The 125,666-nt window shown below is 52.3% G+C and overlaps 6 protein-coding genes across 6 annotated transcripts; 4 read left to right on the top strand and 2 right to left on the bottom strand.

Annotated features, from left to right (window-relative positions):
• Positions 1–4,041: 4,041 nt before the first annotated feature.
• On the top strand, positions 4,042–8,076 carry FEM1A (fem-1 homolog A). The gene has a single exon (XM_066336412.1). It carries the CDS (start codon positions 4,204–4,206, stop codon positions 6,208–6,210), a length of 2,007 nt encoding a protein of 668 aa, XP_066192509.1. The 5' UTR covers positions 4,042–4,203; the 3' UTR covers positions 6,211–8,076.
• A 2,253-nt stretch (positions 8,077–10,329) lies between these two features.
• Positions 10,330–13,324, bottom strand: TICAM1 (TIR domain containing adaptor molecule 1). The gene has a single exon (XM_066336411.1). The coding sequence runs from the start codon at positions 12,649–12,651 to the stop codon at positions 10,594–10,596; it is 2,058 nt and encodes a 685-aa protein (XP_066192508.1). The 5' UTR covers positions 12,652–13,324; the 3' UTR covers positions 10,330–10,593.
• A 959-nt stretch (positions 13,325–14,283) lies between these two features.
• LOC136371787 (perilipin-3-like) lies at positions 14,284–19,786 on the bottom strand. Its single transcript, XM_066336062.1, has 7 exons — positions 19,727–19,786; positions 19,082–19,277; positions 18,431–18,513; positions 16,958–18,173; positions 16,338–16,537; positions 16,025–16,153; positions 14,284–15,935 (listed from the first exon to the last, which is right to left on the bottom strand). The coding sequence occupies exons 1-7, from the start codon at positions 19,784–19,786 to the stop codon at positions 15,351–15,353; spliced, it is 2,469 nt and encodes an 822-aa protein (XP_066192159.1). The 3' UTR covers positions 14,284–15,350.
• A 9,360-nt stretch (positions 19,787–29,146) lies between these two features.
• UHRF1 (ubiquitin like with PHD and ring finger domains 1) lies at positions 29,147–43,421 on the top strand. Its single transcript, XM_066336027.1, has 16 exons — positions 29,147–29,334; positions 32,269–32,532; positions 33,290–33,462; positions 33,857–34,072; positions 34,815–34,921; positions 35,085–35,268; positions 36,027–36,150; positions 36,225–36,332; positions 37,063–37,167; positions 37,694–37,800; positions 39,148–39,310; positions 39,397–39,534; positions 39,896–40,007; positions 40,128–40,285; positions 40,505–40,603; positions 41,992–43,421. Exons 1-16 carry the CDS (start codon positions 29,182–29,184, stop codon positions 42,136–42,138), a joined length of 2,358 nt encoding a protein of 785 aa, XP_066192124.1. The 5' UTR covers positions 29,147–29,181; the 3' UTR covers positions 42,139–43,421.
• A 1,410-nt stretch (positions 43,422–44,831) lies between these two features.
• Positions 44,832–45,775, top strand: LOC136371788 (proline-rich protein HaeIII subfamily 1-like). Its single transcript, XM_066336063.1, has 2 exons — positions 44,832–45,099; positions 45,141–45,775. The coding sequence occupies exons 1-2, from the start codon at positions 44,832–44,834 to the stop codon at positions 45,773–45,775; spliced, it is 903 nt and encodes a 300-aa protein (XP_066192160.1).
• On the top strand, positions 45,242–115,483 carry KDM4B (lysine demethylase 4B). Its single transcript, XM_066336408.1, has 23 exons — positions 45,242–45,357; positions 55,034–55,182; positions 57,450–57,625; positions 58,510–58,624; positions 59,822–60,015; positions 74,644–74,693; positions 76,992–77,095; positions 80,054–80,191; positions 88,534–88,730; positions 89,173–89,205; positions 92,122–92,291; positions 96,989–97,365; positions 98,369–98,489; positions 101,164–101,342; positions 102,591–102,813; positions 105,531–105,607; positions 105,787–105,842; positions 106,305–106,413; positions 110,998–111,183; positions 111,607–111,771; positions 112,471–112,590; positions 113,402–113,494; positions 114,164–115,483. Exons 2-23 carry the CDS (start codon positions 55,042–55,044, stop codon positions 114,347–114,349), a joined length of 3,210 nt encoding a protein of 1,069 aa, XP_066192505.1. The 5' UTR covers positions 45,242–45,357; positions 55,034–55,041; the 3' UTR covers positions 114,350–115,483.
• The last annotated feature ends 10,183 nt before the right edge of the window (positions 115,484–125,666 follow it).

Raw genomic sequence — 125,666 nt, forward strand, 5'->3', positions numbered from 1 at the left:
GTGGTAAAAGCATTGAAATATCTTTAATAATTTGGGTTGTTCGTGCTGTGGAGCACTTTTCTCTTTTTCCTTTTTTCTTTCAACTTACCCGGCTCAGCATTGCCCACATCACTGGTACTATGGCAGAGGTGATTTAGGAATCACAGAATGGTTTGGGCTGGAAGGGACCTTAAAGCTCTCCCAGTGCCACTCCTGCCACGGGCTGGGACACCTCCCCCTGTCCCAGGTGCTCCCAGCCCTGTCCCACCTGGCCTTGGGCACTGCCAGGGCTCCAGGGGCACCCACAAACCTGTTCCCAGTACAAACCTGTACCAATCGCTGTCATTTGATGGTGCCTGAAAGAAAAGATCCAGGTTTCATAAACCACAACGACTCTCTCTCTCTCCCCGTCTTTTACTTCCCCACTGACAGATTAAATCCACACAAAATTCCGAGGGCAGCGGTGCAGCCATTAATGCTGCAATGGCCAGGCTGGTGTCTGATGTAAATGAAACTTTGATTTAGTGTTCCCCCAGAAGCCTCCCCAGCGTGTTCATCCTGTGCAGGCTGATCGAAATCCTCCCTCCCAGGTACCTGCGGCCCCGTGCCCCACATAAGCACAGAAAATAATGTCATCAGAGCCCTGCTGATGGAGGCAGTTACAGGACAAAGGCCCTGCAGCAAGGTGGGGATTGGGTCATCGTTCCTGCTAATGTCAGGGTGCCATTTCTCCCTATTTTTAGAATTGTTCCCTTTGTACAGCAAATTGTTCAGCTATAGAGACAATCTGGTGTTCAGGGCTTTGGGAACAGGGACCCATCTTCCCTGGCTTCAGGAAATCACACAAACTGCTGAAAGCTGGAGGTGGATAAAATCTGGGTACACAGGAGCCTGCAAACCTCAATTTACACTGAAAAACCTGAGGAGCTGCTGCAGCCCTGACTGAACACAAAGGAAATTTCTGCAGGTTTCTAAATTATCCACTCTCTGCTTCAGAAGGAACTCAGGGATTCAATAAATCAGTATGGACTCTGCTCCTAAATGATTTTGATGCTTTTGGAACTCTTAGCACAGCTCTGAACTTCTCTGTATTTTGAGGGAAGAGATGGGGAGCAATGGATGAGGAATTCTGGAGCCTTTCAGACTGAAGATGTTCCAAACCATCCATCCCAGCCCTTTGTTATTCTGCACATTGTACATCGTGGTTGTCCCAGACGCCTCAGCATGGATTCAAGGCAGAGCAAACACGAGCTGTAAATTCCGAGTTTGCAGCCTAAATAAGCCAGGCAGACAGAGAACAGTTATTATTCCCGTGTTATTGGCAGGGAATTGAGACACAGGAAGATTAAATGACCAGCCCAAGGTCACCAAAGGAGCCTCCTGTAAAGGTGAGGGCTCAGCCTGGATTTCTGAAGTCTCTGCCCAGTACTTCAGCCATCCATTCACTTGCTCTTTAAGTACCCTGTCATTATTTCTGTGAAGGAAATTATGCTCCTCCTGCAGCAGCCAGCACCGTGTAATTCAGCTTGTCTGAAAGGGAATATGAAATGGCAGTTTCACAAAAAATTAACCCTCCTGCCACGCAGCCTGGCAGCCCTGTCACAACGTCTCATTTTTTATCTGCTCTTCCTCTCGTGGGGATTTAACTCCCCTCTTATTCCCAGAACTCTGGCTGGGGCTTCTTCTGTGTTATCCCAAGAACCTTACGCGGGTTTTCCCTGCGGAGGATCCTGGTCTGTAGGGGAGGGACGGGGGAGGTTTGAGACCCTTGTTCCTGCCCCACATGTGGGGGTTCACCCACATTCCTGAGCTGCTGCAGGCACAGGGAGGATCCTGGCAGCTCCTGGACCTAAAGGAGTTCCTGGAGAGCTGGAGAGGGACTGGGAACAAGGGCTGAGGGACAGGACCCAGGGAATGGCTTCCCACTGCCAGAGGGCAGGATTAGATGGGATATTGGGCAGGAATTCCTCCCCAGGAGGGTGGTGTGGCCCTGGCACAGGTGCCCACAGCAGCTGTGGCTGCCCCTGGATCCCGGGCAGTGCCCAAGGCCAGGCTGGACACTGGGGCTTGGAGCCCTGGTCTGTAAAAGGTTGGGGTGAGGTTCTGAGGCTCCAGCACGTTCCACATCCAGGGATCCGCAGGGAGAGGCTGCTGTGACACTTCTCCTCCTGCTCTTTATTCCCTCATTACTGAGAAATTTCTTATTAATGGAAAACCCATTTCCATCGGCTGCACTTTACCCCACAATGTCTCTGAGCCCAGCCAGGAATGGGGGCCGGGCTCTGAGGTGGATTTGGGACCTGAAAACCTGTGTGGTGTTCTGGTGAATTCCTAATGGATTCTATGGAGGGGAAATTAATAGGAAGCTTTGGTTAATAGATACTTCAGATAAAAGAGCGAGTGCATCTGGTCACCATGGCAACACGAGAGGCAGCGCGGGGAGGAAATGTCACCGTGTCTGTGCCTTGACCTGCAGCACAAACAGCCTGGCAGCTGCGGGTTTGCTCCTCACAGAGGGGACAGGGACAGGAACACGGCACTCCCAGGGCGGATATTCACAGCCTGGGAATGCCCAGACACACCCAGAGGGTTCACAGCGCTCAAATGGAACTCGTGGGGCTTTTTCTGGGTGAAAACCTGCCGAACTCCTGCCCAGAGCTGTGTGTTCCCATAGCCCTGAGGGAGGTTGCACTTGGTGATCCTGGAGGGACTCCCTGGTTCCTCCTGTCCTGAGCTGCAGGGAGCTGCCCTTGCACAGCACAGACACCCCGGAGATGCTAAAGGGACCTTTGCCCCCTTTCTTCACAAACACAAAGTCGCTGTGTCACCGAATTCCAGAAATATTTGGGCTGGAGGGACCTTAAAGCCCACCCAGTGCCACGGCAGGGACACCTCCCTCTGTCCCGGGCTGTTCCAGCCCGGCCTTGGGCACTGCCAGGGGACCAGGGACAGCCCCAGCGGCTCTGGGAATTCCGTCCCACCCTCCCGGGGAACAGTTCCCGGGCACAGACCTTGTGTGGGAATTCTGCCACGGCCACTCCGGCTCCAGGAGCCGCTGCTGCTCCCGGGGACTTTCAGAAGCTGCTGAAGTGAAAATTGGGCTCCTGCTGCCTCTTATGCAAAAGCAGTTTCTTAGCAACAAAAGTGAAATTCTGTGTGAAGGCAACAGGCATCAGTGGGATAATCCACTGTAATTCCAGACAAGACCTAAAACGGGTGGATGGACTGAATAATAATCATGACAGACAGAATAATAATAATGGAAATAATGAGACTTAGCTTATTTCTCTGGGTAGGAGAAATCCAGCTATAAATAAAATACAATGGGAGAAACCCTGTGCCAGTTTTCTGTATAAAGATTAAGGACACTTAAACTCAATTTATGCCCTAAAAATAGACCCTGGTGAGTAAAGCTTTGCTCATCTAAGATGAGCTATTTATTGCCTGAGTGTTTTCCCTCACTCCGAGCAGGTATTGTCATTCAGGGATGGAGCGAGCTGGACATAATGTCCCGTGGGAGGAATTGGAGCGAATAAATCTGTGTTCGCTGGTGGGGACGATGCTTTGCAACGTCCAAGGCAGGACACTCGTATTTTAAAACCAGCAGAGCTGTGCAGGGCCGTGGGCTGGCTGCGTCATCTCTGTGCCTCCGCTACAGCTCAGGACCTCAGGACTTTACAAAACCTGCAATTAAACCACGTCAGATCAATGCCGTGCAGCCGCTGTGTTTTGAAGTGCCAAACCACGAAGGAATGTAGGAGAAACAGCCCCGCTCCGGAGGCAGCACACGCCGGGACTCAGACACACCGGGCCGGGGCCTGGCCGCGCGGGGCGCGCTGGGAAGTGCGGTCCCGGCGCCGCTGAGGCCCCGTCAGCGCCGCTGCCGCCGGGGCGCGGGGCCTACAGTACCCAGCATGCCCCGCGCGGGGAGGGCGCGCATCCTGCCCCCCGCTCGGCCTCCTGGGAAACTGAGTGCGCGCGGCGCGGCGGCGGGCGGCCAGCGCCGCTCCCGGGACTACAGCGGCCATCGTCCCGCGCGCGCCGCGCTCCGCCCCGCGCGCCGCCATTTTGTTCCGCGCCGCAGCCTGAGATGGCGGCCGGGCCCGGGCGCTGAAGGTCCCGCCGCGCTGAGGGCACGGCGGCCCCGCCGGCCCCCGCCCGCCCCGCGCCACGCTGGGGCCGCGCCGCCGCCGCCGGTCCGGCCTGGAGACGGCCGCTGGCGTCATGGACCTGCGCACGGCCGTGTACAATGCCGCCCGCGACGGGAAGCTGAAGCTGCTGCAGAAGCTGCTGGGCAGCCGCAGCCGGGAGGAGCTGGAGGCGCTGACGGCGGGGCCTGGCGGCGGGGGCGGCCCCGGGGCCGGCAGCACCCCGCTGCTGATCGCGGCCCGCCACGGCCACCTGGACGTGGTGGAATACCTGCTGGATCACTGCGGGGCCCGCGTGGAGGAGGGCGGCTCCGTCAGCTTCGACGGCGAGACCATCGAGGGCGCCCCGCCGCTGTGGGCGGCCTCGGCTGCGGGGCACCTGGGCGTGGTGCGGAGCCTGCTGGACCACGGCGCCTCGGTGAACCAGACCACGCTGACCAACTCCACCCCGCTGCGGGCCGCCTGCTTCGACGGGCACCTGGAGATCGTGCGGTACCTGGTGGGCGAACGCGGGGCCGACCTGGAGGTGGCCAACCGGCACGGCCACACGTGCTTGATGATCTCCTGCTACAAGGGGCACCGGGAGATCGCCCGGTACTTGCTGGAGAAAGGGGCCGACGTGAACCGGCGCAGCGTGAAGGGAAACACGGCCTTGCACGACTGCGCCGAGTCGGGCAGCCTGGAGATCCTGCAGCTGCTGCTCCGCTCCAAGGCCCGCATGGAGAAGGACGGCTATGGCATGACCCCTCTGCTCGCTGCCAGCGTCACCGGCCACACCAACATCGTGGAGTACCTGATCCAGGGGGGGCTGCAGCAGGATGAGGCTGCGGGGAGCCGGAGCGGGACCTGCGCCTCAGGTGGGAGCCATCAGAGGGGCTGTAGCCGAGAGGGCTGCGAGGGATGCGGTGCCTCGGATTCCGGTCAGGACGAGGTCCCGCACGTGTTCTGCACTCGAGAGGCCGCCGTGGAGGCGCTGGAGCTGCTGGGCGCCACGTTCGTGGACAAGAAACGAGACCTGCTGGGCGCCCACAAGTACTGGCGCCGGGCGATGGAGCTGCGCTGCGAGGGCGGGAAGTACCTGCCCAAGCCCGAGCCCCGGCAGCTGGTGCTGGCCTACGACTACTCTCGGGAGGTGAGCTCTCTGGAGGAGCTGGAAGCCCTGATCACGGACCCCGACGAGATGCGCATGCAGGCGCTGCTGATCCGGGAGCGCATCCTGGGCCCTTCCCACCCCGACACCTCCTACTACATCCGATACCGCGGGGCCGTCTACGCCGACTCCGGCAACTTCGAGCGCTGCATCAACCTGTGGAAGTACGCCCTGGACATGCAGCAAGGCAACCTGGAGCCCCTCAGCCCCATGACCGCCAGCAGCTTCCTTTCCTTTGCCGAGCTTTACTCCTACGTGCTCCAGGACCGCTCCAAAGGCGCTTTAGCCACCCACCTGGGCTTCTCCGACCTCATCGGGGTGCTGAGCAAAGGGGTGCGGGAGGTGGAGAGGGCCCTGGTGCACGGCAAGGACCCCGTGGCCGACTCGGCGCAGTTCACCAAGACCTTGGCCATCATCCTGCACCTGGTTTTCCTGCTGGAGAAGGTGGAGTGCACCCCGGAGCAGGAGCACCAGAAGCGCCAGACCATCTACCGCCTGCTCAAGTGCAGCCCCCGCGCCAAGAACGGCTTCACCCTGCTGCACATGGCCGTGGACAAGGACACCACCATGGTGGGGCGTTACCCCGTGGGCAAATTCCCCTCGCTGCACGTGGTGAACTTGCTGCTGGAGTGCGGGGCGGACCCGGACAGCCGGGACTATGACAACAACACCCCCCTGCACGTGGCCGCCCGGAACAACTGCCCGCTGATCATGAGCGCCCTGATGGAGGCCGGGGCGCACATGGACGCCACCAACGCCTTCAAGCAGACGGCCTACGAGCTGCTGGACGAGAAGCTGCTCACCAAGAGCACCATGCAGCCCTTCAACTACATCACCCTCCAGTGCCTTGCCGCTCGCGCCCTGGACAAGCACAAGATTCCCTACAAGGGATTCATTCCCGAGGAGCTGGAAGCCTTCATTGAGCTGCACTAAGGGCGTGACAGCCGATGGTCCCCGGCCTGTCCCCAGCCTGTCCCCACCCCGCTGAGGCTGTGCAGCTGGAGGGCTCGGGCTGGCTGTGCCAAAGTGCCCATGGCCGCCGCTGTGCTGAGCTTTGTCCCCATCTGTCACCACCCAGCTGGGGAGGAGGAGGAGGCCCCAGAGCTCATGGCTGTCCCTCGTTGTCACCTTCAGGTACCAGCTCTCTCCAGTGCACTGTGTCCACAGAAGGCCACAGCCCCTGTCCTGCCCCGTGCCACCATCGTGTCCTGAGAAGGAAGGAGCTGGAGATTCCCTGGGACCTGCTGCCTCTCCCACTAGTGCTGGATTAACTCAATGTTCAGCTTTGGAGCAGCTACACACCCCCCACGTGCTCTGGCCCTTCCCACCCCACACACCCAACAGATAGAAAGTGAGTGAGGAATAAAATACCCTCCAGCTGATCCCTTCCCCTCCCTCCTGTCAGGTTTGGGACAGCCCATGCCCAGCAGCCGAGGGGCTCGTGCTCTGCCCAGGGATGGCACAGGGCTGGGTGTGCTGAGGATGGGGTTTGTCTCTCTCTTGGTTGGCCCAGTAGCAAATGGTGTTAAAGGCCTGAGATTTCCAGGATTGTGTGTAAAGCTGGGATGTTTTTTCTCTCGTAGAGCCAGGCCCTATCTATGCTGCAAGACTTCTCCAATCCTGTAAGATAGAGGAAGGTCAGTTCTGGTTATACAGTTTCATCCATAGATGTTGTAGTTTATGAATGGGGAGGAAAAAACTACTTCAAGAACAAAATCCTGATGTGGTGTTCAGGCCCTTGGCTTGTCCATTCCACACCCATTCCCTCCTTTCCCAGCCTGTCTGTGCTTTGGCTCCAGAGGGCAGCAGGGATTGAGCTGGAAGGGTGAATGTGGATGGTTTGGGAGCCAGAACAGCACATTCTGAACTATTTTCGAGGCTGAGCTCTTGCAAGCTCATTAGGCAAGGAGGTGCCTGCACTGTGGAGGTGCTTGGAGGGGGTTATGAAAGCAAGTGAGTGTCTGTGGTGGGTTTGCACCAGGGTGGGCTGAAGGAAGAAGCAAGAAATGAAAGTTTAAGGTGCCTCCTTGTCCTTCTGAGGTTTTAGTATCACCTGCTTGGGCTCTGTTATTGCCCCATTCTGAAACCTCGTGCAGTGGGTTCTTAGCAGCTGGTTTGGGGTTTTGAGTCTTTTTTTCCTTTTTTTTTTTCTTTTTTTTTTTTTAATTTTTTTTTTTTAATATAACTTCACCAAGGATGGTGCTACTTCTAAAGGTGGAATTTGAAATCTCACCTGGCTGCTGTTTGGGCAAGCTCTTTCCTTTCACGAGGATCTGCACCCACCTTGTTTTTAACTCTGTAGTCTCAGGGCAGGTTTTTGCCCCCGTGGTGGAAAACAAAGAGTTTCCAGCAGTTTGTCCTTGTGCAGGGGATGATGGGCAGCCCGTGGCTCCTTCCCTGGCCCTGAGCAGGGTGGGAAGCACAGCGGAGGGGGGAAGCAGCTGCCTGGAGCTCTGGGGAAGGTCCCACCTGGGAGAGCAGACCCCTGGCCCCACCCTCGCTCTCTGTGCTACTGAAGCTTCTCTACTTGTATTTATCAGCCTCAATAACCATGCTCTGCCCCTTCAAGATATTGTAGATCTGCCAGTACATTTTGCAGTGTTAACTATAACATTTATTTATAAAGCGAGGAGGTTTAACTTGAATTGAGCTGTAAAGTGCAGAGTTAGTTTAGCTGCCTTCTATTTTTTTTTCCTTTTGGCTGAAACCTGAACTAAACTGCAGGAATGGGATTTGTTCCTTTGTGAGCTGATGAGCGCTCTTAACTTTAAATAATAAAACAAAAAATGGCTGCTAGAATGCAAGTGCCTTGGACTTCTTCCTGAAAAGCCTCTGTATTCAGGTGTTCTCCTCTATTTTCAGTTTGTTTCCCAGGAATGGGACACTGTGGGTATGGAATTCGGGGGTGTTTGCAATTAGCAGGTGTGATGGGTTCATTTCATGGTTACTCCTGTGAAAAGCCAATCTGTGCTGCAGTTCCAAACGTTTCTCCTGGAAAAGAGTGACACTGACATTGAGATGACACCTCTTCTTCTGTGTTTTGCCTTACATTTGGATGTAAATCAAACAGTGAGAGGATGTGTGCTGACCTGGGTGTTACCTGCCTTACACCCATGGGACAGTGGACACAGCAAGCACAAAGAGGGACACACTGTCATCAGTTTGGTTTCCAACCCCAAACCCATCAGGGGCCGTAAAAACAGCGGAATTAATGGTACTGGAGTTAGTTCCACAGGGACCTGGATGCCAAAAATGCTGGGGGTTCCCCAGGGAAGGTGTGTGGATAGAACATTTGAGTGTTTGTCCTGTCGTTCATTGCCCCATCCATAGTTCTGATGCCTTGGTGAATGATGGTGCCTTTGTGCTCAGAATGCCATTTTAGGAGTGTCTGTGGAGCTGCTCCCAGCCAGACATTCCTGCTGGGCTGCAGGTGATCTCCAGCTGTGGGGTGAGCAGCGCACCTGGAGATCACCTGGAGGCAGGTACCAGGGGCCAGGTGGCCTCAGGCCCGAGGCAGGGGCTGCTCAGGACAATTCTGTCGGGGCTGCTGGCAGGAGAGAGGTGGGAAGGGAGTTTCTCCGGGCAGGAGCAGCTCTGGAGCTGGGCTCTTGTGGTCAGGGAGCTGGGGGATCCAGTCAGGTGCTGCAGCAGCCCCGAGGAGGAGAATGTTCTGTGTGGTGGAAAAGGCTTTGCTTTTTTTAAACACAAATAATCTCTAATTACATAGAGGGCCCAGCAATTAAATGTTGATAGTAATTACAGGGTGGGAGAAATCGGTGCATGATTTAGGGGTAATTACACTGAACAGGCCTGACTGACTGTGGGGCCAGCTCCACGAGGGCAAAACACGGAGCTGTGGAGAGCAGGGCAATGGTTCGGTGGTTATTTTGTTAATTGTGGGGCAGAGAGGAGTTTGTTCTGCACTGTGGTGGCTGCAGACCCCCCTGTGGCCCAGCTCTCCGTGCCCTCTGTGTGATCCAGCACGCTGGCTGTGGCTCTGCTGGGTTGTTTACCAGCCGCAGCAGCTCCCAGCTGACTGCTTCTGCACCATTATTTATAGCAGAGTGAGTGCTGCCAGGGGCAGGGACTGTCCTGCTCCAGCTGCGGGGAGCAGAACTGCAGGAACACCTCCTAAGGGTGCTGTGGAGGACAGAAGGCAGGAAAATGGAAGGAATTCCAGCACTTGGAGCATGGCAGCAGGCTCTGGGAGGAGTAGATGGGTTAATCCATTGTCAGTGGGTCCTGCAGAGTTCACATCAATCTGTGTGAGAGCTGAGGGCTGGGGGCAGCCCAGAGTCCCCTCCAGGGATTCAGTGACGTCTGTCTCGCTCAGGGCTTGGCCTGGGGCTCGGAGGGCTCTTGGACAAAGGCTGCAGTCCGGAATGAGGCCTGGGATGGCTCAGATCCTCCTGGAACCTGCTGGGACAGAGCTTGGGAACCTGCTGGGGAAGCCAAGGAGCGACAGGAGCGCACACACAGCTGCAGGAATACCTGCAGTGTGCAATACCTGCAATGTGCAATACCTGCAGTGTGCAATACCTGCAGTGTGCAATACCTGCACTTCCCGTGCTGATCTCAGGGAGTGGCTCCTCAGGAGCCTGCCAGCTCTGCCCTGCTGCTGGGACAGGCTGCGCTGGCTCTGGGCTCTGCCCCGGGAAGGAACAGCCCCATTTCCAGTCTCTTGGTGGCTTTGGGGTGACCTCTGCTGACGATCAGGAAGATGGCTGTGCCTGGAGCTAGGGCTTTGCTCCAGGTTCCTTCCTCATGTTAAAGTTCAGTAGGTACCAGCCTGGTACATTCCTTGTTCAGATCCTACTCCTCCCACTCCCCATTCCTGGATTTTTCCACCCTTCTGCACTGCTCTGCTCACTGCTTTTGGGTTTTCATTCCACTTTTCCTTAAAGGCAGCTTCCCAAAGCATCCCTTGCAGATTGTCCCTCAAATCATTTGGTCAGTGCCATGTCCCAGCCCCTCCAGCCAACATGCAGAATAGTTTTTCATATATCCCTGACTATCCCTTTTCTAGTTCTACAGGAAAGAACCAGAGGAACACAAATTAATTAAAATTTATTTATAAAATCTTCAAGTAGCTCCAGACAATCAGGAAAATAATTTTCTCAGTTATTTGAAAATAAGCACCAGGAAGAACAGTTCCAAGAGATTGTCGCATCTTTTTTCCAGCAAAAATGAAGAATTTTCTTTTGTGCTTCAGGAAAACGGCACTCTTGATGCATAGGATAATAGTCCCAGTCCCAGCAGAATCACTCTAATCCAGGATTTGGAATCAGTTTTGCCTCTGAGCTTGGCTGGCCGGGGTCAGACCCTGCGCATGGTTTGTCCCTGGCTGTTCCTGTGCCCAGGGGCGGTTCCCACCTGCATCACGTTGTGGTTCCCGATCTGAACCATGCTGGCGTTTTGGATGATGAGGGGTGGGATCCCCCCCTGGCCCGGTGTGATGCTGTAGTGGCCTGGGGGGAGCTGTGCCTGGGCAGGGGGAGGTCCCCCCGGGGCAGGGGGACACCAGGGCTGTGCTGGGGACACCCAGGCAGGGGAGCCCAGCCTGAGGCCAGCCAGGTTCTGCTGGGCCTGCTGCCGTTCCCAGCGCTCCTGGAGCTTCCTCCTCTGCATCTGCTCCCACAGGGCTTTCTTCTCCCTGATCTTCCTGGGGCTGAAAGTGTTCTGCACGTTCTTGGAGAAGTGAGCAGAGCTCTCGTTCAGGATGACGAGCGCACTGAGCGTCATGGGGATCTGGCTGTGCTCCAGGGCGTTTGTCTTGGGTAGAAATGGGATGATTGAGTCTTGCCTGGTGGGGTCCAGGATGGACTGCATCAGAGCAGTGTCTGTCTGGAACAGGCACAGCCTGCACGGGAAGTTCTTGGTCAGCAGGAGGATCACGAAGGCAGAGTTTTCCACGGCGTCCTGGAAGCAAGTCATGTGGCTGCGCCCGGCGATGAAGAAATCCTCACTGAGCGTGGCACCGTCAGACACGCCCATGCTCTCCAGCTGGGCCTTGAGCCCGTGGGCCATAGTCTCATCCTCACTGGCGTGCAGGACAACAAAGGAGAAGAACTTGGCACCATCTGGCTCTGATGGGTCCATGGCTGGGAGAGCAGGAGACCAGGCTGCAGAGGGGGATGAGCGCAGGGGAGGGGGATAGAACAGGTTGGGGTGAAGTTCCTGGACAGGAGGAAGAGTTGAGGTGAAGGAATAAGTAGGAGGAGGAGGAAGGGAACAGGTTGAAGTAGAAGCAGGAGCAGAGTTACAGGGAATGCCCTCTGGAATGTAGGAATCCTCTATGGGCAGGTGGGCAGGAGCAGTGCCCACTGCAGCCCTTGGCTTAGGGACACCAGTAGGTAATTTCTTTTCATCCTGATTTTCATCCTGCCTTCCTCTTGGTGCGTGAGGCTCTGTCACTGTGCTGGACACGTCACTGCTTTGGGCAGGCTCTGAGGGCAGTGGTGTCTCGGGAACAGGGAGAGGGGTGGGGTGACAGGGGCTGAGCTGCAGAACCCTCTCTGGCCGGGGCCCTTGGGCAGCTGTGTCCTGCCCAGGGGGAGGGCTGGGTGTGCTGGCCCAGCTGGATTCCTGGGGGCCGTGGCTCTGTGTGTCCCCCTCGGGGCGTGCAGCATGGCTGGGTGAGGGGACACACTCGGGGACACTGTGAACAGCAGCTGTTGGTGACACACTGATCTCCAAACAGCTGGGCAGGGAGGAGCTCCCCACAGAGCACAGGGTCCGTGGGCCTGAGAGGTCTGAGCTGCCTTCCATCTGCACTGGGGAACTCCTGAGCACGTCGTGAGAGCTGGCTGTGTGAGGAAATCCTGCATCCTCATGGGATCTCAGCGTCAAAATCCTGTCCCCTGAGCCCCCGCTGGCTGCAGAGTCCTCTTTGTCCTGGTCCTTGGGTGGGATGTTGTTGAGTGTCCCCCACTGTGTGTCCTTGCTGGCCTGGCAGCCTTTGGTGGCAGCCTGGCAGCCTTTGGTGGCAGCCTGGCAGGCTTTGTCCCTGGCCTCAGGACTGCACAGCTCCTCCTGAGCCAGCACTGAGTACACCTGTGCCAGCAGTGCCATGGCACCTGTGTCCAGCTGGGGAGGCTGCACATCCTCCCTGTCCTCCTGCACTCCTGCAGTGCCCAGTTTGATCTGCTGGATGTACTGGGCTGCCACGTTATCCCTCAAGGCATCCAGACAAATTCTCGCATCCGTTTCTTGCCCCAGAGTAAGCTGGACCATGGCTTGCAGGACCTTGCTGCAGGGCCCAGGTATCAAGTGCTTCAGTTTGTGTTTGAGGTTCAGCAGTTTCTCTGGTGGCGTCTGGGACAGAATCCTGAACACGTCCTCGAAGCTCGGCTGCAGCTCCGTGCTCTGTGCCATCTCAGCAGCTGCTGGCCTGCTTTCCCTTTTCCAGGGACGGGAAAAGCATCTTCTGGCAGAGGGTTGTGTCCCTGTGGGGCTTGGGGTGCCCCAGCCACGCTCCTTGTGCCACACAAACCCTTCTGGTGGCCAAGACTCGGCTCAGCTGGGGCCTCTCTGTGCCGGGGATCTGTGAGAGAACAGAGGACAGCCTTCAGAGGGGTGATGTGGGAGCTCCTGGAGCTGCCAGGCTCTCTCTCACACCTCCCAAATATTGTTCCATCTGTTTTGTGCTTGCAGCTGTGCCAGTGCTCTGTACATCCTTCCGACTCTGTGATTAAGCAAAGAGCACATTCTTTGCGTTCATTTCACATTAATTACAACTGGTTTGAAATAATTGATGAAATAATGCTATATTTAGGTAAATCCAAGTGTCTCCTCCAGGCAGCTGGTTCCAGGGGGTCTCACGTGCTCCTTGTGGTAGGAGTCAAGGAATGAAACAGGTGTAGAGGAAACCCTTCCCAGCTGATAACCTGTGTTACCAGGGAAGAGTAACAGGAAAGAATTCCTTCTCAGTATCCCATCCACCCCCACCCTCTGGCAGTGACAAGCCTTTACCCGTGCCCTCCAGGCCTTGGCCCCAGTCCCTCTCCAGCTCTCCTGGAGCCCCCTTGGTCCCTGGAAGGGGCTCTGAGGTGTCCCTGGAGCTTCTCCAGGTGAGCAGCCCCAGCTCTCCCCGCCTGGCTCCGGGACAGGGGGGCTCTGGCTCCATGTCCTTTTTTCATTGGGAGCCCTTATCTCCCCATCCCCCGGTGCTCCCTGAGCCCTGCACTCACCCCAGGCCTCTGACGGGACTTTAATTAACAACGGGAGTGTGTGGAGGGGAGCTGTGCCCCGGCTGGACGCTGCTCCAGGCGCTGCCTGAGCCCGCCGCGGAAACTTGCCCTATTTAAAGGCAGCCGCAGCAAACGCCCCGAAATAACTCTCCGCTGGGGAAAGTTTCTAATCTCAGTTTTGTTTCCCTGTCTCACGAAAACCCTGCAATTGCCCAACTGCCCTCGGTGCCCCGTGTCCCCCGGCGGGCCCGGCCGAGCTGGAGGAAGTTGGAGCGGGGCGAGCCCGGTGCCGCCAGCCCGGCGCCGCCAGCGCGGCCCGGTGTCCCCGGGAAGGGATGGGACAAACCGGGAGGGGAAGGGGTCAGCCGGGATGGGACAAACCGGGAGGGGAAGGGGTCAGCCGGGATGGGATCAGCCGGGAAGGGATGGGGGCAGCCGGGAAGGGAAGGGCTCAGCCTACCTGCAGCCGGTGGCCGGGCGGAAGCGGCGCGGGGCGAGGCGCACGGAGGGCGGAGCGGAGCGGGGCGGAGCGGGGCCGGGGCAGCGCTCCCGGGGACCGGGACAGCACAGCCCGGCCTCGGGAACCGCGGCCCTTCCCTCCGCAGCCAGGGCCGGCACGCTCGTGTCCCCCCCGCCAGGGCAGCCCGAGGTGACACGGAGCGCTGGGGACAGGCAGGGCAGGGAGCCACCCTTCCCCTGCGGGCAGTGCCGGTGGGAGTGCTGGAATAGGGACGAGCCATGCAAAGCCCAGGATCCAGTGGTGGCAGAGGGAGAGGGGTGAGGAGGAAAAGTGGGGCATGGACAGACACACCTGAGCCTCAGGAGTACAGGTAGAAGTAAGGGAAACAAAGTAATTGAGGCATTTTTCTGCTTAGGAAAGCGTGGGACCTGCTAAAGGCACTTTGTTTTTCCCCTGCAGCAAGAGCAGGGAACAGACAGCTGGCCCTGGACAAGACCTGGTAAAGGCAAGGCTTCAGCACAGCTCAGGTAAGGGGAGAACACAACCCTGCAGCTTTAGGTACACACAAACCCACATGGCTTTGAACGCAGGTCAGGCTTTATTCCAGTGTCTGCTCACCAATGCCAGGAACAGTTACCACAATAAGCTACATTGGAAATGATTACAAAGTAGTATTTTCTGGGAAAGAACCAGCACCTGGATTAAAAATCCCACCTATTTTAATAACAGGATATCCTAATCCCGTGGCAGAGTAACTCCTGGGAACAGCTGCCTCATGTAATGGCTGTGAAGTGTTTCACACATGGAGTTACTCACAGATAATCCTTGTAGTCATTCACAGAACTAGAAAATACGATTAAAGAAAACCCCACACTGCCGAGTGCTTCTCCGTGAAGGAAAAAGTGTTTGGCTGATCCATGAGGAGAAATCTCTTCTGGAGAAGCAGCTCCTTGCTCCCAGCTGTGCCAGATGTGCGGCAGGGCCCAGCCTCTCCAGAAGCACAACTGGAACTTGTATTTTTAAACATTGAGAAGGTGGGAGATGGTATCAAAGGTTGAGCACAGCATCTTCTCAGGAGTTCCACAGTTTGGGTGAATTAAAACCAAATCCAGCATTAAAAATAAGCTGAGATCACTTCTTCTCTCCCACAACTTGTCTCAGCAAGATTTAGCCACTCACAGCCACAGCTGTGCTGAGTTAAAAAGCTGAAGTGCAGGTCCCATCTCCCCTCTCAGCACAGCAGTTGGATTTAAGATCAGTAAATCAAGATTCAGAATCTCCCCACCTTGGTTATCAAATCTCCTTACAATTACATCTGACTGTAAATTCAGAGAGCAGAGGCACTTGTGGCACAAATGGGCACACAATTAAAAGATCCAGTGCTGTTCTACCCAGGTAGCCTTGGCCAGAAGAGCTGGGATTTATCAGAGATCTTCCTGTGGTGCACTGGTTTTTATCTCCTTTGCAGCCAGGGCCACCTCTGTGTCCTTCCTTGCTTGGTCCTCTGGCTTCCTCACCTTCTCCTCCAGCTTCTCTAGCACTTCACACCATTTTTCTGAGAGCTTGTTGGCTCCCTTTGGCTCTTCAGGTGCCTTTGTCATCTCCTGTGTTAGCGGAGCCTTTTCCAACTTGGGTAGTTTCCTGTCACTCCTCATCTCCTCCCTCTTGGGCTTTCTGCTGTCCTGTGCCACCTTGGCCATGGCCCTGAAGGGCCCCACAATCCAGTTCAGAGGGGCGTTGTGGGTGACATACTCCAGGAGGACATCCAGGGACCTCCGGGCCTCTGCCACACGGTCCCGGCTCCGGGCCAGCGTGGTCCTGGAGAGGTCCTGGAAGGACACGGCCCTGGAGAAAGAGCTGTGGAGCTTGTGGATGTGCCGAGTGGCCTGAGACACAGCGTCCTGGATGCTGCTGGGGAGGCCGTGGATGCCGAGCTTGAGGCGGTGGTAGGCGGGCTGGAGCTGCTGGGTGATGATCCTCAGCATGGCCAGAGTGCGCGGCTCCACCTGCTGGGAGAGAAGAGCTCAGGGACGGCCCGGACACCTTCAGGGTGGCCCCGGGCACCTTCAGGGTGGCCCCGGGCTCCTCCCGGGGGTACCTCGGGCTGGCACGCCGTCCGGACTTGGTTTCCTTTGGGCTGCGTCAGGCTCCAGTCCACCCACAGCTGATGGAGCTTCTCCTGCCCCTCCAGCAGCTTCTGGCCAACCTCCTGTTTCACAGATTCAATCTGATGGGAAAAACGAGAGGAAAGGTTGTAGTGCAAGCAGGCACAGAGAGGCGCCAGCGCTTCCCTGCCAGGGGAGGATCCGGGGTGACACGGAGCTGGTGTGGGATGGAGGAAGAGCTTCCAGCTGGATAGCAGGGCAGGAAGGGCTACAGACAGGAGGAGGAAGGGCAGAGCGTGTTGGTACCAGTTTTATTGCCAGCTGCAGCCGGGAGAGCGTGTCCTGGGTGCGGTGTCTGAAGCTCTGCAGCTTGGCCAGGGAGTGCTGGTAGGCTCTGTGCCGGACCCTGCCCGGCAGCGAGCCCAGGCGTACAAAGTAACTCTGCTGCCTCTTCTGCTCCTCCAGCGAGGCCACGCCAAAGCCCTGCACCGTGCTGGCCAGTTTACCTGGGGGAGACAAGAACAGAGCTGCAGCTGGGCCCCACTGCCAGCTGCGAGGGGTGGAAGAGGTTGGATCACCCGTTGGAAAACAGGAAGGCTGAAGCTTGCTGTGGGAGCAGGAGGTCTGTAGTTGCTCGTGTGTTAAAGGCAGGTTAGTCCCTGCTCAGTCTTCAGGTAAACAGACTCGATGGAGAGGATGAAGCGTGAACCCACGTGTTTATTTACTTTGAGGCTGGTGGGCAAGGACCAGCAAATGCTTGAACTCTGTCCCATACCATGTGGCAATTTGGTGTTGACAGCCAGCAACTTGGTGACAAATTCAGAGCTACCTGTCTCCTTCAGAAGTTGACTCTTGCTGTGTCAGGTGCTCTCTACTCACATGGGAAGGGACTTGCATCTACAAGCGCCAGGTAAGTATTTTCTTACCTAGTTCCTCCTCAGTCATTGGGAGGTAATGATCCACCAGATCTTCTGACATTCCCAGGACAGTTTCCACTCCTCCAGCCACTGCCTGGCTCACTGCCTTGGCTTTGCTCATGCTGTTGGTCACCACTGAGTTGGTCATCTCCACCCCCTCCTGGAGGACCTCCCTGCCCTGCTCCAGGGCTCTGTTGATCTTGCTGGTGATGGTGCCGTAGGCAGCATCCAGAGCTGTACTGACCGTGGAGGTGACCGCAGCTTTGGTCTTCTCCACACTGTCTTGAACAGCCCCTTTGGTCAGGTCCACTGCTTCAGTCACCTTGTTGGCCACCAGGTCCTTGGTGCCCTGGGCAGCCCCCACAGCTGCAGTGATGGTGGAAGCAACAGCAGACTTGGTCCTGTCAACGCTGTCCTCCACCATGTGCTTGGTGACATCCACGGCCTCTGTCACCTTGGTGGTCACCAGCTCCTTGGCGCCCTGGGCAGCCTCCACAGCGTTGACGATTGTAGAGGCAACTGCAGACTTGGTCAGGTCAACACTGTCTTCTACAATGTGTTTACTGAGGTCCACTGCCTTGGTCACCTTGTCTGTCACCAGCTCCTTGGCCCCTTGAGCAGCCTCCACAGCACTGACGATCGTGGAGGCAACTGCAGACTTGGTCAGGTCAACGCTGTCCTCCACCATGTGCTTGGTGACATCCACAGCCTTGGTGACCTTGTCCACAGCATCTGTCACCTTGTTGGTCATCAGGTCCTTGGCCCCCTGGGCAGCCCCCACAGCTGCAGTGATGGTGGAAGTCACAGCAGACTTGGTCTTGTCAACGCTGTCCTCCACCATGTGCTTGGTGACATCCACAGCCTCTGTCACCTTGTTGGTCACCAGCTCCTTGGCCCCTTGAGCAGCCTCCACAGCGTTGACAATCGTAGAGGCCACGGCAAACTTGGTCCTGTCAACGCTGTCCTCCACCATGTGCTTGGTGGCATCCACGGCCTCTGTCACCTTGGTGGTCACCAGCTCCTTGGCGCCCTGGGCAGCCTCCACAGCACTGCTGACAGTGGAGGTGACCACAGACCTGGTCAGCTTGACGCTGTCCCCAACAACATTTTTAGTGAGGTCCACAGCTTCAGTGACTTTATCAGCCACTGCTTCCTTGGCCTCACAGGCGGCCTCCATGGCAGACGTCACCTTGGTGGACACCAGCTGCTTGGTGTCCGAGATTACCTGCACCAGGGAGAGACAAAGATTTTTTTTGGTTGTTGTTCCAAAACAGGTTTTCCCTCCCTGAAAAAGCTTTTCAGCTTGGATTAGTTGTGCTTGCAGTCTGTGGGAGGGCCGGAGAGGTGAGCACACCTCTGTTGACCGGGATGTGGTCAGTGTTCACTCCCTCTCCAGCCTTCCCTGCTGCTGGCCTTCATTTATTTCCCCATATTCTGCTGTACCCATCGAGCCATGGCTCCCCAGGAAAAGCCTTTCCTTACCTTGTCAGCTGGCTGCTGCAGGAAGGGCAAGGTCTCCTCCAGCTGATCCAGGCCTTTACAGGCATATTCATTCACAAGGGCGACTGGAAGAGACAACAGGCACCAGTTTATTCTTGCACTCGGGGATGGGTTTTTGACCCTACAATGGCCAGTTCAAGATACACTCATGAAAACAAGCCCCCCAAAATAAATCACCATTTTGGGGTGGGATGTGCATGAGCATGAGTCTTATTGAAAGTTAACAAACCCTAAAATTTGGGAGGCTCAGATAGTCTCCATTTTGCCTTCCCACTCTCTAACTGTAGACTTTAATTCAACTGCAGTGTAGCAACTGCCCTTGGTGCAGGGCATTGACTTTAAAGGGTTGAAAGGTGTTGGGATAAGCCAGGCTGAGCTCTATCCCAGACCGACATCTCCTACTCGGGATGGTCCCAACTTGGAGTGGGACAGAGGGAGCAGGGAGTTGTTACTTGGTAACCTAAAGGAATCCAACCCTGTTTCTCCTGGAAACAGTTTCATTCCGGGGCAGTTCAGTGTGGGCAGCTGCTGAGCAGGAGGCTCAGTGTCCGGGGAGAAGGGGCTGAGGGAGGTGGGATCGCCCTACAGGCACAGGAGCCTCCCCTCCCTGTCCCTCGGGTGCCCTGCACTTACTCTGTGGCTCCAGCTGGCTCAGGATGGGCTGTGCCCCTCCGACCACGCTGCCCATGGCCACAGCAGCCACGGTCTCGGCCACGCTGCAGACACCACTGAGGCAGGGGTGGGACTCCTTGGTGTGGGTGTAGGCAGAGGAGACCATGTTGAAGGCAGAATTGAGCAGGGGCAGGCTGGTGACTCGGTTGACAGCGCTCTAAACCCCAGAGAAACAGTGACATTAGAGCCCGGCCTGAGCTGTGGGTGAACACAGCCCCGTGTCTGCCCAGAAAGGTCCCAGCAAACCCATCCCTCATCCTTCTTCAAGTCAGAGCTGAGGAGACTCATCCAGAGGCCTCCACCAAGTGAACAAACCAGGGTGAAGAACTGTGGACCCTGTGAATTCTGAATCACACTGGTTTCAGCACCAAACCAGATGTGGAAATAGGACCTGCTCCTGTTTCAGAACTCCTGTTTGCATCACTTGGCCAGCCCTGAAGTTGTCTCTTGAGCAAAACAATTGCCTTCTGTACTGAGGGGGGTTTGATTTGGTCACAGCTCCATGGGGCTAATCTTTGTCCTCCAGCCTGGTTTGGGGGTGCTGGGAGAGGTTTATGAGCACATGTCAGGGGGTGATTTAACTGCTGTGTGTGCCCCAGCACCTACCACAGTCTGCTGCTCCTCAGCCTTCAGCAGGTCTGGGGTCGGGGTCTTTCCTGAGGCCATGCTGACTTCAGCTGCAGCTGGAAGGAAAAACAAGAGTATCATGAGCACAACTTCATTGCCTCCAAGGAAATAAAATCCTGCCAAAGCAGGGGAAAAGCAGAGGGCAGCAAAGCTGGGCTCTGTTATTTAGCTGCTCCCAGGAAGGTTCAGGTTAGAAATAGGTGAGAACTATTTTATCTGCCTTGTGTTTTCTCTGTGGAGTGGGATGGACTCTGGTTGGACACCAAAACTTTTCCCTCACCCCCCTCTGCAGCTGATCAGGGGAGAGAAGATATAACAATATAACCAGTTTGGGAAGCACATGAAAGTCCTTTGGAGTTTTCCCTGGAGGATGAGCCAGGTTTCCCAGCTGCAGCATTCCATGGCTACCATGGCTTCCCATCCGACTGAGCAGCAAGGCAGGAAATCTCCCTTCCTGTGAAACCAAGACTCTGAGGCATTCCCATGACATAAGGGGACTGAAGAAGAATCAGATGTTGCAATAATCTGAATGAGTATTGGTTCCCCAGCATAGATCTCCAGTGGTATCTGGACACTCCTGTACTGGTGACAATCCCAGGATTACTCTGAGCCTTAGGCACTGCAGGGATTTCAGCACATTTGTTCTTCAGGACAGAGGCTGCTTTTCTCTCCTTTGCCAGTGTATTCCTGTTCTTACATTGGCTGAGACATTTTCCAGTGGAAAACCCTCAAACCCTCCCAAACTGGATTTCCAAGCCATGCACTGCTCCAGGCTCACTGGCAGACTCTTCCCAAAAAACAACCTTGCCATCTGAGTCGTGGTGGAGCCCATTGTCTTGTTTCTTGTGTTCTTTGCCTCATCCAAGGCCGTTATTTTGCTGAGAAACAGGAACAGAGAGATGGGGAGGAGTAGTGAAACCAGCATTTGTGAGCCCTGACACTGGCCAGGGGCATCTCAGGAGGTGACTTGGCAAAACACCAAATATTGCTGCATTAACCACTGAATTAGTCAGAATTCAGTGAGATTTGAGCAGGGCAGGGATGCTGAATGCCACATGCCTGTGGCAAAAGCTGTCACACAAGTTGTCCCCTCCAGCCTCTCCAGTGAGAAGCTGGGAGCCCCTCTGGGGGCCCTTCCCAGTTTATCTGCACAGCAGAAACACCAATGGATCCTCACTAAGCTGAGAGAAGTTGTAAAAACCTGCTCCAGACAAAGCAAAGCTGAATGTAAAACCCAAGTCCCAAAGTCCACGGGGTTTGCTGTCCCTCTGCTCTGCCTCAGGGCAGGTTTGTTATTTCTTTGGAGCCAAGCAGGGCTGATGTAGGAACAAGGCACAGCTCTTTCAACACCATCACAAACAACCCCTTTCCTCAGTTATTGTACTTCTGGAGAGGTGGGAAAAGCTCCAGCTGTGGAGTTTGACACCGTGGTGGCCTTGGTGTCAGGGCAGCACAGAGACACTGCAGCAAAAGGAAGAGGGGAGGATTCTTGTTCGAATAATTCAGGAGTAACTCCTGGGCTGATGTAAAAGCAGATGTAAGGTCAGATCAGCCTCTGAAGTACAGGGATCCCACGTTAATTATGGATGCAGCTGGCCAGAGGAAATCCTGCAGCACAGTCACCTTGGAACAAGGTTTGTTCTCTGCTGCGTAGGAGAAATCCATGTTTTGCAACACCCAGATTTGCAGTGTGGGCAGATCTCCACAGCGTGGTTTTATTTTCTCCTTCCCTGAAGAAATGCTGAGCAGCCTTTGCTTTACTTCAGAGATTGCAGGAAAGCCCAGTGCTTGGAAACTCTGGGTCAGGTGGTTCTGACTCCTTTGGAGAGGCCACAGCCAAGGCAGGATTGTCAGGAGTGGAAATCCCAGTGGGCAGAGGAAAAGAAACAGCACCGCTTTGTTTTGGTTGTGGCTTGCTTCGTATGAAAGTGATGATCCGATGATTTCACACCATTACTACATCCAGAATATTAGGTCACTGCTGGAGAAATCTCTTGAAACAGGTGGTTTCAGGATGATGAAACTTCAGTGCTCTTTTCTAGCATCAAGGTCAAGAGATCTTCTGGCATCAGGAGCTGAATGTCTGATCACTGCCCAGCTGGAATCCGTGGAGGAGCAAGGGCTGGCCCCAAGCGGCAGGACCCTGGCCCCAAACCCACCCCGCTGCTCCCTTTTCCCTGCCCCATCCCAAACTGGGTGGCAGAGGGGCCAGGAACTCCCCTGCTGGGGCCAGCACCTCCCTGGTCGCTGTCACCGGCAGGGAGCAGTTCACCTAAAGCCGGTTCTTTACTCCCCTTGGCTGGAGGTTCCCTGCGGGGAGCAGCTCCAGGAGAGCAGTGTGTGCTCCTGCAGGATCCTCACGTTCAGGAAGCTCCTCTCCCTTCCCAGGGGTTTTACCTTGGGAGACAAACTGAGCCACAGCCAGCACGGCTGGTTCAGTGGCTTGACTGGCAATTCCTTAATGACCACGGAGGAAAACAAAGCTAAATTTAGTGCTTTAGATGTGAGCAGCGAGGGCTAATCAGAGCAGAGGAATTCAATTGTAGTTAAAACACCTATTTACATTCTTTTCGAGATTGGCCACTGATACCCCGTTCCCAAAAACGCAGAACAGGGTCACGGGATGTCTGTGGGGAATGGGCTGCAAATGGCCTCTGAGGACAGAACTGTTTTAGGAGGAAGATCAAATGATTCCCAGCTTTGACCTGAGGACAGTAGTTCCAGGAGGGCTGGCAGAGGTCCCCATCTCCCCTTTCTGGATAAACCAGCAGCACTAGGAAACCTCCAAGATCAAAGGCACCCTTGCTGAGGGATGCAGGGCTTCCCCCACACACCTCCAGCAGAAATTAAACACCACAACCAGCGGCACCACTGCGTCAGTAACTGCTTGGAACAGAAATATTTTAGCAAAGAGGAGAGAAAGTTTTTAACTAAAACAGCTTCTCAGTACTGCCCAATCTTTCCACGAGGACAGAGCTCTTGGCTTCACCTGGAAGCTGTAACTTGCAGAGCAAGCACCTCAGCACATTTCCATCTGGAATTTTCAGCAGAACCAGCTTCAGAAACTGAAATCCTTCCCAGCCATGCACAGCACATAGTCATGAGCACACTTAAAGCCTTGTTAGTCTTGAGAAACGCCAACGCAGTTCGCCAAAACTCCCTCCAGGAGCTGGCAGAGCTCGGCAGGGACAGGATGCTCCTGAGCAGGAGTCCTCTCGTCACTCGGTTCTCGTGCCTCCCCCAAAGGATCACGAGGAGCAGCCCCGGGCAGGGCTGTCACAGGAAGGGAATGCCGGGCTGTCACCTGCACCTCCTGTCCCCGGGCTGTCACCTGCACCTCCCACCCCTGGGGCGTCCCTCCCGTCCCTACCATCCCAAACATCGCTGGGCTGTGCACGTGAAGGTGGGACTCACCTCCTAGGGACCGGGATCCTCAGCAGACAAAAAGCAGAAAAAAAGCCTTTTAAACCCCAAACTACTCGATCACACTCAGAGATCCATGGAATTACCAAGGAGCCATCTCAAAGCTGGGAAGGGTTTAAATCCTGCGCTGGTTTGGGTCGGAAAGGACCTTAAAGATCCCATAGTTCCAAGCCCCAAGCCTCTCCGCTGTCACCCAAGGCAGACACATCATGACACCAGAAAATGCCACCTTTGGCCCCAGAAAGCAAAGCGCCCCCAGAGCGGGGACACAGCACACAGCTCCTGCTCTCCCGGGGCACACTCAGCCCCTGCGGCCGTGGGGACAGACCGGGTCCTGGGCTGCAGAGCCCCCGGGAGTCACCCCAGCCCCCAGAGCGGGCACAGACCCCCGGAGCAGTCCCAGAGCCCCCCAGCTCACCCAGGCCAGCCTTACCTGCCCGCTCGGCGCCCGGCACTGGGAGCACTGGGAGCACTGGGAGCGGCGCGGTTAAATAGCCCGCAGGCGGCGGCGGAACCGGCCGGGCCAATGGGGAGCGGCGGGGGCGGGGGGCTGCGGCTGCGGCTCAGGTGAGGCTCAGGTGAGGGCCGGGGTCCCTGGGGGCCATGGAAGGTGTCGGGAGCTGCTCTTTGTCCCCCCAGCAGGGACGGAGCCGGCCTTGGGTGTCCAGGGGATCTGTCAGAGGGTTGCCGTCCCCTGGTGCTTTGGCCTTGGGGTCAGGGAACAGGGGGATCCGCTGAGCTGGGAGGGCCCGCGGGGATGGTGTGTGCAGCCCCTGGCCCTGCACAGACCCCCGAGAATCCCCCTGTGCCGGGAGCACACAGCTGCTGGGGCCGGTGGAGCACTGCAGCTGCTTGGGGCCAGGGACAGGAGCTGAGCCCCGTTTGTCCCCAGCTGGGGACAGGGGCTGCCCTTGGGCTGCTCCTTGCAGGGGGTCACAGATCTTGTCACCAAGTCCCAGGGGAGCAGGACTTGGCGTCTGTGGTGTGACCCATGCTCAGCAGCATCGTCCTGATGTTTTCTTGGCAGAGCTGCCCTCCCCACGGGGGCTGTGCCTCCCCGAGGAGCCAGACAGGCTCTCCCACCCCAGCCCGTGCCAGGCCCCGGCAGACCCCTGCTGATGGAGCCTTCTGCTTCTCCTCTTTGCTGGCATTTGCAGGGTGAGAGCTGATTTATGTTTTTATCCTGCAGAGGGCCCAGCGGTGCAGGACTCCAGGGAGCTCAGGGCCTTTTAACAGCTATAACAAATATTGAATACTCCAATTAATGCTTTTCTTTTCCATTTGTGCCTTTTCATCTTCAGTTCTCAAAAACTGGTTTGAAAACACCAATTAAGCTTCCTGTTGTCTGTTTTCAAGATCAGCGGGGGAGGAAACTGAGGCACAGGTAAAAATTATCTGAAGTCTTCTAACGCTATTACAGGGGTTGAGTCACCGTGTTTTGGGCCACTGGATGCAGGAGACCTTGGCTCTGTTTCTGTATTGCCATTCAGGGGGTGCCAATGGTTTTTGAAAAATGTGCTGTTAAGCTGACAAAAATGTAGACAATTGTCACTCCTCAGCTCTGGGGTTGGAAGGAATCCTCATCCTGAGGCTGGGAAAGGGTTGGAAAGGTCTCTGGAGCTCGGGCACTCCTGGAGAGCTGGGATCTGGCTGAGTCTGGAAAGCTGCCAGGGATGGAGATCTCACCCAGCCTCTGGCTGTTGGACCCATTGGGTCTGGGTGGTTCATTAGTGGAGAAGCAGCTCCCAATGTCCACTGTGAGCCTCTCCAGCTACAAACTGTGGCTTTTCCTTCTTGTTAGATCACCTGCACTGCAGGAAGCATTGTCCTTGTGCAGTTGTGTGACAGAAACTCCACATTCTGTCGTCACCTGGGAACCTGTCACAGAGCCACAGGACCCCAGAATGGGCTGGGTGGGAAGGACCTGAAGTTTTTGATGCGGTTCTGGAGTGTTTGATATCTTGTACTAAAACTGAAGCCAACCAGTGGCTTTTAGCAATTATGATGTTTGTAAGGGAAATAAAAGTTGTGCTTGTCTGTCCTGTGAAGAGTTGATGAAATGAGGGTTTTTTTACAGGAGCAGGGAATCAAGAAATGTGTGCTGTGTGTTTTGGAGCGTTGGCCTGGCGTGGTCAGTGCTGCATCCTCAGGTAAGGTGCCAGTGATCCAGCTGCTTCATGGGCGTGGAGTGCCCCAGTGGGTCACTTGGGCTGGGGAGGGGGAAAGTCTCGTGGGACAGGTCCTGCTTCATCCCCTGAGTGAGTGAAACTGCATGATGCACCTTCATGTGGCTGTGGTGGGGCACAGGGGAATGTGAGAAGTGATAACCAGTAATGAAAACTAACCAGGCAGCGTTTGATATCTAATGTGTGGGTTTGATATTAGGGTAAAGTATCAGTGCTGGGATTTCCTGCTGGGTGGCAGAACTGCCTGCAGGGTCAGGGCTGATTTGGGGGATTGCAGTGTCAGAGCAAAGGTTTGCACAATTGTTTCTGTGACCCTCGGTGCTGTGTGAAAGGCACAGATTTCAATCTGAGCTAGAATCACCACTAGGAGGTTGGGTGGGCGTGGGAAGGGCGTGGGAGGAAGTGGAGAAACACGTTTGGGGAAGGGAGAGGAGCTGTGCTGGCTGGAGCATGGGAGCCCCGTGCAGCCCTGAGCAAAGCTGCAGCATCCAGACCTGGGGCAGGATCCTTCAGGTGTCAACCCCACCTGGAGCTCCTGTCCCTCAGCCCTGCTGCTGCTCCACTCTCTGGGCTTACCTTGAGGGTCCCCCACTCCTGCTCTGCTTCCAGCAGCTCTCCTGAACTCCCAGGACAGGTGGTGGCAGGTTCCTGCTCCCCTTCTGGCTGCTTTGCCCTCCCAGCAGGGATCAGCCTGATGATTCCTGGCTGCTCTCCCAATATCCCAGTTCACCTTTCTGCTGCTTTTTCAGGCTGCAGGATGGTTTTCTGCGTGCCTGGCTGCTTCTCCCTCTGCTGCTGCTCTCTTGCCTGAGGTGAGCTGGGGTAGTGTAATGCTGGTTGGTTTGGGTAGATGGAGAGATGTCACCTGGGCTTGCTAAATGTGTCCCCTCCATCCCAACCGTGGCTGAGACCCCAGGTCCTGCTTCCCCAGGGCCACAGGCCTCCTCTGCACTCCCAGCCCTGGGCCTAGACCAGCTTTACCCCTGTCAGCTGCCGCTTGCTCAGCTCCCATCACGCAGAGCTTTGCATGGAGAGAGGGAAATGTGGAATGCAGAGAGTTCCCGGGTACAGCATGACTCTGGGTCATCCCAGAGCACGTGGGGCTGGAGCAGCCCTGACCCTGCCCCTGACCTGCAGCCTCCCTGCCTCACCTGGGGGCAGGTTCCTCGCTGTGCTGCGTGTGGCAGGCCTGAATCATCACCTGTCCTTGGCAACAGCTATGCAAGGAATATGTATTTAGGAAAGCATAAATGCCAGTGCCTGTGTCCTGGTTTTGGCTGGGATAGTTAATTTTCTTCCCAGTAGCTGGTCCAGGGCTGTGTTTTGGATTCAGCGTGGGAATAATGTTGATAACAACCGATGTTGTAGTTGTGGCTGAGTTGTGCTTACTCCACATCAAGGACTTTTCAGTTTCCCAGGCTCTGCCAGCGAGCAGGGGCACAAGGAGCCGGCTGGGAGCACGGCCAGGGGAGCTGACCTGGACTGGCCAGGGGGATAATCCATTCCACAGGACGTGCTGCCAGGACAGAGACTGGGCCAGGGATAGTGGACAACCGCGCTGGGGCAGCCCTGGCTGGGAGGAATTCCTTCCCAGGAGCCGAGAAGCCTCTCAGCTGCAGGAAGTGTCGTGGTGGGTTCAGGTTAATCCTCCCGTACATCTACGAGGGCAGGAAATGAGTTTGTGTGGAGGCAGAGCCTTGGGCCCGGGGAGGAGGTGAAGCCTGGGCGCTGCAGGTCGTGGGTCGGGGACGTGTCCTGAGTGCCCAGCCAGCGCCGGCCGCCAGCCCGGGGGCCGTGGCCCCGCCGTGGGGCCCAGGAGGGCGCAGGGAAGGGCTGGCACAGGGCAGACAGCCGGGAAGGCGAATTGGGCTGGGAGGGCAGCACGTCCCTGTCGCTGTGCCCCGGTGCCGGGGGAGGCCGTGGGGGCGGGCAGGGAGCAGGGGAAGCGCCGTGTGCCGCTTTTGCCGGGGCCTCCCGCGCCTCGTGTTCCTTTGTCCGCGGCGCCGGGCGGCCGCGGCCTCGGCGGGGCTGTTCTGGCCCAGGCCGCAGCCATCCGCGTCCCCAGCCGGCCTCTCTCCCCACAAACACCAACCCTCGGCCTTCCATCCTTCTCTTCCAGCAGCCTGCTCTCAGGGGCCTCTTGGCCACGCTTTGCCCCCAGCCAATGGTGGGTTTAAGCAAATGTTATTGTTTTTAATTTCCTCATAGCATCAGTGGTTTGGGATAAACATCCTGCAGCACCAGCCCTTGCTGTTGGCTCACGTGGCCGCGCCATGGCCCTGCCGTGTCACCCAGGCCACGTTGTCACCACAGGGGCCCTGCACGGGTGCCACAAGTCCCCCTGGAGCTAACGGCCTGGGGAGTTAGAGCCCTGGTGCGGATTGTTTGGTTTATTTGGATTAGTCTGTTCATTCGAATTCGGTTATTCGGATTATTCGGTTTATTCGCATCATTCGGATTATTCGGTTTATTCGCATCCAAGTAGAGCCTGGAGCCCCTCGGGGGAACAGGACCCCTCCTGGAGCCCCCCGGGGGGACAGGACACCTCGGGGAAGGGTGGCTGTCATAGGGCAGTCATCGGAGTCTCCCGTCCCCCTGGAGTTCACCGGGGCCCGGGCTTTAGGACAATAACGGGTCGGTCCCGTGCCCACGGCCCCGGGGGTTGAGGGGTGATGGAGCCCTTGTGGGTTTGGGGGTTTTGCCCGCACCGTGGCAGCCGAGGGGGCCCCAGGCGGGCTCGCTGGCGGGGGATGCCCGGTTCCGGCGGTGTGTTCACGGTCCCGTTTCCCCGCGGGCCCCCCCGGCCCCGCCCCGCCCGCGCGTTCCCGCCAGCGGCGGCCAATGGGCGCGCGCGGGGCGCGCACGGGGCTTTTCCGCGCCAAACTCCAAAGCCCGCGGAGAGCGCGCGGTACCGGCTCCAGCACCGCTCCCGGGGACTTCACCGGGACCCGCAGCCGCGGCACCGCTCCCCGGTGAGTCCGTCGGGATCTCCCAGCCCCGGCACCGCTCCCCGGTGAGTCCGCCGGGACCCCCCAGCCCCGGCACCGCCGCCCCATGGCGATGCCGCCGCGGGCCGGGGAGCGGCCGGTGGCGCCGGCAGCGGGAGGACAGCGAGGGGCGCGGGGCGGGAAGCGGTGCCCCGCCGTGTCGGGGCGCTGCGGGAAGCGGCGGGAGCGCTCCGCGGTGCGCGGGCGGTGACAGCTGGCTCGGGTGCCCCGGAGGGGACGCGTCACTCGGGGCTGCCGTAGCGGGACAGACCCCCGCCCCTAACGGGCCCGCGGGAGGGGGGTGTGCCCGTCAGGGGCGGTGCCGGCGGCACCGGTGCCCTGCGGGCCCGGGGAGTGGCATCGCCCCGGGGGGTGCGCGGGGATGACGCGGCCGGGCTGGGGCGGGTCCGGGCGCGGCGGAGGTCTCTGACACCCCGCGGTTCCCCTCCCGTCCCGGGGCGGGTGTGCGGTCCGGGGCCCGGTCCGCGCTGTGCCGGGGCCGCGGGCGGGCGCCGGTGACGGCCCCTTTAAGACCACGCGCTTTCCCCCCGGCCCCTTTATCCCCTCTCTCATTTGCATGATCGCGCGAGACTTGGTGCGTGGGCGCGGCGGGCGGGTTTCAATTGTGGCGCGAGATACGGTCGGCGCGGGCCGAGCCGTTAGGCTCCCGCGTGGGGGGGCGGGGCCTGCGCCCCGGAGCCAATCAGCGGCCGAGCCGGCCGGGCCGCCGGCCAATGGCGTGCGGCGAGGGAGCGAGGGCGGCGCGGCCGCGGGCATGGCCCCGCCCCGCCGGTGCCGCCGCCTGAGCGCGGTCCATTCCCGGGGCAGCACCGGCGCCATGTGGATCCAGGTGCGCACCATGGACGGCAGCCAGACGCACCGCGTGGACTCGCTCTCCAAGCTCACCAAGGTGGAGGGGCTGCGCCTGCGGATACACGAGGTGTTCGGCGTGGAGCCCCACCGGCAGCGGCTCTTCTACCGCGGCAAGCAGGTACCGGCGCGGCGGGGGGATTGACAGCCTCGGGGCGGCGGCGGCGCGGAGCCCGGACGCTCCCGCCCGGCCCCGTCCTCCCCTCCAGCTGAGGACGGACGTTTTAATTGAGTTCATGCTAATTGCGTGGAAATGAGGGGTTTTGCTGCCATCTAGTGACCCCGGCTCCCGCCCGCGCTGCGCCGTCCGTGGGTTCGCGAGGAGAGGAGCCGGCTGCAGAACAGTCTTTAGCCTTACTTTTCGTTACTGTTTGCCAGCTAATGGGTTGCTCTTCTGCCTTGACATCGCCTTTATGAAGTGTCTGAAAATTGCCAGTGATTTTATGGTCTTTAAAGTGCTTAATGTTTTTGAGTCTTGTGAGTTTCACCGCTCTGAAAGCCGTAAAGATCTCATTTTTCTTTGTAAATTGGGAAAAGCAACTCATGATTTCGAAGTTCTTCAGCTCTGATAGCAAATTCTCACTAGGTACAGAGCACCTGCGTGGCTTAGTGCTGTATTACGTTCTCAATAATACGTTTACAATTGCTGTTGTACAACTATTTTCTTCCCTGTGAGTTAATGCTATTACTGAATGAGCGCTGAAGTCAATCAAAACCATTTTAAAATCCAATTGCTGTATTCTGCCTAGTCCTATGCTGCTAAACCTTCGTGCTACAGAAACTCCTGCTCTGGTGTTTGGCTGATCACAGGATTAATTCCAGGAAAAGCAGCGGGATGCTGAATTGGCTGGAGATGGACAGGTTTTTTTCTGTCTGCTTTTCTTTCTGTTTTAGGCTGTCTTGAGCTAACTGTGCTCTGTAATTAGCAGGTGTGGCTGTAGGACATGGAAACACACCTGGACTAGCCTCAGTCTAAGCTCAGGTACCAGTTCTAGCATAAAAAGAGGCTTGTAGGATGGTGTAACACCTCACTGGAAGGGCTGTTGGGTGTAACGCACCTTTCTGTCGGGTTAGTGTCGGTCTGGACGCGTTAATGACCCATTTGTGTTGTAAATTAAGTGGTAAAGGAGGGGTTGGTTCAGGGCAGGTGTCACCTGTCACCTTACCCTGAAGTCTGTGCAGACAGCCAGGGCTGAACATTTTCACAAGGCGTGACTCCTCATCAGGATGCCCTTGCCCTACAGAGGGGATCCCTGCTGCAGTTCCAGTGTTCCCTGGTTCAGGAACATTCCCCAGCCTCTCCCTTAGGCCTTGTTCCCATTGTGCTTTGTCTGCCTGTGGGAATCCCTGCCAATGTTCCATTTCTTACTCGGGAACGTTTCTAAATGGGGTTAGAAAGTTAGCTGTTAGTTAAAACCCGCCTGCTTTGTCGGAGGATTGTCTGGGCTCCTCTTTCTGGCTGTGCTTTGAGCTGCTGTGGTTTCCTGTCCCGTTCCTGTGCTCTTCCATTTCGCTTTGCACCTGTTGTCACTCGTGTCCCCTGCTGGTGTTGTTCCCATGTTTGTGACACTGTATCTTGCCTGAGAAGAAACAGCCGGTTTCTGGTGTCTTCTTATGTATCTCGAGGAGTTTTCATCTCTAAACCAGCAAAAAGCTCAGACCTCTTCCTGTGCAGTCAGATTTCCAGGGATTGTTCCAGAGCCATTTGATGCCATAAATCAGAATTGAATTATCATAGTGATTCCTGTGAAGTGTAAATTTTTGTGGTTTTGCTCTGCTTCCCCCCGATAGAGAACAAAGCTCCAGGGATTGCTTTTTCTGGTGGTTTGGACTGGAAGGGGATGATCATTTCCTGTATAATTTCTTAGTCAGACCTTAAATATGTGGGGAAGCTTGTCTGAACTTCTGACTGCTCCGTGGGCTCCAGCCTTGCATGTTAACTCTAAAGTGGTTGTGCTCTTGAGAGGTTACTGAGGGACCTCTTTCTCCCTTGCACTTCTCTTTTTGCAGGGACAGGGTCTTGATTTGACTACAAACCGTGCCAGACTTGCCAAATAAACTCTTAGAATTAGAGAGGGTGTGAAATTAGGGCACGCCTGGCTACGCTGAAGAGCGATTGGGTAGTTTCAAGTTGAATTGAATCTTTCTTGATTTTGCTTTCAATGGAAAAAATGTGTTTGCTGGGAGAAAAGTGTGTGCTTCACTCTGGCTTCTACTTAATGCCACAATTAATGGAGGTGGTGTAGCAATAATCTGGATTACACACAATTAAAATACAAAGACGGTCTGCATTAGCATTTGGGATGTGTCTGAATTGAGGAAGAAATGATTCCCCTTTGAGTTTGTAGGTAACGTGGAATTATCTTTGAATCCTGGCGGGAACGGGGGGGGTCTGCAGTGGTTTCACTGCTGGTTCTGGGGAACGTGGTGGAAACTCTTCCAGGTCTCACAGAGGCTGGGCAGCAGGTCCAGGGCAGCATGGAAGCCTTGCTGTTGTGGGCCGTGGGGTGGCTGGAACAAGGCCACTGGAGGAGCAGGGCTGGGAGGGAAGAAGGAGCAAGGCTCAGGGCTGGCAGGGAAGAAGGCTCGGGGCTGGCAGGGAAGAAGGAGCAAGGAGCAGGGCTGGCAGGGAAGAAGGAGCAAGGAGCAGGGCTGGCAGGGAAGAAGGAGCAAGGCTCAGAGCTGGCAGGGAAGAAGGCCCAGGGCTGGCAGGGAAGAAGGCTCGGGGCTGGCAGGGAAGAGGGAGCAAGGCTCAGGGCTGGCAGGGAAGAAGGCTCGGGGCTGGCAGGGAAGAGGGAGCAGGGCCCAGGGCTGGCAGGGAAGGAGGCTCAGGGCTGGCAGGGAAGAAGGAGCAAGGCTCGGGGCTGGCAGGGAAGAAGGCTCAGGGCTGGCAGGGAAGGAGGAGCAAGGAGCAGGGCTGGCAGGGAAGAAGGCCCAGGGCTGGCTGCTCGTGGTTCCAAGGCCACGTGGCGCGTTGGCGGGCAGAGCCGCCCTGAGCACCTTTGGAGCGGCCCCACGGGACGGTGACCCCCTGCTTTTGGTGCTTTCCCTGCAGATGGAAGACGGGCACTCCCTGTTCGATTACAGCGTGGGGCTGAACGACATCGTGCAGCTGCTGGTGAGACAAAGCCCCGCCGTGCTGCCCGCCGGGAGCAAGGAGAAGGACCCCGAGCTCTCGGACACCGACTCCGGCTGCGGCTCCGGCCCCAGCGAGTCCGACAAGAGCTCCCACAACGGGGAGGGGGCCCTGGAGCTGGAGGGACAGCCCAGCACGGCAGCTCAGCCCCACTGGAGCCACCCCTGCTTCGGTCTCTACAAGGTGGGTCCTCGCTGGCTGGGAGCCCCCGGAGCCGCGCCTCGCCAGGGGAATTGTTCTCTGTGCTGGGGAATTGCTGGAGTCTTTCATGCCCCAATTGTGTGGGCAGTTCCTTTCTTCCTCTCAAGCCCTCCAACAATAAAGACAAAAATACCAACCAACCCACAAACCAGTTCAATGCAACATGCTGTAGGTCAAAATACTTAATTTTTTTTTTTCATTTTGTCCTTTGAACTAAAACTACAATACATTAATTGAGTAAAAAAAAAAAGGCATTCAGAATGCCTGGTTTGATTTTTTTGCAAATTTTCCCAATATTTTTGCTTGGAGTCACTACATTTGTCAAAGCTGAAACTTTCTTGAATGGACAAAAGAAAATCTTGAGCAGCTGTTCAGAATAATTTTACTTCTCTGTTTCAATGGATTTTATTCCAGATCCAGTGATGTCTTTGCCAGGTTATAAGCAAGACACTTTGAAACTCTGTTGCAGACTAACCAGTAATGGTTTGGGCTCACTAACAAGGCTGGGTTTACGTGTGCTGATGTAGAATGGATTTATAACCTTCCAAATTCAACCTAAGCAGAGTGCAGGGCTGCACAACAGGACCAGGAAAGCAGAGCAAATCTTAATTTTTAAGGTGATCAGTTAAATATCTTGATAATGGTGCGGTTCTTGAGATGGTTAAATCTTCAGGTGGGCTGGAAATGAATGCCTAATCTGCAAATCCCTTTTGGTGAGCTGTGCTCTTGCTCTGTACAGATCAATGACTTGGTGGATGCTCGGGACACGGACATGGGAGCGTGGTTTGAGGCCACGGTTGTGAATGTGACCAGGAAAAAACCCCCCAGTGAATCAGCTGAGAGCTGCACAGACCCTGACCAGCCCACAGCTGTCCCTGAAGAAGATGTAATTTATCATGTGAAATACGATGAGTGAGTTTTGTTTTGTTGCCTCCTTGGCCATAAAGTCATTCGGGTCGTGCTGATGGGAAATTTTATTGTGGGTTTTGCACAGGTTAAAACAGAGCTGGGCAGTGACACAGTAATTATATCACTGAGCCCTGGCAGCTGCAGGGTTGTTTTGCAGTTGGGATTCCAGGGGGCTGGATTTGTGTTTTTATGGATACCAGCATTTACAGGAAATGTGTTAAAGGGAGGCAAGAGTAGCCAAGTCAGACTGGTCGGGCCTGGCTGTGTCTGTGTGGAAGGAGGTTTTACCCTTGATGCTATTCTTGTGCTGCACAGCAAAATCAGCCTGTCTGCATGACCCCAGTGACTCCTCAGAACTGATGCTGGATCTGATTTTTGTTGTGTCCCTCCCTTCAAGTTACCCAGAGAACGGGGTGGTGCAGATGAGCTCCAGCAACGTGCGGGCTCGGGCACGGACCATCCTCAAGTGGCAGCAGCTGGAGGTGGGGCAGGTGGTCATGGTCAACTACAACCCTGATGAGCCCAAGGAGAGAGGGTTCTGGTACGACGCTGAGATCCTGCAGAAAAGGGAAACAAAAATGACCAGGGAGCTCAATGCAAAGATACTGCTCGGGTAAGCTGTTCACGGGGAATAAATGGAATTCCCCCACTCTGCTTCAGCTTTCTGAGCTCTGAGTGACTCTGCTGGCAAGGAATGGTGCAACAGTAGTGCTGGGGACAGATGAGGAGTGGCCTGTCCTTTTTGGGTGATTAACTTCAGCATTCTGCAAGTCTGATTAACTTCCACTGAGGAATTGGACACTTTAAGGAGTGCTGATCCGTGGATTCACCTGATGCTGAAAGGATGCAAAGCCTATATTCACCACGAGGCAAATTATTGTTTGTGTGTTAGTTATCCCAAATGGCTTTACACAAACTGCAGTGTAATATTTTCTGGAGATAGGATGGTGTAGAATGAACTCTCACTTTATAAAGGTGATGAAAAATTATTCCAGTTCTCTCTTAAAGGAGACTCTCAACTTCAGGAAGAAAAGGATATATTTTTTTAAAATTTCAGGTAATTTTCACTGGGTTACCAGAATATTCCTCCTTTTTCCTCTCATCACAGTGTTTTTGACTTTTTAAGTATAAAATATCAGAAGCATTAGTCTAAAATATATTTGGGGGCAGGGGGAACAGTCACTCTTGATAATTGAAGTGCTGCAAGTGGCTGGATTCTCCCTGAGACAAGAGGGGGTTAATTCTAATTGCATGAAAATGATTTGATTTTTAATGCCAGAGCAGCCTGATGCATGCACAGCTGTGAACTCGAGCTCTGGTTCCTAACTTTGATCTCTTTTCTCAACTTCTTCTAGGGAACCTGGTGATTCCTTGAATGACTGCACAATTATATTAGTGGATGAAATCTATAAAATTGAAGAGCCAGGCACTGCCTCTCCCATCAGTTCTGGTACCCCAAAACGTGAGTCTGATGTGGAGTTCTTGCACGTCTGTCTTACCTTGTGATGTCCTGCCCCTTGTCTCTGTGAGGGTCAAAGCTTTAAGAGTTCCAAGACACATTTATTGGTGCCTCTCTGACCATTTCCAGTGGATCTTGGCTGAGTGTGCTTTGTGTTTGCCCCCAGGACAGAGCGGCCCCGTGTGTAAAGCCTGCAAGGACAACCCCAACAAGACCTGCAGGGTCTGTGCTTGTCACATCTGTGGGGGAAAGCAGGACCCAGACAAGCAGCTCATGTGTGACGAGTGTGACATGGCCTTCCACATCTACTGCCTCAAACCTCCCCTGAGCAGAATCCCAGAGGAGGACTGGTAGGTCCCCATGGGGTCTGGGGGGTGTCCCAGTTACATCCAGTTAGGAGCAGGAAGGGAGGGCTGGGCCTTGAAGCTGCCCTTTTCAGTGGCTGTACAGGGATGTGTTTTGTTTTTTTTTTTTTTTTTTGGTAAAACTTCATAGCTTTTCTTGAGCTTAATGAGAATGGTTTTAAGCCAGTGGCTTGCACAGTCCTTTTCCTAGTTTTGAGAGCTGGAGGCCTTTTTTGTGTGACCTGCCTAAGGCCAGGGATTGGAGCAGCCTGGGGTAGTGGAAGGTGTCCCTGCCGTGGCAGGGGGTGGAACAAGATGAGCTATAAGGTCCTTCCAGCCCCAACCAGCCTGGGATTCAGAGAGGACCAAATGAGAACTTGTTGTTGGGAGGCTTCAGCTGTGCAGTGGCTTTTGTGGGTCACTGCAGGCAGAGCCATCATCAGATCAGGCTGGTTTGGACATGGGATGTGTACACTGAGAGATGTGGATGGTGAAACGCATCTTCCACTAGACAGAGTCAGTGAAATGCCCTGGTTTGTTCCCTCTGTCCTGTTCCAGCACTGGATGCAATGGTTTTGTGACACAGCTCTTTGCTGCAGTGGCTGGTGCAAGGACAGGGGCTGTTGTGGGTCAGATTCCAGTGTGCAGAGTGTTTCCATGTCCTGTCTGGTTTCACGTGGGGAGGTTGTAACATAACTCACTGTGTTTGGAGGAAATGCTGCTAATTGAAGGCTTTGCTACTTGTTAATTTTCAATGCCTTTAGGTATTGCCCTGAATGTCGAAACGATGCAAGTGAGGTGGTTTTAGCAGGAGAGAAATTAAAAGAAAGTAAAAAGAAACAAAAGATGGCATCTGCTAATTCCTCCTCCCGGAGAGACTGGGGCAAGGTCAGTCCAAAGCTGTTTTACTTGGAATTGTGTTTGCTGCTTTGGGCCCTTGGCTGATCCTGCTCTCTGCCCAGGGCATGGCGTGTGTGGGGCGCACCAAGGAGTGCACCATCGTCCCCTCCAACCACTATGGACCAATCCCTGGCATCCCTGTGGGCACCATGTGGAAATTCAGAGTTCAGGTACGAAGCTGAATCCTGGCCTGACCTGCTGTGGGGAGGAATGGGGATGATGCAGCTCCTGCAGGAAACCTGACACAGTTATTGTGGCAATGTGGGTGTCGCTGGATAGAAGGAAAAGAATTATGGCTTTGTCTGCATCAAGTGTTCCATAACTAATGCTGCATTGTTGGGGCTCATCAAGTGATGGGTTATTTTGTTTTAGGGCTCTTTTTGTAACTCAGAAACCCCAAAGCAAACAGATTTGTTCCCAGTAGCTTGTCCTGGAGGTGGGTAGTGTGCCCTGCCAAGGGTGTCTCAAATATCCATACATGAAACAGAAGGTTTCTCTTTCTGTCAGAAAGCTGGGGCAGAAAAAAGCACTGGCCTGCCCAGATCTTGTTTTCAAGTATTGAGGGAAGGTTGCTATTACAACTCTTTCAAAACTTTATACAAATATTTAGTATCTTTATTGTTCCTAAATACCCGTAGCCTTTTAATAAGCAATTTCAGTAAGAAATATCCAAACTGTTAGATTTGCTCCAAACTGTTCAATTTACTGATACACTCAGTGCCATTTTTATTTTTCTTTCTTCTGCCTGGAGCTTTTTGGAGGGTGATGATGAGAGCAGCTGGCCCCTGTGATAGATGGGAAGCAAATGTGAGGCAGCACAGTTGGTTCAGCTGCAGGCCCAGGGCTGTGTGGGGCTGTTGAGGTGACAGCAGGTGCCTCCAGAGCTGGTTTTGTCTGCAGGTGAGCGAGTCTGGGGTGCACAGGCCCCACGTGGCAGGGATCCACGGCAGGAGCAACGATGGGGCCTATTCCTTGGTGCTGGCAGGAGGATATGAAGATGACATCGTGAGTGGATTCTGATTATTTATGCACAGAACCAAATGAACTTGTTAAAGGCTTGGCCTCTGTTAGTTTTTACACTCTGCACCAAACACCTGCCCAGCTTCACCTGTTTCCTTCAGAAGCAAAGGAGGCAAGGAAAAACTTGAGTAATCTGGGCCAGCCTTAGCCACAGGATCATCCCAACCCACTTTATATCTCTGTGTCAGCCTTTGATCCAAGAGTTCGGACCTCCCAAGGTCTGCATTACACGCACAGTCTGAGCAGTCCCGTGGGCTGTGCTGCCAGCTGTTCACCTCCAGCAGAGCCTGTGTGAGCCTGGGCTGCTCAGAGGTGTGACAACACACCACTGTCACCCTCCCCTGGCAGCCTGATGGGGGACAGCCACAGACTGGCCCAGTCCGGGAGCGAAAATTCAAGCAGCACCTTTCCTTTTTGACAATGTCCTGCTAAACCCACCTGATCGAAAGACTTTCCTGCTTCAGTTGAATTCTTTTTGTGACTGTGTCCAAACCACCCGTGTTCATTTCAGGACCATGGGAACTCCTTCACCTACACTGGGAGTGGGGGCCGAGACCTGTCAGGGAACAAACGCACGGCGGAGCAGTCCTGTGACCAGAAACTCACCAACATGAACAGGTGGGAGCCTGGTGCTGCACCCTGCCCTCAGCACGGGGCTCTTTGCATCCAGGGAATTTGGCTAGGCAGAGAAAAGGCCAGAATTGGGGCTGGGCTGTGGTGCAGGCTGCAGATCAGTTGCACAATGGGAATGTTCCTTTCAGTGCACTGTGATGGGACAGAACTGTGAGTGGTGTTGGTGTCACGGGCAATTCTGGCTGAAACTTAAGGACTAGAGCAGTGTAGCAGCAAGTGGCTGCAGTGAACATTGTGTCCAGGGAGGTGCAGCTGCCTGCAGGGAAACAGATGAGACAGGTCTGCTGTGTAAAACTCGAGAGTCCATTTTTATCTACTCCAGGGCTGGGGAGGAGAAGACAAAGAGCGTGAGCAGGGGCAGGGTGATGGGTTTTATAGGGTAATATAGGGGAGCAGGGGCAGGGTGATGGGTTTTATAGGGTATTCTAGGGGAGCAGAGGCAGGGTGGTGGGTTTTATAGGGTAATATAGGGGAGCAGAGGCAGGGTGGTGGGTTTTATAGGGTAATATAGGGGAGCAGGGGCAGGGTGATGGGTTTTATAGGGTATTACAGGGGAGCAGGGGCAGGGTGATGGGTTTTATAGGGTATTCTAGGGGAGCAGAGGCAGGGTGATGGGTTTTATAGGGTAATATAGGGGAGCAGGGGCAGGGTGGTGGGTTTTATAGGGTATTATAGGGGAGCAGGGGCAGGGTGGTGGGTTTTATAGGGTATTACAGGGGAGCAGGGGCAGGGTGATGGGTTTTATAGGGTAATATAGGGGAGCAGGGGCAGGGTGGTGGGTTTTATAGGGTATTACAGGGGAGCAGAGGCAGGGTGATGGGTTTTATAGGGTATTACAGGGGAGCAGGGGCAGGGTGATGGGTTTTATAGGGTAATATAGGGGAGCAGGAGCAGGGTGGTGGGTTTTATAGGGTATTACAGGGGAGCAGAGGCAGGGTGGTGGGTTTTATAGGGTATTACAGGGGAGCAGGGGCAGGGTTTGGGTCAAGGCAGGAGGTAACACAAGGAGAATAAGATCAGATTTCGGCCTCGAAATGGGAGGACTCCACAGAGCAATAAATTGGTGGAGTTCTTCTGCTCCCTCCTGGAGCCCTTCGCAGCCACTGGTCACCTCGGGAGCCCAGACCATTGTAGTTCAGAGCTGTTACACTCTCAGCTAAGCCTGGCCTCTGGTGCAGGAGGCGACGTGAGCTGGAGCATTGCCCCAGTGCCACGGACAGCCCATGAGCCGTCTAAAACTGTCCCCAGGGCTGGGCTGAGGGCCGTCAGCCCCACCCAGGGCACGGGGCAGCGCTGTGCCCACGCAGACCCTGAGCTGTGCCCTCCCTGCAGGGCGCTGGCGCTGAACTGCAGTGCCCCCATCAACGAGAAGCGCGGGGCAGAGGCCAAGGACTGGCGCGCGGGGAAACCGGTGCGCGTGGTGCGCAGCGTCAAGGGCGGCAAGCACAGCAAGTACGCGCCCCTGGAGGGCAACAGATACGACGGCATCTACAAGGTGGGCAGGGCTGGGCTCCCTCCTGGGGCCGGGCTGACGGCCGGAGGGGCTGGGCGCGCTGTGATGGGCTTCTGTGGCTCTGTCAGGTTGTGAAGTACTGGCCCGAGACGGGGAAGTCGGGGTTCCTCGTGTGGCGTTACCTGCTCAGGAGGGACGACGAGGAACCTGCCCCTTGGACCAAGGAGGGAAAGGACAGGATGAAAAAGCTTGGCCTGACCATGCAGGTACTGCCTTGGGACATCGCCTGGACTCGGAGCTTGATGGAGAGCAGGGCTTTTTCTGCTACGTTTCTGCTACGGGTTTTTCTGCTGTTTTTCTTACTGAGGATGATCCTTAGCTAAAAACCAAGACTAAGGGGGGGCATAAATGTATCCAGTCTGCTGGGATGTTTGTTTTTATTGTCTTTATACATCAGGAGGCTAAAGGGACAAAACTAATTTTTTTTTTTTTTTGTATGGTGTTTCTATAGGCTGTGAAGTGCTTCCCTATAGCAGGGATCTGTTTCTTAAAATAGATTAAAACTACCCTTGAGCAGGTCTCCAGAGTGTGTTTGCACTGGATGCTCTTCGTTTTGTTTCCCTGCAGTATCCTGAAGGATATTTGGAAGCTGTTGCAAACAAAGATAAGGAAAAAGAAAATAATGAAGATGATGAGTTTGATAGCCCAGGGAAAGGGAAGAGGAAAAGGAAATCAGCAGGTTTGTGGAGTAGGCAAGTGGATATAGAAAGCCTTGAAGGTTTTTGTGCATTTTACTTGGTTACTCTTTTCTGGTGATTTTTTGGTTGTTTTGTTAAAAAATCTTTGTGTTTTCTGCCAGGTGGGGAGGAAAAACTCGTCAGCTCTCCAGCAGGGACTCCAAAGAAAACTAAAGTTGAGCCATACAAGCTGACATCCCAGCAGAAAGCTCTTATAAAAAGTGATGAGGCCAACGAAAAGCTGTGGAATGAAGTCCTAGAGGCTCTCAAAGATGGACCGGTACATTGGGCTCCTCCCCAGTTGTGCTGTCCCTAAACACAAACCCTTGGCTGAGTTAAACAACAGCCTCAGACCTAAAATTATCTTATTTTAGTGTCATCACCCCCAGCAGGTTTAATGGGACAGATTTTACATATTTAACGGTGCATCTAATGATGGGGGTTTGGGTTAATTGATGTGTCTTTCAGCACTAAATTGATTGAAACGTTCTCTTTGCAGAAATTTCTGAATAAAGTGGAGGAGGCCTTTCTGTGTATTTGCTGTCAGGAGGTTGTGTTCAGGCCCGTCACCACCGTGTGCCAGCACAACGTCTGCAAGGTGGGCTGGGCTGGGGGGAAGGAATTGTCCCCTGGGAGGGTGGGGAGGTCCTGGGATGGAATTCCCAGAGCAGCTGTGGCTGCCCCTGGATCCCTGGCAGTGCCCCAGGCCACACTGGAGCACCCTGGGACAGTGGGAGGTGTCCCTGCCTGTGGCACTGGGTGGGCTTTAAGGGGGTGGAATTCCCTGATCCCTGCAGGAACACTCTCAGTTGGAGTGCAGTGCTCCTGTTCCCCCTGGGCCGTTCCCAGGAGTGTCGGGGCTGGGCCAAGTGACCCCAACCCCCTGTCCCCAACATCTGCTGGTTTCTGTCCCTGAGCCCAGCTCCTTGTCCCTGAGCCCAGCTCCCTGTCCCTGACCCCTGCTGCTGGCTTCTGTCCCTGAGCCCAGCTCCTTGTCCCTGAGCCCAGCTCCCTGTCCCCAACCTCTGCTGGTTTCTGTCCCTGAGCCCAGCTCCCTGTCCCTGAGTCCAGCTCCCTATCCCCATCCTCTGTCCCTGTCCCCATCCCCTGTCCGTGTCCCTGTCCCTGAGGTCAGCCCTGCTCTGTCCCCTGTCCCTGACCCCTGTCCCTGTCCCCATCCCTGAGGCCACCCTGCTCTGTCCCTGTCCCATTCCCTGTCCCTGAGGCCACCCTGCTCTGTCCCCAGCCCCTGTCCCCATCCCTGAGGCCACCCTGCTCTGTCCCTGTCCCTGAGGCCACCCTGCTCTGTCCCCAGCCCCTGTCCCCATCCCTGAGGCCAGCCCTGCTCTGTCCCTGTCCCATCCCCTGTCCCTGAGGCCACCGTGCTCTGTCCCCGTCCCCTGTCCCTGTGCCCATCCCCTGTCCCAGCCCCTGTCCCTGAGGCCACCCTGCTCTGTCCCCAGCCCCTGTCCCCATCCCTGAGGCCACCCTGCTCTGTCCCCAGCCCCTGTCCCCATCCCTGAGGCCAGCCCTGCTCTGTCCCTGTCCCATTCCCTGTCCCTGAGGCCACTGTGCTCTGTCCCCAGCCCCTGTCCCTGAGGCCACCGTGCTCTGTCCCCAGCCCCTGTCCCCATCCCTGAGGCCACCCTGCTCTGTCCCTGTCCCTGAGGCCACCCTGCTCTGTCCCCAGCCCCTGTCCCTGTCCCTGAGGCCACCCTGCTCTGTCCCCATCCCCTGTCCCAGCCCCTGTCCCTGAGGCCACCCTGCTCTGTCCCCATACCCTGTCCCTGAGGCCACCCTGCTCTGTCCCTGTCCCTGAGGCCACCCTGCTCTGTCCCCATACCCTGTCCCTGAGGCCACCATGCTCTGTCCCCAGCCCCTGTCCCCATCCCTGAGGCCACCCTGCTCTGTCCCTGTCCCTGAGGCCACCCTGCTCTGTCCCCAGCCCCTGTCCCCATCCCTGAGGCCACCGTGCTCTGTCCCCAGGACTGCCTGGACAGGTCCTTCAAGGCCAGTGTGTTCAGCTGCCCGGCGTGTCGCTATGAGCTGGGCCGTGCTTACAGCATGGAGGTGAACGAGGCGCTGCAGAGTGTCCTGGCCCAGCTCTTCCCCGGCTACGGCAGCGGCCGGTGATCCCCCGAAGCACTTCTCCCTCCCCACGCCAGCCCTGGGCTTAATTTAAAACAAACAGACAAAAAAACCCACCGTAGTCTGTGTCTCCTCCCACCCCCCGCAAAAAAGGTTTGAAGTCTTCCTCCTTTTTTTAAAAAAAATCCTGTAAACTCCAAGGATTATCCTTTTTGTATGTTCGTGGGTTTTGTTTTTGTTCTCTATGTTGAACTTTGCGTTTTTAATTTTTTTTTTCATCCCCTCAAACCTGACATTTATCAGCACAGAATTATTTGTTTCTAATGGACTGAAAGTGCTTCCGGTGAGGCTGCTAATGATGAGGAAAGTTCTCAGAGTGCCCCTGCACCCCTTTTATTTTTATTTTTTATTCCAAAAATGGCTTGGTTGCTAGAACAATCTTCACTGTCTGGGGATTTGGCCATCAAGGTAGACTTGTGCATCACCTTGGCAGCATTTTGATACTCAATTTCTACAAGATCGTTTCTGGCTTTGTACCACAAGTGGGTTTTTGCTATTTTTTTTTGTAAGAACTGGGTTTTATACGTTTGACAAAAAGCCATTTCCTTGCTAATTTTGTATCTCAGAACCAGAAGGCTGCTTGCTTTAGAGCCAAGTGGTTGGAGCAATTTGAAGTACTACCTCACTGGACTTCTCTTAGGGAAGGATTTGTTCAGCCAGGCGCTGTCCCCTGTCCCGAAATGCCATTTTGGAATATCCTAAAGCCATTCTTAAGTGCCTTTTGTCCTTTGCTGGAAGACTGGGCTCTGAATCACCGTCACTGTCTCCTTTTTCTCATAAGCACTGAATTGTTGGGACTTGCCAGCCGGATTCTGGGGGAGCGTGGATCAGTGTAGCTGTGTGTGATTAGTGGGGATTTGCAGAGGATCAGGTTTCCTAGTCATAGGTGTATTGGGGAGTTGTTTTTTTTTTCCCTTTGTTTCACTGCATTTCTACCTGGAAATGAAAAATAACCAATTCTGGCTTTTTTCTGGACCGTTTTGTATTGGCCACGCCTCGAGGAGGCTCCTTTGGCCTCCCTCTGCCATAACCAAAGTTTGCAGTTTGATACCTCACAGACAGGGACGTTTCCAATCACACTTTTCTGCAGACAGACTGGAACAAATGTGCCTATTGTTGGTTTCCTCTTACCCTTTGGAAAGTGATTATGTTAATACTTTAGGGAAAAAGACCCCGCAACATTTTATAGGTGTTTTCAATAAATATGTCAAATTTTTTTGTATAATGTGCAAGTTGATGTTCTCGAAATAAATATCTTCTCAAATTAATTGTTGACTGTTCTCCATCAATTCTTTTGATGTAAAGTGGGTTTCCAAACCCAGTTCCTTGTACAGGGATTTGAATTTATGTCCTATTATGCCAAGCCTTTTATTTTTCTAAGGGCTGTGATTTTCAGTATGATTTTTCACTGCAAACTTAGAAAATACTCATTTGATGTTCTTCAACATAATTGCTTCTAGGCACTAGTGAGGGCACATGTTATGTTCAAGATTCCCCAAACTTTTTACTGCCATTAGATTCCCACTGCTCCAAAATCCAAGTATCAACTGGCAATTGGAATTGTCCATTGAATGAATCAACCCCAAAATTGTTGGAAGTGCCAAGTCCTGCATCCTATTTGGGGTGTGACAGGAACAAGTGTGAGCATCTCCACAAATCAGAGGAATAAATTCAGCCATGAGGAAGGAAATAAAGCACCATTGAGGTGGTAAAGACATAATCTGGGGACTCTAAGGAGCAGTAGCACCACCTGTCCTCTTTAAAGTAATTTATTTTAAGATCATTGTTAATATTAATGTTTAATGCTTTCAGATATTTAGGTATCATTGAAAATGTCCTTGCACTTTTTCTCCTGTGTTGTGATGGGAAGAATTGGGGGTGGGTGAGTGAGTGAAAGTCAGGAAGCGTTTTTGCATTTAAATTGCAATAACTGCAATGACTTCCTTCGTTTATTTGTTTTGTTGTTATTTGGAACACGAAAAACAAACTTTGTTTCCTCGGTAGGTGCCAAGGTACTGTTCTGTTAGTGCCTTTTTTAAGCAACAATTAGAATTCCTCCGCAAATCGGACACTTTCTGGCGAGATCTGTCACAATTATCTGTCCCGAATTCTAAAGCCCTCCTCGGAGGATGCCCGCGCCGCTCGGGAGCGCCTTTGGCCGGGCTGCGGAGGGATTCCGGGGATGATTTCCTGGGCCGATGTTTCAGCTCCCTACAGGACCCGGGCGGCGACAGCAGCGAGAACCCAACCGAGGCTCGGCTTCTGTCCCGGGCATTCCCGGCTGGGCACAGAGCCCCAGCTCCGCTCGCTGTAACCGAGAGCAAATTCCGAACGCCCCGACGGCTCCCGGGGCCGGGGACAGGGACCCGAGCTGTGCCCGGTCCCCCCGCGGCCCCCGGCATTGGGGACCCCAAACCTCTGCCCGGGGCTGGGGATGGACGGTTCCCGGGGCCCGACGGCCACTGCCCTGCCCCGGCCCGCAATATCCCCCCGATCCCGGCTGTCCCCCCAATCCCGGCTGTCCCTTCAATCCGAACTATCCCCCAATCCCGGCTGTCCCCCCCGATCCCAAACACCCCCCGATCCCTGCTGTCCCTTCAATCCCCACTATCCCCCCAATCCGCACTATCCCCCCCGATCCCAAACACCCCCCGATCCCTGCTGTCCCCGGCCCCGCCATGCCCCGCCCGGCCGCGCGGGGGCGCGCTCACTCGCCGCTCTCCCATTGGCGCAGCGCGGCCGCAGCGCCCCCGCCCCGCTCTGTGCGGCTCCTCACGTCCTCACCGCCCCGCCCCGCCCCCGACGGGCACCGCGCGCGGCCAATCAGCGCCCGGCCGCCGCCCGTCTGGCCCAATGGCCGCTGGGGGCGGGCCGCCGGCGGGCCACGGCCGCGCGCCATTGACGGAGAGCGACTGAGCGACGGGAGCGCGTCCCGCTGCCCCGCCCGTCGGTGGGCGGGCCGTCCCCCCTCCCCACCGGCCAATTAGCGCCCCCGCTCTCCTTGTTATTCGGCGAGCGGCCCCGCCGTTGGCTAGAGCCGTCGTCCGTCCCCGGCGGAGCGGCCAATGAGGCCGAGGGCGGTGCCGCGCGCGGCCAATGGGCGCGGCGGGGAGGCGGGAGCAGGTGGTGGCCGCGGGGCGCTGCGCTCGCCTGGGCGCCCCCCCTTCGCTGCGCCCCCCGCGCCGCCGAGGGCCCCGCGCGCAGGTACGGCCGGACCGCGCCCCGCACCGCCACCGCCACCGGCACCGGGCCCGAGCCCCGCGGCCCCGAGCCCCGGCACCCCGCGCTGCGCCCCCCGCGCCGCGCCCGGCCCCGGCCCCGGCCCCGGCCCCGCCGCTCCCGGCGCTGCCGCTCCCTTCCGGCCCCGCGGCCTCCGCGCGGCCTCTCGCCGCCGGCCCGGGCCGGGCCCTCAGCCCCGGGCCCTCAGCCCCGGGCCCGCCGCGCTTTGTGTGGGTGGGAGCCCCAGCCCCCGGCCGCTCGGGCTGCGCGGGGCGAGGGCACGTCCCGGCGCCGCCGGCGGCGATCCTCCGGCCCCGCGGGGATCTGGGCCGCGGGTGGGGGGCGAGCAGGAGCCGGCTCCGTGACGGGCTCCGCGCTGGGAAACCCGGGGGCAGCAGCGTGACACCGGCCGGGGTTTGGCTGTGCCGTCTCTGCTTTCCTCCTCCGGGGGCTGTCAGAGCGTGGGGCCGAACCGAAGCTCTGCTCCTCTGGTTTTGTGTCTTTCGGTTCTGCTGCTCCTTGTGCTGTTGTGGCGTTTCTGGGCGCGGTGTCCCCGGGAGCTGCGGGGCTGTGGCCGGCCTCGGGGCGCTCCCCGGGCTCCAGCGCTCCGTGTGAAGGATGGGCTGTGCTGGATGGGGAACTCTGCAGGAACCCGCCAGGGGCTGCACAGGGGCAGGGGCTGAGCTCTGCCCCGGGACACGAGCCCAGAACCGCTGGAGCCGGGATGGAGCTCAGGGAAAGGTTCTTCTGGTGCATTCCCGTAGGGAATGGTCGCGGCTCCAGCCGCTCCCAGCGATGCTCAGGGTGGGACTTTGGGGGTTTTTCGCAGGGACAGGGCTTGGGCTGGATGATCCTTGTGGTTTCCTTCCAGTTCAGGACATTGTGTGATTCATTAGAGGTGGTTCTTGGCTCTCCTGGAGCTCTCGGTTTTGGAGCTGTTTAGGAGCCGGGGGTGTTGCAGAAAGGTTAGTTGGATCCCTTTGTACTGGAGAATGAGGGTCCCCAATTAAGGCTTCGTCTCCTCTGTGTTCTGATGAGCTGCTGCTCCGGCCCGGGACATTGGGGCTTTGCTCTCTGACTCCTTTGTTTTGTGCTGGCCCGGCGTAAATCTGTGTTATATCAACCTTGACCCTCCCCAAACTAAGTTTCCTTTAGCCAAAAGAGTTCATTTTAAGGAGCTCTGTCCATCTGAATCCCGGTAGCGTTTCACCCACAGCATTGCTTCTTTCCTGGGAACTTTTGCTTTTTTCTCGTCATTTTCCTTTTCCTGTTTCATTGGAATTCACAGTCACGGAATGGCAAATTTACAGTTACATTTCAGCAATTGCACCAACAGCTGCTGGAGCAGCCAGCAATTGCTCTGTGACACCAAACTCCCAATTCTTGGCTTTCCCTGTAACAAGAGAAGGACGTTGGGGCAGGTTGACCAACTCCTGCAGTGCCAGAGGGAATCCAGAAGGAATCCTGGAGGAATCCTGGAGGAATCCTGAAGGAATCCTGGAGGAATCCTGAAGGAATCCGCGGCTGTTCTGTCTCATGAGAGGCAGGAGTTCCTCCCATGCAAAGGAGATGTAGGTGGATACAAAGTGATTCCTTGTTCCAGAGCTGATGTTCATGGATGAAACATTCACTGGAGCATCTTTTGGCAGGAAAATTCTGTCTGATGCTCCGTGGTGGGTTGATCTTTCTCCTTTTATGCTGGTTGGAAGGAGATAATTCCCCTGGCTGGTCCAGTGGGACCAGAATGTATGTGGTCCTATATATAAACGTTGTGTATAAAATATGTAATGTATTTACAAAAGGACATTTTATATATATATATAAATATATAGAAGGAGTCAGTTTTGTCAGTAAGTCAGAACTCTTTGGTAAAGACCCAGCCAGGTGTCACATTCCACGTTTGGCTTTAGGATGAACCTGGGCTGTTAGAAATAAAACATCACACACATGGGAGGTCTCACCAGCTTTTGGTGGGAGGTCAACAGCAGAATTCACTTTCAGGGAGAATCCCTCCCATTTCCTTCAGAAAATCCTGGCTGTTGGTCCGTGGGAAGTGCTCACGTGTTACCCTGAGCTGTGGGGACACCTCTCCCTCAGCTCCTGCCACGCTCTGAGGGGGACTGAGCAGACCAGGTGAGAGCCCCACAGCTCTGCAGGTGTTCTGGATCACCCAAAATACAGACAGCTCCTGAAAACTTGCAGCTATTTCCATAGAAAAGGTCACAAGAAATGTGCTGTGCATTGGGAAAACCAGTTTGGCCAGCCCTGCTGGAAGGGCACGGAGCTCTCTGGGGATTTTACATTGATGCAGGGTTATGTTTTATTTCCTCCTGGGATGTCCAGCTGCACTACAGCAAACATCAGGGGGCTCTGATTCACCTTGCGAGTTTAAATCTCGTGTTTGAGAGCAGGGAATCCACCTGAGAGCAGAAATGATGGCTGTGAGCTGCAGGCTGAGGCACCCAGGCAGCAGGGAGAGAGCTCCTGGCAGTCAGGAGAAACTTGGTGTTCCTTAATTAATTCTGGGCAGTCGGGAGGACCCGGGACTGGTGATTTCCCCTTCCTGACTCATGCAGGGCTCAGGCTGTGCCGTGGGAAGGGTTTGCAGTGCCTGTGCTGCTCCACGTTCCTTCACTGGAGCATCTGTTAATAGCAAAGATGGATGACAGCTAAATGTGTCACCACGAGTGAGGGATTTGCTTAATGGATTTGGATGGCACCGGGATCCTCCGGGGCTGCACCAGGCGCTGCTGCAAATAATTATTTGTCATCTGCTCAAGAATTCGAGAGGGTTTGTCCATTTGTAGAGGCAACTGAAATCCTGGAGCACTGCAAAGGGTTGGCAGAAATCCTGTCACTTCACACAGGGTGGGGGATATTAATGTCTGAGGGATGGGAAAGGTGTTTTTCCATTTTCAGTGTCCTCCACTAAACTGATCATTGCTTAATGAGATTTTCTCTTTTTAACCTTTGTTCTGGACCAAGTATGTTCTGTCTTGTCACAGCTTAGGGATAGAGTCATTTGCTGCCATGGTTTAATTAAGGTTCTTATTTTCATTTGTGTTTTCCTTGGGTAAATCCCTCTCCTTTATAAACGAGGCAGTTCCTCAATCATGTCCTTACTGGATTACACAGAACATTTGTATTCTGCCCTTCCCTGGTCTGTGAGTGCCTCACTCGTGGCAGAAGTCACCTGAAGCTTCATTATTTTTATATTTCCTTGCTGCTTCATAAGGCTCATGAACAAGCCACAGTTCCCAGAGCCTTAGAGAATACAGGATTGCCTTTTTGTTCCTAAGTCTGTTAGAAATTCTGCTTTTGAATATGGCCCAGGAGGTGGATGATGGGGGTTGCTGGGGGGTTAAGGTGATTTCTGAGGTTTTCTGATATTCCTGCATGGTTTTGGATACAGCCCCAGGGCAGTGGAGAGGCCTTTGGTGAGGTTTTGGTGCAGATAAGAAGTTTTTCTGAAGTTTCCCACCTCTGATCTCAGTCCTGCTGGCAGAAGGAGCAGCACAGCTTTGGGAGGGCGTGTCAAGGTTGGAGCTGCAGCCTCCAGAGACGTGGAGAGAACGGAGCTGGGAGAGACTCCGATTGTCTCCTTCCACCCTGGGCCTTTGGGTTTGCCCTGGGTGGGAACTGGAGCCGCAGGTTTGGCTGGGGGCTGTGAGATGGGAGAGCTGGGGGCAGCTCAGGGCTCCCGGGACCTGGGCGGGTGAGCTGGGGCTCTGGGGGCTCTGGGGCTGCAGGGCTGTGCTGCCTTCGGGGGTGTTCTGGGGGGTTGGGGTTTTTTGGGGGGTTTTGTGGGTTTTTGGGGGGGTCTCTGGAGCCCCCTGCCGTGCCAGGCTCGGGGGTTTTGGGGGTTTTTAGGGATCTCTGGAGCTGCCTGCCTGCCGGGCTCTGGGGTTTTTGGGGGTCTCTGGGGCTGCCTGCTGTGCCAGGCTCTGGGGTTTTTAGGGGATTTTGGGGGTCTCTGCCATGCCGGCCTCTGGGGTTTTAGGGGATTTTGGGGATTTGGGGGTCTCTGGGGCTGCCTGCTGTGCCAGGCTCTGGTTTTTTTTGGGATTTTGGGAGTCTCTGGGGCTGCCTGCCTGCCGGGCTCTGGGGTTTTGGGGGTTTTTAGGGGATTTTGGGGTCTCTGCCGTGCCAGGCTCTGGGTTTTTTGGGGGTTTTAGGGGATTTTGGGGTCTCTGCCGTGCCAGGCTCGCTGCTGCCCCTGCCCTGGGGTCCTGGGCTGTGCTGGCAGCTGAAGTGGGTCAGTGTGTCACACCCAGGCCGGGCACTGGAGCAGCCCAGGGCGCCCTTGGCTGGGGCAGGGTGGTCAGGAGCTCCTCACACGGCCCCATCTGCTGGGATGGGTTTGTTATAAAGGTCTGAAGGAGCTCAGAGGAGTTCCTGAGGGCTCCAGGCTTTTCCTGCTGGCAGGAAAACTGGGGGTCAGTCCCTGTGATGTGTCAGTGTGCTGCAGGAGTCACCTTTGGGGCAGAGCACTGCAGCAGTCCAGGTTCCTCGTGCTCTGCAGGGTTCCTGGGGTCCTCTCCCATAAGAATAAAGCCTGTGGGAGTCTTTATTTGAGCATTTGCAGTTCTGCCTTGGGTTGAGGTGCCTTGTGTTAAAACTTGGAGTTCTTCAGATGCAACAGCTCAGTCCGCACGAAATGCCTTTTTAATGCTTATTCCTCAAGTTGGGTGTGAAATCCTGGCAGCGAATCCCGTGCAGGTGACAAAGGGCAGCAGAGGTCACTGGGGAGGCCTCAGAGGGCTCTGTGACTGCCTCCTGGGGCTTTGGGATGAGTTTATCTTCTCTGTGCAGTCAAACCTTGGAGGTTCTGATCTGGATTTAGTCAGCAGTACCCATCCCGTGTTAACTGCCTTGCTTCAGGCAATAATAAACTGTTTTAAAGCAATCCAGATTTATTGCTCTTAAATGTAACCACTTTTTTTTTTTTTCCTTTTTTTTCTTTTAAATACTGTTTGTGACTAAATAATTTTGTTGGTAGAGAAATGTGTGAGTAACTGTGCACTTCTACAGCAAAGAGGGTGTTTGGGGGGAAAATTTTATTTTCCCTTAATGAGCTGCATATGCTGCTTGATTTCAAGCACAGGAGGATCTGGAATTGCAGAGGAGCCTCGTGGAGTGTAAAATTTAATAGAAAATAACTCTCAATTTGTCAAATCCCAAGCACTGTAGATCTTCATCCCCGTGCTGGATGGGAATTTGTCTCTGTTCCTCTTTTCCAAATATTTTCTCTGTTATGTTTACTTGGCCTTTATGGAGGATATACAAAACTCAAAGCAATTTGAATTGTTAAAAATGTAATGAATTGAATATATAAATATTTTTTGGGGGAAAGGTGTCAGTTTAAATCCTGGCTGTAATTGTACAGTTGTTTAAAACTGGGCTGAGCAACAGCAAACTTCAAAATTCACCCTTTGTCTAAATGCTGGAATCTGATTCTTGGGAATGGAGGGGAAGGAAGGAAAGTTGTCTCAGATCTCCTTACACCCCATAACCATTATAGTTTTAATATATATAAATATATATAGCTTTTAGTAGTCTATTTTATACACAGACCTGATGTTTGCAAAAGTTTCTCTTTTGCTAAGAACTCTGGATGGAGCCTGATCCGTGGGAATTGATGGCAATCAGAGAAATTTGTTGGCTTAGTGAGAAAGGAAGTGGCTGGAAATAGAAGAATCTGCCCTCAGTGTTCCAGACTAATCCATCAGAAAATGCCATTTCGGATAAACACACGAGGCTTCCATTAATGTTTGTGGGCAGGACTCAGCAGTGAAACAAGGAGTTAAGAGCCAGTCTGAAGGAGTTTTCCGTGAGCAGGGTTCTCGTTGTGGGAAGTGGCTCAGATGCTGAGGAGGCAGGAGGAGTTAATCCAGGCACTCCCATGAACGTCTGCATTTCCCTGGGGTGGTTCTGTGTGGCGCTGGGAGGCTCTGCCCCGTCTCCTGCCCTGTGCCCCGCCCCTGTGCCCCGCCCCTGTGCCCCGCCCCTGTGCCCCGCCCCTGTGCCCCGCCCCTGTGCCCCGCCCCTGTGCCCCGCCCCTGTGCAGCCTCACCTGTGCCGCCTCACCTGTGCCCCGCCCTGTGCCCCGCCCTGTGCCCCGCCCTGTGCCCCGCCCTGTGCCCCGCCCTGTGCCCCGCCCTGTGCCCCGCCCTGTGCCCCGCCCTGTGCCCCGCCCTGTGCCCCGCCCTGTGCCCCGCCCTGTGCCCCGCCCTGTGCCCTGTGCCCCGCCCTGTGCCCTGTGCCCCGCCCTGTGCCCCGCCCTGTGCCCCGCCCTGTGCCCCGTGCCCCGCCCCTGTGCCCATGTGCCACGCCCTGTGCCACGCCCCATGCTCCGCCCTGTGCAGCGTGTCCCGTGCCCTGTGCTGGCAGCTCCTGGCCGGGCTGGGGGATTTCTGTGTGTCCTTTCCAGCACAGCCCCAAGGACATCCCTGAGCTGTCGGCTCACTTTGTCCCCCTTGGGTGACACCTGGGGACGGCTCCACCCTGACACCTGCTGCCCTCTCCAAAGTCTCTGCTGCAGCTCGTGTTCTGCTCCGGGGAGAAGCTGGGAATTCCCGTTGTTTGGCAGGAGCAGGGGTGGGTTTGTGGTGCTGCTGTGTCCTCAGAGCTGCCCTGGCACTGCTCTGGTCGATGTCAGCGTGCTCACAGGCAGCAGCACCAGGCTGCTGTCCCCAGGCTGTCCCCTGGCTGTCCCCAGGCCGTCCCTCCCTGTCCCTGGGTGTCCCTCCCCTGTCCCCAGGCTGTCCCTGCCCTGTCCCTGAGTGTCCCTGCCCTGTCCCTGGCTGTCCCCAGGCTGTCCCTCCCTGTCCCTGGGGACAGGCTGTCCCAGTGCTGCTCCCTGGGGTTTGTCCCCACTCCCAGGCCCAGTTTCGGCAGTGCCCTGCTCTGGGTGGAGGAGGAGGAGGTGGCAGTGTCACCTCTGCCCAGGGCACAGGGGAGCTGCCTGCAGGTCCCAGACCTTGTCCTGGAGGGAGGATTCCCAGCTCCAGGCACTGATCTCAGCTGGGTGTCCTGGACTTTTTCTCTGCTGGACAGAGGTTTCAGAAAACAGGGGCAGGATTTCAGTCCCAAAGTGTCTTGGTTCACATCGGTTTTGGAAGGGAAAAGTCTCATGTAAAAGTCATTGGAATGAAAACTCAGCTCTTTGTGTGCACAGAGATCATCCCTCTGGAGACAGGTTTTAGTGCTTCCTCACAGTGGTTGAAAATTGGAAGGTTTTCATAATATTTCGGGTTGTTACTCTCACAAAGAGGCAGAATGTGTCCAGCTGAGAAAACCCTTTCACTCTTGTCTTGAGGAGCTGATGGGGGCTGAGTGCAGAGTCCTGCTCAGGGCTGGGAGCAGGGTTTGTCCCATCTCCCCCTGACCTGCAGCACTGCTGGGGCTGAGAGGGCTCCCAGTGTTCCCACAGGAGTCACATTCTGCTCGGGAGTCTCCCAGGGGAGCTGGGAGCTCCTTAGGGCACTGTGTAATTGAGGTCATCCCCTGAAAACCCCGGAGGAAGTTCAGCCCTGTCCTGTTGAAGTGTTCTTTAGATGGGACTGCACATGGAAAAACCTTGTGCTTTGCTGTCTCCGGGCTGAAGAATTCCAGAGTGCCAGGTGATGCTGCTTGTATTGAGTAGACCTTTTAATTAATTCATTAGGCTTCGCAGGAAGTAGTTTTATCCTTTAATTAATTGATTAAGCTTTGCATGAAGTAGTTTTTGATATCCTTTCCCTATTGAAGTGTGTATGTTCACTCTTTGCTCTGAGTTTATCAACCAAAAATGGGAATTTTGTGAGCGAATCTCGAGGGAAGGATGGGTAAAGCCTGGCTGTGGCTGTTTGTTTTCCTCCCTGGTTGTGGTGAAGCCTCTGTGGAGCAGATGGTGCTGGCAGGGCTCCTCCTGAGGACGGAACTGGGGCTCCCAGCCCGAGGCAGCTCCTGCCAGGCTCCTGGCACCAGCAGCCCCTGCTCAGAAATAGCTGCAGCGTTCCTGGGGAGCCTTTGGGGTGCTCCTGTCCCCAGCAGCCCCTTTCCCCCTTCTCCTGGGCTCAGTGCTGGTGTCTGCTGCTCTGATCCCCACCCATCCTGGGGCTTCCCTCCGTGGATTCCTGCAGGAGTTTTGTGCAGGAAAAGGTTCCCAGGGCCCTGGGTCACTGCTGAGTGCTGGCCCTGGAGCAGCAATTTCTGCTCTCAAAAAGCAATTTCTGTCCCTTCTTTGGCGAGTTGGGGATCTCCTTGGGCAGGGCCACCCCGAGGATGGAGGCCTTGGGTAAATGGCCCTTTTGTTTCCAAACTGCAGCAATTTCTGTTGGAAATTGGAAGAATCCTGGGGTGAAAGGGGTGAAATGGTATTTTTCTCCCTCAATTGGTTTTGCTCTGGGATTTCCTGCAATACTGGGATTCATAATTTGATTTTATTCTGGACTGGGTTCTGCATCTCTGGCTCTTGGCTTGGGAAGGGCTTTTCTGACTGTGAGAAACTGTGATTTTTTTGCATAAATTTCCTTTAAAGGCTCCTTGGGGAAGGACATAAGACTTGCAGATCCTTGTTTTGAAACAAATTTGCATAAAAGTTCCTGTGTAAAATCCTAATGTTTCCTGCTTTCTAAAATGTCACTCAAAACTGTTCACGTGCCTTTGAAATGAAAAGTTTTGCCCAGTTAAAATGCCTCGTTGGTGCTCTGGATGTGGAATCCATCCACTTGGGGGTGTGATGCTGGTTTTATCTCGGGGGCTGGCTGTCCCTGCAGCGAGTCCTGTGTCACATCACCCATCGAACACAGACCTGGGGCTGCTCCCGGCTTCATTCGGTGTTTCCCCAACGCTGTGGTACTTCCAGGAGCATCTGCCGTCCTGCTCGGCTGCTCTGGAATCGCTCTAAAGGCGCAGATGCTTCTCTTGGCTGTGTGTCCCTGCAGCTCTGCTCCTCCCGCAGCCCAGCACTGCCATCTCCTGGGCTCTGCTCCCTCCTGGCCACTGCGCCTGAAACACCACCAAAAGCTTCTCGTTCCCTTGCAGAGTTCCAGCATAACCTTAAAAAAGCCATTTTAAAAATTATGATTTCAGCCTGAATGGTTTGAGAGTTTGTTTTGGATGTTCTGGAGTTGTGGATCTGTGTTTCTTGTAAGGCTTGCCTGACACTTCATTCTGTTTATTTGCATTGCGAATACAAAGTGTAATGAAGCTACATAAAATAATATTTATAATTTTTAATGTAGTCTAGCACATGAAAAAAGCCATAAAACTGGGGAAAGGTGTTGGGTTTGAGGCTGAACAGAACACGTGGAGCATTGTGGTGGAAAGCGTGCAGGATGGCACAGTGTGTGCACACTGACAGTGCTGGAGGTGGCGAGAGGTGGCTGTTTGTGTGGCACCATCCTGATGGACACCACCTTCTCCGGGGAACCGGGGGCAGATGGGGAGCCCGTGGTCTATATTTAGCCCCTGGCTGAGCTCTCGGGTGATCCTGGTGTCAGGAGCTCCTGACTAAGGGGATTTTTGGTCGGAAGCTCCTCATACTCCCGTTAGAGGGTGGTTCTTACAGATCCCCTCATGGGAGTGGAGGGAGAAAACCAAAGGTCTCTCCAGGTTTCTGTGGAAGCCGAGGTTTTAACCAGACTTTTCTCGTGCCCGTGCTGGTGGCCGTGCGCAGGAGGAGCGATGGGGCCGGAACACCCGAGCCCGCAGAACCCCGGCTGTAAGATCATGACCTTCCGGCCCTCGCTGGACGAGTTCCGCGACTTCGGCCGCTTCATCGCCTACATGGAGTCCCAGGGAGCTCACCGTGCCGGGCTGGCCAAGGTGGGACTGGGACAGGGACAGGGGTGGGCAGGGTGGGACAGGGGTGGGGACAGGGACAGGGGTGGGAGGGGTGGGACAGGGATGGGCAAGGTGGGACTGGGACAGGGGCAGGGATGGGTGGGGACAGGGATGGGCAGGGTGGGACAGGGACAGGGGTGGGAGGGGTGGGACTGGGACAGGGGTGGGCACTGGACAAGGGACAGGGCTGGGGAAGGTGGGACAGGGATGGGTGGGGACAGGGACGGGTGGGTGGGGACAGGGCTGGGCACTGGGCAAGGTGGGACTGGGACAGGGATGGGAGGGGTGGGACAGGGATGGCCAAGGGACAGGGACAGGGCTGGGCACTGGGCAAGGGACAGGGCAAGGTGAGGGGCAGGGGGCAGGGGGCTGGCCAAGGTGAGGGGCTGCTGGGGCTGGAGCTGCCTGCCAAGGTGTGCAGATCACACAGAATCACAGAATGTGTGAGTTGGAAGAGATCTTCAAGGCCATCGAGTCCAGCCCAGCCCCGACACCTCAACTAGATCATGGCACTGAGTGCCACATCCAGTCTCTTTTTAAACACATCCAGGGACAGTGACCCCACCACCTCCCCAGGCAGACTGTTCCAGTATTTAATCACTCTTCCCATGAAAAACTTCTTCCTAATACCCAACCTGTATTTCCCCTGATGCAGCCTGAGGCTGTGTCCTCTCCTTCCATCAGTTGCCTGGAGACAGATCCTGGAGCCCTCTGTGTTCATGGAGCTGTGCTTTGTGACTCTGGTTTGGTTGTGGAGAGGAAAGGAGAGGAGCCACAGGGGTTTGTAGAGCCATGGGATGTCCTGAGCTGGGAGGGACCCACAGGATGATCCAGTGCAGCTCCTGGCCCTGCACAGACACCCCAGCAGTCCCAGCCTGGGCACCCCTGGGAGCTCTGGCAGCCCCAGGGCAGGGCCCATTCCCTGGGGAGCTGGGCTGTGCCCCAGCAGCCTCTGCTTAGGAGAACTTTCCGTGTGAAGCTTCTGAATTGCAGTACCTGACACAGAACTGCTGGGAAAACTCCAGACAAGTGATTAGAAAGGGTGTTTCTGTGGCCGTGTCACCACAGGCTGAGAGGATCATTTATTCTGACAAGGACTTGTTAGGAGTGGTATTTAGCTGGCCTTAATAAAGCACAGTGGAGAAATAAAGCTGTTAAGCATGAAATAATTCTTATTTCTTCTAAAACATAGGTCAATTACTGGGTTTATCACTGCTCTAAAGAGAGCTGCCTATTGATGAAGAGCTCTCCATGGAATGTTTCCTTGTCCACTCAAGTGTACAGGCAATTACCTTCCAGGCCTCTGCTAGGGAGATGATTTTAATAAAGCTTGTTGGTAACTTCCAGGTGTTGTAAAGAAATGACTTGGAGGATTAATATGACCATTCCAGGTCAATTTTGTGTCTCTCTGAGGGTTCCAGGTCAGGTTTGGGTCTCTCTGAGGGTTCCAGGTCAGGTTTGGGTCTGTCTGAGAGTTCCAGGTCAGGTTTGGGTCTCTCTGAGGGTTCCAGGTCAGGTTTGGGTCTCTCTGAGGGTTCCAGGTCAGGTTTGGGTCTCTCTGAGGGTTCCAGGTCAGGTTTGGGTCTCTCTGAGGGTTCCAGGTCAGGTTTGGGTCTCTCTGAGGGTTCCAGGTCAGGTTTGGGTCTCTCTGAGGGTTCCAGGTCAGGTTTGGGTCTCTCTGAGGGTTCCAGGTCAGGTTTGGGTCTCTCTGAGGGTTCCAGGTCAGGTTTGGGTCTCTCTGAGGGTTCCAGGTCAGGTTTGGGTCTCTCTGAGGGTTCCAGGTCAGGTTTGGGTCTCTCTGAGGGTTCCAGGTCAGGTTTGGGTCTCTCAGGGTTCCAGGTCAGGTTTGGGTCTCTCAGGGTTCCAGGTCAGGTTTGTGTCTCACAGCTGCAGTTCAGAGCCCTGGAAGGGAAGCTGAGCCCACCCTGCTCAGGCTGAGAGGTTTTTCGCCTGCTGGCAGCTGCTAACTTTCTCCCAAGGAAAAGTTTCTCAAGAAAGTTTCATCTCAGGACAATCTTGGCAAACAAGTCTCCTTTCCCAAACCCATCCTTCTCCAGGTGGTGTTTTGGTGTTTCTCCAGTTAACCAAGGAGACTGGTGAACAGGAACGACACCTCTGTAATCACATTAAACCTTACAAAAAGCAGTGAGAATGAAAGCCCAGAGCCTCCTTTGCCCTGTGGCACGTCTGGAGCCTTTCTCTGGTGCCCTGCTGACCCACAGGTGTGCTGTTGGCTGCTCTCCCTGCAGGTGATCCCCCCCAAGGAGTGGAAGCCGCGGCGCACGTACGATGACATCGATGACATGGTGATCCCGGCGCCCATCCAGCAGGTGGTCACGGGCCAGTCGGGCCTCTTCACCCAGTACAACATCCAGAAGAAGCCCATGACCGTGGGCGAGTACCGGCGCCTGGCCAACAGCGAGAAGTGTGTGCTGAGGGCTCTGCTGCCCCGGGCTCGGGGGCTCCTGGGGGGCTCTGCTCCCCCAAACCAGCTGCCAAAAATGTTAAATGTGGAGGGATTTAGGGGAAGCTGCTTTTTGTTGAGTCTGGAGTGTGGCTCGGTGGGGTTTTGGTGCATCTCGGGGCTTTTTCTGGGAGTTGGTGTAGAAAGGTTGTGGAAGGTCGGTATTTGGGTGAGAATCTTCTGGAAAGAATGGCTTGGGACCAAAACAGGGATCTCTTGGCTCTTCTGGGAAAGGTGTTCCATGGCTGGGGTGGAAATCCAGATACCGTGGAGTGCCTGGGCTGATCCTGGTGCCAGGAGAGCCTGGGGGCTCCGAGGGCACCTGGCTCAGCTGGATGTGCCAGCTGCAGTCCCATCCTGTCTGCAGAGCCCAGAGGTTTCCAGAGCTCTGGGGGACCCTGGGTTCTGATCAGTGCTGAGCTCAGGCAGTCCTGCCTCTAAGCTGAAGGAGAGGGTGGATTCAGGTGGGATATTGGGAAGGAATTCCTCCCTGGGAGGGTGGGGAGAGCCTGGGATGGAATTCCCAGAGAGCTGTGGCTGCCCCTGGATCCCTGGCAGTGCCCCAGGCCGGGTGGGACAGGGACTGGGGACCCTGGGACAGTGGGAGGTGTCCCTGCCATGGCAGGGGTGGCACTGGGTGGGCCCCGAGGTCCCAAACCATTCCAGGCTAATGAGCTTTGGAGGTTTTGTGGCCCCTGAGAGCTCCGGCTGCCCGTGGGATGACATCCCCTGGTGCTGCAGTCAGGCTGCGCGGGGCTCTGTGCAGAGGTGCGGTGAGGTCAGGTGCAGTGCCCCCTCAGCAGGGGCTGCTGGCAGCCCCCTGAGTGCCCTGTGTCCCCTGGCAGGTACTGCACCCCGCGGCACCAGGACTTTGAGGACCTGGAGCGCAAGTACTGGAAGAACCTGACCTTTGTGTCCCCCATTTACGGGGCTGACATCAGCGGCTCCCTGTACGATGCTGTAAGTGCCCTGCTTCTCCTTTGCTCGCCTCACACACGGGCACTGGCTGCCTCAGTGCCCTTGGCTCATCAAGGGGCAGAAATTCAGAATTTCATTGGTGTGGCCACCCTAAAAACACCCCAATAACTTTGGTTTTTTTCCCCTCATTGCTAAGGTGGGGCTAAACTTCCCCTGAGATTCAGGATAATGGTCAATGGAAGCTGTGAAAAGCTGACTTTTAGTAGAAAAATGAGGAAAAGTGTGATGTAGACAAATTCTTTTGCAGACTGTGGCAAAAAATTGTCTGTACCTTGGGTCTTGTTTCTTTTTTAAGGGAGTAAAATGGAGTTTTCTGTTGAAGCTCCTTAGAAAGCCAGAAAAAAGCAGCATTTCAAGAAAATGGTGCTTCATAAAAAAATTTTTTTGATTCTTAACATAAATAAATTATTTGCATTTGGATTTTAAATTATTTTCATTTGGATTTTTTCTTTGTAGGCAGCTCCATTAGGATACAATGCACCTGCACACTGAATTACTTTACAATTCAAATTGTTTAAGCTTTTCCATGCTGAAATTTCATTCTCTGCTCCAAGTAATTCTGTAAATGATAAAGGTTTCTCTCTTCTTACCCTTTTTAGGCAGATAATTTAAATCTCCTCTGTAGTTTTCTTTTGAGTGGAAAGTGGCCTTTTTTGGAGTGTTGTCTGATAGTGAATGTACGAGTGTCTTTTTATTATCAGTGTGGTTTCATATGGGATTAATTGGGCTCAGCAGAGGAGCCTGAGGTGCTCAGAGCCATGGAGAGCAGAGGCTGCAGAGGGTTTGGTGTTTGGGTGGGAGTGTCACATCCTGTCCCTGCTGCGGCCAGGGTGGGACACACCAGGCACAAACACAACTGCTCTGCTGGTGCTGTCCCTGTTTTCCTCTGAGCACTGAGCTGAGGCAGGAGGTTCTGCCCCTTTGGGGTGTTTCTGATCAGGGGAAGAACGTCTGAGAGGAGTGTGTTTTACCCTGAGTTTGTGCTGAGTTCATTAACAGAATAGTTAATTAATGCTGGGGGTACTGCGCAGTGCAGGAGCCTCTTCAGAGTGCTGGAGCTGCCTCCTGCCTGTGGTCAGAGCAAACAAACCTTGCTGGGGGCAGAGGGTATTAAATGGGGGTGTTAATAAATTACCCTGTTATGTCCCTTCCCACACAAACCTTTTCTGTGGCTTCCAGGACGTGGACGAGTGGAACATTGGCAACCTGAACACCCTCCTGGACATGGTGGAGCACGAGTGTGGCATCATCATCGAGGGGGTCAACACTCCCTACCTCTACTTTGGCATGTGGAAGACAACTTTTGCTTGGCATACAGAGGACATGGATCTCTACAGCATCAACTACTTGCATTTTGGGGAGCCCAAATCCTGGTAAGTGGGGGCTCTTGGGCACCGCTAAAATATCCTTTCCCCAGCTCTGCCAAATTCCATCAGGTTTACCCAATCTCTCAATTCCCATTTTTTCTCTCCTCTTCCCTCCTACTCTACATTTAAAAGCAATTTCACTTGCTTTCATGCTGGCTTGCTCAGAGGCCTAATTCCTGACTTTCAGCAGGATTAGGGAGACTTGTTGACATCACGATTAAAACCAGATTTCAACACTTGGGGATTTTTGCAAACTAATGCACAGGAGAGCAAATGGGATGGGAGTGTGTGGATGCTTCAGAGGCACTGTAATAGTGAAACACTGTTGTTCTTGCACTGTGCTCTAGCAGGAAACATCTGTTACTTTCGAATTTCCATTATTTAAATACATAAATATGTTCACAGCTCCAGGGACAAGTCCAGTGAAAAGGTTTTTACTTTTCCATGGTCGTTTTTTGGCCTGATGGTCAAACGTTTTTCAGCACTGTTGATGCACAGACTGGTTGGAAATAACTTTCCACAAAAGCAGTAGGTAGTTAAGGATGAAATAAAGAATGCAGGAAGTCTGGAATAAGTTACCAAGAGCCAATATCCTTCTTTTCAAAGCGATTTAAAAGTGTGAGTGCAGAGACTCAGCAACCCAGGGGAGCTTTGCTGAAGATCTTGATGTGACTAATAAATATTGACATTTGCGTGCAGATGAGAGCAGAAATGTCACAGGAGTGTGCTGTCACCGTGCCCTGGCAGGGGCAGATGAGATCCTCCCACCTCTGGGGCTGTGGCTCCCTGGGGACTGCAGAGGCTGGGCTGATGGTGCCTGTGGCACATCAAACCCCCGAGGGCTGGGAATGAATGGCTCCAGTGCTCTTTTCCAGCCTGGGAAGGGCTGCAGGGAGGGGCTGACTGTGGAATGGGAGTTTTAAACCCCTTCCAAGACGTTGTGAAATCTGTTTCCCAGCGCTGCTGATCCTTGGGCTCTCTGTCCTGGGCAGATGCACGAGGATTTTGCAGAATCTCTTGTGATCCCTCTGTTAAATGAGGTCGAGCACCAGGAATGTATTTCTGGGATGTGGCTGATGCCAGGGAAAGGTTCTTCCCCCAGAGGGTGCTGGGGCACTGCCCAGGGCTGCCAGGGCTCCAGGAGCATTTGGACACTGCTCTGGGGCAGGCTGGGCTTCTTGGGCTGTCTGTGCAGGGCCAGGGGTGGGACTGATGGGCCTGTGGGTCTCCAGCTCAGAGTATTCCATGATTCAGTTTGGATCCTGTCAGTTTTCCCTCCATAAGCCTTTAATTCCAACCCATTTTTCCTGGTCTCATCTCCAGCAGATGGTGCCACAGTCCACGGGAAGCTCCTCATCTCCTTTGCCCATGGAATTCAGGGTCCCAGCAGAAATTCAGGGATACTAGCAGGGTCCCAGCAGGAATTCAGGGGCACCTGCAGGAATTCAGGGGCACCTGCAGGAATTCAGGGACACCAGCAGGAATTCAGGGACACCAGCAGGGTCCCAGCAGGACTGGGCTGCCCAGGAGGGCTGAGCTGTTCATCCCTTCTCCAGCCCGTGTTTTTGGGAGTTTTTGAGTCCCTCGTTGTCTGAAGCTGCCCCAGCTGGGGGACAGGAGCACTCTGAGGACAGGCCGTGTTTGGAGCAGAAGCTTCTCCCTTCAGTGGGGTTTTCCTGGGCAGGTGACACGTGTGACACGGGGTGGGATGGGCTGTGACAGGATGCCACCCCTGCCTTGGCAGGGCCTCCCTGCTCTTCCCTTGAGCACCAGGCAGGAGTGTGCCACTTCCCAAGTCCCTCCTTCCTTGTCCTGCACTGTGACAGCTCCTCTTAAGGACTTCACCAGCTCTCTGAACAAGCTTTGGCTGCAGAGAGTCAGTCTGAGTCCCCTGGGAGCAGATCTGGAACTTTCCAGACACCTGAGCTGTTCTGGGAGTGAGTGCAGGCACCAGGAGCTCAGCTGGGGGAGCTCTTGCACTGCTCTCTGCAGGGCTGAAACGCTCCTTCCCTTGTGCTGGCACCGCCTCTGTGGAAATTTCCCGGCTTCCTTCATCCTTTTTATAGACTCCGTGCCTCTGACAGTGATCATCTTGGAGGCTCCTCAGGGAATAGCAGGAGTGTGGAGAGTTACAAAGTCTACCAGTTTGGGGTTGAGCTCTAAAATAAGAGGCAGAGTTATTGTTTGGCTGTCAGAGATATTTATTCAGTGGAACCAAGGACTCTGTATATTGGTAGTATCTGCTTCAAAATTGCCTGTTAAAAGCCATAACTCTCCCTTTGTGTCTCCTATAAAGTATCTTGGGGTGCTTCTGCCCAGGCTGTGGGAGGGGTGAGGAGCCACCAGCCCTGCTGCCTGCTGAGAGAGGAGCTGCTTCCCTCACCAACCTCACTGGAGTGGGCTTTAGGGAAAATCTGTGTTTATGTCCCAGAATCTCAGAATTGTTTGGGTTGGAAGGGATCTTTGGAGACTCCCCAGTCCAAGGTGGGGTCGCCTGGAGAAGGTGACACAGGAATGTGTCCAGGTGGGTTTGGGATGTCTCCAGAGAGGGAGACTCCATGGGGCAGCTGTCCCAAAGCTCTGCCATCCCCCAGGAAAAGGAATTCTTCCTCAGGTTGGGGTGGGACACCATCCTCTGACACCCCCTGGGGATGTTTGTGTGGATTGATGGTGGATTGATATCTGTATGGATTGATGAGTATGTGTATGGATTGATCAGGTATCTGTATGGATTGATGAGTATCTGTATGGATTGATGAGTATCTGTATGGATTGATCAGGTATCTGTATGGATTGATGAGTATCTGTATGGATTGATGAGTATCTGTATGGATTGATCAGGTATCTGTATGGATTGATGAGTATCTGTATGGATTGATCAGGTATCTGTATGGATTGATATCTGTATGGATTGATCAGGTATCTGTATGGATTGGTGGGATCCTCTCCCAGACTGTCCAGCCCAGCTGCTGCAGTCTCCTCACAGGGCAGATGCTGTGGGACACCTGGGATGCCCTCTCAGGAGCTCTGGGTGGAAGGTTTGGACCAGCAGGAGCCATCTCTGGGTGGCCCAGGGGATCATTGCTGAGTATTCCATGTTTCTCATTTCTGTCTGTGCAGTGTTGGGTTTCCCCCCGACCAAACAACTCTTTTGGGGCCCGTTGGGATTGCAGGTGAAGTCAGGCTTCTGCTGAAGGCTGGTGTTCCTCCTGATGCTGGAGTGTGAGTGCAGAGGCTGTGCCCGGGCAGGACAGGCTGCAGCTCCCTGGGGTCCCTGGGATGCAGCTCCAGAGCTCCTTCAGCACCAGGAGCAGCAGTGAAAGGTCACCCCGTGCCGAGGGAGAGCCAGGGGCTGATGGAAAACAGCCCCTCTCCTGTGTGCAGCCTCATCCCGTGATTTCCCTGTGCCGTGGGCTGCAGGGGCAGCCTCAGCCCCTTCCAGGGGGATTCTCCCTGGGGACGTTCCCGGGCACAGCCCGAGCTGGGAGCACTTGTGTCACCTCCTGTGGAGCCCGTCGGGCAGGGAGCTGCCACAGCCAGCCTTCCACCTGCCTTTTTTTTCTTTTTTTTCCTTTTTTTTCTCAAATTACAGGCAAATGTCCCTCTCGCGTTAGGAATTTAATTGCCGCCTTTTCATAGTCTCAAACTTTAGAAAAAAAAAACCCTGAAATGTATTTAATTCTGCAGCCCCATATTAAACCTCTCGTGGTAGGAGTTTTTGCTGTATCAATTATACATATTATGTATAATTACCTCATACACTCCTGTGTGAGATCTAAAATTGAGCATATTGTCAAACGGTGCAAGCAGAAACTGATTTTATAATGACAGGAGCAACAAAGCTGAGTGCCAGGCCTCATTCTTCATGGTTATTATGGCCTTTTATTGAGGAATGGATGTGGCTCAGCCTTTGAAATGCCAAAAGAATATTTTTAGATGCTGAGGTGCTCCACCAGCACTTCTTTATCTCCATGAAGATGTGCAGTCCCTACCTGGAGTCGTCCTGGGCTGGAGAAGTGCTGCAGAAACTTTGGAAGTCACTGTTGGGAATTTGCCAGATGCCCTTTAGGAGTGTAACACCTTTTTTTTGTCAGCAGTGTACCACCCAATGGGTAAGAAAGTTATTTCTCTTGGATACTTTGTGACTTGCTGTACAGCAAGAATATTTAATTTACCTTCTCTGGGTGCTGCTGGTGTTACACTCTTCTTCTCTCAGAAACTGCAGGTGTTAAAGCAGACTGACACCGAGGAAGGTAATTGATTTTTATAAAATGTCCCTTTTCCCTTATCATGATGGATGTTTAATCCCCTTTAATTAAAACAGGGAGCCAGCTTTAGCTTTTAAGTTATATCATCTCCTCTCCAAAACACTCCCTCGCTGGAAGTGGATCATGCCTAATCTGTTTGACTTTGATATCACAAAGTACACTTTATGCCAGAACAGCAGTTTATGTGGAATTAAGGACAAATTACCAGAGGAACTTTAAAATAATATGATTAGTTGGAAGCACTGGTCACAGATACAATTATATTCCGGAGCACTTCTGGAATTCTGTCTTGTGGAAGTCTGAGGACTGCAAACCTGAGAGTCCATGGAATTACCCCAAACCTTTGTTGGTTAAAATATTTTAGTATTTCTGCTTTCTTCCCTCCAGGTGCCCAGTGAGGTGGGGTGACTCCAGGCAAGGAGCAGAGGGCAGATCCTCCTTGTGGCTGTCCCTGGATCCCTGGAAGTGTCCGAGGCCAGCCTGGGACAGTGGAAGTGTCCCTGCCTGTGGCAGGGGTGGCACTGGGTGGGATTTCAGCTTCCTCCAGCCCAAAGCAGTCAGGGACTCTGTGGTTTGTTGTGACATCCAGAGTTCAGTGTGTTTGTGGTGTCTGGTGGGGCTCTGTCAGCAAAAGCTGCCCTTTCCTGGTCTGTGAGGGGGATGCTCAGACCCTGGCTGTGTTCCCCTGGGAGGATTCTCCCTGTCCTTGGCCAGGAGCCCCTCCTGAGGCAGCTCCTCTGAAGTGCTGAAGGATCTCCCTGCTTTTATTTCTCACTCTCGTCAGCAAGAACTGCAGCTTTCTTTGCTGAACTCTTGTCCTGTCCTCCCCTCAGGGTAGGAAATGTTAATCCCTGGAAAACTGCCTTGGAGGAGGAAAATGACCTGATGCAGTCATGGAGCTTAACTCTCCCAGCTCCTGTGCTCATTTTCTGTGCAGGGTGCAGCCCCTCACTGCCTGTGCCCTGCTCTCCCCCTCTCCCAGATGTTCCTGGGCTGGCTGTAATCCCGCTGCAGCAGCTGTTTGGTTCAGAGCTGTGTGGCTGCAGGGGCAGGGCATTGTCCCCTCGGCATTTATTCCCTGTCCCCGGGGCACTGCTGCAGTCCCTGCTGGGCTCAGGGGTCACTGAGCTGCTGGCCTTTGGGCTCTCAGGAGCCTTTGCACCCCGCAGACCCTGGCATTCCTTGGGCTGCATTGGCTGGGATCACAGCTGGGATTTACCCTTGAGGGAGCTGATGCTCCACACTGAGAAATTTTGTTTTTCTGAGTTTGGCTTCTCCTGTTTCTTGGCGTTAGGGAATTCAGGAGAAGATTCTGCAGCCTTTCCTCCCTCAATCCCCAAGGTCTGCATCATCTTCCATGGGAAGTGTGTGAGGTGTCCTTGCTCCTGGAGGTGTCCCAGGCCTGGCAGCAGAGGTTTGGAGCTGTTTGGGTGGAGTGGGGGGACAGGAGAAGCAGGGAAGGCCATTTGGCTGTGATGGCAGCCCCTCACAGCTCCCAGATTTCCTTCCTGCCTCTGCTGTCCCATGTAATCTGTTTTACAGCTCTGCAGTTTTGGATGGAGAAAGAGCAGAATTTATGGTGATAGTTGATTTATAGATTAACTGCAACACCATTTGCTCTCAGGCAGCTTTGGCAGAGCAAGACCCTTTTCTGTTGATAAAAGGGAGAGAGAAAGGAGCAGGGATATTCATTAAAAGGGATAAAAGGAAAGTGAGATAAAGTATGGCCAGGCAGAGCAGCTTTTCACTCTCCTGACTTGTAAAATGAAGGTGAAATCTGCTTTGGAATGGACTTTCTGCTCTGGGAACCCGTGTGCACGTGGGTTTGCAGGAGGAGGGGTGTGTTGGGAGGTAGTTGTACCCCTGTAATTCCCTGATGGCTGAGGGTCATTAACGCAGTCATTAGTGAATCAATAAAGGCACTGCCCTTCCTGGAGAGGTCCTGTGGCCAGGGATGAGGAGCACTGTCACTGCTGCTCTCTCTCAGAATGCACCTTGTCCACACCTGGGTTGTCTTCCCAGTCAGGGGGTGCAGCTGGAAAGGGGGAGATTGCTCTTTTTAATAGACTCAGGGGTTTGTGGCCTTTCATTAGGCTGCTGTAGACAGCAGATTACTGAAAGGTCATTTTTGTGCTGCAGAGGAGGCACAGGATTTGGGAGTTAGGACTCAGGTATTGTCTTTCTTCATCCCCCTCATCTGGGAGGAAATGGCAGGAAGGTCCAGCCAGCCTCTGGGCTTGGTGGATTCAGCTGTGCTCTTGTCTGAGGAGGGGCAGATGGATGGATCTCACCTCAGCACCCCTTTCACTCAGCTCTGTGCTGTGTTTGTGCTTCCTCTCAGAGCCCTCTTTGGATTTTATTTTCACCCAGACTCACTGCAGAAGGCACGGAATTATTCTGTGCTTTGCTGCCATTTCAGTTTTCAGTCTGTGCATTTCATGTCCACCTTCACTGAGCCTGTTCCTTTGGCTGAAATGAGAAATCTCAGAGGCTGAGGTTCACCTGAGAGCTGTTGTACCTGACCCAGCACAGAGCAGAGCCTTCCCTTCCCACCTGTGCTTCCTCCTGGCCCTTTGCAGAGGGGTTTGAGCCAGAGGAGGTGCTGCTCTGGGCTCAGCCCCATTTCCAAGCAGCTCCTGCTCCCTGCTGGGGCAGCCCAGGGATTTCTGCCAGCCCAGGAGCCCCAGCAGCACCGAGAGAGGCAGGTCCCTGCTCCAGCCCATCCCTGCCTCCTCAAAGTGTCTGCTCAGAGCTCAGGCCTGCTTTGAAATGAAGATCTGTGGAAGTCTGACAGGATCACAGATTGGTTTAATAACAGAGCTTTGGAGCAGAGCACAAGGCTGGAGGGGAGGGAGATGTGCTTCCATGCTCCATCTCACTCCTCCAGCCCGAGCTGGCTCACCCCCTGGGACAGGGAGCCTGCAGATTCCAGCTGGCAGGAGCTGAGGCAGGGCTGGGGAGGGCTGGGAGGGACCAGGAGTGGTGCTGCAGAGCTTTGTCTTTATTCACATTCCGTTAACACATTGGCAGAAATCAGCGGGGATTTTTTTTTTTTTCTTTACTCAGCAGAGAAAATTGTGGAGGGGTGATGCCAAGTGCAGCACAAGTGAGGTTTAAAATAAGAGGAGCCCGTGGTAATGACAGCACTTAAATAGCACTCGGTGCTGTCTGAGAGCTGTGCACTCGTTAACCCCTTAATGCTCCGAGGAACCGATGTGCTGGGATTGCACCCCTCCGTTTCCAGCTGCCCAGTCAGCCACACGAAGGGGATCAAACGGGAGAAATGAAGGAAACTTTACAAACTGTGTCAGTGATCTTTATCACATCTCAGCTACAACACTTGTGGCTTTGATGCTGACAAGAGCCCAGCTCCCACTTCAAAGCAGCTGTAGTTGGGAACGGTGCAGTTTGATGGATGAGGAGCATTAAACCTTTGGAATGCTGGATGGTTTTTTTCTCCTCAGGAAAGAAAAGAGTGTGTGTGTGCAGAGGCATTGCACCTCTAGCACCAGGAGTTTCCTAATCTAAGAATATCTTTTGTTACTCAGGAGCAAACTCCTTTTGTTGTGCTGGAGGCAATTACCCGTGTTTTAGTCAGGGCTGGTGCTGCTGGGCCCGGGGGGGAGGCAGCTCACCCAGGGCACTCGGGACAGGGCACAGACAGCTCTCATCTCCCCTGGTGCCTGCCTTCTCCTTCTTTCTGGAGCTGAAATGAGCTGTTATTGTACAATACGGGCTCTTTGATGCACGATCTTTGCTTTTCTTTCTATTTGTATGGTATGCCCTACAAAAACACCCAGTAATTAATAATCTGATTGCCAGTTTAGGGCAATGAATCTGATGTGAACAGGTCCTTCCAAACAAATAACGGGGATGAGTCTTGTAGCCATTCATCTCTGTTGAATTGTGTACTAATTATCTTCTTGGCTAAACTGAATGAGTAAATGACTTCATAATGTTTTTCCCCAAACACCTTTTCTTAGTGAAATGGCTCCTTCATGCTGCTCATTCACTGCAGGCAGAGCCCTGGGTTATTTTTACACGTGGAGGGAGAGATGCTCCAATGTGCTCTGCAATTTTGTGCTTTGTGCCTGGCACTTGTGCCGTGGAGCTGACTGGACTGGGGCACTGAGAGTCCTTCCAAGAGCAGATGGTTGTTCACATTAAATTCTCTGCTTTAAAAAAATGGATTTAAAAACTGCATTTGGAGTTCTGGAAAAATCTCCTCTTTGTGTTTGTTGAGCTGGGCGTTAGTGAACCACTGTGAAAGTAGCCCATTGTGCTAATCTTGGAGCTCACTTGTACCTCTTGAAAATTCATATTGCTTTAAAATCAGAACTTTAAAAAGCTCCTGTCTAATGTCACTTCTTGAAACTAATGGCTCTTTAATCCTATTTCTAGCTCAAGGCAGCTCTGAGGGTTGAAGAGTCTTTCAGAAGTACATGATTGGCACAAGTTAGGCTTGGCTCTAATCTTCCAATACTCAATCCCCAGGGATTTGATCCCAGCTTCAGAGTAACCCGAGCTACTCTGCCCATCCTTCCTGGAAAACAAACGAGAGTTTGCAATCACAACTTCAGCTTCTTTGGGGCAGGAGGGAGTTTTTCATCCTGCTGTTCCTTTGGCAGCAAAATCGCTGCCATTTCTTCCTGTTGTGGGCCCTGAGAGAGTTCTGTGTGTGGAGAGGGGATTGTCTGGAGTGACCTGAGCCCTGGGGGTGAGTCCTGGGGCTCTGGGGGTGCCCAGGCCCTTCCTGGGCAGGTTTGCCCCGATTTTCTCTCCCTGCTGCTTCCCCAGGGGTCGCACTGAGCAGTGGGAGGCAGGTGGCTTTGGGGTATTTTGGGGTTGTGATTTGGTCCTCTCATTACCTCTTTACTCCTAATTATGCCTTTTGGGGTTGATGCTCCCCAGCCTCTGTGTTTCTCTCTCACTCTGGGTGTATTTCAATAAAAATGTCATTATTGGAAGTTACTGACACTGCTGATTAAAGACGCTGAATTCCATCATCCATTGTCCTGTGCAATGATCCATTCGAGATAAAAAGTGCAGGCACTTGATAAAGGCTCTTTCCTAGGGGCAAGGAGCCCTCTGCTCCCTGTGTGATCTCACCAGTGTTTGCACTCCTGCACAAGGCCAGAGATCCTCCTCCCCTGACCACCAGCTCCAGGAGGGAAGTGGCAGATTTCCAGCCCATTCGGTCTGGGCCAGCCTCAGATCTGATGAGGAGGAGAAGAAAGGGAGTTGGTTTCAGTATTTTAACGAATTGCTGGGGGAGAAGGAGGAAGAGAGGTTAATGATGGAGGAGGGGAAAGGTGAGGGGAAAGGAGGTGACAGTGCTACCAACTGGGGAACAATCAGTTCTTCTTGTTGAAATACCTTTTTTCTTTTCTCACACAGGCAGAACAGCTTAAAAGTCGCGTTGGGCAGCAGGGGCTGGGCTCTGATCCCTGTGGTCCCTTCCAGCTCAGGAGATTCTGGGAGATTCCAGCATGGAAACCTCCACCTGTACCTGAGCTTTGCTTTGACACAGTGAGGGGATCTCCTTTGATGTTTTACCTTGTAGGAAAATGAGGCCTCAGGAGCAGGATCTGGACTTTGCAGGGAGGGACCACCCTGAGCTGATGCTGGTTCTTGTTGGGTGATAAATATTAACTGCTCCTGTTGGGTGATAAATATTCCTGATGGACCCAGGGGTTTTCTGTGCAGCCTCTGCTGCTGTCGTGGGGGCCAAAGATGCTGAGGGTCAGGTTCAGGCTCCGGGTTTATGGGCACCCTTTGCCTTGCAGAGACTGAAATAGCAGCTTTTCATTCTGCTTGTCATGGCTGAGAGCAGGCTGGCATTTGAATCTTAAAGGGTCACTGTTCTTGGCACAATTAAATCTGCTTTGAAGACAGAGAACTCAGCCCAGCCTGACACGCTGGCCTGGGCATTTTAAAAGTGCTGCTCCCGTTCTGTTCCTGATCCTTATTCCATAATTATGGTGTGTTAAACTGTGGGGGGCCTGCTCGGGCAGCCCTTGTGCAGACTCTGTGAAATTGAGTTTCTTACCTTCTCCCAGGAAAACTCTGAAGTGACATTTCCCAAGTCTTGTGGCTGCACCTCCCCTGCCCACGGAGCCCAGAGAGGCAGAGGTGGGATTTGGTGAGCTAATCACTGTTAATTGCTCTGTGCTGGTGCAGGAGAGTGTAAATGAGCTGTGGGACAAAGGGTGACTGTCCAGAACCCTGGGAGCCACAGCTGGAGTGGGGAAAGCTCTTGGAAGCTTTGGGGGATGCAGGATGAGGGGACAGCAAGGTCTGGTGCTCTGCCAAAGGTGGGGATGGCTTCAGGTGAGAGGAATCCCTCACAAGGAGGAAACAGAGAGAACAGCCTTTGCTGTGGCTGAAGGTTTGGTGTTTTGGCCACTGGAAGCCCAAAGTGAGCTGTGGCTCCCTCTGAGGAAGCAGCAGTGAGGGCTGGGGGTCCCTGAGGAGCTCCTGGTGCTGAGGCTGCCCAGGTGAGTCCCCTGGGACATCGTCCCTTGGTGGTCCCCAGAGGTGTCCCTGCACCCCAGGGTGGCCTGAGTGCTCCTTTCCACTGACACACTTGTTTAATTCTTAATTCACGAGACATTTGCTTATTTATTCTCATTGTTCCTGATAATAATTCTAAGCCATTAGAGGGGAAAATTGTATTCAGAAATGCTGTTTCACACTTTATTTGTTTGATGATTTAGAGCGATAGAAAATAGCACATTTGCTGGCTTTTATAGTCTGATAATTATCCACATCCATCAAGCCCCATTCCAGGGGAATAAACAAAACACCAAGAAAATTACTCTATTAATGATATCCTGTGATGGCAAATAGGACAGACCTCTCTTTTGTGTTAAGGGTAGAGTGGGGATTGTCCAGTTAAACTCGTGTTGGGCAGGAATTCCTGGCTGGGAGGGTGGTGGGCCCTGGCACAGGGTGGCTGCCCCTGGATCCCTGGCAGTGCCCAGGGCCAGGCTGGACACTGGGGCTGGAGCTCCTGGGACAGTGGGAGGTGTCCCTGTCCATGGCAGGGGTGGAAATGGATATTTAACATCTCTTTCAAGCCAAACCATTTTGGGATTCCATGATTCCATATTAGAAAAAGCAAGCCAGCACTCCAGGAAGATCATTTCCTAACACATTTATAGCTTTGGGGCAAAAATGCTTGGACCTGTGATCCTGGCTCAAGGAGTCAGAAAATTGCATGGAAGTAGAGGTCAGAAATGCTGGAATTAGGTCTCAGGAAATAAGTTTGGAAGCTGAGAGTCTTTCCTCCAGAACAGCAAGTTCTAGATGTGTACAAGTGGTGCTTGATCCACTTCAGGGATTTTCTGTTGTTTTGGTGGAAAGTAGAGAAAGGTAATTTAAAAGGCTCAGTATATTACTTTCAGGTTGTTGACTTGGGGGTAAGATGACATTTGAGTCATAGAACTATAACTTTTTTTTTATCTTGAGCTGGTTTTTCTTTCCCTGTTGTGTAAATCTGGTGCTCCCTGACAGGGCAGCAGCACATTTTTCCTGCTGTAATCCCCAAAGTGCTGAGTGGCAGGGTTTGGGGTGAAGCCTGGCCCTCTGTCTTGGTCACCTGCTTTGCAAGCCCAGTGCCTTGGGAACTCGATTTATCCTGCCCCAGCTGCTGCCTTGGCTCTGTGGCCATCCATGTCCCTTTTCCTGGGGACCAGGCTGAGGCAGAGGGGAGATGTCCCAGCTCTGGGGCTGTTGGAGTCACTCCTGCAGAAAAGGAGATTGTTGGATGTGTTTTCCCCTGCCCAGACCTGTGGAATGGGGGTTTTGCAGCTGAGCTGAGCCCCAGCTGTGGGGACGGGGACAAACTGTGCTGAGGGACAGCAGCACTCTGCTGGTGTCACAGAGAGCAGGGTCACAGCCTCCAGGGCACTCAGGGCCAGCCCCTCCCGGGGGTTCAGGGGCTGCACCCCTTGGGTTGGAGCAATTTTTAATCTTTCCATTGTTGTTCTGCCTCGTAATCCATCATTTTGTGTGTGGATGGAGCTCAGTCTGTGCTGTACATGCAGCAGCCTCTGTTTCTCTTCCTGGTTTTAAATAGCAGCCCAAATTCTGTCTTTATTGCCTATCTTTATGCAAATCAGTCAGATTTGTGAGCATAACTTAAAGCAGAATTTGACCTACTTTTAATTCTCTTCTGCCGTTAATATTTTGAATTCCTAAGAATAAATGCAGAGGGATGTGTAGGCTCTGCTTCCTAAAGACTGGCCCAAAGAAAAAAGTTAATTTCTAAAATTGGAGTCAGCTATTACCATGCTGTGCTGGGGTATTTTGATTTGTATATTATTACATATAGTTCTTTTTTATAAGCTGGAAATTCCTCCTCCCTGGCTGGTTTCTATCCAAGCAAGTCTTTTTTCTTTGTCTCTCCATGGGCTGCTCTCTAAAGCCTGCCTTGGCTTTTTGCAGGCTGCAGTTTCAGATAACACAATAACCATGTTCCAATGTATTAAACTTTTAACGTCCTCAAGATTCAATTAATCTTATCTTTACAACTCCCAATTACAGGCACTAATTAAGTGAAGGTTGCATTGTAGACTGGGGATATTACATTAATCATCAGCAGCCTTGTAGCCATAAATTAGTTCTTTCCCAATCCTTCAGCATTTTTCCCAGAAGGAATGGAATGTCTCATTTCCCTGTTTTAAGGGACATTAATCCCACAAAGGAGCTTTGGATCGGGATTAGTTTTATCACATTTATGTAAGTGATGAATGGTTTTTGTAAAATAAAAGCCACTAGCTTTGTCCCAGACAAATGAAATTGAATTGTTTGATAATTATGCAATTTAAGGCACTGTCAGACTTTGGTCAGGGGATGTTGGGAGTCCATTGCTGCATTTATTATTTTACAAGATTAGGTGCTACACAGTGTTTTTGCCTTAAATTTTTTTGAAGCCATCAGTTGGAGTCAGCTTAGTGCCTGAAGGCTGAGCCCCTGAGTGTGATTTGTGCTGTCCCCAGCAGCCCACCCCGGAGTGCTGGATTTCCTGGCCCAGGCTGGGGGTCCCACTCCCTCCCAGGGCTGGTGTCACACCTGAGCCCAGGGTTTGTCTGCCTGGGGTCCCCAGAGCAGGGGCAGTGCTGGGCCCCTGCTGCTGGATCCCCTCCTGCAGTATCCTGATCCCAGCGTGGGGAGGACTCGGGGTGGGTTTGACATCTTCATTGGAAATGGCAAAAATAATGCATTTTTTTATTATTCCCTTTGAAGAGAAGTTATAGCTGGCAATAAATGCCATTCCCACAAATGTAAATTGTGAGAATTCTCTGTCACAAGAAGCAGGGAGAGCCATATTTAATTTGCTGCAGAGTGTAACCAGTGATTTACAAATTTCCATTGGCAATATTATTGTGTGTCATCATGTTAAACACGTTTAAATGTATCCTGGTTTCAGTTCCCTTCTTATAACCTGCACACATAAATCTCTGTCACCTGGGCTTTGCTCCTGAGAATATTGTGAGCTTCAAAGCACTGAGAGAACTAACAGCTTTGGGGAAGAAAAAGCCATTTGAAAGTTCCCTGATGTTTGGACGTGCTGGGCACACCCAGCCCTGTGTCTGAGACCTGGGGGACACTTGATTGTTTTTCCAGAATTGTCTTCAATTATTGGCACTCAAAAAAAAAAAAATTTCCTTTTGCACTTTATTGACCCCTACTCTAAGAAAACTGTCTTGAGGAAGTGTAGGAGTTGTTCCCTACACCCTTTAATGATGTTTCATCAGCAGATGCTGCATTTCAGGGTCACCTCATCAAGAAAATTATTGAATACTTGAATTCCTTTCTTTTCCATCAGACAGTAAAACCCACAGGGACATGAGGATGGAGCCATGGCTGCTGGAGCTGGGCTGGAGAACAGTTACTTTTTGAATAAAATGAAAGCTGTTTACACAGAAGGTTTATTCTTTTCCAGAGCACACAGAGCCTCCTTCACACCTTCCCAGCCCATCCATTTCTTGCTTATTCATATTTCGCACAGTTTTATTTTGCGGATATTTTCCCTGTGGAGAACACACCTGCTGTTCCTGCACTCAGCTATTCCTGGGCTTTCCAGTGGTGCATCATCACTTTGTCTTCTCGATTTTCCTTCTGCCTTGTGCAGTGTTGTGATGCTGCTGGGGAAAGTGGCAGGGAAACGAGACACTCCATGGAACACGTCTACCTAAGGACCTGTGTTAAATGCTGGGTGCATTGTGTGTTACTGGTGCCTTTCTGACACACAGAATTTTGGTTTTGTGGCCAGCCCCGTGTGCTGTGCTGGGGGTTACTGCTGCACTTTCCCTTTTACTGCTGCTGTGTCAGGCTGAGGTGTGTCTGTGTCCCCTCACAGGTATGCCATCCCCCCGGAGCACGGCAAGAGGCTGGAGCGCCTGGCCAAAGGTGAGCTTTGGGGTTTGGGCTTTGGGCTCTGGGCTCTGGGATTTGGGGTTTGGGGAGGGGCTGCCCTGACCTGCTGGTGCTCAGAACTCCTGCAGGGCTGCCCAAGAGCCTGCTGTGCTGCTGGAGCTGCTGCTGCTACACAGCCACAGACCTTGGCAGGGAATTTTCCCTCCAGCTCTTCCCTCCAAGCCTCTGTCTCCTGGCACGGTGTGACCTGAACTGAAATTCCTTGAAAAACCTTTGAATTTTGAGGCATTGAGGCCAAACCCTCCCATGTCTGGGCACTGGGTTTAATCCACGGTGGTTTGGGTGGGGAAAGAGCCTAAAAATCCTTTCACTGCCCCCTGCCATGGGCAGGGCACCTTCCCCTGGGCCAGGAATGGGAATCCTTCTCCCAGGGATGGCAGCCACAGCCTGTTCCAGGGTCTCATCACCCTCCCAGTGACATTTTGTGGCTGATATTGAACCTAAATTTCCCCTCTTCCAGGTTGTACCCATTGCTCCTTCACCCTATAAATGCATTCTGTATTTGGTGGGTTTTGTTTTATTCTAGCCTCACCCTCCTTTCTTTATCAGTGCCATAAAGTTCATATTAAAACCAAAAAAAACCAGAAAAAATAACCCAAAACAATGAAAGGGAGAGAAAGAAATGAAAATGGAGGTGAGGGGAAGGCAGAGTCACTCTGAGCTGTGGCAAATTCCCACCTCTCAGGCTTCAGGGAAGATGTCTGCTGCAGAAGTGGATGTGGTTGAATTTGTTGGTGTTGTTTCTATTTTTGTTCACTTGCAAGTGTTCAAAGAGCTGCCCAGCTAAAAAAAGCTGCTGGCCCAGGATAATTAACTCCAAATCTCTGTGGTTCATCTCCAGGGAGGCGTCTGGGGTGGTTTGAACCTGGTGCTGAAGGTGGGAGCAGGCAGGGAAATCTGGAAGGCCCTAGTCTGAAGCAAAAGAAAAGAAGTTCTGATGCTGGTTTCCCAGAAAAGAGGCAAATCCCTGTGCTGCCTTCTCCTGCTGAGCTCCCTGCAGCCAAGGGGAGCAGCTGATGGTGTGGGGGATGCAGAGTGCCTGGGTGCTCCTGTGTTCCTGGGCACTGGGCTCTGTGCTCCCCAAATACAAATCACACTGCTCAGGAACGGTGCGTTTCAAAGCTGCAGCTCCGTCATTTGCCAGGTTTTAATAGATGAGAAAAGTAATTTTTATAAGAAGTCGATCAATCAGATGACTTGTGTTCTGCAGACTCTGAAATACCACTCCAAGTCTGACAGGAGCAATAATAAGTTTCTTGCTGTTTGTAACTAATTTTTACAGATGATCAATTTTGAGGCCCGGAGATGGCTTGTGCTGTAAAACCAGGAGCAAATTATCAATGATCTGGTGTTTCTTTCAGTTTCCTGTCTCTGGGAGCTGGCTGGGTGATGATTTAACTCTGCAAAGAGGCAGAATTGCTGCCTGGCCATTCCCCTGTCCTGTGCATCAGTGGGGACAAGTTTACCATGGAGAAATGAGTGTGCAATTAATATGGAAAATGAATAGCTGAGCTGTAAATGGGCTCACTGGGAGAGCCAGGGAGCCCATGGAGAGAATGTTAATGTGTTGCCATGTTATTGGTGCTAATCACTTAAAATGTGCTTCTTTATTAGTGGCTTTAATGAGAGCCACTTAAACTGTGCATTAAAAAGAGGAACTGCAGAGAGGGACGACAGACTGGGTAGCAGACAGTCATAATTTTAATTGAAATGCTTTTAGTACAAAAATATAAGAAAACCTGGAATCCAGTAATCCTTTTGACTTTCTGAAACCCCTTCCATTATGTCTCATCAATTAATTTTGGTTCCAGAGCTTGGGTTATTTGTTTTCCTAAACTGCGATGGGTTTGAGTCCCTGTGATGAGTTTGTTGTGGGCTCAGCCCCTTGCAGGGAAGGACAAGATCCTGGGGAAAAGGGGGTTACATTGGCTGAGCTGCCCTTGAGGCTTTGGTCAGTGTTTACCCCGGGTTTACCCCTTAATTATTTGTGATTTGTTTTAATGACAGCGTGGACCTCAGGTCGGATTTAACCCTTCGTGGTGTTGAGGTCCTGCCTGGGTCAGGTGCTCTGCCTCTGCCTTGTTGGTGGCCGCTGGAGCCTGTCCCTGGTGCCCCTGCCTGGGATGGAGACCTCCCCTTTCCTTTCTTCTCCCTGGACATTACCATTTTTCCCTCTAGGCAGTGAAATGTGGGGCAGGTGGGTTGGAATCTCACAGGTTGTTTTCCCAAGAGCAGCCCCGTGCTGATGCTCCTCCTCTGATGTCTCCACAGGCTTTTTCCCGGGGAGCTCTCAGGGATGTGATGCTTTCCTCAGACACAAGATGACCCTCATTTCTCCCTCCATCCTGAAGAAGTACGGGATTCCCTTTGACAGGGTAGGTCCTGAGGAATCCATTCTGCACCCGGGGAATTGGCTCCCTTTCCAGGGGCTTTGTTGTGCTGATGCAGCCCCTGCAAACCTGGTCTCCTGCAGAGCCCCTGGCTGGGCTTTCCCTGAGACACTGGGGGGAAGAAAAGCTGTCACTGAACAAACTCTGGCAATTAGGGAGCCTCTCTGAGCTAATGAGGATGTTCTGGCTCATCAAGGGGCAGCCAAACGCCCCCAGTGGTTCTGAAACACTTTTTTATCTGCGGGTGGATCCAGGCTGACCCAGAGCTGCTGTGCTGGTTCCCTGTTGTGTAAGTGTTCCTGCTGCTCTAAGCCTGGAAGGATCCCTGCAGCTCTTAAGCCCTGATTTGAAAAGAAGGGTCATGTTTATTTGGTATGATCGTTTTAATGTGCTTATTCTTAAAGTCTTGTGGCAAGAAGTAAATCTCCTCAGCCAAGTGTGGTTACAGGGATTTGTATCTGTGCAGAATCACTCAAACTGCTGCTGCTGGGTGCTCCCAGAGCTGCTGTGGGAAGTGCCAGGGGCCTGCTCCAGACTGGCTTCATGGAATCATGGAGTGGGAAGGGACCTTAAAGCCCACCCAGTGCCACCCCTGCCTGGGCAGGGACCCCTCCCACTGCCCCAGGCTGCTCCAGGCCCTGTCCTGCACGGGTGGCTCTTGGAGGAGGTCACTGCTGTTCACAGGCAGGGGACAAGTGCCATTTTTCCTGAGGAGCAGACAGGATCCCTTCATCCCAATTCTTGGCAGATTTCAATGAAGTTGAAATAGGCAGCATTTATAAATCTCTATAATGCTGTTCTGGAAAAAAAGAAACAGATCAATACTAGGGCTTTTTAATAATTAAAAATGTGTATTTCTGTAATCTCCTATTGATTTCTCCATTTATTCCTCAAGAGCTTGCAGAAGTCAGTAAATTCGGGGCTTTCTTCATGAGTGGCAGTTTGTGCTGGCTTCCCTTCAATAGTTATTACTTTTCTGCATGGCCTATCCATCATCTGGAGTGTTCTCTAATTTATTGTGGGATAATGTTGACAGCAGTGCCATGGATGATGTGGGCTGCAGTGGAGACCCCAGGATGTGCATTCAGTGACAGAGACATAATCTGTCCATCTTCTGAAGGCAGCAGTGACACTCTGGGGTTTGTGGAGGGGCTGCACTCCAGCACCTCCTGAAATCCTGCAGCAGCTTCTTGTGTACCACAGCAGCTTTTATTCTCTCCTTTTTAAATTATTCTTCTAATGTCAGTGACATCAGCAAGTTGAGATGTTTGAACTTCTGTCTGTTCACTTTCTGCCTCTGGTGGTGTTTGGAGGTTCCCTGTGTGTCCGTGGGCTCAGAGCTGCTGGGCTGGGAGCTCTGCCTGGGGAGGGGATCCCAACAGAATTCCTGTGGCTGCTGGGAGAGTCTCTGGGCACTGCTGGCCTGGACAGACAGGGAAGGGCAAGCTTTGCCCCCTGTGCCCTGCTTGAGGGGCAGCTGCTGCCCTGCTTCAGGCCATGCTCTTAACAATTAAACTTCTTTTTTTTTTTTTTTTTTTTTTCCCCCCAGTGATTTTTCTGCACAAGATATAAAAAGAGGGTTTCTTTAGAGGCGTCAGGATTGATTTGCCTCTGGTTCCAGCTGTGGGAATCTGTAGAGTTCAACCCTTACTGATAATGTCCATAAGGCTTATTGTTGTTTTCATTTTACCAGTCAAGTCACAGAATGGTTTGTGTGGGAAGGGACCTTAAAGTGCCACCCCTGCCATGGGCAGGGCCATCTCCCCCTGTCCCAGGGTGCTCCCAGGGCACTGCCAGGGCTCCAGGGGCAGCCACAGCTGCTCTGGGCAATTCCCAAAGCAGACAAAGGATGCGCTGTAATTTTTGGGTCTTTGATTTTTGGGTGAACAGACGTGAGTGAGGCTGAAAAGTGAGTGGGGAAATGAATACAGGGAAGGGCAGGAGGTGCTTCAGCAGGCCCCTGCCGTGCAGAAGGAATGTTAGGGGGGAAATCCAGGGCTCCCAGCTCTGGCACAGGGCTGGGAATGAAGGTTTGGAACTGCCTGAGCCAAAGTGATCACATCAAAGATTCATTGATCTTTTGGAAGGAGACCCTTCTGTAAGTGGAGCCTGCAGGTGTGAATAGTTCAGACCATGTGAGCCCTTGTGCCCAGTGCTGTGAGTTTTTCCCTGTAGAGAAGTGTTTGAGCATTCCTGCAGTTCCCAGGAGTGTTCCAGGCTCCAGAGCCGGCAGTGGTTGAGCATTCCTGCAGTTCCCAGGAGTGTTCCAGGCTCTGGAGCCGGCAGTGTTTGTGCATTCCTGCAGTCCCCAGGAGTGTTCCAGGCTCTGGAGCCGGCAGTGGTTGAGCATTCCTGCAGTCCCCAGGAGTGTTCCAGGCTCTGGAGCCGGCAGTGGCTGAGCATTCCTGCAGTCCCCAGGAGTGTTCCAGGCTCTGGAGCCGGCAGTGTTTGTGCATTCCTGCAGTCCCCAGGAGTGTTCCAGGCTCTGGAGCCGGCAGTGTTTGTGCATTCCTGCAGTCCCCAGGAGTGTTCCAGGCTCCAGTGCCGGCAGTGGTTGAGCATTCCTGCAGTCCCCAGGAATGTTCCAGGCTCTGGAGCTGGCAGTGTTTGTGCATTCCTGCAGTTCCCAGGAATGTTCCAGGCTCTGGAGCCGGCAGTGGTTGAGCATTCCTGCAGTTCCCAGGAGTGTTCCAGGCTCTGGAGCTGGCAGTGGTTGAGCATTCCTGCAGTCCCCAGGAGTGTTCCAGGCTCTGGAGCTGGCAGTGGTTGAGCATTCCTGCAGTCCCCAGGAGTGTTCCAGGCTCTGGAGCCGGCAGTGGCTGCCCTGCCCAGCCTCCAGAGGGAAGAGATTCAATCCGGGGGGGATTTTAATGGCTCTGTGCTCTCGAGCTGCTGCATTCAGTGACCCGTGGGGTGTCCCCTCCTTTTCCCTTCGCTTTGCAGATCACCCAGGAGGCTGGGGAGTTCATGATCACCTTTCCTTACGGTTACCACGCCGGCTTCAATCACGGCTTCAACTGTGCCGAGTCCACCAACTTCGCCACGCTGCGCTGGATCGACTACGGCAAAATGGCAACACAGGTGGGCTCCGGGCTGGGGACAGCCCCCGGGGGTGGGGACAGTGTCCCTGGGGTGAGACAGTGTCCCCGGGGGTGGGACAGTGCCCCTGGGGTGGGGACAGTGCCCCTGGGGTGGGGACAGTGCCCCTAGGGATGGGGACACTGCCCCCAGGGTTGGGGACACTGCCCCCAGGGTTGGGGACACTGCCCCCAGGCTGGGACACAGCTCAGGGACACACAGCAGCCCCCTGGGGCTGTCACCTGTCCTCACTCCTGAGGGCAGCCTGGAGCATGCCTCTGCCTGGGGACCTGCTCTCCCCTGTCCCCCCGTGCTGGTTTTGCCTCTTGGTAATTTGTTTTATTCTGAGGGGGCAGGAATGGCTTTCTCAGGTGTTACAGTCACTTTGTGAACAGGCTGGTTTGGGGTTGGTGAGTTGGAATTAGTTTTCTGGTGCCTCCAGTCTGGTTTCACAGTGAGTGAGGTGACTGATGGAACTGAGCACAACTCATTAGGTACACACTGGAGGGGAAGGAATAAGCTGGAAATACTTTTAAGCTTTAATAACGCTGTGGTAATAACACTCTGAAAATACCTGAATTCCTCTAATCTGTGCACTCAGTTAAGTTTGGAGAGTTATATTTGTGTGGTTATTTCTCATTAGGGCAGATCCCTGCTGTGCTGTGGTTTGTGACAGCTCTGTGCTCTCCTGCTTTGGAGTCTGCAGAATGACCAGCAGAGCTCATTCAGTAGAATCTGGAGTTTTGCCATGAGCAGGGACACCTCCCACTGTCCCAGGTTGCTTCAAGCCCTTGGCCTTGGACACTTCCAGGGATGGGGCAGACATTTGGATTTGTTCTGGAGGTGAAGGGATTGTAAGGAAAAGCTTAAACTGTAAGAGGCCTCAAATCACTGTCAAGTGTCTGAAACCCAAAAATGGCCAAGCCACCTTGGTTTAAAATGTAAAAAATGGTGTTTGTTTGCTGTGACCTTGTAAAGCAGGTTTATGTGTCGTGAGTGGTCATGGTATTACAGCCCAGAAAATGGGGTTTATCATGGAAATTCAGACAGACCCTTAACTACAACAGAGCCAGCAGGCACCACTGGAATATTAAAAGCAATTTTGGGTTCAGCCATGTGTTCACAAACAAGTGACATTTGGGAAGTGCAGTTTTAGATGGAGCCTCCATGCTTACATTGTTAAGCAGCGTAGCGTGAAATTACTGAACAAGCAGCAGCAGAGCTGGAGCAGATCTGGGGACACAACGTGGAAGGAGATGCCCAATTTATTCCCATTGCACTCCCTGGCACTTGTCTGTCCTGAGCTTCCTGCTTAATAATTCTCTAAAGCAGGTGTTAATGAACCCTGGGCTGCCTGACTGGGGCTCCCAGCTGAGGGGGACTTTGTGAGGCCAAAGTTCTGTTTCAGTCTCACCTGAGCTTAAGCTGGACCTGAGCAATGATGAGCTGAGGGTGTGCACTGCCTGCTCCTCTGTGAGAGAGAATCCTGGAGCAGCAGCAGCAGGGAACTCCTGCCTGGCACAGGGTGCCCAGAGCAGCTGGGGCTGCCCCTGGATATGCCTCCATTACCCCTGGAGGTAATGACAGGACCAAATCCGTGCCCAGGGCCGGGCTGGACAGGGCTGGGAGCCCCTGGGGCAGTGGGAGCTGTCCCTGCCTTGGCAGGGGAGGGATGAGATGAGGTTTAAGGTCCCTCCCAACCCACACTGTTCCACAATTCCTGAGTATGTAATTTTTAGTTAACTACTACAGCTTTCCTGTATCTACAAACTGGCTTTATTGATTTATATGCTCCCAGGCACAATGAGATTATCCTGGCTCATGTGCAGGCAGGTTTGGGGGGTTTTTTCCTTACCATATTCTCATTTTTAAGAGTTCTTGGGCAGTGTGAGCTGGGCAGAGCCCTGCAGCCTGGGGGTGATTCCCCCTGCCCTGGGGCTGCCAGCACAGCAGCACTCAGGAGAGTGGGGACAAGGCAGGGTTCACAATTAGCCTTGTCACATTGTCCTGGACATGATCCCGGGGAGGAGGTTTGGATCCTGCTCTGCTGGAGCTGTGTGTGTCAGCGGTGCAGGCAGCAGAGGAAGGTAATGGCTCACCTTGGAGAGCAGAGCTGTGCTAATTGCCTGCCAGATGGGTGCAATGTTCTGCATCCCACCGAGAGCCTGCCTGGGCTGTAAAAAACACAGAATAACCAGCCTGGAGTGTGAAGATCAGCTTCTGAGACACTGCTCCTGCTCCAATTGTAGAACAAGTGTCAGGATTAGCAAAAAAAAAACAGCCATGGCTGCAGAGTAGTGTGGGAAACTAACCATGGGTAAATCCACTTGTGTCTGTAAATTAATAACCAGATCCTAAAAACTCCCGAGGAAATTGGTTTGGTGATTACCAAGTGAATAATCTAAGCTGTGCTGTTTGGCTCAAAGCTTTTGGAGAAGGTGGTGTGAGGTTTTGGAGTCTTTTTCCTTGGGTTTTTAGTTGGAACAGGAGCTTTTGCCCCTTGGGTCAGATTTTCTGATCCTCCAGCCCCAGTGCTGAGGGTTCTTTGTGGCAGACACATTTCACATTGACCTTGGTGAGGCGCAGCAATCTCCAGGACTGTTCTCTGTGCTCTCAGCAAGTGTCAGATCCAGGGGAAGGAGGATTGTCACCTCCTCCTCAGGGTGATGATCCCGTGGTGCTGCCCCTCTGGATGTGGATGTCTCCCCTGCAGCTGGACACTGCCCAGAAGTGCAGGAGAGAGCAGCTTTGAACTGTTGTGCCATTTACTGCTGCTGTAAATGTCTCCATCTGTCCTGGAGGAGCCTCCTGCTGCTGCCAAGGTGACTTTGAGACCAGCCTCAGCTTTCCTCCCTCACCTGATCCTGGGGAAAGCTGGTTCTTGTTTGGGGATGGGAGAGACTTCAGCATTCCTGATTCAGGGCTGCAGCTGAGGGGTTTATTTGGATATCTTACAGTTAATGTTTGCCTGCATAGGCAGAACTTGGAAATCAGGGAGAAATATTTCCCTTTGTTCTCTGTAGCTGGAGTTCCTCACTCATTTGTCTTCCATTTGTCATATTTTTTTTTCTGTTTGGTTGTTGGAAAAAAGCTGCTGAGTGAAAGGCAGGAAATTAAAATTTTCATTCCTTACTATCTTTTTTTTAAATTTCTTTTTATTTGCACCATGAGCCTGCAGTTCCTGCCTGGGTTCCTGGTTTTTTGTTTCTGGAAGCCCTTGGATGCCACCACCAGAGGATTTCAGCAGCTGTGTCTTTGCCCAAAGAACCCTTTTCTAAAGCAGAGGGTTCAGGAAAGTGCCCTCCCTGTGGTCGAGGTGGCCTGGGAGCCTCCTGCTACACAGAGATCCTTTCTGAGTGTAGAGCTTTAGCAGAAATTCAAATCCCAGCTCAGCTTTTCTATTCCTTTGGCAAACTGGACTGAAATAAGTGGATGGGAGGGGAACAACTTCTGCACTTTCCTTTCAATTAAGTGCAGCCACTCCTGGAGAAGGTCTGGGCTCCTGCTGGCTGCCACTTTCACACCTTCCTTTATCTCCTGTTTACTCCAGAGAAACTGCTGGAATTCTCTCTCTCAACATAAAACGGGGTCAGGTTGCCCCTCCTGCCCAAATCCTGCCCTTGGGCTCTGAATTAAACTGCCCCTCCTGCCCAAATCCTGTATTTGTTTCTGAATTAAACTGCCCCTCCTGCCCAAATCCTGCATTTGGGTTCTGAATTAAACTGCCCCTCCTGCCCAAATCCTGCCCTTGGGCTCTGAATTAAACTGCCCCTCCTGCCCAAATCCTGTATTTGTTTCTGAATTAAACTGCCCCTCCTGCCCAAATCCTGCATTTGGGTTCTGAATTAAACTGCCCCTCCTGCCCAAATCCTGCATTTGGGTTCAGAATTAAACTGCCCCTCCTGCCCAAATCCTGCATTTGGGGTCAGAATTAAACTGCCCCTCCTGCCCAAATCCTGCATTTGGGATCAGAATTAAACTGCCCCTCCTGCCCAAATCCTGCATTTGTTTCTGAATTAAACTGCCCCTCCTGCCCAAATCCTGTATTTATTTCTGAATTAAACTGCCCCTCCTGCCCAAATCCTGCCCTTGGGCTCTGGAATGAGCAGCTCTCCCCTCAAACCCTGCCTCCAGAGCTCCAGGGGAAGGGGGACACAAGGAAAACTCTTCCCTTGGGATTTTCCTGCTCTGCCAAAAGAAGGGACCTTTTGGATCCCAGCCTGGGATCCTTTACATGGTTTACTGCTTCCAAACCTTCTGCTCACTCCTTTTTTTCTGTGCTATATGTATAATATGGAAATAATCTGAAATTTACACTTGGAATATCTAATTTAGTGTTGTCTAGCATATAATTTTCCAGGTAAAATTGAAGCTTTCTTCTTCCTAGTCACATTTTAGTAGATTTTTTTCCCCCTTCAATATGTCTGTATTTCCCAAGGAAATAAAACTTGTCAGGTTTTTGCAGAAACCTGTTTGGTAATACTGCAAAATTGGTCCCCAAAATAAGGCAAATCAGAATTGTATTTTTGCATTACTTTGTGTCTATGCCTCAACTGACTCTAATTAGACCTTTTAAGCTTAGAACACATAAAAAAATCTATTATGAAATAGCATTTCCATAGTTTATTTTTGTCAGATGTTCAAAATTGCTCTTTTACTCTAATTAGACCTTTTAAGCTTAGAATACATTAAAGAAATCTATTATGGAATAACATTTCCATGGTTTATTTTTGTCAGATGGATTCAAAGTTGCTCTTGTACAAATTCTTCCACCTTTCTTCACACTTATTTTGTTGTATTATTTGTAAACACCCCTAATGGCCTGCTCATGATTCTGTGCAGGAAAAAGGAACTTTCACAGGGTTTTTTTTGTGCAGAGGTGGAAAGGGGATGGTTATTTTTTGGAAGCTTTGTTTTATCAGTTGTTTATTTTTTTTTTCCCAAGCTCCTCTCCTGAAGTTCTGGCTGGGAGTTTCTTGGCAAGATTTTTGTTAATGGAGGAAGAAGATTGGGGTTGTGTGAGCAGAATCAGACCTGGATTTGCTGGGAATTGCTGGGAATTGCTGGGATTTGCTGGGAATTCCAGGGCTCCAGTGCTGGGCGTGTCCCTGGGGTGGGTGTCCCTGGGCTGGGTCACTGCCACCAGGTCCTGCTGTCCCTCCTCCCTGCTGGGATGGGTTGTTGGGTTTGCTGGGGCTGGGACAGGTCCCAGAGCGTTTCTGTGACACAGAAATGTCCTTTGGGGGGGAGCTGGGGTCACTGTGCTCCCCCAGCCCCACTCCTGCAGCCCGGGGATGCTCAGGGAGCCTTTTGGGGGCAGGCAGGGAGGAATGGTGCCCTGCAGCCAGGGACAGGGGGAGGCCTGGAAATCTTTCCGAATCGTTTTGTTTATGAAGCCCTGGGAAGGGTTTCCAGTGGGTTTCCTAATGAACTGGTTTGTTGTTGATGCTGGTAATTACTCTGCAAACGGGGGGTCAAGGCTCATCTTCTTTCCCACAAGCTTCCAACCACCAGGCATTAAACACAAACTGCAGTTTGGGCTTTTCCTCCTCCTCCTCCAAGTTTAACTCCTCTCTCACTCACAGAATTGCTGCCGTTCATCTTTCAGGAGCTTGGACTGGCTGAGGGGAAGGAAAAGGAGCCCCAGACTGATTTTTCTGGCCTGTTAGACCCCGATGGCACGTCTGTAATGTGGGAATAAACTGGATTATTGCTGCTGGGCAGCACTCCTTGTACTGGGGGCTTGGTTCTGCCCAACAGCTGGAGCTCTGTCCTGGGGGAGACGTCTGTGTTCCTGTCCACAGAACCACCCCCTGCCCAGGAACTGCCTTTGGGCCTCATTGTCATGGAAAAGCTTTAAAGGAGAAAAGCTTTAAGCAAAGATTTTGGTCTGGCATTTAAAAGCTGAAAGAGCTTCAATTTGGAGCACGTTGGGTTTTGTGATGGATAAATTTCCATTAAGGCCAAGTGGGAGGCTCAGCTGAGTCTTACCAACTGCTTTCATCTGGATATGAAGGGGTTTTTTTTTCCCATGAAAACCAGAGGTGCCATTTAAATATGTCATTTTGGTGACTATTTCTAAGGAAAAGGCTTATTTTCCATTAACCTTTCCTGTGTGATGGAACTGCTGAGGTTCAGTTCAGTGTTAATAGTTGGGAACTGAGGGAAATATCCTCCCAAAACTGTTGCTGAAGGTTGGAGTTGAATGAGTCTGCACTTTTCCATAAATCATTTGATTTTATGACTTCAAGGAGACAGTCATTTTATTTGACTGTTATTTTATATAGACTTATTTGTGTTTTTATGTTAAGAAATATTGCAAATAAGATAATGGTTGTGCATTCAATAGCCACAAATCCCCCCTATCAGTCTTGGAGCTGGAATTGATGGGACAGGGCTCCTGGTGTGGTCACATATTTTACCACAGGCTCCAAATTAGAGTTGCAGATAATAAAATAATGAGGGAAGGAAGAACATTGGGGTTTCAGGCTGGAAAAAAAGGTCTAATTGTGCATTTCCTTACAGTATTTTTCCATGTGCTTATAGTTACTAAGGCCATTAACTTATGGAAAAGGAGAGGTGGGGCTGGGAAAAGCCTTCAGAAGGTGGAATAAGTGAAGTTCTGCAGATTTGGTGAACATGGAAACTCCTCTCTTGTTGCTCTTTGGGGTTTCAGCTCCTCTGTAACTGACCCTAGAGCTGTTGAGTTTTGGCTGGTTTGTTTTTCCACTCCCACTTTCAGGACTTGCAGAGGGTCCTTGGAGATCCCAGAGCTGAGCATTCTGTTGTTCTTTGTGGTGTTTGATGTCTGGCAGCCAGGCTGGGGATGGGGAGATCTCAGAGCTCCTGGCGTTTCTCACCTGTCACTTGGACAGAATGTCTGTGCTGCCCTTCAGCCCAGTGCTTTGGGTGATCATCTCACCCCAAAATCCTTCTCGGGGCTCTTGATCCACAGGAATTCTGTGAATTCCCACACTGGAGCTTTGGGGTTCAGTTTTTTCTCATGTCAGGGAAATGAGGTTTCATATCTCTCCTTAGTGGTGGTGCTTTAGTGTTGACATGTTCATCTTTATTCTTTTTTCTATGAAGTTTAATACTAGTGGAATATAAAAGTGTTAGAATTTGAGGGAATTTGGGAGGATATATTCTGCAGAAAGTGGGGTAGGGCTGGACAGAGACGGGGGTGTAGGCATAATGTCTCTTAGGAAATACACGTGTTTATGAGCACAGTGAAATGCTTTGAAGGAAATACAGCTCTGTGTGTGTGGAAGGGGGAGCAGAGTCCAGGGGGACTGGAGATCTTTGCCAGGAGACAACTTTGCTGCTTTTGTCCTGCTGGAATGGGCAGAGCAGGGAATTACTGCAAAGGCAGTTTGTTCCCCTTCCCCACCCTCACTCTGCTCCTGGTCTCCCCGTTCCTTACAGTGAAGAACATTCCCTTTTCCAGCTGCTGGCAGCAGCAGGGAGGGGCTGGGGAGATGTCCTGGCCACACTGGGCTGTGACACAGCTGAGGAAATGTCACTGCACGCTGTGGAAGGAGCCCCAGAGGACAGAGGCTTGGTGAATTATTCATGCTGGCTGGTGTGAAAGCGATAGAATTAAATTAAAATTGAAACATAAACATGCATCATGGTCGATTTGTGGGCAGAAGGGAGCTTGGCTGCTGCAGGATGTGGGAGATGGAGGCCACAGTGCTGAGCCCCAGCCCAGCAGCATCCCCAGGGCTCAGCCTGGGCTGCTCCAGCCCTGCCCAGGGAGACATCCAGGGAAAAGCCCCTGGGTCCTCTCTGTGCAGTGGCAGGGTGTAACTCCGGGTGAGTTTAGTGAGCACATGCCAGCTGAAATGAATAAAGCACGTTTTCTCCCACTTAATGGTCTGGATGCAGGTTGTACTTACTGCAGGGTTTTTATTTCTTCCCCTTTGTGCAGGATTGTTGTGCCAGGTCAGGATGTGTCAGTGTGAAGTTTAACTGCCCTGTGCTCTGGGTCAGGCTTTGCTTCCTGGAAGGCTTTTCTCAGTTATGAAGTGGTACCAATAGTATCTTTTCAGCCTGGAAAACTCTGCCAGAGGTTTGGCTGATGGAGGGAACGTGGGCTTGGGGGCAGACTCTGACCTGGGCTGGTGCAGCCAGAGGAACTGTGTCTAATCCTGCAGCCCAGGACTCGGGCAGTGCCAGGCCCAGGGAGCTTTGGCTTGTTGTGGGGCTTAGAGGGAGAACAAAACCCTTGGGACCAGAGTTTTCTGTACCCTTGGGGAGTGTTGGGGTGCAGCTGCTTTTCCAGGAGCAGGCTGAGCTGGGGCCCTGTGGGCAGTGCCAGGTGTGACACTGTGGCTCTCTCGCAGTGCACATGCCGCAAGGACATGGTGAAGATCTCCATGGACGTGTTTGTGAGGGTGCTGCAGCCCGAGCGCTACGAGCTCTGGAAGCAGGGCAAGGACACTGCTGTGCTGGACCACATGAAGCCCACGGCCCTGAGCAGCCCCGAGCTGGACGCCTGGAACGAGACCAAGGCTGAGCTCAAGGCCAAACTGCTCCGCAGGTAAGGGCAGAGAGGGTTTGTCTCTGAGCCCTGGCTGTGGCTGCTCCAGTTCTTCCCTGCAGGGAGGTCAAACCCTTCCTTTGCTCCTTTCCTACAGTTCTCCTGCCGTTTGTCTGGGGTGATGTGTCCCTCACGCTCCTGTTCCCTTCCCTTGCTGTAAAAGCACGTGCTTTTCAAAGTGGGACACTTTGTGCCCCCTCACATCTCATCTCTTATCCTGGAAGACCAAAAAATCTACAGTGAGCGTTTAGAGCTTCACTGATCAGAAAGCAGGAGTTATAAAAAGCCCATCGGTTGCAAAGGGGATTTTATGCATGCCTTTCTGTGCTTCCTTTGATCTTTGTATTAATTTTCTACAAGTCTGTGATTTTTGTGTGTTGCAGCATGCTTGAATCGAAAATTTGGCATGCTAACCTTTTCCTGTTGGAATCTTGCTTTATAGGATAGGAGATGAGGAAGAGGACAACAAACACCGGTATGTGACTTCCCTCAGCAACCTCAATCACTTCATTCCTTTTCCTGGCAAGTTTCTTAAAATAGCAACTCTGGGACTCTTTTCCTCCTGAGTTTTTTGTGAAAGCCCCCAGGAAATCTTTGGGCCTCATCTTGGTTTGGATTTCTGTGATCTCTCCATCACTGGAGGACCTCCCCTGGCTCTTTGGTTTTCACTGAGTCGCTGTCCTGGGCTGGCAGGATGTGGTGGGGAAAGGGAGCTGGGCATTGATCAAAGTGCTGCAGCATTTCTGTGACTGCTCAGGGCTCCTGATGGAGCTGATGTTTGCACAGTGTAAGGAACTGTATGAACACCAAGGATTATTTTCCCTCCCTGAGCCTATTACCCAGCAGAGAATCCTCTCTCTCAGCCTGAGCCTATTGCAAATGATCCAGGTACTTTTTTTGCTTATCTGTTCAGTGTTTCCTGGATTATTTCAGCATTATCCTGAAGCAGTTTTGAGGCTGTTCAATACTCCTTAGCAGTACTTTCTCTTGTGCTTTTGTCTTTCCAAGACATGGTTTTACTTGAAGCCTGACTTTTCTCAGCAGGATGGAGGGATGGGATTCACCCCTGCCCAAACCTTCACAGTTGTAGCTACTTAATTTAAGTCACTTTGTGGTCTGTTCTTCAAAGAGTAGAAACGCTGCTTTTTTGTCAGCTCTCTTGGAAAAATGGAGCTTTTAAACTCTGCAGAGAGGTGTTATTTCTTCTCTGAGGTCAGTCAGACTTGGTTACCTTAGAAAACCCAGCTCGGTTTACTTTATGGCTTCAGCAGGAGACTGTGTTAGTCCAGTCCCCAGCAGCCCATCTCTGCTGTGTGGATTGTCAGACACAGAACAGCTTCACTTCTGCAAGTGCTCAGCCTTCAGCCTGTGGTTGTGGAAGCACTTTCCTGAAATGCTGAGCTTTCTGCCTCTCTCCCCCACAACCCCAGAGTGAGAAGAGCCCTGCAAAAACACATCTTTTTTTCTCTCCTGTGAGTACAACGCTCCGTGCTGTCGTTTTTGCCTGGTATTTCCACACCACAGGAATAAAACACACTTTGCTAAAACCAGCTTGTAACACTTGACTCTGCTCCTCCTTCAGCTGCAGAACGTTCCAGCTGCAGTGGCAAAGCCTTACAGCTTTATCTCCACCTGCCAGCCCACGTTCCCCTCCCAGGGAAGGTGCTGTGTGCTTGGAATGTGGGTGAGGAGCAGAGCTGGTCCTTCTGGGCTCAGCCCTGTTCCTGCTAAGGACTGTCCTGCAGGTGTGAAGGCACCAGCTCTTCTTGGAGGGCCCCGTCTGCTCAGAGTCTGGCAATTAGAGGTCCCTGTGCATATGGTTCAACTTGCTTTTCTATTCATCATTCAGCTCGGGTTGAAGTTTTTTTCTCTCTCCCTTCTTTTTCAGTTTAAAGGCTGATTAAGGGTTCTTAACTCTGTTGTGCCCCAAATTTAATTAGCAGCTGAGTTTTCTGGGTTCTGAGGATAGGGAGCTGCTTTTTAGCTTTTTTAGACTTTGGGACTGCTGAGTGAAGTGTGGTTTAGTCTTTGTCACACGATGGATGTGAGGCCATAAGGAAAATGCTGCTTTCTCCCAAAGAAGAAGTGCCTACATGCTAAAAATGGGGTAAAAATCACAAGTTTCTGAGTCAGTCCTTTTGGGAAAGGAGAGCTTGAAGATTTAAACCTGAGATTCAAGGAGCAGTTCTACAGACTCTGTCCAGCCCTGTGCTGGGGTGGAGTCACTGGGGTTTGGGGCTGCACCAGGGCTCACAAGGCTCTGAAGCTGTGGCTGTGCTTGCACAGTGTCAAGGCTTTATCTCATCCCACTGTCCAGTGGGACCCTGGGGAGGGGACTCAGCTGGCCCTGAGTGGCCAAGGGGAAATCCTGTGCCATAAAATGTTATGGGGAGCAATAAAAACTGGGAGAGAGCAGGAAGGAGGGGTTTGGCTTCTGAGGGGGCATTTTTGGGGACTGGCTGGGCATTGCTGTGCCTGGGGAGGTGGTGAGTGGATTTCCTGGGCTTCTTTCTTTCTTTTTTTATTCTTTCCTTCACCTCTTAAACTGCATTTGTCTTGACTTAAAAGTTTCTGGCTCTTGTTCTTCCCATTTTCCCTCCCTTTCCCGGTTGAGCAGTGGGGAGTGTCTGTGAGGGTACTTGGCTTCCTGCAGTTCCCAACCCAAAAATCATGTCCTGACTTCTGAATTTCCACTTCTCTTTGCATTGTGACTCCTGTAATCTTTGCCTTGGTGGCATTGACTTTAAAGAATGAACAGCATTGCTATTGCCTCGTTAGTATTTGTCTGTTCTTATTAATATGCATATTTTTTAGTTAAATTTCTTCAAGGCCTTGGACCTTCTGAATTTACTGCTGAAAAATCATAGACTGCCTATTGATTTTGCTCTGGGCATTCATTATAGTGTGTTTTTGGGAGCTGGCAGTGCTGGGTAATGTCTCAGAGCTGGAAGATGATGTTTTGCAGACTTCCAGCAGTTTGCCAAAGGGAGGCACGGACAGAATGGAAAGAAATAATGGAATGGAGGCAGAGGATGAAAGAGAGATTTAAACAAGTTTTCATCTATATTTTGAAATACAAGCGAAATAGATTGAAAACACAATTAAAATCACTTTAACTGCAGCTTGTGAGCTTACATTAGTAATGGTAGGGAAAAGCTCTTCAGGAAACCCAGACAATTAATGGCTGCTGTGAATGGATCTTAAATGTTGTGTTATGCAGGGTTCATCTGTTCCCTTTCAGATATCTCTTCTGCCCTGTAGCTATTTTAGCTACCTTGTGTTTTCTCTCCAAAGAAGATCCTTTTGTTTTGTATTCAGCTTTTTAAGTCAGTGATGGTTTTCTATTTTGAAGGCTGCTCTTTTATGTCAAATCACACTTCTGTACTTTCAGGTCTCACAGAAAAAGGAGTCAACCCAGAAGACACAAAACAGAGGATCAGAAGTCTCTCGGGGATGTCATGGCTATTGAAACTGCCTTGGAAGATGTGAAAGTAAAAGAGGAGCTCAAAAGGGGCCCGGACCTGGAGGAAGAGGAGAGAAGCAAAGGGATGGAGGGAGAAGGTGAGGCCAGACCAGTGAGGGGCTGGGGTGAGCTCTAAAACACCTCTGTGAATAACTTGTCTGCTGCTGTTTATTTCTGTTGAAATATCAGCAGAGTTTCCCCCAATATTAAATCTCTGCTCACTGAAATATGTCATCATTCACAGCAGCAATTGATTTTTTCCCTCTCTTTAAGGATTCGATCCAAATAGCTTTTTTTGGCAGGGCTGGAAAATTCTGTAGGCCCAAACTATTACAGGAGTGTAAAAATATATATTACGTGAGGAATATTTTAAATTATTTCGTAGAGAAACAAATAAATGTATTTTTGTGTCCTGCTCTGAAAAAGAACAATTTGTGCACCGCCTTGTGCAATTCATCTTTTCTCTTTCCCTCCCTTTGTTCCCATTTCTCAGAGACTGAATCCAGAGAGTCTCAGTTTGGGTGGGATCCACAGCTGCTGCATGAGTCCCACTTGGGTTTCTTCAAGTTCAGCTGGAGCAGGGAGGCTTTTCAGCTTCCTCTGCACGAAATAGAAAACCTTTGCTGAAAATAAAACCCCAGTGACAACTCCCAGTCCTTTGGGATTCCTTCTGCACATCCAGCCCCCAGGCCTGGGCACACCCTTTGTGCAGGGGGCTCTTTCTGTGCCACCCTTTTCTTGGCTGTGTAGAAAGGGCTGGAGTTCTTGCTGGGAAAAAACTGCTTTTTTTCCCCCTGATGTGTGGTTAAGTGGTTTGTGTGTCTGTGACACTCCCTCTGAGGCTTCTCCAGCGCTGCTTACAGGGAATTATTTTACATCCATTGTATACATCCATTATTTGTTTAGCATTTGGAGAAACTGATGCTGCAAACTGTTTAGAGAAGCTCGATAATGATCTTAAAGGAAATCTGTGGAAGCTCTGGGAAGAGAGTTGAGGGCTTTGTTCATAGTCTGCCAGCTAGACGGTGTATTTTCTCTTTTTACTGGAAATAAGGAGTTGGAGAACCATTGTTGCACAGTGCAGACACTTAATTTCTATTGCCCTAAGCTTGAGAGCATCAGCAGTGTGTTAAATTGTCTGCTCTTAGCTCTTGTACAAGTTTAACACTTGATGCTTGTAATAAATGGCCCGAAAATGCTGATTTTTCTTCGGAGACGAGAGATAAGTGACAAGGACAGATCTGAGATCATTAGAATGGCCAAGGAATAATAAAAACTCTGTTCTAGCTGAATGGCTTCCAAATCATACACTTCCACTACTTCTCACGAGCTCTGTAGCTGTTGGCTCAGGAGGGAAAAGCTTATTTTCAGCACCATTGCAGAAGTGCCACTGGAGCAAGCTCCAGCTTGGTGTGGCTGCTCACAAACATTCAGCTTTCCTACTGCAATACAGCAATTAAATCCCAATGACTTCTCTTGTCTTCCACCCCTGCTGTCTGCATTGCCTCTCACCAGTGTCTTAGGGTTTCATCTTGAAGAAGAAAACAGCATCTGTTTGGATGGCCCTGCTCGTGGCAATTCTGCTCCCCCACCTCCTGCACTTCCTCTCTTTATTTCCCTGGTTTTAATTTGACTTCATTTTCTCTTACACCAGGAGAGATGACCTTGAGAAGGAGAAAGAGTGAGATTTCAAAGTAGTCATGGTTCCAAAGTGGGTCTTGTGCTCTGTGTTGGTTCTTTGGACAAGCTGAGTATTTATAACTCGAGGTTTTCAGGATTTCTGACCCAGATCCCTTACGGTGTTTACTTCTGGTTTTTATGACTCAGCTTTATATTTATAATTTATGATGTTGCTATTAATATATTTAGAATTCTTAGCAGGTTGTCTTGGGCCCTTAGGAAGGAGAGTGTTGAGCTTTGCCCTTGCCTGGGCGTGCTGAGCAGCAGCAGAACCCTCCTGCTCTTCCCTGTGGGGCTGTGCAGAGGGAGCTGCAAAGCTGAGTGCCTCCTGCAGGGCTGGGGCTCAGACCTCCTGGCAGCCCCTTCCAAAGCCTTTCCAGGGAGGAATTCCTGCTGGTGTCCACCCTCAGCCTCCCTGGTGCAATCTGAGGCTGTCCCCTCCTATCCCTGTCCCCTGTTCCCAGAGCCCAACCAGAGCTGTCCCCTCCTGCCAGGGAGTTGTGCAGAGCCACCAGGAGCCTCCTTTTCTCCTCCGGAGCCCTTCTCCAGCTCCCTGAGCTGCTCTCAGTTTCCTGAGCTCTGCTGAAGGTTCAGATGGTCCCTGGGTAGGCAGCACAGCACTGTCCCATTGTTCCCTGTGTCCCAGCCACACCTGCTGCTCCTGCAGTGGGAGGACAGGGAGGACATTCCTCTCTGAACCTCCCTGTGCATCTGTGCCTCCAGATCCTTTTCCCTCCTGGAAGTGTTCAGGGTCGCCAGACAGGCTCTTGGAATCTTGCCTCCCTTTTTCCTGGCTTCTGATTCCATAGATTCACTTGCAAACTCACTTAATGCAGAAACTTTCAAGCACAGTTCTCTGTGCCAGCTGCTGTCAAATTACCCTTTAGAAGTCAATAAAGCTGGTGAATGGCATTTGTGGTGCTGTTGGGGAGAGAATTCTTGGAGTGTATAGAGAGTAAATATGATCTGGTTTTGTGCAACTGGGGAGAAATCCAATTTGCCTTTCATTCAATATGTTTGTTTCTCTAAGGAAATTCAATATTCCTTTCTCTGTGACAGAACAAACCAGTTTATCTGAGGGACTGCCTACACGAGTACAACTATAATTATTTGAGCTGGACTTGTTCCCATTTTTATAAGTTAGTGTAAATAAAGTGATCAGACTTCTAGGAAATGCTGGGGTGAAGGTGATCCGTGGGGGATTCCAGCAGGGATTTTGGCACTTTATCCTGTTGTGGGATTATTCACCCTTCTTCATGCAGAAACCTCTGTTATGTGATGGTTATTCTGATTTTCCGTTCGTGGTCAGGTTTGGTGTGGCCTGAAGTGGAGGGCTCGGGGTTGGTGGAAGTTGTTCACTGGGGTGAACAGGCTGTCCCTGACTATCCCAGCCTGGAGATTCCCCCTCAGTGGAGAGCAGGAATTGTAATCACTGCTGTAAGACGTGGATCCCTTCACAGGGAAGAGAGATGGGGAAGGCTTCTCCAGGCCAGTGCTGCCTCTGGTGACAATAGTGAGATGTTTATCTGAGAAGTGTTGTCACATCCACGAGGGCTGTGCAGATAAACTGAGTGACAGTGAGCTGGGAGAAGCAAGGACATGGATGTGAGTAAAGGATATCTCAGGATCCAGCTGAGCTCTCTGCTGCACCTGATTTATGCTTTAAAAGCATTTTTAAAAAAAGCTTGATAGCAGAAATCTTTGGGTAATAATGATTCAGGTATCTTTGTTCAGTTCTTCATTTCCTGGGGCTGTTGGGTGCATTGACACAGTAATTCCCAGATAAGAGCTGTGCTTGCAAACACAGGGAGCAGCAAACTGCTGAGACAGAATGGGGCTCTCCAAACTCTTTTGACTGCACCTCCTTATCAGCAAAAAAAAATCTGAGCACACCTCCTGATGTATGTCTTTATTTATATACAGATTTATTCATGGATAGTACGGAAATACACATGTACAAGTGTATTTCTGTGCTAATAAACCCATTATGAATATACAGAAAAACAGAGGCTGGAAAAGGAAGGCATAAAGATAAAAAATACTGTTTAAAATATTTATTTTATTAGCGGGACAAAAATATTTCATTCCTGCACCCCAGTGGATGGTTTTGTGCCCTTGTCTTTGGAGGACAAAATACTTGAAACACAGAGTCAGTGCTAATGTGACATATTACAGGTTTTTGGCACACTGGCCAGTTTCTTAGGGATTTAGATATTTTCCCTCCAGGAAACTTTTTTAGCAGCCTTTGTGCTCCAGTCAGGAATTGAGCACTCCATAGAAATGACACAAGTATTTTCTTTTGGAAGCAGCTTCTCTAGGTCAGTGCTGAGGCACAGCTGAGCGTGTGAAGCTCTCAGAAATTCCATCATGGGATGTGCCAGCCCAGCACTGAGCCCTGGGGAAGGAGAGAGGTGCTGTATTCCTGTTGGAACACAGTGATTCCATGATGGGAGATCCCAGCCCAGCACTGGGAAAGGAGAGGGATGCTGGGTGCCCAGTGGAATGCAGTAATTCCATGAGGAATGTGAGGTTTTCCAGCCTAGTACTGGGCTATGGGAAGCAGGGAGGTGTGTGCTTACTGGATCACAGTAATTCCATGAGGGAAGCAGGGTTTTCCAGCCCAGCCCCGGGCCCCAGGGAAGCAGAGAGGTTTGTGCCCAGTGGATCGCAGTAATTCCATGAGGAATGTGAGGTTTTCCAGCCTAGTACTGGGCTATGGGAAGCAGAGAGGTTTGTGCCCAGTGGATCGCAGTAATTCCATGAGGATGGAGAGGGATGCTGTGTGCCTGTTGGAATGCAATAATTCCATGAGGGGTGTGAGGTTTTCCAGCCCAGCACTGGGCTATGGGAAGCAGGGAGGTGTGTGCCCAGTGGATCACAGTAATTCCATGAGGGATTCCATGAGGGGTTTTCCAGCCCAGCCCCAGGCCCCGAGGAAGCAGAGGGATGCTGTGTGCCCAGTGGAATGCAATAATTCCATGAGGATAAAGGAGGGATGCTGTGTGCCCAGTGGCTCACAGTAATTCCACGAGGGATGCGGGGTTTTCCAGCCCTGGGGAAGCACGGCACACAGCGTCCCGGGAGCCGTCCCTCACCGTGGCCGTGTCTCCAGCAGGGGAGTGCCGGGCCAAGGCGCGGCCGCCGAAGGCCAAGGGCGAGAGGAAGAAGAGGCAGCCGTTCCCGTCGCAGGCCGCCGTGGCCCAGCAGCCCCCCGAGGTGCCCGCGGTGCCCCCGGCCGTGGGGCAGGGCCGCCCGCCCGCGCCCCTCAACGTGGTGCCGCCCTCGGAGGCGCCGGCCGAGGAGGACGAGTTCAGGCCGCGGCCCATCATCCCCATGCTGTACGTGGTGCCCCGCAGCAAGAAGGTGGTGTTCGACAAGGAGCACATGTCCTGCCAGCAGGCCTTCGAGCAGTTCGCCACGCAGAGAGGGCTGGGCTGGCCCCAGGGCCCCGCCAAGGAGCAGGATGGCGCCGAGGCCGAGCTCAGCGCTGAGGTGAGAGCGGCGCGGCCCGGCGCGTGTGGGGGCACAGCTAGGTTACAGGGTGCAGCCTGGCCTGGGGATGGCTGCTTCATTGTTCATGTCCCTTCTAGCCCAAATCATCCCCAGGGCCAGCCCTGGGTGGGAGCACAGGCTGCTTTAGAGGATTAGAGGGTGCAGCCTGGCCTGGGGATGACTGCTTCATCGTTCAGGTCTCTTCCAGCCCAAACCAGCCCCAGGGCCAGCCTGGGTGGGAGCACAGCCTGGTTACAGGGTTAGAGGGTGAAGCCTGGCCTGGGGGATGACTGGTTCATCATTCAGGTCCCTTCCAGCCCAAATCAACCCTGAGGCCAGCCCTGGGTGGGAGCACAGGCTGCTTTAGAGGATTAGAGGATGCAGCCTGGCCTGGGGATGACTGGTTCATCGTTCAGGTCCCTTCCAGCCCAAACCAGCCCCAAGGCTGGTGTTCCAGCCTGGGGTGAAAGCACAGCCGGGTTAGAGGTGGCAGCCTGGCCTGGGGCAGGCTCTGACTGGTTCATTGTTCACGTCCCTTCCAGCCCAAACCAGCCCCAGGGCCAGCCTGGGTGGGAGCACAGCCAGGTTAGAGAGTTAGAGGTTAGAGGGGGGGCAGCCTGGCCTGGGACAGGGTCTGACTGGATTGTCTTTTGGGTCCTTCCACCCCAAACCAGTCTGGGATTCCACGATTCACAATTTCCATGGGGTTCCCGGCTGTGTAAGTGATTGAGCAGACTTTTCACGAGCTGATGGGATTGGCAGCTTGCAGGTGCTCTGAGGCTGTCCTGACTTGAAGAAAACTCTGTAGTTTACCCAACTTCTTAAGAGTTAGTGTTGGCTTTTGTCTGCTCCAGGAGTTGGCTCGGAGGGCTTCAGTGGTTCAGCCAAAAGGCAGAGAAAAGATTGCTGTGTGAATCCAAGAACTCTCTGTGACAGGGGCTCTGCCTCTTGTCCTGTTCCCTCCTTGGGGGCTGCCCATCCAGCTTGTTGTGCTTCCTTCCAGGCTGCTTCTGCCTTCTCCAAGGTGAAGATGGAGATCAAGAAGAGCCGGCGGCACCCTCTGGGGAAGCCCCCGACGCGCTCCCCGCTGTCCGTGGTCAAACAGGAGACCTCCAGTGACGAGGGTGAGTGAGCAGCCCAGGGACGTGTGCTGTCCTGTGTGAGTGTCCTGCCTGGTGTCCTGCCTGACCCAGGGAATTGCTGGAGCTTTGACAAAACTGGGTGGCCTGAAACTGTGTGTTACACGTAGCTGGTAGGAAATGCAGCATGTTCCCCTTGCCGTAACCCAGCTGGAAACAAAGTTCCTCCGTGGGAGGTGTCGCTTCTCACCTCCCACCCTTCTTTCACTCAGGAGAAATATTTTGCTGGCTACAGGATGAGGCAGCATTTTGGGCAAAGGGAAAAAAGAGTGTGCAGAAAGTAATACCTGAAAGGCAAAGCTTTGTCTTGGATACTGCAGTGGGGTTAGGTCTGCTCTTGTGTGTGAGAAAAGTCAGTTCTAAGCTTTTGCTTGGCTCTTAATTCACGTCAGTGCTGGGGTCCAACTTTCCTTGGCAGATGCAGAAATGAGAATTAAAATGTTTTTTGGTGTTGAACTGTCTATCAGTGATTCCTTCTTTTCCCACATTCTGGTCCCTGTGAATGCCCCAACAGTCTGGACTAAGGGGAAAGAAAAGATTCTTACCTCTCCTCTGTTTGTGGTATGATTTCCCACTTTGGGGCCTTCCCCACATTACTCAGTGTCTGGACAAGCCCCCAGGAAGGAGTTTTTGTGTGCTGGGCTGGGCACATGGGTGTAGCTGGCAGCTCCTGCTCACCACTCCTCACTCCAAAGGACAGCACCTTTCCCAGTCACTCTCCTCCAGGAATGCATCCGTTGGTTTTAGAGCAGCCTCCTGCAGGAAGGGCTTCTCCTGAGCACACCGAGCTCCTTTCTCACTGAGGAGGATGCATTTGATGCCTTCCAAGTGTGTAACAGGGACTGAAGTGTGCAGAGGCAGCTGAGATTTGTTATCTTGTTTTGGTGAGACCTTGGAGCCAGCTCTGTGCTGGAGGATCCTCATTAGGCAGATTCTTCTCCCTGCTTTGACTTGTTGGATGGTGTTTGGGGACCTGGCTGGTGCAGCAGGAGCAGCTCTTGTGGAAGCTGGCATTTCTTGGGGACTGATTTACAGCTCTGCTGGGCAAAATCTGATCAAACAGATTCTTCCCTCCCCACCAGGGAGCAGAGGCAGCTCTGTGCACCCCGGGCTGTCTCAGGGAACGATGTGCAAGGATGATCTGCAGGAGAACAGTGAGCATGCAAATGAAGGGAATGCACATGTCACACAGAGCCTCAGCCCAGACAAATTGTTTGCAGTGTGGGAGCCATCCTGAATGCTGTGTGTCCCCCTGGATCCGTCCTGGAGCAGCGAAGGTGATAGCACACGACAGTCATTCCCTTTCTTCTCTCCCTCTGTCACTCTGGATTAGGCTGCTGCTTTCACTGATGTCTCTGGTATCATAAATCCTGGCCTGTCACCTGATGTGCCTCGATTGAAATTTGGAGAAATGTGGGTTTTGCTTCATCTCAAAAATAAACAAGATAAGACACTTGGGAAGTAACCCTCATATGAAATGTGACAGAGCCACACAGCCAGCACCCATCCCCTCAGAAAAGGGATTCATTAAACACAATAAAATTTCCACATTGTCTGATGAATGTGTTATGGGCGACATTTAGAACCTGAGATGTAAACTCAGCCATTAAGGTTTTACTCCAAGTTCCTTTTATCCTTTCAGGTAACCCAAGAGTCAGAAAATCTTCAAAGGGAGGGAGAACTAGAGAGGAGACTTAGACTTGTAGAGCAGAACATAAACTGCTTATTTCCAGTAATTAACAGTGAAGCAGTGAACAATTTGGTTTAATGTGCTGAGCTCTGGGGATAATGTTCTTCCAAGATGTTTCTGAGTTCCCTGTTCTTTTGGAAACTTTGCAGATTGGTGATGCAGGGAGTGATTTACACTCAGCCTTGAGTGGAAAATTTCTTTAACACTTACAGTGACTCAAAACTCCTTCGTAAGGAAGGGTAAGAAACTTGGACCCCCAGACTGCCACAAATGGATCCTGCAGTGGTTTAATCATGAAATGCCAAGGACCTTTGAAAGGTTTATAAAATAAAGAATTAGCAAACCAATTAGCAGGAGCAGCCCCTGGCAGAGCTCTGGCAGAGGGAGGGATGCTGGGGAATGCAGGTGTAGGAATGGCTGTGCAGAGCCCTGATCAGGTCAGGGTGTGCAGGACAGCTCTGGGATGCACCTGGGGGTTTGGGTCAGCCTGGGGGTCGAGCTGGCCTGGCCACAGCAGCACCAGCTGCATCCACAGCTCCCAGAGCTCCTGCTGCAGACAGGAAAGGAGCAGCTCCTTGCACTGCTGTCCTGTGTTTTGAACTTACCAAAGTTCAAATTAAATCTTCGTTAAAGGGTGGTGGAGGTTTCACAGCTGGAAAGGGTGAAAGAGTTACAAAGGCAGTAAATCTCCTTTCTGTCCTTCCTCCTGGCCAGTTCCTTCAGGTCACTGCTGTCCCTGTCCTGTGTGTCCTGTCCCCAGAGGGGAGATTCTGTCCATTTAAGGAAGTATTTGGGGCACAGGCCTGTGAGAGAACGTGGAGGAGTTGAATGTTTTTATTTATTGCACTTCTTGTGTTGTTGAGACCTGAGCTGTTTAACTCAGCCTTGCTCCTTTTGCCTCTTCTAACCACAAGCTCTTTTGCCTTTACTGACTGCCCATTTTGGGATTTTTTTTCCTTTTCATTCTAGAAACGTTTCCATTTTCTGGAGAGGAAGATATGAGTGATCCAGAGGCTTTGAAATCTTTACTTTCCTTCCAGTGGAAGAACAAAGCATTTAATTTCCCAGCTGAAAGGAAGTTCAATGCAGCTGCTGCCCTGAGTGAGCCATACTGTGCTGTCTGCACCCTCTTCTACCCCTACAACCAGGTAATTCCTCCTCACAGGGTCAGGGAATCTTTGAGGCTGGAAAATCCCACTAGGATCAAGTCCAGCTGTCAGTCCCCCACTGTGTTCACCCCAAAGCCTGTCCCCAGGCCGTGGCTGTGGTTTTGGGGACAGTGACCCCAGCAGTTCTCTGGGCACAATGCCTGCCCACACCTGCCATGAGGAGATTTCCCCTGCTGTCCCATCTGAACCTCTGACACTGCTCCCATGGATGAATTAGGATGCAGACATTCCTGATAGAGACAAACCCATACAAATTAGCACACCAAAGAAAAGTGTTTGGATTTGGCAGTGGTTGGAGCCTTTTTTGTTATCTTTCCTGGCTTCCCTGGCTCGCTCAGTGTTCATTTTGAAATCACACTGAAAGAGCTTTGCAAACACTGTTCCATGCAGAGAAAAGTCACACCAGGCTCCTGTTTCCACACGGGCCCGAGTTGCTGAATTTATGCAAACAAGCCACAAAATAAAAATTTACTGAGTAAGCACATCCATCATCTTTTTTTGGAAACTACCAATATGCTTTGGGAGATGTTATGAGCAGAAAGGCAAAATTCATCAGATGAATTAGTTATTTGTGCAGTTGTGCATTGATTTGTTCTCACATAAAACCAAATCTGGCTTTGTGTGCCCACCAGGAATTGGTGCCTTAGATACTTGTAGCTGTGTTGGAAGCTTTTCCTGAGGAAAGCAGAACCCCTTCAATAAAACCTCTTGATTTATTACACGGACTGAAAATAAAATATCTGTTCTGATTGCTGGCTGTTGCGAGGAGAGCTGGGTGCAGCTGAGCTGGTTTTATCCATTGCTTTTAACTCTGTCTGCTACCAGACACCTTGAAATGTCCTTCAGGAGAACTTCTTGCAGGAGAAGTAGGGAAGGATGCCAAAGGGATGGGAGAGGGAAGATCTTGCTTTTAGCAATATTTTCCTTTTTATTTTTCCTTGGTGTTTTCAGCTGCAATTTAGGAATTTAGGTTTTTACAGAAGGAAAAGAGGAAAAGCTGCTCATTATTCCAATGCTTCTTTGAGCTTTCACAACAAATTACAGATCTCAGGCGTCGACTGAGGAGGAGGGGGAGAGGCAGGGGTGGGAGTCGGGGTTTGAGGCTGAGTTTTGGCTGCCTGGGGCCAGGGGTTGGGTGGTTTTTTTGCAAGGGGAGTGCTCAGGGTGGGCAGTGAAAGGGCAGGGGGCAGTGAAGGGGCAGTTCCAGTGACAGGGTTTTGTCTCCAGTCCTCACAGGTGGAGAAGGAAGCTGCCCCTGCCCCCTCAGGGGAGCCCTCCTCCTTCCTGCACCTGTCCAGGTGTGGGCAGAAGACCAAGCCCCTGATCCCAGAGATGTGCTTTACCTCAAGTGGAGAAAACACCGAGCCCCTTCCTTCAAATTCCTACATTGGAGAGGATGGAACCAGTCCCTTGATATCCTGTGCCAAATGCTGCCTGCAGGTTCATGCTAGTGAGTGCTTCACCTTCCCCACAGCCCCGGGGTCCTGGGACACTCAGGAGTTTGTGTGTTGCTGTATTTGAGCTCCTCCCTGGCAGGTCTGTATCCTGTCACTCCCATTTTTCTCTCTGTTGGTGCAAGGGCATCAGGAATCCCTGAAAGGTTTGGGTTGGAAGGACCTTGGAGCTCATCCAGCTCCCATCCCCGACCATCACCTTTGTCTCAGAGCATATCTGTGTATTCAAGTCCATCTTGGCAGTCACTGATCTTAAAAATACACACCAATATTCTTTTTACTGCTTATTTTGTTGGCTGATTCTTCTCTGTCTCACAGAAAAGATTCTTTCTTTTGATACCTTTCATTTTTTGTAATAAAGCAGAACTCAAAGGCTTTATTGCACTCCTTTCTCTCCCATATTTCGTTCCAATATTGTTCTGCTGGGGGAGGCTATATTGTTCCTGCATGCAGCAGAGATTATGGAGTAGTTTGAGATATATTTTATTAGTGTCTGTGATAGTGTTTGTAGTAATGGCACTTGATTACAAAAGGGAACATATGTCTGTTTGCTTCCCTGAGAGTTACGTCTAAAAGAAGATCTGATTAATCCTGGTGGAGAGTACCTTCAGTGGAGATTGAACAGCATCCAGTTAACATTTGTGACGAATTACTGTTCAGCTGTTTGATCTTGACAGATGGGGAATCTTATTTGACTTGCATCAGCTGGAATTACTTTTGTTGTTCCAATTTTAGAGCCTGCAGGTCCCGGTGCAGCTCAGCAGGGCTGGGGAACTGGAAGGCAACTTTTGTTTCTGCTGAATCCCTGAGTATGGACATTTCTGGCTGATCAGTGGGCTGCAGGGTGGGTGTGAGGAGGAGGATTTCATCCTGCCTTCACAGGTCAGGGCTGCTGCATCCTGTCCATCCTTAGGGCTGCAGTAGTCCAGCCCAGCAGAATGGTTCTGTGGCTGAATTCTGTTTGAATTCAGGGCTGTGGGCAAGATGATGTTAATCTGCAGGCTCAGATGAATCTTTTTTTTAAGGAAACTCAAGTTTTATATTTTGGCTGTACTCTCCCTTTGAGGATAGGACAGGACAGCTGTTAGATCTGATGGAGGCTCCAGTGCCTGGTTGTTTCCTTGTGTCTGTGACATCCCTTTGACTTTGCTGCAGAGAATCCATTTGCTTTTATTGCAGGATTGCAGTGGTGAGGTGTATTTTGGCTGACTGAAAAAGCAGCTGGCAGCCTGTGTGTTCTTGGGAAGTGCCCTCTCAAATTGTGCTGGGTTCCAGCAGCCAGGCCCTACAGAGTGGGGAAGGTTTGGGGAAGGTTTCTGGGCTTTTGAAGCACTGAAAAAATCCATAAAAAGAGCATAGTTTTCTTGGTCAGTCTGGATTATCCTTGTAGGACAACCTGGGGTTCAGTAAGTGGGACTGTTGTGCCCTCACAGTCCCTGGGGTTGGAAAAGACCTTTAAGGTCACCCAGCACCAGCACCCTGCCCACCACTAGCCATGTCCCCAGGTGCCACATCCAGGGATTTTTGAACACTTCCAGAGATGGTGATTCCACTCTGCCCTGGGCAGGCTGTTCCAATGCCTTACAGCCCTTTCCATGGAGAAATTTTCCCTAATTTTCAGTGTAAATCTCCCCTGGTGCAGCCTGAGGCTGTGCTCAGGGTCTGGCTCTCCCTCAGCTCAGGTTTGGACTGAACACCCCTGTCCCTGTTCTAGGCCTGGCTGGAATTTGCTTCCCTGCTTTGCCATATGATGAAAAGAGACCTCAGATGTGGAGAGCAGCTGCAGATCCATAGTATTGACTTTCTTTGACATGCTGTTTATCTGGTTAAGTGGATGATATTTATAAATCAGGCTGTGGTGGTAATCCCAGTGCTTTCTGAATGTCTTCTTTTAAGTTCAATTCAGTAATTTGAGATTGTTGTTCCCAGCTGAAATTTTCTGTTCAGTTTGTTAGGACAGGTGAAAGCTGGATGGGATTTTGGTAGGGAGGATAGAGGCTGGATGGAATGAGCTGTATGTTAGTTGAGATGTTTATCTTCAATTTTCCACTCACTTTCCAAGCTTTGGAAATCAAGCTTTTTCCAAAACCGAATCTGTGTCTTCTCCCCATTGTTTTCAGTGACAAACCTCAGTGCCTTTTATAGAACTTTAAGGACTTTTTTGTTCTTATTTCCCTGTCTTATAATGGGCAGAATACCACTTAACTATTTTGGTGTTGTTGTAGGAGGACTTGGTACTTGAATGTTACAGCAGTTGATGCTCTGTAAAATGGGATGTTTTAAACACTTCCTAGAACCATAAATTAAATACTGTTAACCGTGTGGAATGCAGGTATTTTATTTCCTTACAGTATTATTGGGCTTGTCCTCATAACACCACACAGCAAAAGTAACTGCTTCAACCTTGCCAAAATTCAGTGCCCTTCCCTGTTTAGATGTGTGAGTGCACTCCAGCAGTGCTGGCATCACCTTGGAGCCCAGTTCCTGCCCAAAGAAACAAAGTCTTGCCGTTGTAGTTCTTAGAGAAGTGAAAACCAAATGTGAGGGTTCCCTGCGTGGGGGTTTTGGTTGGTTTGTTTTCTGATGCCGGTTCTGAATTTGTCAGAGCCTGTTCAGTACAGTTCCTGAGATGCTCTCCGAGTTGTTTCTGGGCTGAAGAGCCGGGGGCCAGGTGCTGTGGAGCCCCCTGAGCCGTGTGCTGTGTGTGTTGCAGGCTGTTACGGGATCCGCCCGGAGCTGGTGGACGAGAGCTGGTGGTGCTCGCGGTGCGCGGCCGGCGCCTGGGCGGCGGTAAGGACTGACCCCTCTGCCCCCTCTGCCCACCCTGGGCTCACCCAGCTGCCCCACACACTGCACTGGGGCCGTTCGGGTGTCCTGTGACATCCCAGCCGGGTGTAGTCACCCTCTGGGTGTGCTGCACAGCTGGCAGAGCCTCTGGGCGCCGTTCTGACCGAGGTGTGTTCCCGCAGGAATGCTGCCTGTGCAATCTCAGGGGAGGAGCTCTCCAGATGACCACTGATGGCCGGTGAGTGCTGGCTTTGAGCGTGGTTTCCCTCCACCCTGCACCTAATCTCCTTGTCGTGTGAATTTGGTCTTAATGCTCAGTGTAGCAGCAGCTTCTGGGGTTCTGGGGGGAACTGCTCCTCGCTGGCTTGGCAGGATGAGCCCAAGTGCTGTGCTGCACTGCACCAGGCTGCTGGACAGCAGAGCTTCTGAACTGCTCAATGTGGGTGTTTCTCAGAGAAAAGTCTTCTCAGAGAACGTTTAGCACTGTGCAAAATCAGTGTAAGAGAAGGTTGGTCTCTGTTGTTCCAGAGGCATTTACTTTGTGCCACCCTGATTAGCAGTCGGTTGGGAACGTTGCCAAGGCTGCCAACCCCTGGAAATGTGCCTCGGTGCTGAGGGAGCAGGGAAATGTTAACTGCCCTCCTGAGCATTTCATCCAGATAATGGCAGCCCTGATTTGTGTCTCCACTTTGCTCCCCAGGTGGGTCCACGTCATCTGTGCTATTGCAGTCCCCGAGGCGCGTTTCCTCAATGTCATAGAGCGTCATCCCGTGGACATCAGCAACATCCCCGAGCAGAGGTGGAAACTGGTGGGTGTCTGCTACTGGGGACAGCGTTTGGGAACAAGAGCCAGGGACAAAAGCTGTGGCCAGACAGAAAAACGTTGTGTGGGTTCATAAAGCAGATGAGACTGGGGGTGTTCTCGCTCTCATTTCCAAACAAAAGCTGAATCCTTTTGTCTGCTGAGCCCTGTCAGTGCTTTGACACCAACCAGCTCTGATTTCCAGAGGTGCCTTGGCTCTCTGGGATGTGCTGTACCCTGGGCAGAGCCTGGGACTGACTCCCACCTGCAGCCAGGTGTAAACTGCCTGAAAGCTCCGTTTACTCCAAGTTTACTCCTAGTACTTCACAGCAGGAGTGCAAAGGGACGTGGTGACTAGAGAGGGGCTGACTTGTTCATCTCTAATTCATCTTTCCTTGCAACATTTTTCTTTTTCTATCTAGAAATCTCTTGTAGAAATGAATAAACTTTTCTGTGACCCCGACTGCAAGGCAAGACTGCAAGGATTTTAGCACAAGCCCAGCTCCAGGTTGTTATTTAGCTGTGTGGCCTCATCCGAGGGATTAGTAATGGACGATTCATTAGCTCAGAGCAATTTATCTTAATGTTAGTTAATGCTCCATCACTATAGTGTGTTATTGCAAAATAAATTGTGCTTTTGCTGCTTTTTTTGGTACAGAAGTCAGCTGGGTGACACAGTGTGGGATGGGGAAGGTGCTGGAGCAGTGATAGATGGGTTAGCACTGATGGATTCGTTAACAGAGCTGCTACTTAGTGCAGTGAGCCCGGGTGAGAGATTAGGAGGAACCTATCCCTGCTTGCAGAGTTATTTCTCTGTTGTGCAAATGGGTTTTGTACACAAATGTGAATGTAAAAAGCATTCATTATTCAGCAGGAGTGATGGGGCAGCACAGTGCCAGGGTGATAAATCTTGCCGCGGTGGCTCTTTATGGATCAGCTGACACTTCCAACGTGCATCCTCTTCATTACCAGCACTTGTAACGCTGAACTTAAAATCCTTTTACACAGCACTCACTTGTATTGCTTAATGGAGCCTCACAAGGAAACATGACTTAATTCTTTAACCCTTCCTGGGCTGCGTGGCAGTCCTGCAGAGCCAGGGCAGTGTCTGTGAGTCTGACTGTGCTGCTTTGCTCTGCTCCAAAGCAGAGCCTCTGCATGGACCCACTGCACCCATTTCCCCTTCATTCCTCAATTAAAACTGCAAAGTTTCACAGAATCCCAGAATACCCTGAGTTGGGAGGGTCCTCAAAGTCCATCAGTCCAACTCCTGGCCCTGCACAGACCCCTCAACAATCCCACCCTGGGAGCGTTGTCCCAACGCTCCTGGAGCTCTGGAAAGAAATTTTATTTGGTTTCTTCTGTTGTATTCCATTTGCACCTCGTTTTCTTCCTGTCTCAGGGAATGTGGAGAATTTTTGCACAAAGTGCCTGGACTTACACAGGCCAGTGTTGGAATTTACAGGCACATGTTCCTTGTGCTGCTGAGAGCCACAGCCTGGCTTGTAGCTCAAATGTCAAAGCCTGGCTTAAGCCCTTCACTGGAAAGGTTTTAGAGTTACCAATTAGGTAAGGATTAAACAATTAATGTGGATGGCAGAATACAGAGTGGGCAGTGGTGTGGGGTGTGAGGTACAATGGGAGTGGAAATTGGATAATATTGTCGAGAGGCTCATGAGCCAGGGGGGTAGTTTTTAGGATTCTTCATGGGAATCTGCAGGTAATTCCTGCAGCCTGTGGGAGTCAGTGCAGGAGTTGGGGGTGTCTGTGCCTTGGAGGTGAGCAGCTGCAGTTAGGGGGAGAAACTGAGGGGGACTGAAAGGTGACGGTGTTGGAGCTGCTGCCTTTGGCAATGGTGGGCTTGGTGCAGTACTTGAAGAAATTGGGAAGAGGGCTTTTGTGGCTGGAAAAGATGGAAAAGGAGAGAAGGAATGATGTGAAGTGAGGACAGTTGATGTAAAAGGATGAGGGTAGTGGAGAGGGGGTAGGCGTTATCCTTGGTTATTATTTGAGTTTTTATATGTTTGACTTGTTTTAAGTTCCTGTGATGAGGGCTGAGGTACCAAGGGGTGTCAGAGATCTGGGGAAAGGTATATCCTGTTCTCTAAGCATGGAGCAGATCTCCCTGTGCAAGCACAGACTTTTCAGCCCATTTGTGGGTATGGCACCATTTTCAGGACTGCAGTTTCCTGCTCCCAGATTGATGGCACATTACAGGCCTGTGCACGTAAATTATTTATGACGTGGAAATTTGGAATAATTAGCTGTCATTCCTCAGTGGAGTAAATGAATTGCAGTGTTCATCATGCAGCAGACAGCCCATTTCTTACTCTCAGCTGTGACCTGACTCTGGTGTGCATTTATTCCGAAGATTTCTCTCCTGTGCTTTGCACTCTTTTCCCTCCCACAGAAAATGCCTTTAAATCTCCATGTGCAGCTTTCCTGCAGCCCTTGGCACTGGTGTTTTTGTCCATCCCAGCTCCCACACTTCCAGATCTGCTTTTTCATACAATCCCAGACTGGTTTGGGTTGGAAGGGGCTTTAAACCCATCCCGTGCCACCTCTGCCATGGGCAGGGGCACCTTCCACTGCCCCAGGCTGCTCCAGCCTGGCCTTGGGCACTGCCAGGGATCCAGGGGCAGCCCCAGCTGCTCTGGGCACCCTGTGCCAGGGCTTTCCCACCCTCACAGCCAGGAATTGTCCCTTCTTCCCTCACTCCTTACACTTCAGGCTCACTGCCACTCACATTTATCTTTTGATCATATTTGCTCTGGATCTCCCTGTGGTGCAGCTCTTGTCCTGTCACAGGGAGGCTGTGAGGGCCCTGGGTGTGTGCTAATCCTGCCTTGGCACAGCCCTGCCCTGGGTCGATGGTCCCCGAGCCCCCTGAGTGTCCCCAGCTGTCCCTGCTGCTGGGACCAGGGGATATCGACAGGTTAATGATGGGCTCTGTGCTATTGACTCCCCTCAGTCCTGCTGGGCGCTTCCCTGCTGCTTATCTGCCTCTGGAACATGGTTTGCAGAGCGATAAAGGCTCAGCTTATTAAAGGCTAAACCCACGTTCTGGCAGCACTCGGGCTCTGGCTTTGAATTTCCTGGCTTTTGTTCGTTTGTGTAAAAAGGCCAAATTAATCTTTGGTGTAAACAAACTGCCTTCAGTTAATTCATAAGGAGGAATGGGACTTATTTCATATAACTGTGGGCCAGAGCCGGGCAAGGAGGGGAGTGTTGATCAGGAATAACAAAGAATAAATCTCCTTTTCTTTGGCGTCTTCTGCTTTCAAGGAAGAGAAGTGTTCCTGGAGAAGGAATCCCAGAATGGTTTGGGTTGGATGGCACCTTGAAGGTTTTGGAGTTCCACTCCTGCCGTGGTCAGGGACACCTTTTGTTCATTTTCACCAGAAAAGGCACATTTCTCTGGTGTGTGTGATGTTAATTTTGCCCTGGTTTGCCTTGTCCCAGCCTCAGATAAGGCAGAGGAGCTGCCCCACCCCTGGAAGTGTCCAAGGCCAGCTTGGATGGTTGGGAGGAGCTTTAAGGTCCTTCCAGCCCAAACCATTCTGGGATTTGCTGATCAGTGACAGGTTCCTGGAAATGTTAAAAACTGAGTGGTGGTTCCAAATGGATCCCTGGAAACATTTTGCAAGCATCCATTCTTTAGACTGGGATTCCCAAAATCTCTTTTTCTGTATTTCTGAGGGCTGGAAACAAGACTTGGTTCTGTTATAGGGAGTGAGGAAATTTATCCTATTCCCACTCCAGCTCCTGCTCTCTGTCAGTGCCATCAGGCTCAGGATTTTTAACTTTGAGAAAATGAAATTTCTTTTTAAAGCAGTCACACGTCTCACATTGATTTACCTAATAACTGGATCTGCTTTGCAGAAAATGAGTGTGAAAATGTCTCCAAGATTTCTGACTTTTTCTCCCCCATAATTCTGGTGTTTTGTACAATGTTTTTATTTCTTTTGTTTGCAAAACTGACTGAATTATCCACAGTGGCTCATCTGACATGGATGCCAATAAAATATTTATGGTTGATCTGCTTATGCATCTAAAACAAACACACATTATTTTTGTTCCATTATACGATTTTATATTCCATGAGATCTAATCAATACAATGTCCCATTAAATATAATCGAGCAAATTGCCACCCAGTTACTGTGTTCTGTTCCTTCAGAAAAATGGAAATGTTGTTTTCCAGCAGTGCACCTGTGAGGATCCAGCTGCTGCTGGAGTTGATGAAGTGTAGGTGCACTGCTGTATGTGAGGAGGGTGAGGGGGCAGTTCTCTGGGGCCACTGGTGGGTGCTTGCCTGGTCCCAGTGAGCCCAGTCCCACCTGGAGCCCAGCCTGTCTGTGCCTGGCATGGCCACAGGAGTGCTGAGGGAGGGAATGATGATCCCTGGAGTTTCTTGGCTTGCAGAGATCCTGAGTGGGTGCACACAGCCTGCCCTGGCCTGGCACAGAGCATCCCTTGGGCTGGGGCACTGCAGCCACGGGCTCTGTGCTGCGCCCATCCCGGGGGCTCTCTGCAGGGCCCCAGGCTCTGCTCCGTGCAGGGATCTGAGCTCTGGCTGTTTTCCCTTGCAGAGGTGTGTGTACTGCAGGAAGAGGATGAAGAAGGTGTCGGGGGCCTGTGTCCAGTGCTCCTTTGAGCACTGCTCCACGTCCTTCCACGTGACGTGTGCCCACGCGGCCGGCGTGCCCATGGAGCCCGACGACTGGCCCTACGTCGTGTCCATCACCTGCTTCAAGCACAGAGCAGCAAACCACAGCGTAGGCTTTGGCCTTTGGATTGGGGGATTTGGGGTTTGGTTGGGCTGTTTCTGGGGGTTTTTAGAGTAGCTTCTCCCCGCCTGTGTTGGCTTGAAACGTTTTGTGCTTTTAATGCAGAAGTATTGTTGGGGATGGCTTTAGTCTGCAAAGGGCTGGTTTGGATGGGCTCTTGGGAAGGAATTCCTGGCTGTGAAGGGGGCAAACACTGGCACAGGGTGCTCAGAGCAGCTGTGGCTGCCCCTGGATCCCAAGGCCAGGTTGGACACTGGGCTTGGAGCAGCTGGGGACAGGGAAAGGTGTCCCTGCCATGGCACTGGGTGGGCGTTAAGGTCCTTCCCACCCAAACCATTCCATGGTTCCGTGGAACTTTGGGCATAGCCCTTGCAGCCGTGGCTGGCACTGATGCTGCTGTGTCCCCCACAGGTGCCATTCCGGAGGGAGGTGGCCCTGGGGCAGGCAGTGATCACCAAGAACAGGAACGGGCTCTACTATCGCTGCAGGGTCATCGGCACCAGCACCCAGACCTTCTACGAAGTGAACTTTGATGATGGCTCCTACAGTGACAACGTTTACCCCGAGAGCATCATTGTAAGGCAGCTCAGGGACACTCCTGTGTCACACACAGCACAAGCTCCTCTGTGCCTTGGGCTGGAACAGCAAAGCAAAACTTCGCTTTTTCATTTTAATTTTTAAGTTGCTGCTTGCCTAGGAAATCTCATCCTGCTCTTCGTGACAGATCTTGTTGCTGACATTATCTCATTTAGTTTTTGGTTGCTTTACAAAGATGTGATCTTGCTGAATGCAGATGACTTCACAGAAAGCAGTGTTTGTTCTGAGTTTCATCCTATTTGTTTTGTGGTTGAATAATCTTATTTTTCAACTGACAAGTGTGATTCATGGGGGAAGCAGATTGTCCGTGAGCACTTCTGGTTCAAAACAGGGAATTCACTTAATAGAGGGAATGTCTAGAAGAGGCTGATTTGTCAGCTCATGCATTGCCTTCCTGATTGTGCCACTGATTCACTGAGTTGCCCTGCTTGTTTTTGAGATCGAGGAGATGTGATGTGGTGGGATTCGTAATGAGAAATGTCCACGAGCTGGGGGCTGTCAGCAGAAGGAGCTGCCAGAGTTGATTGCTGGTCTCTCAGGCTGGTTCTGTTTGAGATGCCCACAATTAATCACAAGTGCAGAAATGTGTCTCATTGCTCACCGCAGCGTTCTGTGGGTTTAGCACACCCCTGGCTCCTGCTGGAGCTGTGTCTCTGACCCCTCTCTCTCTGTCCCCAGAGCAGGGACTGCCTCCAGCTGGGGCCCCCTCCTGAGGGGGAGCTGGTGCAACTGCAGTGGACGGATGGGATTGTCTACAAGGCCAAGTTCATTGCAGCCCAGATCAGTCAGCTCTACCAGGTGAGTGTGGCAGGGGCAGCCCGGCCCTGGGAGCTGATCCTGCTCCAGGCTGGGCTGCTGGGGCTGGGCAGAGCAGGAGGGGGCTTTGGGAGCACACAGGAGTTATTCCCTCTGAGTTTGTCCAGCCTGAACTCGACACCTCCATTAGACTGTGCTCTGGGTCCTTCTGCCTTATACAGAAAAGTGTATTAAAGTCTTGGGCAAAGGAAATAAGAATCCCTTAAAAACTTTTAATAGTTTTAACATTTTGCTGTGCACGTTTCCATGAATAAACATCCCTGGAACATCTGATGCATAATTCATGATATAATCAGTGCTTAGCAAAAAGGGTTTCATGGGAGGAGTTTTTTGTACCTGGCTGACTATTTCTGCTGGTTGAAATACAAATGTACTTTAGTAGCTGGAGTTGTTTCCGTGTGACCTGTGAAAACGCTTTGTTTAAGATGAAAGGAATTCTTATTACCATACTGGCCTGAATACAGGGCTGCTTTTATTATAAGTGAAAAGCTGCTTTTTTCAGGATATGAATCAAAAATCAGTAGCAATGTGAGGTGCTGGGCCAGCTGGAGTACAGATATTTTGGGATCCGTGGAGCACTGAATGAATCCACTTGGATGAGGCAGAGGTGCCTGAGCAGCCCTGAAAGCAGCACTTTTTGGGCTCAGCATCCTGACCAGAGCTGGGGAGTGCTCATTGCCCTGCAGACATCAGGGGAGCTGGCCCCTGATGGCTCCTGGGGGCCAGGGGTGGCACAGGCTGGGGATGGGCTGTGCAGAGGCTGCCTCTGACTTCATCTTCTGCCTCCCTGCAGGTGGAGTTTGAAGATGGCTCTCAGCTCATGGTGAAGCGTGGGGATATTTATACCTTGGAGGAAGAGCTTCCCAAGAGAGTCAAGTCTCGCCTGGTGGGTACCAAAATAGCAAACAATAAACCAGCTGCAGCTTGCAGAACCCCCTCACATTCTCCTCATGTATTTTTTAGACATTAGGTGAATGCAGCCTCCAGTTCCTGTGGCTGTAAAAGTGCTTGTCATTCCCAAAATACACAGAGTGGAAGAAATCCTGGCCATGAATGCTCGAGAGGCACAAAAAAGATTTTCCCTCGCACGTGTTCAGCTCAGAGTTTTATTTTCTCTGGTTAAAAGATTATGTTCAGATCATTTTCCACCATATGAATTCAGTTCTGTGGAGTCATCCTGTCCAAGTGTGAGGTGAGCTGGGCTGCAGCTCAGGGCTTTCTGGAGAACTGATTATCACCCTGGGACCAAACCCCCTTTTCTCACCAAACTGGAGATTTAGAGTGTGGCTCTTACCTATAAATCTCCTAATCTACAAGATCAGGCTGTCTTTAAGTGCATACAGTGGAATTACTGAGCCTAGAAGAGATGAGGGATTTATTTCATGCCTTTGTTTTGCTTCCAGACCTGCTGGGTGTTTGCTTTACCCTTTAAGGCTGTTTCCTTTTAGCAGGTGATGGGGCTGGAGAATGCCCAGATTGTTCCCAGCCCAGGGGAGCTGTGGCTCCTGCCTGTTTTCCTGCTGTGGCCCTCATGGTTGTTTTGTGTCTCCTGCAGTCCCTCAGCACTGGGGCCCCTCAGGAAGATGTGTTTTCGGGGGATGAAGTGAGAGCAGCCAAGCGTCCCCGGCTGGGGAACCCCAGAAATCCTGAAGAATATGGACAGACCCCAGATTACTTGGCCTTTATGGAGAGCCTGCTGCAGACACAGTACCAGCCTGGGACTCAGAGCAACATGTTTTAACCAGGATTCATTCAGAATATTCAATTAACCCTTTTTGAGTTGGTGGAAAAATAAATAGGAAACTGTGGAATGGAAGACCAGCCCTGTGCAATAGCCTGCTGTGAATTTCTTTCATCTCCTCTTGGTTTGGACTGCAGGAAATCCCTGTCTGGCTGCTACCTCGACCTTGCCAGGAGTTGCTGACCAAGAGCTGGGGAGCTTGGAAACCCTTCAGCTTTTCACACGGAGACTTTGGAAGAGTTTCTACAGATGGAGCTTTGTGACTGGTTCTTTTTTATGAGGATAGGGTTAAAATTTAACAAAATGACTTTTTCAAACCTGTCAAACTTTTGTCTTTCAAGGTGCTATTACATTGACTACTGAAGCAGCCTTTGGAATCGTGTTTTCTGTACATAGACGCCACCTTTGTGAAGTTTTCTATGAATGAGCATTATTAAAAAAAAAAAAGCAAGCAAAAATAGGAAAATGAAAGTTTCCTCAAAACATTTTTCTAGATTATGGCTTTAAAACAGAAAATAAATTAAATCCTCCCCCCTCACCCCCCGACGAATCGTGACTGATGTTACAGCGGGGAGAGGGAGAGCAAGAGCAGATGTCCTGGAATGTTCTGGGTTCTTCTTTTGTAAAGAAACACTATCTCTGTAAGCTGGGGAAGGTGGGGGAAGAAGTGTTCACGGCTGGGATGTTCTGCCCTTGGCTCTTGCAGGCCCTGGGGCGGATGTTGGCATCCTGCCACGGCGCCAGGGAGGGCTGAGGGAAGACACGGCCACTTTGGGTCACTGCTGTCATCTTCCTTCCCCATCTTTGCCATCACAGTTGCTTTCTAGTTCAGGATCAGCATGGCTTTGAGTTCCAGTGTGCCCCCCTGGCTTGGCAAGTGTTCTGTTGCTGTTTGTGTTCCTTCCCTTGGAGCTGCCCCCGTCCTGCTGCGGCGAGGGCTGCCTGCTCCCAGCAGCATTTCTCCCCAGGAAAACTCTTTCCTTTGTCTTCTTTTTCTTTTTTCTTTTCTTTTTTTTTCTTTTTTTCTTTTTTTTGAGTTGTGCTCCTTACAGTGTGAGAATCATTCCATGACAGAAGCTTGGGAGGTGTTTGTATGTTTTTCTTTTATCCTATTAAAGAAGAAATTCCCCAAAACATCTGATTGTCGTGACATCCTTTCCTTAAGTAAAGACTGAGCCCGCGAGTCGCTCGCGGGGAAGAGGATCAGGCCCTGCCTTGGACTGGACTCACCCCCTGAGGACTGGAGGAGCATTAAAGGCAAAGCCCAGCCCTGGAGTGTTGAGGGAGCAGCTCCCACCTGGACACCTGGAATCCCCCGGCCGAGGAGCTGCTGTGGAGCAGTGCTGGGGAAGGAGCCTGAGCCAAACCCTCCGAAGGCACTCCGAGTCTTCCAGCCTCTCTGGAGGCTGCAGTTCACAGGGAGACCAGGAGGCAGTGCTGGCCCCAGCTGGAAGGCTCCAGGTGAAGGGGGAGAGGGCACTGGGCCAGCCAGACAACCTGCAGTGCTGCACTGCAATCTTTTCCTCTTAATTCCCTGAAATTACTGGATGGAGAGAGACGATGTTCTTGTTTTTATGATTATTTTTAAGCCCCTTTGCAAGGTGGTCGTTGTTCCGGGGAGAGGCTGTTAAGCAACGCTCTGGCTGGATCTTTAAGGGAATAAGTGGGAAGGATTTGTGGGCTGGCAGATGGTAGATTAGCATCTTAAGAGACTCCATGGGTATTAAACTGTCCTAGTGAAAGAACAGAGATAGAATAAAGCAATTGAATTTTTTTCCCTTTGGTTTTGTTCTCCCTTGGGGACTGGAGTTCCCATCCTTTCCCTGCCTCTGCCCCGGTGCTTCTCGTGGCTGCGCCGGCGTGGTTGGAAGGCCTTGGAAACAGGGTTCTGCTTTGGTTGGTTTTGGTTTTATTTTCTTTTAATTTCTGAGTTTTGGACGTTTTTCAGTAGATGTCTCCACGAATAAAACCAAACTGAGACTAATAAAAGTTTAAAAAATTGGCAAGGTTCTCCCGAGCCTCGGTTGTTCCTCCTGCAGAACTGTCTCCTGTCGGTTGAAATGTGATTAAATAGAAAACTTGCTGTATTAAAGACTAAGAATGTTGCCAGGCCACGAGAGAAATATTTAAAACAATTCGAAGAGAAATTTAACCAGCAGAGGATTTTTTTGGAGGTGGGAGGGGAGGGTGGGATGGGAGGAGTGGTTGTGAGCGACGGGGAATTTCCTCTGCATGCTCGAGTCCTGCTGTACCCATGTGTAGTACCTTCCCCAAATACTATTTATATTGTAAAAACAGAAGTGTGTTTCCTCACCCCATATTCAGATGCTGACTTATGTTGAAACATGAACCTGGAACTGTGGAATGCCCTTCCTTGGTGCAAGGGTTTTCTCTCTTTTGGTTTTGTTTGATTTTTAGATCCCTCTTTTTGGTTTAGGAATGACTTGTGCAGATTCAGGATATTGATGGCCTCTGGGCATCAGCCTACTGAAAAGGAAATAGGAAATGCACATTCCTACCCCTTCCTCCAGTGAAATATATTTGTAAGTGTCTGATTATGTGTTATAAAAATAATGATTTTTTTTTTCTTCCTCCCCCTAGATTAAGGCTGTGATGTATTTTTTTGCCTATTTTTTTCTCTGCCTCTAGGTTCAAAATGAATTAAAGGCTGTTGAGCATTTCAGAATGACACTTTTTGGGGGGTTGAAGTCTCTTCATTTCTAAGTTTAAAGTCCTTTGTGCAGCAGGAGGTCGTTAAACCTCCTCCAACAGCATCTCCCAGAAACTTCATTTAAACACCTTAAATCTCCCATCCTGAGCTTTTTGATAAATTCCTCTGCAGTTATTGCAGGATGAGGCTGGACCCGAAGCTGCAGGAACAGAGGGAACAAATTGCTGGGACTCCAGGGAAAGGATTCCTGAGGAGCCCCTGTGGGTTCCTGATTTCCAGGTCATCTCTTGTTCCTTGTCCCGTGAACAACTGTGCTGGCACAGGCAGCAAAAAAAAGGCAGTTTTGGCACAATCCTGAGCCTCAAATGAGCTGTTGACACAGAATTATTTGGCAGCTTTGATCGCAGAAGAAGAGAAGTCCTTGGGTTACTTGCTCACCAATAGAAAATCACTGGGAATTATTTATTCTGCATGAGAGAAGCAAAACAATTAAATTTTTGGTTTCCAGGAGGGGAAATGTAAAGGTCACTGTGCAAACAGTGTTTGGGATTACACGGCGACCACAGCTTCCCCCCTTTTCCTGTGGAACAAAGAGGCTTTGGGCTGTGTCTCAGCACAGTTCACGTTGGCTCACCTCTCCAGCCCAGCCGTGCCACTTCAGATGCCAGCTGCCAGTGTCCCCCAGCAAACAGCCAGCCTGTCCCTGGAACAGCAGTGAGGCCCTCCCCTGTGCCCCAGATCAGGGTTTAAAAATAAAGAACTGGCCAGATCCACTGCTCATCTGCCTCACTGGACAGAGCCATCTCCGGAACACGCAGCAGATTCTCTGATGAGCAGTGGACGGGCAGTTTCACCCCTGGCCAAGGCTCTGCTGCAGGGAGAGGAGCAGGGTTCATCTGCCCGAGAGAAGAGCTGGATCTGGGCTCACCGGGGTGCAGAGGGGTCTCTGGGCAGTTTTCTCTGTGGAGGAGCCACGAGGTGGGAGAAGGGCTCTGCTGTAAGTCTGGTTTCCTCGTGGCTGTGCTCAGAGCTGAGGTCCCCTCTCGCTGTCACCTGAGCAGCCCCGAGCCACCTGGGGCTGAGACGGGGATTAATCTGGGCTTTGGCTGTGACACGGAATTACTGCTGCCATCCAGGGCTCGGGGCTGCCCGGGGTCAGTACTGCGAGCTTTTTGTCAGCACCAAGTGAAAAATCTGCCTGAGCACAAGTGTGTGAGATCCCTCTGCTCGGGGATGGGCCTGGGTCACAGCAGCAGTTTATCATCACATTGTTCACTAATTCAGCTTAGAGACAATTGGCTGCTTGCTCAGTGCTGCCATTTCTCTCCCTTCTGTGATACTCCCACATCAAGGACCGGCTCCATTTTGTCCAAATGAATCTCCCTGCAGTTTTTCTCAGGTGTGAGGTGTCCTCGGGTGTTTTCCTGGCTGGGGTTCAGGTGTTTGTGCTCAGCCCCGAGTGCTGAGGCACCTGCAGCAGTGACAGGCCCTGGCCCAGGGTGACCAGATCTGGGGCTGTCCCTCCATCCCTGCAGTGTCCCGGGCTGGACAGGGCGTGGAGCAGCCTGGGGCAGGGGAAATGTCCCTGCCATGGCAGGGGGCAGTGGGATGGGACACAAAGTCGGCTGAAATTCCATTTTTCTGTTGTTTTTTCTCTCCTGACAGCTCAGAGCAAAAAGCAGCCCTGAGCTGGGAAGGTTTGGTTGTTGTACCAATGTGTGAGGAGTTTCTCCTGAAATGCTGGGGCTTGGAGCTGCTGTGACACAGGAGTGACAGAGAGGTGACACAGGTGACACAGGGGTGACAACACCACACCTGGGACCTGCCGGGCTGGGAGCAGGGAGCAGCCTGTCCCCCTGTCCCTTTCCCTTTCCCTTTCCCTGTTCCCACAGTGCAGCCTCTGCCCGCAGTTCCCTGCAGTTTGAGGTTATAATCTGGTTTAACTCCTGCCATCCTCCTCCTCCTCGTTTTTACGTCAGTGCTCAGTGGGAGAAGTTTTTCCTTTTGTGCAGCTTTGCTTTCAATGGAACAGCTCTGCTCCCCGGTAGAAAATTGCAGACATCCTCTCCCAGCTGCTCTGTTCCTACCCCACGTTGGTTTCTTTCCTCAGGATTTGTCTGCAGTGTTGGGAGAGGAGGCAGAAAATTCCTTCCACGAGCAGATTGCCAGTTCAAGCAGCTCCTGGTGTTTCCCTTGGGGCTTCCTCCAGTCCAGAGCAAGGAGAACAAATTAAAACCGAGGTTGTGGAACCCACCAGAATATTTTACACTTATTTTGGTGATTTATGAACTCCAGAGTAGATCGGGGAAATTTATGGCGTTGTGTTTTTTGTGCTGCTGGAGCATCCTGTGTGCATAATTTGGGGTAAGATTAATTCCTGTGTGATAAAGGAATAAAAAACCACAATGGAGGGAGGCTTGTGCCCTGGAAATGGTTTCCAGTTTCTGCTAGGACATGGTGAAACAGGATAATGGGAAAAATAATGGGAAATGTGGTTTGCTGTGTAATCACTGACCTCTGGAGAGTTTATTGGTGACTCAGCAGACACAGAAATGAAAACTTGAGGCATTTGGCCCCTGCCAAGGTCGTGGCTGTTGCTCTTCCAGCAGGATTTGAAGTTTCACAATAAATTTGGGGCAAAAGGAAAGAGAATTCCAAGGCGTTTTGGGACCTTGGCAGCTGCCTGCACACAGAGCCAGGGCCCTGGCAGTGGATTGGGAATGGCTGGAATTATTCCTAGTGCTCAATTAATTTAAGGTGATTGTTTCCAAATGAGCTCTGCCCTGCTCTGCTCGGCGCTTCCCAAGAGGGGGATTATCCCGGGAGGAAAAGAACCGAGCCCAGGGAAGGTTTTGGTGCTGTGACTGTTCAGGATCCAGCGCAGGTGCTGTGGGTGAGGTGTAAATCCTTGGGCAGCTCCAGGCTGCCCCTGCCCAGGAGAGGCACCGGCAGGGAGGAGCCACCGCAGACAGGTTTTTACACCCACCCAAAGCTGGGGCTCTCTCAGCCTGGGCAGGGCTGGGGCAGCTCCAGGGAACGCAGGAACCCACCCGGAGCATCACCTGGGAGCCCAGTGGTGCCTCCCCTCCCCTGCCAGGAGCAGCCAAAAGCCGAGCTCTGATAATGGAATCTGCTTGGAACAGCTGTCTGCTGACAAGTATAATAAACTGTATTAATGGTGTCATTATTATTCCCTAATTAAAAGCTAATAACTAAGAGTTAATTGCCTTTAAAAGATGAAGCAGCGCCATGGCAGGGATTTATCTCTGTTTTTCTTTGCTCGCCTGGCTGTGCTGATATTTTCAGGCTAATTAATTGAATCAAATCTTACTGAAAACTAATAATCTCTCTGTGTCGATTCAGCCAATTGAATTAAAAGGTATTTGCCGTGTGCTGGGCTTGAACAAGCCCTCACCTATTTATAAATATATAAATATCTCTCTCTGTGTGTTTTTTGCAGCCTGTCACAGGTCAGCAGGACCCCGGGCACAGACTCGGTGGGAAAAGGTTTGGACGAGGAAAAGTTTCTGCTCGTGTTCAGAGGAGGGACTTGGAGCTTCCCAGAGGCCCAGGACAGGGCTGGTGGGATTTTGGGAGGGAATTCCTCCCTGGGATGGAGTTCCCAGAGCAGCCCCGGGATGCCCTGGCAGTGCCCATGGAGGTGTCCCTGCCCTGGTGCAGACACAGCTCCTGCTGTCCCCATGTCCCCATGTCCCCATGTCCCCAGCCCTGCTGGCCCCTGGGAGGAGTTTTTGGGCTGCAGTCACAGAACCATGGAGGAAACTCCCCAAAATGAGCCCTCTGTGAGCTCCTGGTGCTGGTGGGATGCCGCTGCAAAGGAACCAAATGTTCTCTCTGGAAGTTCACTTTATCACTGTTAATCTTCTGTGTGGAGTAAATTTTATTAAAGTTCCCCAAAGAGAAAATTGTAAATTCATTAGTGCCTGTTTTGGGCTGCACCTTCCCTCATTTTGGGTAAAAAGGAGATTAGAAGTCATCTGGGCTCCGTGATAATTAAAAAGAAGATGCTCAAACATAATTCTTAATTAAACAGTAATGAGATAAGAACTTGTGTAGTCTGCTTTTGGTCTGTTGGAAAGATGCAGAGGTTCCCATTGTAATTATGTGATTTATGATCTTCCACACAAAGATATAATTAGTTTTTTCTCCCCCCTTTTTAAAATTTAAACATTATTTAGATAAAAAAATTGTGCAGCAATTTGAACCTGCTTTTCCTGAGGGAAAAGTAATTTGGTTTGATTTATCTTTAGGTTTCAACCTGAAAAAGTCTTTGTAGCTAAAAGGGGATACCCTAAAATATGACCCCTCCTGCAAGCCCAAGAGCTCTGAGAGGGAGGTGGGAGAGATTTGACACTAAAAAATTGTGAAAAACGTTTTTTCCTGCTTAAAAAGGTCAAATTTGTGTTTCCAGATATCACCTGTGGCACCAGGGCCACCCCGTCCCCTCCTCAGGAGTCTCCCAGAGGCACCTCCAGCATCTCCTCTCCAGCCTCCCAAAACATCTGCTGGCCAAAACCTGCACGGCCCACCTGGGTTAGTTTTAATAATTTAATTTTTTTGTGGTTTTCATTGCATTTCTGGCTGTTTTGATGGTGTATTTCTGCCTGGTTTTGTGCTGTATATCTGCCTGGTTTGGTGCTGTATGTCTGGCTGGTTTGGTGCTGTATTTTTGGCTGGTTTGGTGCTGTATTTCAGCCTGTTTTGTGCTGTATATCTGCCTGGTTTGGTGCTGTATTTTTGGCAGGTTTGGTGCTGTATTTAGGCCTGGTTTTGTGCTGTATTTTGGCCTGTTTTTGGTGCTGTGTTTCTGGCTGGTTTGGTGCTGTATTTCTGGCAGGTTTTGTGCTGTATTTCGGGCTGGTTTGGTGCTGTTTCTGGGGAAGGGTTTGCCGCTCTCCCCCGAGGCAGACACCGGCAGCTCCTCCCTGGTTGTGCTCTGGAGGAACATCGGTGGCTGTGCTCTAGAGGAACATCGGTGGCTGTGCTTTAACCCGGGGCTGCCCCGTCCTCCTCCTGAGCTCAGCCCACGGACAGAGTCCTCACAGAGCCCCAGGATGGAACGGGGCAGGAAAGAACCTCAAAGCTGCTCCCATCCCAGCGCACCTTCCACTGCTCCAGCGGCCCCTCGCAGTGTGAGCCCTGGGCAGGTGTTTGCTGCCCCAGGAGATACAGAGTGAGAGCCCTGGCCGGGCTGTGCCTGTTGTGGTGCCCAGGTGCCATCCCACCCTCCATCCCACCCTCCATCCCGCCCTCCATCCCGCCCTCCATCCCACCCTCCATCCTGTCCTCCATCCCGCCCTCCATCCCGCCCTCCATCCCGCCCTCCATCCTGTCCTCCATCCTGTCCTCCATCCCACCAGGTGTCCCTGGGACAGGAGGAACCTGCTCCTGATGTTCCGCCGCACACGGCTCAGGAGGGACGCTGTGTATTTACAGAGGTTTGGGGTTTTTTTTAATCATTTGGACACGATTCTGGTCCCGAGGGGTTTATTATCCCCAGCAAGGCCGGGATGAAGGCCTTGTGTAAGCCATTAATCTGGGATTGCCATCTGCTCGCCGTGAGATCGGCCCAGTCCCGGCTCTGCCCCGGGGGGCTCCCAGCCCTGGGCAGGGACCGGGGGATCCCCCGGGGCTCCGGGGACCCAGGGGTGGGCAAGGGACAACGGGAAAACGGGAGGTTAAAGCCGGGCTAGGGTGGAAACATCCAAGGCTTGGAGAGAGCGTGTGGTTATCGCACCCGCGGGGCAGGCAGCCCGTGGGGACACGGGGACAGGGACACGGGGAATGGGACAGGGAATGGGACATCGGGATAGGGACACGGGGAATGGGACAGGGACAGGGAATGGGAAAGTGACAGGGACACCGGGACAGAGAATGGGACAGGGACAGGGATGGGACAGGCAGGGACACGGGCACCAGGAATGTGACAGGGACAGGGACACCGGGACAGGGACAGAGATGCCTCCCCCTGTCCCAGGCTGCTCCCAGCCCTGTCCAGCCTGGCCTTGGGGCTCCAGGGGCAGCCCCAGCTGCTCTGGGCGCCTGTCCCTGGCAGGATCTGTCCCTCCCTCCATCACGGCTCACCCCGGGCCAGCTCAGGTGCCCGAGGTGATGCTGCAGTGGCAGTGACTGAACTCGTGGTTTCCCCTTGGGAATCTGGGAGCAGGCTCCCTGTACCCCCTTCCCAGAGGATGAACTTGTAGCAACAGTCAGACAATTTTCTCAGCACCTCCGAGGGTATTTACTTTTTCCATTTCACTTCTACATCTGTTCACTTGCCGACTTGGAATTTGCAACCATCTTATTTAGGAGAAGGAATTGATTTCTCGGTCTGTTACTGCTGCTCTTGGTATAATTAAAGCATATTGCAACGTGAGGAATTTCTCCTGGCCTGGGAACTGCTTTGCCACTTGGGTAATTCTGTAAACCAAGAACAGCTTTTCCTTTTCCTCTGGAATGTAAATTACAGTTAGAGCTACTTTAAAGCCTTTGTTCTGCTGCAGGGGACCGGGGGCTTTGGTTTAGGGCTGTGCCGGGGCCTGGGGGCTTTGGCAAGTCAATTCCTCCGGGATTTGGCATCCAGGCCGCTGCTAACTGGCTTCCTGTGGAGCTGGTTGGGATGTTTTCGAAGGTTTACTTAAATCCCACATGGAGCATGGGAAGGTGAGTGGCAAAGGGAACAGCTGGGAACCATTTCAGCTCTGTGAGGGGTTTGCATTCCCACCCTGGGGATGGTCACACCAGCTCAGGAGGGATGGGACCCAAGTAAGAGCCTGGAGAGCAGAGATGGGAACGATTACCCAGGAACTGCTGGGAGTGCAGGGGGCAGCCAGGCAGGGACGGAGGCAGGGCAGGGCCGAGGAATACAGCTCAGAAGAACACTCAGTTTTTCCTTTCTACTCTTCAGTGATAACATAAAGTGAGCATCAAAAGCCCTCCCTGGTGTGAGGCTGGTGAGGTCCCTGTCCCACAGCTGGGCTCTGGAGCCACTGGTGCCACAAATTCCCTGTGAGTGCAGATTCTGGAGTCAAACCCTGTCACTGTTCCCAGGCTGCCTGGGGACCCCAGGAGCCGTGGTTACAAACCAGGGGATTGCTGGGGTTTATTCCTGTCTCTGCTCTGCTGTCAGGGCTGCTGCTGTTTGATGTGTGCTTGGCTCCCTCCCTTCTCCAGCTCTCACACAGAGTAACAACATTTTGGAGGTGATGTCATTCCCTGGGATCTCAGCTCACCTGATGCTGATCGCGGTTCTCTGTGAAGCTGCTAATTAATTTTTTGTTCTTTTCTTTAAGCTGGAGTCCAAGTGCTGCTGCTGGTGCCAGTGCAGCAGGGAGAGGGGGGCTGTGGAGGGCAGGGAAGGAGCCCAGATCCCAGATCCCAGATCAGCCCTTCCATCACTCTGCAGACCCCTGTCCTCACCAGCCTCTCCCTGGCTGGCCTCAGGTGGGTGAGGTGGACTGGGGCCACCTGTGAGCAGGAGCCAGGCCAGGGAAAGCCTCTGGCTTGGCGTAGGGTCTTGATCACTGGGATAAGGGTTTGTCAGCAGTCAGGACCCCAGCCTGGGTTGGGAGCACCTTAAAGCCCATCCAGTGCCACGGCCTGGGGCAGCTTCCCCTGTGCCAGGCTGCTCCCAGCTGTCCTTGGACACGCCAGGGACCCAGGGGCAGCCACAGCCTCTTCCAGGCTGTCCCTGGGCTGGAGCTCAGCTCTGCCTTTGGCACCTCCTGCTCTGCAGGTGACACCAGGGTGGCACCTCGGCCCTGGCTCTGCATCCTGCACCTGGAGCAGGGACAGGGAGCTGAGCCTGAGCCACCCCAGGGACACAGAGACAGGGCCAGCCCCGCGCTGCTGGGTGCAGGCTGAGCCAGCCCCAGCCTCTGCCCGTGCTGCAGTTTGGGCACGGAGCTCCAGGAGCTTTGCCTGTGCAGGAGCAGAGGGACAGCCACTGCTGCCTGGCCCTGGGCAGCAGCAGGATGGATTTGGGAGCCCCTCCCACACACACAGGGCTGCAGCACGTTCAGACAATCTTCCTTTAATACAAAGTCAATATATCTACATACACCGTGGTATGAAAACCACTTACTGTTTCAGTTTGAAATAACAGTGTGAAAGCAACAGCACTTTGCTCTCATACAAAGAAAAAATCCTCCCCCCTCCCCCCGACTTGTCCAGTAAGATTTTGCTGCAACATACTTAGAAATTTGGGCAACTTTCACACAAATAAGTAAAATCTCGAAGAAGCCTTTCAGTCGATTCTTTTTTTTTTTTTTTTTTCTTTTTTTCAGTTAAAGACAGGAAATGGGTTGTGTGGGGGGTTCTGGGCAGCACTTGATGGCCATGATTACCCCTTCTAGAAAAATAAAAAAAAGGAGAGGGCAGAGGTGAGCAGAGTGTGGGGCAGGGTGGCTTTTCTCAGGTATCCTGTGCTCTGTGCAGGCTGCAGGAAAAGCCCTGGGCACTGGAGGCACAACCAGCACAGGCACAGGCCGGGCTGGTACCTGCAACACACCTGGGATGGAAAACACCTGATGGGTGTCAAGACTCCAAAGTGACTGTCTCCAAATCTCTGTCTCCAGCCAGCAAAAGCCACTGGTGGTGTTAAATCTCCAGTTCAGCCCTGGGCCT

The sequence above is a fragment of the Sylvia atricapilla genome, chromosome 26 (genome assembly GCF_009819655.1).
Source record: "Sylvia atricapilla isolate bSylAtr1 chromosome 26, bSylAtr1.pri, whole genome shotgun sequence".
Lineage (NCBI taxonomy): Eukaryota > Metazoa > Chordata > Aves > Passeriformes > Sylviidae > Sylvia > Sylvia atricapilla.

What these genes read in the sequence shown, in the direction of transcription:
- UHRF1 (XM_066336027.1), top strand. Translation starts at nt 29,182, where the DNA reads ATGTGGATCCAGGTGCGCACCATGGACGGCAGCCAGACGCACCGCGTG. An exon ending in TCTTCTACCGCGGCAAGCAG is followed by an intron (nt 29,335 to 32,268) that starts GTACCGGCGCGG and finishes CTTTCCCTGCAG; the next exon opens with ATGGAAGACGGGCACTCCCT. An exon ending in AAACTCACCAACATGAACAG is followed by an intron (nt 37,801 to 39,147) that starts GTGGGAGCCTGG and finishes CCCTCCCTGCAG; the next exon opens with GGCGCTGGCGCTGAACTGCA.
- LOC136371788 (XM_066336063.1), top strand. Translation starts at nt 44,832, where the DNA reads ATGCCCCGCCCGGCCGCGCGGGGGCGCGCTCACTCGCCGCTCTCCCAT. An exon ending in CGCGTCCCGCTGCCCCGCCC is followed by an intron (nt 45,100 to 45,140) that starts GTCGGTGGGCGG and finishes CCGGCCAATTAG; the next exon opens with CGCCCCCGCTCTCCTTGTTA.
- TICAM1 (XM_066336411.1), bottom strand. Translation starts at nt 12,651, where the DNA reads ATGGCACAGAGCACGGAGCTGCAGCCGAGCTTCGAGGACGTGTTCAGG.
- FEM1A (XM_066336412.1), top strand. Translation starts at nt 4,204, where the DNA reads ATGGACCTGCGCACGGCCGTGTACAATGCCGCCCGCGACGGGAAGCTG.
- KDM4B (XM_066336408.1), top strand. Translation starts at nt 55,042, where the DNA reads ATGGGGCCGGAACACCCGAGCCCGCAGAACCCCGGCTGTAAGATCATG. An exon ending in ACCGTGCCGGGCTGGCCAAG is followed by an intron (nt 55,183 to 57,449) that starts GTGGGACTGGGA and finishes CTCTCCCTGCAG; the next exon opens with GTGATCCCCCCCAAGGAGTG. An exon ending in CGCCTGGCCAACAGCGAGAA is followed by an intron (nt 57,626 to 58,509) that starts GTGTGTGCTGAG and finishes GTCCCCTGGCAG; the next exon opens with GTACTGCACCCCGCGGCACC.
- LOC136371787 (XM_066336062.1), bottom strand. Translation starts at nt 19,786, where the DNA reads ATGGCCTCAGGAAAGACCCCGACCCCAGACCTGCTGAAGGCTGAGGAG. An exon ending in CTGAGGAGCAGCAGACTGTG is followed by an intron (nt 19,278 to 19,726) that starts GTAGGTGCTGGG and finishes TCTGGGGTTTAG; the next exon opens with AGCGCTGTCAACCGAGTCAC. An exon ending in TGCAGCAGCCAGCTGACAAG is followed by an intron (nt 18,174 to 18,430) that starts GTAAGGAAAGGC and finishes TCCCTGGTGCAG; the next exon opens with GTAATCTCGGACACCAAGCA.